This window comes from Neoarius graeffei, chromosome 28 (assembly GCF_027579695.1).
Source record: "Neoarius graeffei isolate fNeoGra1 chromosome 28, fNeoGra1.pri, whole genome shotgun sequence".
NCBI lineage: Eukaryota > Metazoa > Chordata > Actinopteri > Siluriformes > Ariidae > Neoarius > Neoarius graeffei.
This window is the reverse complement of record NC_083596.1, coordinates 39341220-39458151: the sequence shown is the minus strand read 5'-3', so window position 1 is coordinate 39458151 and position 116932 is coordinate 39341220. Positions and strand designations below refer to the sequence as shown.

At 42.3% G+C, this 116932-nt stretch overlaps 7 protein-coding genes across 8 annotated transcripts; 1 reads left to right on the top strand and 6 right to left on the bottom strand.

Annotated features, from left to right (window-relative positions):
* Positions 1-7860: 7860 nt before the first annotated feature.
* Positions 7861-38868, bottom strand: hnrnpul1l (heterogeneous nuclear ribonucleoprotein U-like 1 like). Its single transcript, XM_060912578.1, has 16 exons — positions 38785-38868; positions 38004-38246; positions 32687-33055; positions 32280-32463; positions 32120-32193; positions 31867-32006; positions 30529-30628; positions 25714-25826; positions 25339-25605; positions 25049-25171; positions 24840-24968; positions 23310-23478; positions 13599-13862; positions 13176-13348; positions 8949-9131; positions 7861-8766 (listed from the first exon to the last, which is right to left on the bottom strand). The coding sequence occupies exons 2-16, from the start codon at positions 38197-38199 to the stop codon at positions 8653-8655; spliced, it is 2598 nt and encodes an 865-aa protein (XP_060768561.1). The 5' UTR covers positions 38200-38246; positions 38785-38868; the 3' UTR covers positions 7861-8652.
* On the bottom strand, positions 9144-13168 carry LOC132875648 (zinc finger MYM-type protein 1). The gene is made up of 2 exons (XM_060912579.1): positions 11660-13168; positions 9144-11575 (listed from the first exon to the last, which is right to left on the bottom strand). The coding sequence occupies exons 1-2, from the start codon at positions 11802-11804 to the stop codon at positions 9675-9677; spliced, it is 2046 nt and encodes a 681-aa protein (XP_060768562.1). The 5' UTR covers positions 11805-13168; the 3' UTR covers positions 9144-9674.
* An 8495-nt stretch (positions 38869-47363) lies between the features above and the next one.
* Positions 47364-61974, bottom strand: rsph4a (radial spoke head component 4A). The gene is made up of 7 exons (XM_060913201.1): positions 61874-61974; positions 52074-52287; positions 48899-49180; positions 48366-48812; positions 48093-48237; positions 47893-48010; positions 47364-47717 (listed from the first exon to the last, which is right to left on the bottom strand). Exons 1-7 carry the CDS (start codon positions 61972-61974, stop codon positions 47459-47461), a joined length of 1566 nt encoding a protein of 521 aa, XP_060769184.1. The 3' UTR covers positions 47364-47458.
* Positions 61975-64128: 2154 nt separating this feature from the next.
* On the bottom strand, positions 64129-75426 carry napaa (N-ethylmaleimide-sensitive factor attachment protein, alpha a). Its single transcript, XM_060913125.1, has 11 exons — positions 75047-75426; positions 72205-72284; positions 71990-72106; positions 71843-71889; positions 69214-69291; positions 67625-67680; positions 67450-67534; positions 67267-67371; positions 67110-67178; positions 66918-66968; positions 64129-64907 (listed from the first exon to the last, which is right to left on the bottom strand). The coding sequence occupies exons 1-11, from the start codon at positions 75142-75144 to the stop codon at positions 64806-64808; spliced, it is 888 nt and encodes a 295-aa protein (XP_060769108.1). The 5' UTR covers positions 75145-75426; the 3' UTR covers positions 64129-64805.
* On the top strand, positions 75412-79339 carry si:dkeyp-117b8.4 (E3 SUMO-protein ligase ZBED1). 2 transcript variants are annotated; one of them, XM_060913122.1, is made up of 2 exons: positions 75412-75565; positions 75982-79339. In XM_060913122.1, exon 2 carries the CDS (start codon positions 76006-76008, stop codon positions 78676-78678), a length of 2673 nt encoding a protein of 890 aa, XP_060769105.1. In that variant the 5' UTR covers positions 75412-75565; positions 75982-76005; the 3' UTR covers positions 78679-79339. The 2 variants fall into 2 exon arrangements, with proteins under 2 accessions (XP_060769105.1, XP_060769106.1); XM_060913123.1 differs by lacking the exon at positions 75412-75565 and adding an exon at positions 75573-75723.
* Positions 79340-79500: 161 nt separating this feature from the next.
* Positions 79501-89957, bottom strand: znf541 (zinc finger protein 541). The gene is made up of 9 exons (XM_060913124.1): positions 89685-89957; positions 86734-86862; positions 84760-85048; positions 84635-84689; positions 84412-84554; positions 80799-80902; positions 80632-80707; positions 80457-80545; positions 79501-80391 (listed from the first exon to the last, which is right to left on the bottom strand). Exons 1-9 carry the CDS (start codon positions 89727-89729, stop codon positions 80242-80244), a joined length of 1080 nt encoding a protein of 359 aa, XP_060769107.1. The 5' UTR covers positions 89730-89957; the 3' UTR covers positions 79501-80241.
* Positions 89906-91019, bottom strand: LOC132875677 (zinc finger and BTB domain-containing protein 24-like). Its single transcript, XM_060912626.1, has 3 exons — positions 90770-91019; positions 90068-90687; positions 89906-89925 (listed from the first exon to the last, which is right to left on the bottom strand). Exons 1-3 carry the CDS (start codon positions 90991-90993, stop codon positions 89906-89908), a joined length of 864 nt encoding a protein of 287 aa, XP_060768609.1. The 5' UTR covers positions 90994-91019.
* Positions 91020-116932: the final 25913 nt, after the last annotated feature.

Genomic DNA, 116932 nt, shown 5'->3' with positions numbered 1-116932 from the left:
CATTTGCACATAAAATAACATTTACGTTTGCATCTGAATGTTATATCCACGTCATATTCATATTACTTACCATACCAGTCAAAAGTTTGTACACCCCTACTTTACTCATTCATGGGTTTTTCTGTATTTTGACTGTTTTGTAAATTGTAGAACAATACTGAAGACATCAAATATACATAGAGGATATTATACAGTTGCGCAAAGATATGAAGTTTATCTTTGAGTGGTGAACATATTCACGACTGAGTGAAACAAACAAGTGAAAATATTTTCAACACGAGAAGATCAACATAATATCTTTGCACCACCGTGTAATGTTTTTTATATTATATGGACACATCCACACAAAAATATGCAAGTTAATCGAAATTATTTTAATTTTGAACCAGTTCGCCATTTTGACAATGTGTCTATTCAGCGGTTAAACGCTAGGAGTGAGGTCATCGGAGTGAAATATCAGGAAATATTATACATACAGGATACATTTTCAATGGAATAAAAACATGTTCTATTCACTTCTAGCGGGTTTCATTCATTTGGGTTGATAGCATGCAATATTGTTAGCATATTGCTTATCCTACATGTATTACGTCACTCTACCCAGTGGAGAACAAGCGTTGAATATGGTTTACAATATTGCATGGTTGTCAGGACAACATGTCAGAACTGATGCAAATATTCAATGAGGTTTTCTGCTGCGGATGTGCAGAAGTATTTCTTTGTTCACCGGCGACACCGGCAGTAAACCGTCAGAGTGAATTGAAAATGCCATAAGATACGTATTGCACGTAAATCTTTCGCGCTAGCGAGCGATTGTGACAATTTGTAAAGAAACTAACCCTGTTCTTAGCATTTTTGTAAAATCTATAATTGTTCCATCAAATGTGAATAAGAACAATATTGGTTGGCTTTTTTTCATGGTATATCAGACATATTCCAATTGGCTAGCATGATATTGAACTCATCTTTGACTCGTTCAAGATCATATTAGCTGAATGGAATATGATTTACCACTCAACGCCAGCCAATATTATTTAATTTTGTCACGGTTTTGGTTCTTCATGTCCCGGATGTAGCTCGTATGAAAAATAAGAGTGGCATATTTCCCAGTAAAACACTTATGTCCACATAATATATGGAATTTTGTGGTAAACAAAATATGTTCGATCATTTTTTTATCTGCCACTGTTTCCTCGATGATGCTTTGCACACTATTGCCATTTTCTTAACCAGCTTCATGAGGTAGCCACCTGGAATGCTTTTCAATTAACAGTTGTGCCTCATCAAAAGTTAATTAGTGGACTGAGTTTCTTGCCTTCTTAATCCATTTGAGATCAAACAGTAAATAGCAAATAATAAAAGTACAGTAAATAGCCCTATTCCACAACTGTAGTAATCCATGTCAAGAACCGCTCAACTAAGTCAAGAGAAACGACATCCATCATTATTTTAAGACATGAAGTGACTTTAATGAATAAAAATAAAGAAAAACATTGAATTAGAAGGTGTGTTCAAACTCCTACCTTATACCTGATTACACTCACTGATTGTAGGTGTATCTGCAAGCATGAGAAATGTTTGTATTTTTACTCATTCATTTATTCATGTTTAGTAACCACTTTATCCAGGTCAGAGTTGCTAACACTGGGGGACAAGAATTCACCATCCATCACAAGGCACCATGCACAAATACACACACTTATGGGCAGTTTAGCACAGTCATTCTACCCAATACACAGAGGAAAACGTGTGAAACATGAAACTCCACACAGACAGTCAGTACGTTTACATGCACATCCAAATCGAGCTACTGTCGGTAATCGAGCTAAGGGTCCCAGCAGGGGTGCCAGAGAAATCCAATTCTACATGCACACAAGGAAATCGAGCTATTGTGTGAGGTACATTGTGCACCCGAGCCACAGGTGGCGCTACACGCCCCATCGTGTTGGTACACTTCCGGTTGTCATCATGAAGAAGAGCTATTCAAGAGCAGTGTTGCCAGATACTGCTGATGTTTTCCAGCCCAAAATACGTTCAAAACCTGCCAAAATACACTTGAAAAGGCCCAATTGAGCAGGAAACCGCCCAATCTGGCAACACTGTTCAAGAGTATAAACAAAGTTATCAGTTCCGTGTTAACAAGAAGTGTTTGTAGTTTGTATGTACGAACAGAAGTGTTCCTAATAAAATGGCCACTAAGTTGAAGTTGCTCTGTAATGGTGAACATATTAACTGTTAGCCTGCTAACATGCTAATAACTTACCAACTAATTGGAAATGGGTGCGTACATGCCCAGACACAAGTGTTCCTAATAAAGTGGCGGCTAAGGTGAAGTGTCATGCCGACCGAGGCTGTTGTGTTTCCCGCTTGTGGTCTCGTCACTCCCGGAAGGGGCATTCAGTGCGTTTACATGCACATCCAAATCGAGCTACTGTCGGTAATCGAGCTAAGGGTCCCAGCAGGGGTGCCAGAGAAATCCAATTCTACATGCACACAAGTTAATCGAGCTATTATGTGAGGTACATCGTGCACCCGAGCCACAGGTGGTGCTACACGCCCCATCGTGTTGGTACACTTCCGGTTGTCATCATGAAGAAGAGCTATTCAAGCGTATAAACAAAGTTATCAGTTCCGTGTTCACAAGTTCCATGCTCAAGCTGTTAGGCTTGCTCTAACAGACTGTATGGCTACAAACTGTCCTGTGCAGACCACTGTTTTGTAAGACAACTTATTTTGCACAATTGTATATTTTTCTAAAGTCCATTTTTTGCTTACAAATTTTTTTTTTTTTTTGCTTACAAAAAATATTTTTCTAAAGTCCATTTTTTGCTTACAATTTAACTTGTCTTAATAAACACAAAAAGTTCAATTGTTTTGTTTTTATTGACATTCTTCAGATGTTGGACATCTATATATACACACACACACACACACACACACACACAAATACAATGACTTGTTTATGTACACAATTCACAGCTATGCAACAGCTGTACAGATGTATTTGGTGATACAGTAAGTGAGCTAAATTTTAACAGTGCAAACAATGCCACAAAAAGAAAAGATTCATGCCGTTGTCATGCCGACCGAGGCTGTTGTGTTTCCCGCTTGTGGTCTCATCACTCGTCACTTCCGGAAGGGGCAGTGCTGAAGTAAGTAGCTCGAATACGTAGCTCGATAGGGTTTACATGCACTAAGTAGCTCGGCAGAAATCGCATAATCTAGGTCGTGTAGCTCGATTCCGAGAACTCAAGTTCGGTTCAATTTCAGCCGAATTAAGGTGTATACATGGCATTTTGAACTTCGATTTCAGTCGAGCAACGGCAGAAATTCGATTCTTTCTATGTGCATGTAAACGCACTGAGTGCTGAAGTAAGTAGCTCGACTACGTAGCTCGATAGGGTTTACATGCACTAAGTAGCTCGGCAAAAATCGCATAATCTCGGTCGTGTAGCTTGATTACGAGAAATCCAGTTCGGTTCAATTTCAGCCTAGCTAAGGTGTTTCCATGGCATTTAGAACTTCGATTTCAGTCGAGCAACGGCAGAAATTCGATTTTCTCTATGTGCATGTAAACGCACTCAGTAATCCAAGCTCAGGATTGAACCCAGGACCCTGGAGCTGTGAAGCAGCAACACGACTACACCACCATACAACCTGCATCTTTACTCTTGCCCAAAAATAAAAACATATTCAAGATTGGTCATTCCCAAATACTGCATATGCACTACCTAAAATCAGTATGACCCGTGAACAGTACAACCAATGTAAATAGAACACTATAAGTAAATATAATAAAAATGGCACTTTGGTAAAGAGGATATGCAATGTCCATTCCTTGTGAATAGTTCTCAAACTGTGAAGCATAACAAGGGGGTCCCAGAATTTTTTTTTTTGGTGATGTAAACCTCAACCTGTCATTATTACTGTAGTATTAGAGGAATAAAACACTTTAGGAGTTACTGAAATTTGAAAATAAATCAACCCTATCATTGATTATACAGTGGTGCTTGAAAGTTTGTGAAACCTTTAGAATTTTCTATATTTCTGCATAAATATGACCTAAAACATCAGCAGATTTTCACACAAGTCCTAAAAGTAGAATCCAGTTAAACAAATGAGACAAAAATATTATACTTGGTCGTTTATTTATTGAGGAAAATGATCCAATATTACATATCTGTGAGTGGCAAAAGTATGTGAACCTCTAGGATTAGCAGTTAATTTGAAGGTGAAATTAGAGTCAGGTGTTTTCAATCAATGGGATGACAATCAGGTGTGAGTGGGCACCCTGTTTTATTTAAAGAACAGGGATCTATCAAAGTCTGATCTTCACAACACACGTTTGTGGAAGTGTATCATGGCACGAACAAAAGAGATTTCTGAGAACTTCAGAAAAAGCGTTGTTGACACCCATCAGGCTGGAAAAGGTTACAAAGCCATCTCTAAAGAGTTTGGACTCCACCAATCCACAGTCAGACAGATTGTGTACAAATGGAGGAAATTCAAGACCATTGTTACCCTCCCCAGGAGTGGTCGACCAACATCACTCCAAGAGCAAGGCATGTAATAGTTGGCGAGGTCACAAAGGACCCCAGGGTAACTTCTAAGGCCAAGTTTACATTAGACCGTATCTGTCTCGTTTTCTTCACGGATGCACTGTCCGTTTACATTAAAACGCCTGGAAACGCCGGGAAACGGGAATCCGCCAGGGTCCACGTATTCAATCCAGATCGTGTCTGGTCCGGTGCTGTGTAAACATTGAGAATACGTGGATACGCTGTGCTGAGCTCTAGCTGGCGTCGTCATTGGACAACGTCACTGTGACATCCACCTTCCTGATTCGCTGGCGTTGGTCATGTGACGCGACTGCTGAAAAACGGCGCGGACTTCCGCCTTGTATCACCTTTCATTAAAGAGTATAAAAGTATGAAAATACTGCAAATACTGATGCAAATACTGCCCATTGTGTAGTTATGATTGTCTTTAGGCTTGCCATCCTTCCACTTGCAAGTGGTAAGTGACTTGCGCACAGCGGCTCAGTCCCGAATCACTGCTCGTGCACTACACTCGCACGCTCTGTGAGCTGCGCAGGGCCGGAGTGCACACCCTCCAGAGGGCACTCGCTGTTCAGGGCGGAGTGATTTGGAGCACAGCTGCTGAGGAGGAAGCGATGAGCCGCGCTGACACATTTCAACTTACGTGCCGAATTAGTCATGTGATTAGCGTATCCGTGTATTGGCGTTGCTGTGTGCACGCGAATCGTGTATTGGCATTGCTGTGTGCACGCTAATCGTTTTTAAAAACGTTAATCTGATGATCCGCTGATACGGTCTAATGTAAACCCCACCTAAGCAACTGAAGGCCTCTCTCACATTGGCTAATGTTAATGTTCATGAGTCCACCATCAGGAGAACACTGAACAACAATGGTGTGCATGGGAGGGTTGCAAGGAGAAAGCCACTGCTCTCCAAAAAGAACATTACTGCTCGTCTGCAGTTTGCTAAAGATCACGTGGACAAGCCAGAAGGCTATTGGAAAAATGTTTTATGGACGAATGAGACCAAAATAGAACTTTTTGCTTTAAATGAGAAGCATTATGTTTGGAGAAAGGAAAACACTGCATTCCAGCATAAGAACCTTATCCCATCTGTGAAGCATGGTGGTGGTAGTATGGTTTTGGCCTGTTTTGCTGCATCTGGGCCAGGACGGCTTGCCATCATTGATGGAACAATGAATTCTGAATTATACCAGCGAATTCTAAAGGAAAATGTCAGGACATCTGTCCATGAACTGAATCTCAAGAGAAGGTGGGTCATGCAGCAAGACAACGACCCTAAGCACACAAGTCGTTCTACCAAAGAATGGTTAAAGAAGAATAAAGTTAATGTTTTGGAATGGCCAAGTCAAAGTCCTGACCTTAATCCCATCGAAATGTTGTGGAAGGACCTGAAGTGAGCAGTTCATGTGAGGAAACCCACCAGCATCCCAGAGTTGAAGCTGTTCTGTACGGAGGAACGGGCTAAAATTCCTCCAAGCCGGTGTGCAGGACTGATCAACAGTTACTGCAAACGTTTAGTTGCAGTTATTGCTGCACAAGGGGGTCACACCAGATACTGAAAGCAAAGGTTCACATACTTTTGCCACTCACAGATATGTAATATTGGATCATTTTCCTCAATAAATAAATGACCAAGTATAATATTTTTGTCTCATTTGTTTAACTGGGTTCTCTTTATCTACTTTTAGGACTTGTGTGAAAATCTGATGTTTTAGGTCATGTTTATGCAGGAATATAGAAAATTCTAAAGGGTTCATAAACTTTCAAGCACCACTGTAGTCCAATAACAGGTTATCAGGTTTCCTGATGGGGTTGATTTTTGATTATTTTCATAGAACAGCATACCATATGGTGTTTTATTCCTTATGTAGGATAGCTAGTCACTACCAGTATTATGCAACGAGAAAATATAAAGGTAAGGGCAAACATCAGCCATACCATTTTTATAGCTGGTGGGATATGGTTGTAATATAATTGTGAAATCATAAATTTGTGACATTATGAGCACAAGAACAAAATTAATAAGATAATAAAATACTTATGTCTGGTAAACCTGTTTGTCACTAGGTTAGAATGAAGTGAATCTGTGAAACTGAGTATGTGATCTAGTTGGTATATTAAATTACGGGCGTTTAGCAGACACTCTTATCCAGAGCGACGTACAACAGGACACTGACATACCTACAGTGAGCAGCCAGGGGAGCAGTTGGGGGTTAGTTATCTTGCTCAAGGGCACTTCAGCCATTCCTGCTGGTCCAGGGAATCAAACCAGCGACCTATCAGTCCCATAGCTGTTCCTTTAAGCTATGGCTTCCCCTTAGCTGGTCTAAAATACTTTTTTTTTTTGTCCAAAGAGTGATGAAATGTTACAAAAGCAATATTCCTTTCAAAATATAATAAATGCGTCTATATTGTACATATGCAGTATTTTTATATGGCTCACACAAGCCCCGCAATTACCAAGTACATTAAAGGAACAGTCCACCGTACTTCCATAATGAAATATGCTCTTATCTGAATTGAGACGAGCTGCTCCGTACCTGTCCGAGCTTTGCGCGACCTCCCAGTCAGTCAGACGCGCTGTCACTCCTGTTAGCAATGTAGCTAGGCTCAGTATGGCCAATGGTATTTTTTGGGGCTGTAGTTAGATGCGACCAAACTCTTCCACGTTTTTCCTGTTTACATAGGTTTATATGACCAGTGACATGAAACAAGTTTAGTTACACAAATTGAAACGTAGCGATTTTCTATGCTATGGAAAGTCCGCACTATAATGACAGGCGTACTAACACCTTCTGCGCGCTTCGGCAGCGCATTGATATCTGAGCTCCGCATCAATGCGCTGCCGAAGCGCGCAGAAGGTGTTAGTACGCCTGTCATTATAGTGCGGACTTTCCATAGCATAGAAAATCGCTACGTTTCAATTTGTGTAACTAAACTTGTTTCATGTCACTGGTCATATAAACCTATGTAAACAGGAAAAACGCGGAAGAGTTTGGTCGCATCTAACTACAGCCCCAAAAAATACCATTGGCCATACTGAGCCTAGCTACATTGCTAACAGGAGTAACAGCACGTCTGACTGACTGGGAGGTCGCGCAAAGCTCGGAGAGGTACGGAGCAGCTCGTCTCAATTCAGATAAGAGCATATTTCATTATGGAAGTACGGTGGACTGTTCCTTTAACACTGCACATGACACTATATGCATATTCCACAATACAACAATTTAAATATTGCAAGTAATGAGGTGTGGATGTAGGGATTCTCATCAACAGAAAAAGAACACAAAAACACAATGTTGGTTTCATATTATATTCTCAAATACAAAAAAATGAGCTCTGATCAGACAAAAAAACAAACATGCCAATACAGTTTTACAAATATGATACGAGGTATAAAAACTTACAACCACATAGTGCTCACTAAATTGTAGATACAAGGAGAACAAACATGAAATTGGTAAGACGTAAGAATGGTAAAAACGTGTATGCTGTCAAACTCCACAGGTATCCATCATTGGTTATGATTTATGAAAAATTGTGGTATTTAAATTCTCAATTGTATTAGATACAACTGTGTTCTGAAACCCATACATGTAGTTAAACCTTTAGAAAACGCAGCTACTCAAAGTCTAATTTTTATAGGATATGATGAGAAGACAAATAAAACAATGCAAATTTTCAACATACAAATTTTCATCAAATCAAAATTATTTAAATTTATTTGCATCCCCATTACAAAGCATTCGAGCGTGAATCTGTGTGTAGGATCTAATGCAAACTACTTTACACGTCGCTACTTATCAAATGCATCAATGTGAGTTAGGAAGTACTTCAAAAGCAAGCAAAGCAGACTCGTGCCTCCGAAACTAAAATGCAATAGTGGGATGCGAGATAAATCCAGTTAATTTTAAAACTTAGGCAGTTAGAGAGTAAAAGCAAACTTAGGAATAAAAGAGTGAAAGCACAGGGGGAGTGGTCTGAAAGAAAAGGAGACTAATTAAAAAAAAAAAAAAAAAAACAACCAAACAAACAAACTAAAGAAGAATAGAGGTGATGGAATGATATGGAAGAGCCATAGCGGGATACGGCTACTGCTGCTGCGAGCCCTGGCCCTGCTGGTAGTTGCCGTAATTTCCGTACTGGTTGTAGTACTGGTTCCACTGGCTCTGGTTCTGGTAATACTGCTGCCACTGCTGAGCGTACTGCGATCATGAGGAATGGAGAGAAACCACAAGTGTTTCAAATATTGAATCAAACCCGACTAGAGTTAATAACATTAAAGTTGTTATTCTTCTACTAAGACATTTTAATACACGGCTATTAAAAAGACAATGTCTGATTGATCATATCAGATGTTTTATTCGTAGCAGTTGCTGTAGCTGACCTGTTGGTACTGCTGGTTGTAGGTCTGCTGCTGCTGCTGCTGCTGCTGCGGATTGTATGACTGGGCCGTGGTTGCAGGTGCCTGGCTATAACCCTGGCTGTAACTTGGGTACTGGCTGTAGTTTCCATAGTTGTATCCTTGGCCGTAGCTGCTTTGGGTGTAACCTTGATTGTAATTCTGAGGCTGTACAAAAAGAAAAAGGTCACATCTGGAATTATTATATTACATAGAATTATAAAACATAACTACATTTTTGTGCAGTGACCATCGGGATACGAGAACACCAACTAATCTTTGCTTCTGACATGTCTGAGTCAGTGACGTGCGGTGAGGTTTGTGGCGAGTGAGGCACTGACTTTTTCCAAAATCAGATTTTCAAATATGCACCAAAATATTTGCCAAATACCGATTAGTTTCATATCTTATAGCAGCATTCTTTACATAAGGTACATTTGAAGGTACATATTTGGCCAAGGAAGAATGAAAAATGAATGGCGGTTCAGTAGCCTACCTCCAAAAAACACCACGGCGGACCACACAGGCCACACAGCGGGTAAAACCACAGAACAAACCACACAGCACCACGGCGGATGCCACAGACAGAACAGGCCACAGCACCACGGCCGGTGCCACATACATCCATCGCAAGGCACAGCATCACGGCGGATGCTCTCTCTCACACACACATGCACACACACACACAGGATTCGAACACTGGTCTTACCTTTACATGTAAATGAAGTCCATGCGCTGTTCCTTCTGGACGAAAATCTCTGTGACTTTGGCATAGAAATCCTCCTTGTCTTTTTTTAGTTTTAAAAGTCTCTCAGTCTCAATGGCGATGATTGCCAGGGATGAAAGACGTCCTTGGCCGGTGTGATTACGACTGTACGTTTTGAGTCTTTTCAGAGCAGAGAACGACCTTTCCACGGACACTGTTGTAGCCGGTATAGTGAGGGCCAGTTGAAGTAACTTGGTCGCTTCAGGGACCGTCTGCATCAGTTTGTTCTGGGCCAAAAAGCTGAGAAGCTGTACAGGGGATTTGCATTCATTCCTCACTGTTTGTGAGCGATACAGTCCGATCAGATCAGCCTTTAGTCTGCCGAATTCAAAGAACTTTGCGTAATTTGACAAGCTTTGCAGTTTCGTGTCATCAAAATGCTGTGACATTCCATTAAATTTTGCACAATCGACCAAACCAAGGAAAGCTAGATCACCAAAATGATCAAACCGGGCTTTCAGTTGAGCTGCAACATTGTCCAGAATGTTACAGAACAATCGTTTCCGCTCGTCTCTGACTGGCTGCTGACTATCTGTCAGACCGAGTGAGGAGCATTTCTGCTCAAACCGCTCGTAGAAACTGTCAAACTCCTGCCTCTGTCCTTTCACAGCTCCAATTGTGTCACGAATTTGTGCACAACAAAATCCAATGTCCATGGCCTTGTTTTGCAGCACTCTGAAGAGCGCATCCGTTTCATTGAAGATTCCGTCATACACCATAATGAGAAAGCACGTTGATGCTTTTGACAGCCACCGCTCATATCCAGAGGCCATGATTACAGTGTCATTATCCCAACCGTCTGGATTATCGCTGATCATACGGAATACCGCGAGCAGGTCAGATTGGTACATGCTGATGGTTTGCAACAGTCTGGAACTTGAGCTCCATCTTGTAGGCGCTGCTCTTGGTAAACGCTGCTTCACAACATCATCCAGTAAGTGAGTGCGCTTCGTGGACTTGTTAAAAAATGTCCCTATCCCCTCAACTGTTTTGAAAAAGACTCTGCATTCAGCTATACGTTTTGTTGCATGCTGCAGTACTAAATTTAACTTGTGTGCATAACAGTGAGTGAACATAGCTTCGGGTACTCGTTCCTTTATCTTTGCTTGCACACCATTCAGCTCTGACGACATGATGGATGCGCCGTCGTATGTCTGCGCTACCAATTTTTCCAGACAGTTGTATTTCTCCAACACTGCCAAGACGTACTGGGCTATTGCGGGGGCTCTTCGGTCTTCACTAACATCATCAAAGCCTAAAAAGGCCTCCTTTACTTCACAGGCCGCCTCACTTGTGGCAACATAACGTAAAATGACAGAGATCTGAGCTCTGTTCGTGACGTCCGTTGTTTCGTCGACTTCTACAGCGACAAATGGTGCCGCATCGATTTCCTTTTTGATATCACTTCTGATCACGTCTCCCACTGCTTCAATTAAATCATTTTGTATCCCATTTGACAACCCAGAAAATACCACAGATGTCTCCAAGTGTCTTCCGAGCCTCTCATCTCTCTCGGCAAAAGCATTCAATAGCTCGATATAATTCCCACGATTCGAAGAGCTTGTACTCTCATCATCACCGTGAAATGCCAATTCCTGTTTGGCTAAGAAGCAGGTTGCATGAATGAGATATTTTAAGATCTCTCGGTTTTCCTTCACCTTAGCGTTGTGCATGCTAATGTTTAGCCGGTGCTGTTCATTCGAAGCCACATCTATTCGAGAAGTCCCAAAAGTTTTTAAAGCAATTTGGCTTTGAATGTGAATAGCTGAGCATTCATGTTTCAGGAGGCTTCTTGTTAGGTTTTTTAAGTCACAAAATCCCATGTTAGTCCAGACATTGTCACTGGCTGAGAACAAGAGACAGGGATAACAGAAAAGGCGGTTTCTTGTAGCACAGCCACACAGCCAATCTTTTCGGTTGTACCACTCACTTTGAAACGATCGGGTTATCTTCTGCTCAGTCCTTTGAAGTAATTCCTTTAGCTCCGGCGTCGGCCGTCCATTCTTTATCACGTCCCGTTTTCCTTGAAGGTCCAACTTTGAGAAACCTTTCAGTTGAGCTATTACATCCTCCATTGTTGCAGTCAATCGGAACAAGACAACAACAGTCCAAATTAAACTTTACGTGACGACGGAGAGAAGAAGCAACCACCAAACAAGAATAACTGAGCTCACGTATGCCCTCTGCACTGCGGCAGAGCTACTGCCTGCCTCACCTCATGTCTTTTCAGTGCGGCTTTATGTCAAATTGTTAACACTAAATAAGTGATACACATACGTAGAAAACATTACATATTATAAGGAAAGTGAGGACATATTATACACACGTCTACAATGTATAAAAAACATTTTAATACAGCATTACGTTGGTAGCATACACAGAGTAAGCAAAAGGCACGCGCTCAACCCAGTTAACAAGGGATTGCGCAATCTGACGTGAGGCACGGCTTGGTGCTGCCTCACGTCGCTGCATATTCGCTGCAATTGAATAGGAAATAGGCAAATACGGCGATTTTGATCGCAAAAATGATTGAAATTATTTGAATCATACAGAAATGGCATATATAGCACAGATGATTGGACAAATCTTTATTGTTATCATTATTTACATTCATTACATCTCATGACGGCCGGTGAGGCCCTGCCTCACCTGCCACCCCTGACCGCACGTCACTGGTTTGAGTGTCTGGCAATTATAAGTAACGTGCTTCGAAAGGTAAGGGAATAAAGCACAATGGGTAAATCAACGATTCTTTACGGAAAGACTCGCCATATAAATGATTTTTTTTATCGTAGATAAATCCCTGTGAATGAATTGCTACAGAAATGATAATCTATTTGAACAAATGCACTGAAAATGAATATAGAGGAAATTTAAATCAACACCTCCTGACTAATAGGATGAGGATTCAACAACAATGCTGAAGGAAGCAAGGGGGGGGAGAAAGAAAGAAAGAAAGAAAGAAAGAAAAAGAAAAAGGGACAAAGAGAGAGGAAAGAAAGAAAAAGAAAGAAAAAGGCGGACAGAAAGAGAAAGGAAGAGAGAGGGAGAAAGAAAAAGAAAAGGGGGGGACAGAGAAAGAAGAGAAGAAAGAAAGAAAAAAATGGCGACAGAGAGAGAGAAAAGAAAGAAAGACGGGAAAAAAGAAAAGAGGGGGGGACAGAGAAAGAGCGAGAAGAAAGAAATAAAGAAAGAGAAAGAAAAAAGAATGAATGAAAGGGAAAGAGAAAAAAGAAAAAGGGGGCCAGAGAAAGAGCGAGAAGAAACAAAGAGAAAGGAGGAGAGAGAGCAAGAAAGAAAGACAGGGAGAGAAAATAAGAAAGAAAAAGGGGGACAGAGAAAGAGAGAGAAGAAAAAGAGGAAGGAAGAGAGAAAAAGAAAAGGGGGCAGAGAAAGAGAAGAAAGAGAGAGAAACAGACAAGTCAGAACAGCTCTCTGTCTGGTACCTGGGACGGAGTGTAGCTCCCGCTGCTTCCACTGCTCCCTTTGTTGTAGGAGCCCTGGCGGTTGTGGGTGTAGCTGCCTCCTGATTGTGGGCTGCGGTTGTAGCTTCCTCGGCCTCCTGGATCTCTGTAGTTGTTCCCCCAGCGGTTCTGGTTGTACCCTCCACGATTATAAGCTACATTAGGAACAGAAAAACACACCGTGACCAGCCTCCTCCGATATTAAACTGCAGAGCTGATACATAAAATATCGGCTGGTCTGATTACTCAACTACTTTCCTCCCATTGCATTTTAATAAACCTTTTTTATTCATCAGGAAGCCAGACTTTAAGAAGACTCTCAACACCTAATGGATGACATTTTGGATTGTTATAAAACCCTGAACTGATGCCATGCCAAACCTGAAGGTCAGAAAAGTCCATTACCTCCACGATAGCCACCTACTCCAGAGGTGCCACGGTTCTGGTACGAGCCTCGTGTTCCCTGTGCCGACCCTTGGTGCTCATAGCGCTGGAATCCACGGCCGCGGAAACCCCCGGGCCGATTATCGAAGCGCTTGTCAGGCGGCGGGCCAGCCTTTCGGCCCTCTTCGTTGTACTGCTTGATGAGCGTGTCGGCCTCCTCACGCTGCAGCTCTATGAAGATCACGTCATCCAGGAACTCGCCAGCATCAGGCAGCACGAAGTTGGCTGAGGGCGGCAGAGGGCACGCAGTGAGGGAGAGAATGGCCGCGTCGTTGAGAAAATAAAGAGCATCAGCATTAGCATCACTTGAGTAGTGGCAAAAACTAAACTTTAAATAAGGGGGCAGGGGAAGAGGAAAGAGGGGAAGATACGAGATTGAGAGGAGGAGATGGAGCATTAGGACAGTAAGGGGGACCTTGGACAAATATTGCCTTAGTCGACCAAGGCAAAACTTGTCCTGGATTAGGGGTAAACAATGAAAATATAGAATTATGTAAGAGAAAGAAAACACAGACAGTTGCCAGAAAAAGAGTTGAAGGATACTTGAACGAACAAAACAATTAAAAACAACTACCTAAATTAATATCACAGACTTAAGTGGAATTATTCATTCCGGAAATTACTGAGGAATTGATATGAGCCAATTAATAACAGGGTATCTGCAGGCATCAGCTAACTGGATTTTGACTTCGTCAATGTGGCATTGACATTTCTGTTAATTGGAGACACAAATGATAGAACGAAAATTCAACAGAAAAACCAAGTCGCCTCAAAGTTTAGCAAGTCCACGAATTACGACTAAGAGTTTATTGCAAGTTTAAATGGTGGAATCCAACAGAGGATATTTTAGGGGAAAACAGGTTTAAAACATGAATAAAACATGGCGGCTTTGAGAAAAAGCACTACTCGTCAGAGAGACTCCGTGTGGTGGCGTGGGAACAACCTTCACATGGTGAAAACTGAACACTCTCTCTATTTATATATAAATAGCAGTGAAAACTACAGGCTTTCTTTTGCTTCAGCCAGCGGTTAAAGCGTAGTAACTTCCCAAAAGTCAAACGGGAGAAAACTGCATGTAAACATTCCTTTTCAACGGTGGCCCAGGATCATCATGGACATTGTGACAGCAGATACCTGATTACAACCAGACTTGGTTAGACTTGTATCTGTTTCGCTACGACGTATAACTCTCGAACAGCATAATATTTATTTTCCATGCATGTGTGCGATATGGAGAAACATTTTCAGCGACTTTTAATAGGTGGGTTGCATCTGACATCACAGCCGCTTCAGAGATGCAAGACATGAAGTGGTGGTCAGCTAAGCTCACTGTTCACAAAGTGTTACTATCGCCGGGGCACCTCTCTCGTCGTTAAAATGCCCTATGCTTCATTGTTTTGCGCTGCTTGAATCAAACAAACCGTGAAACTGATACAAGTTTCTTCCGGGTTCCCCGTGAAGTGATAAAGGGTGAAAGCGCAAAGGATTTTACCAAAAGATGACAAGAAAGGTGGCTCTTGAAACTTTCGCTGTGATGGAAGGGAGCCGAGTCGAAGAACGCTCGAGTTTGCAGTGATCACTTCGTGAAAGGTTTGTAAATTCCTCCGATTTATTTCGCAAACCACTTTTCTCACCATTTTCCGTTATTTTGTGATGTTTTGAAGTCATCAGATGCGTTTTTGTCGATTGTGGCTGCCATATTGTAAACTAACGCGCATGTTTTCACTTTTTTTTATCAGGATGTCCTAGTTACCAGAGCATCGGCGACGCAGTAGCTCATACGGGCGTACCATGAGAAACCTGACTTGTTTACAATCAGCTAAACTGTTCTTCATGAGAACAGTTTGATCTTCAAAACAAAACAATTCGAATCAAAATCCAATGAAAACTCAGGGAGGAATAGCGATTTTCCTGAAAGTTCATTAATTGGCCTTATTAGCAACTTGTTAATGAGAAATCACAAAACAAGAGAGTAACTTTTGTGCAGATCTTCCAAACAAAACAATCAGAATCAAAATCCATTGAAAACTCAGGGAGGAGTAGCAATTTTTGTGAACTGTGGACGGACGGCGCGTGACGGCAATAGCTCATTGCTCTACTGCTGGTGAGCTGGAAAAATTAGATAGATGAGGTAATCGAGATGATCCACGGAAACACAAAAGCAGAGCTCACGAGTTAACGGCACGAAACTGCTTCTCGGCTATGCAGTTACAGTGAGACGTAATAACTTCTCCGTCCTGTTTCACCAATCTCCAGGTCTTTGAAGGGGTTTCTGTAGATCTTTGTGAACGATTTACCCGGAATTGAAGAGCAGGGAGGATTGAGAATCGAGTGGCTGTGGTTTACTTACATCCGATACTAAAACTTGTAGCATCATACAATCAATCATCGCAAAGATGTGTACAAAAAGCCCAAAAATACCAACTTACCCAGGCATAAACGATACAGGATTTATCTTTTAGTGTCTTGCTCCCCAGCCCTTTAACCCAGCCAGTAGCCTGAGATGTCCGGGAACTCAACGGATGGATAATTTTCCAACTCCTAGGAAAAATCCTTCTTTGTTAACGTGTAAGGATCTATCCCACTGCAAAGAGCAACGTTCTGAAGGTATCTCGACCGTGCATTGGCCTCTAAACTGCGAAAATAGTCGGAGATGGGTTCACTAGCTCTTTGCATAACGACAGCCAAATTGCTTGCCTGAGCACCACTTCATTCATTGCAAAAGTCATGTGACCAAATACAACCTACTGAGGCTACGTTTACATTAGACCGTATCTGTCTCGTTTTCTTCGCGGATGCACTGTCCGTTTACATTAAAACGCCTGGAAACGGGAATCCGCCAGCGTCCACGTATTCAATCCAGATCGTGTCTGATCCGGTGCTGTGTAAACATTGAGAATACGCGGATACGCTGTGCTGAGCTCTAGCTGGCGTCTAATTGGACAACGTCACTGTGACATCCACCTTCCTGATTCGCTGGCGTTGGTCATGTGACGTGACTGCTGAAAAACGGAGCGGACTTCCGCCTTGTATCACCTTTCATTAAAGAGTATAAAAGTATGAAAATACTGCAAATACTGATGCAAATACTGCCCATTGTGTAGTTATGATTGTCTTTAGGCTTGCCATCCTTCCACTTGCAAGTGGTAAGTGATATGCGCTGGGATCACACACACAGCGGCTCAGTCCCGAATCATTGCTTGTGCACTTCACTCGCGCGCTGTGTGAGCTGCGCAGGGCCGGAGTGCGCACCCTCCAGAGGGCACTCGCTGTTCAGGGCGGAGTGATTTGGAGCGCAGGATGCCTGCGGAGCCGAGCGTATCCGTGTATTGGCGTTGCTATGTGCATGCAAATCGTGTATTGGTGTTGCTGTGTGCATACTAATCGTTTTAAAAACGTTAATCTGATGATCCGCTGATACGGTCTAATGTAAACATGGGCTGAGGCTACATCCACACGACAACGGCAACGAGATGTTATTTAAAAATATATTGCGTCCAAATGGGCAACGATCAGTAAAATATCAGGTCCATATGGCAACGCAACGCTTGCTGAAAACGATGCAATACACATGCCACACCTCTAGGGGCGCTGTAAGACGGTCCCTTCGGAGACACCAGAACAATAGAAGTAGTAAGGACGCATGCGCATAAACTATTATGCGCGAGACTTCATATTAGCCACAAAGTCAGGAAAATCTGTTCGTAAAATTACATTATAATGACCAAATACAATGAAAAGTATTTTTCCAGTCTCACCTGTGAAAGGTAATCCCATGTGATCTCGTTTGGACGGCAAACCTGTTGGTACAATTAAACGCAGCTAATCTTTATTCTCCGCTTTGACCTATCCAATATGGCGGCGAGGATGACGTATGATTCTACGCGGAAGGCGGCGTCTTTAATGGTCCGGAATAAATTGAATGCTACACGGTGATGGATTAATTTGTTGTTTCTCACCTGTGAAAGGTAATCCCATGTGATCTCGTTTGGACGGTAAACCTGTTGGTACAGTTAAACGCAGCACATGAATCTTTAGTCTCCCCTTTGACCTATCCAATATGGCAGCGAGGATGACGTATGATTCTACGCGGAAGGCGGCGTCTTTAATGGTCCGGAATAAATTGAATGCTACACGTTGATGGATTAATTTGCTCTTCTATGCCCTTTTTGAGGAATGTATTGTTGGACTTAAACCAACATCTGAAGAGGTGAGATCGCTCCTTTTTTTCCCCATTTTTGCTGGCGGGATTGACTCTGCCCTAAGGGCAGAGTCTCTCTCTCTCTCTTTGCACCATTACACAATAAATATTCACAGTGAAAATATTTTGTAAGCGCGTTTCATGAACCAAGTTATAGGATTTGTTGACAACTCGCATCGAGTTCGTTACACTTCTACCCGGCATGAAGCACTCACAGTCACGTGGTTGTGACGTCATCGTAAACAAATCCGTTCTACTCATCCAGACGACTTCACAACAGCAACGTTGCCAGATCTTTCCACTCTGGAACCCGTTCTCAAAAAGATTGCGTTTTGGGCACCCAAAACGCCGGTGCCGTGTGGACGCCAGGCCTAAACGATAAGCAATTGTATCGGAGTCACCTGAATCCGTTGCCGTGTGGACAGGGCCTGAGAGTCTCAATTCTATGCAAATTAGGTACAATACAATAAAGCAACTGCCAAGTGATTAGCTTGAATGATTCCTTGGACCAGTTGTATGGTGCAGATGTTTTGGATTACAGCAAAAATGGAAGACGTGCTTATAATTGTGGTTTCATCTTACACAATAAACATGATGAAGAAAATTAAAGCCTGACGCAGAGTAGCAGATTGTTGGTGATTGAGTGTACGTAACTAGCACTGTTAGCTTGCTTCACTAAACTGCCAATGGAGCTAGTACGAAATCTAGAACGTAACAAATCAAATCAACCACTTCTCGTACTGATCAGTGTATTATTTTATTTGTGTTTAATGAGTACGCTTTAGAAGCTATAGCTTTTCTGCTACTTCCGTTTCTCACGGGAAGCAGGTTAACTAGAAGATCTTCGACATCTTTCGGCAGACCGACTTCTTAAACAACGTGATCTTTGCAGGAAGATAGCTAAAGTATGACATCTAACAATATATCATGCAACAATAAACTGCGATACAAATTTATGCTAATTCGAATTGATGAATTTAAAAACGAATCATTATTATTTTCAGGCGGTGTAATCTTAGTTTTTCCGAGGTGTAACTGCGTTGCTTAGATAACAACGTACAATAGCGGAAATGCATGTGACTTCATCGTAGGCAGAAGTAACACAACTCTAATGTTCCGAAAACTCACAAAACATATCTAAAATGGTTAAGAGCTGTTATGTAATTCGCTGATAGATAAAACAGGTTTAACAAGATCAACTGTGAGCTACTGCTCACTTACGTATACCCCCGCTCTTGCTTATATCAGAACACAAGCAATCGAAGGAAGAGGACATTTCTTATGAATGTTGACGTCAACAAATAATTAATCCTGAGACAAGCAAGTAAAGAGCAGTGTAGTTTGTAGTTGCTGACAAAAAAAGTGTTACAAAAATTTTGTAAATCCATGCTATAGGTTTCGTAAATACATTTCAGTCGGTAAACAGGAAGTCGATGTGCGACAGACCCGATAAAACGGTATACAAAACCCCAAGCTGAAGCTCGGTACCAAATATCAAGCAATTGAGATTTGTAGTTGCTGGGAAAAGTGTTACGAAAATTTTGTAAATCCACGCTACAGGTTTTGTAAATACATTCAGTCGGTAAACAGGAAGTCGATGTGCGACAGACCTGAAAACAGTATACACGGTATAGAACCCCAAGCTGAAGCTCGGTACCAAATATCAAGCAATTGAAATTTGTAGTTGCTGAGAAAAAAGTGTTACGAAAATTTTGTAAATCCACGCTATAGGTTTTGTAAATACATTCAGTCGGTAAACAGGAAGTCGATGTGCGACAGACCTGAAAACAGTATACACGGTATAGAACCCAAAGCTGAAGCTCGGTACCAAATATCAAGCAGTTGTGATTTGTAATTGCTGAGAGAAATGTTACGAAAATTTTGTACATCCATGCTATAGGTTTCGTAATACATTCAGTCGGTAAACAGGAAGTCGATGTGCGACAGACCCGGAAAAACGATATACACGGTATAGAACCCCAAGCTGAAGCTCGGTACCAAATATCAAGCAATTGAGATTTGTAGTTGCTGAGAAAAAAAAAAAAAAAAAAGTGTTACGAAAATTTTGTAAATCTATGCTATAGGTTTTGTAAATACATTCAGTCAGTAAACAGGAAGTCGATGTGCGACAGACCTGAAAACGGTATACACGGTATAGAACCCAAAGCTGAAGCTCGGTACCAAATATCAAGCAGTTGTGATTTGTACTTGCTGAGAGAAATGTTACGAAAATTTTGTACATCCACGCTATAGGTTTCGTAATACATTCAGTCGGTAAACAGGCAGTCGATGTGCGACAGACCTGGAAAAACGGTATACACGGTATAGAACCCCCAGCTGAAGCTCAGTACCAAATATCAAGCAGTTGTGATTTGTACTTGCTGAGAGAAATGTTACGAAAATTTTGTAAATCCACGCTACAGGTTTCGTAAATACATTCAGTCGGTAAACAGGAAGTCGATGTGGGACAGACCCGAAAACGGTATACACGGTATAGAACCCCAAGCTGAAATTTGGTACCAAGTGGCTATGATTTGTGGTTGCTGAGAAAAAGGGTGTTTCGGATGGACGGACAGAGGTAAACCAGTACACCCCCCCTCCTCCTTCAGAGCGAGGGTATAAATAAGAAGAAATCAGAGCTCTTTTTACAGACTGATGAAGGATAAAGAAAGACAAGCAGGTAGTACCAAATGTTCATAAAAGTGTATTAAGAAAAGGCCTATTTGTTACAAACTTTTTTCATTTTTAATAAAAAGAATATTTTAGTGGCGGCACGGTGGTGTAGTGGTTAGCGCTGTCGCCTCACAGCAAGAAGGTCCTGGGTTCGAGCCCCGGGGCCGGCGAGGGCCTTTCTGTGTGGAGTTTGCATGTTCTCCCCGTGTCTGCGTGGGTTTCCTCCGGGTGCTCCGGTTTCCCCCACAGTCCAAAGACATGCAGGTTAGGTTAACTGGTGACTCTAAATTGACCGTAGGTGTGAATGTGAGTGTGAATGGTTGTCTGTGTCTATGTGTCAGCCCTGTGATGACCTGGCGACTTGTCCAGGGTGTACCCCGCCTTTCGCCCGTAGTCAGCTGGGATAGGCTCCAGCTTGCCTGCGACCCTGTAGAAGGATAAAGCGGCTAGAGATAATGAGATGAGATGAGAATATTTTAGTTAACTAGACCGGACAATTCCCTGGGGGAAATTGTGAGAGGATACAGTGCGCGAAGCAATTCGGTCACGCATGGTTGCTGGCCGTGAATGTGTGACCTGCAATGATGTTTCAATGCAATGATTATGTGTGTGCTTGAGACAGCAGCCGTCATGAAGAAGAGCTATTCAAGAGTATAAACAAAGTGACTACAGAAATTAGCATGTACTGCTATAACCTGGGACAGACATCTGTCCTTACCACAAGGATAATGTTTAATTTGTGCACTGTCCCTTTTAAAAATAAAATAAACTCTAAACTCTAAGAAGAGTGTTTGTAGTTTGTATGTACGAACAGAAGTGTTCCTAATAAAGTGGGCGGCTAAGGTGAAGTGTCATGCCGACCGAGGCTGTTTTTTTTTCACAAAAAAAAAGAAATTCACAAAATTCTTTCACAGTGAGCGCTAGAAGGGTCTCCTGAATAGACTGATGTAATTTTTTGTCTGTAGTGTTAAAAATTAGAGACTTTTCTGTCACTTTTATAATGGGTGTCAATGAGCTAAGACACACAAGGTCTTGAATTTTGTGCTGTGTTTTACTACAGAACAGGCCTCGAACAATGACAAAGAACTCGACAACGGAAGCAGCTATTCACAAAATTCTTTCACAGTGAGCGCTAGAAGGGTCTCCTGAATAAAATGATGTATTTTTTTGTCTGTAGTGTTAAAAATAATGACACTAGAGCGATTTAAGAATGAGTGACTTTTCTCTCACGTTTATAATGGGTGTCAATGAGGCCTGTCAGCTGCCCTGTCCTCAGTTTGACGCTTGTCATTCAAAAACTGTAAATCCTATCGTTTAGGTAGACACATTGTGTGAATCAGGACAAGTTTTACTACTACTTTTGAGAAAATCATGTCTGTAGAGTGAAATTTGTGGCTGAAAACACAGTTTAAGCGAGAAAGTTTGAGCTTTATTTTCAACCTCTCTCCACTCTAAGTTAACGACCCTCACTGGTGTGTAACGCAATAGACACCCATTCAAAAGCCGGATTTTCTCCCGGAACCCACATGGCGTTTGAGCCGGGACTGATCCGAAAGTGTAGAACCTAGCAGAAAAGTTGAATGCCAGATCCACAGAGGAGAAGTTTTCCTACGTTTTAGAGTTTGAATCACGTCTCTAGGTGAAAGCATGCCAGAGCAGCGGACGTTTGAAAAATGTTGAAAAAGTGCTTTTTTTTCAATTAATTCCATAGAAATGAATGGGGTTTTTTTCGATGATTTTTTCGCGACTACGTCGCGAAAAAATCGTATTCTGTAGAGAAAAGTAATAGCATAGCGAGTCCGATCGAGCCGCACGTTTTGATATATTGTTTGTCTGTGTGCGACGTATGGTTATTGAGTTATTCGAAATCAAAATTTGCATAGGAGGAAGAAGAAGAATACGGAAGAAGAAGAAGAAACACGTAGAAGAACAATAGTTGCAGTACTTTGCACTGCAACCTATGGGCTCCCCTAGGGGAGCCCATAGGTTGCTGTGCAGCAGCACTGCATCCTAATAAGCCGTTATGTTTTCCTCCAATCTTTACAAATATAGGTAAATAACTGTTGGTTATTAAAGTTCCCCCCCTTCATTTAATAATTTTTCAAAAACATTGTGGGAGAATTGAATCGCGAACTCAAGATTGTAAATTGAATCGAATCATGAATTGGGTGAATCATTACATGGCTACAAGTACACGCAGGAAAAAATTTGTCCTTTTTTTTTTTTTGAGGTTATTTCCCAGAATTTAGCCACAGCCACATCTGACAGGTTTTCCCAGACCACCACATATACATGCAAATTTAGTACTTAAACAGATGTAAGTAAATTTCAATATGCTTATAAAAGTCAAATTAGATCAAAATTTTGAATAGCAGTCATTTAGTTTTTAAAAAGAATCAAAAGGATATCAGCTTTGCCTTATAAATCAGGTACATATATAAACACTGAAAGCTTTTTATTCCTTTTTTTTTTTTTAAATAACCCGCTGATACCCTGGATAACTTCACATTCTGCACATTGATATGTAGTTGTCCTGACATGAAATGAAACTTTACAGGAAATGGTGTTAAAATGGCAGAACGGGATGAAAATAAAAGAAGAGGAAAAGAAGTAGCAGCTCTTTTATCTGGCAAAATAGAAGGAGGCGGCAAGGGGGTCGTCCAATTTTGAAGAAAAACTAGAATTGAAAAAAAAAAGAAAGAAAAAACAAAACAAAACAAAAATACAGCAAAAAGCAGATCTGGGTATGTAGTTGAAGCATTGTTTTTTTTTTTTTTTGGTATCCATGGCATTCCTACCTTTCATTTCTAACACAGCATGATCGGGCACATCCTTCCCTTCCTCATCAGTTCGCTTTAATGTTCGTTCTTTTAAATCCTCATCCGTGGGACAAATTACAATAGCCTTGCGTTGAAACCCTTCAAAAGGACGCATTTTTCGTCTCTGGGCTGATCCATATACATTTGTCTAGCAATGGTGACAAGAAAGAAGTAGAAGCTTGTTCATTATTGTTCAGTTGTTTGCTTTTGTTATGGCTTTGTGTTCCGAAGAAGGGGTTTGGGATTCCTGCAACAATGAAAGTGAGAGTGGTTTTTTTTCTTTCTTTTCATGGCTATAGTTACTGTCCAGGAATGACTAACGGTTGCCTCTCACAACCCCGCATATATCACTTACCTTGGACTGCAGTGAAGCCAAGTTTCATCAGTTTCAGGATTCCTTTATAGAATATAAAAGGGGACCAAAATTGCTTCTCTATGGATCCTAGTGTTATAGTTCTTCTGCAGAAACGTCTTTTACATCATACTGAGCAAATTTAAGCCGCCAAAGAGCTGCACTAAACTGAATAATTTCCTGTGATTTCGTTCGACAGAAGATTCAAATTATAGTGTCCACATTGTCCTCTTTTAAATTATTGGCTCACTTTGCTACGCCTTACCAAGCCAGCATGATTTCAATCAATCAATCAATCAATCAATCAATCAATCAATCAATCAATCAATCAATCTCTTCTTATAAATCATCCAAGTAACCAGAAACGTGTGAAGAATTTCGCTAAGTGAACTAACCACAAGTCAAATGAACTTCAGTGCAGAAAGGATATTTGTCGATGACTTTTCTGATACTGGCAGCATGCAGGGCGTTTAACTCTTTCCTAGGTCCCCTTACTTACCTGTACTTACCCAAGTCTCAAACGTCCTGCTATGCCCAGGACAGACACACACTTATCACCTACCTCCCGATACTTACAATTTCCTTTAGGACCCAAGAGTTGTCCATGTGACCCTTACCTACCTTACCATGACTTGTCAGAGCCTGACCTGGAAACTTCAACGCGGTTAGTTCCACTTACCTTGAGGTTCATTTTAAAAACAACATTCAACACTTCCAAGTAAATCTACTCATAAACATCGAAAAGATGTTGGAGTTTTACCATTACCATAGCAACAGAAGGCGTTTTCTTACTCACCAGGCTGTGATTACTTGTTTTTCAACATCTTACTAATGACATGGACTATCTGTACAGTGTGGCATCTCTTTATAACAACACATACAGTATCAAAATAGAAACCAAAACACAGTCAGCGTGAAAGTATAATAATAATAATAATAATAATAATAAATGTACTACAAATCTTTCCTGTTCTTTCATTTTAAGCAAAAACAATTGAGAATATGGCAACAACGGAATGAAACGTTACAGAACAAATCGGGTGCTTTTGTGCTATCAAGAGAGCAGAGGAGCATTAGTGAACATGTGCATCGAGAGCAGCTGTAGGGTGTGGGGTTGGAAACGTTGCAAGAGGCAGAGGCGGAGCTGGTGACAGTACCTGGTCCAGGATGTAGTTGCGTTTCTTGCGAGCGGCGATCTGGATGAGGCGATTGAGGCACTGCGTGGCCTGCGAGATGAGAATGTCCCAGCGCCCAGCGTAGTTCCTCTGACGGCGGAGTCCCATCACCTGGAAAGGCAGGCAAATAAAGAGTCAAAAGGGAACGCGTAAGGGGCCTGACTCGCAGGATGTGCGCGATATGTCCTTACCTTCATCTTTTCCATTATGGCATTGGTACCCAGAATATTAAACTTCTTCTCAGGGTTCTCCTTGGCGTGCTTAAGGGCCCATGTGGTCTTTCCACTGCCAGGTAGTCCTACCATCATTAGGATCTGAGAAGAGAATAATGTATCACATATATAGATATTGTAGAAGGTGCATGATATATGTGAAGTTGTATGCGAGCGTGTCAGAGTTTCTGCTAGACCTAAAACAATATTCTTATAACACAGAGTCTCTCTGGATAGAACTGAAACACCAGTGATGAGGATGAGGATACCTCGCACTCTGCTTTGGTAACTGGTCCAACAGTTCCCCGGCTTCTGTCTTGCAACGCCAAATCTTGAATAAACGTGTAGCCCTCAGGCGGGGGGAAATACGGCTCCTCCTTCTGTCCGAAGTTGAACTCGATAGCGCAGTTCTTCACCAGGATGTGTGGGAAGAGAGGACGACCAGCCAGCTCCTCGTGAGAGATGCGGTAGCACGGCCCGAGCCATTTGCCGTTCTTCGAGAACGCCACCTGCACTTGGTCTCCGCTCTCAAAATCCTGAACGAAGGAGCAAGATGAAGGAATGACCTTGAACTGCGCTGTACATCCAGACCTCAAACTGACTTGCTTCATTGTTGCTCATGGCAGTATTTCTTGAATACTCACAAGGTAGCAGCCGATGACATCATTCTCAGCAAACCTCTCTCCGTAGTCCTCGAATTTACAGTTCGAGGATTTCTTGCCGGTTCCACCATAGCCATAGGACAAGGGTTCCTCGCCTATAAGACGAAACCAGAACGTCAAGGACGTAGCAGCTCATCTGGCCTGCCATCAAAACAACCATGACGACCAAAACATCAAACAGAACTGAAATGTGACGATGTGAGAGACGACCAACCTCCACGACAAACTGTTTACAACAGGAAAATCAACAAAGGACTAAATTTTGTTCCCCGAAGGAAGATCTACCCAAAACATACTCAGAACTGAGTTTGCATGATAAACGTGAGAGGAGATACAATTGTAGGGCCATTATTAAAAAATGTTCTGTTTCCGGTCCACCGACCGGGTGAGTGCCGTTTGTGCGGTTGAATTTTTTTTTTTAAACGCCGGTTTTTCGACATTTTTTTCGGGTTCGTAAATCTAAAATCGAACTTGACATTTACGCATTCCCAGGGCTTTCCACTAAGGCTCATACTAGCCAGCCATGACAAATAAGTAGCCAGCCGGGGGGGAGTAAACACAAAATGAACTCCTGTGCACGCAGTTCCCAGGATTAAATGTATTTTCCACAGACCATTTATTTATTTACTTTACTCAAATACAAAGTAAAATGGCAGTAAATCTTCTCTCTTTTCTTGCGTATTGCATCATGAGGCGTTCCTGGCTTGTAAATCTCTTATTTTTGCTGCATGACACATTCACGCAGCTGAGCATGCTATGAATTAACAACGACAACGGTCTGCAGTGGGGCTACACAATTACACACTCAGCGAACATTTCTCCATTTGTGTATGAAAATACACTCCAACCACTCAGTTTGGTTTCATTTACAACCAACGGTGTCTTTTGATGCCAGCACGTAATTGAACGAGAGAAGACTGGTTTACCAGAGACAAAATAAGCGTTATCTCTGCTTCTGCTCCCTCCGACACACTACTGCCTCTGCCGAGTGCGTGCGCACACACCGCATGTCGGGGCCGCGGATGAGTTACTCTCCCTTGATCAATGAAGTCTGTGGGGAATTTGTGGTTATTATCGGTACAAACGGCGCGAATCACAACTTAAATGAGTGCGGTTCAGTTTGACATTATTGTCAGTCCGTTAGATAAACATTTAATTTTATTAAAATCGAAAATTAATATTTAGAGCCTGTGGGCTACAAAAATAATAGTCATTAAAGTAGCCGGCTGGACTTAATTGTGTAGTCGGCTGTATGGCCGGCAGCCGGCGCTTGTGGAAAGCCCTGCATTCCGTGCAGAATATAGAATTGAATCAGCTCTGCGCATGCGCCGTGCGGCACAAAAAAAATGTCAGCCACCATGAAGGAAGGAGATCCGGAGTTTTCAAACATTTGCTTAAGTGTGAAATCGCAAAATGGTATTCTAACGAACAACAAAATAGTAAAGATTCAGAAAAACAAATCATTCAGTGATCATTTTAATAGTGTAATTTCATCCGAACTAGGCCTAACGCTCGATTTAGAACTACAAAAAGTCCGTGTGTCTGACATTTTAAGTACCTTTGTAAAAGTTCTGCAAATGTTGCAGTCAGCATTTAAAATGCTAACTTAAAGTTTTTGTACAAGTTTCAGTTGATTAAACCGTCATATTTTATTAAATGTGTCTGCTTTTGTAATAAAAAAAAAGTACTGAAAGAAAAAGCAAAACACAGCATTACGATTTCTTATCCATCCATAATAATAATAATAATAAAAAAAAATATCCCTCCCGACTGAAAATTTTTTTGCTCACCCGGTGGACAGGAAACGGATTTTTTTAAGGATGGCCTAGTCAGAAAGAAAATGTGTAAAGTTGACCTAATTACTAATTTGTTCGCAAAAAACTGACCAAGTTTTGTCCAGAAGGTCTAGTTCTTTCACATAAAACAAATCAGACCTGAAATCCTTTGAGGACTGAAGGAGGAGATACGATTTCACCGAAAATAAACAAAGTTGTGAACAAATTGTTCAAGGAAAATCAACAAACAAATGACCAAGTTTTGTTCCCCGAGGGAAAATCTACCCAAAACGTCAAGCAGAACTGATATCGGATGAGAACAGTGAGATGAGATACAATTTTAATGAGAAGTCCCAAAATTCGAGAAGTTGTAAGAGGTCTACTTCTTTCATACAAAACAATCGGAACGGAAATCCGTGGCGAGCTGACGGAGGAGATATGATTTCACTGAAAATAAACACAAAGTTGTTAAATTGTTTACAACTTGAAAATCAACTAACAAATGAACAAGTGTTGCTCCTCAAGGGAAGATCTACGCAAAACATCAATCAGAACTGGAATCGGATGAGAAAGGAGATACAACTCAAGTTTTCAAGCCTTGGAAAATTCCTTAAAGGGGAACTGAAGTAATTTTTAAACTTGCTTTATTTCTTAATTAACGTGTTATTCAATTTAGGGATGTTAACCGATGACCGTTTGACCGATGGTTGACCGAATCAACGTCAACCGGTTAATTTTTTTGGTTGTCGGTTAAACTAGAGACAATTCCCCTGTGGGAAATTGTGAGCAGCCCCTCCCTCGTGTGTGTGTGTGCGAGTGAGAGAGAGAGGGAGCAGCCCCTCCCTCGTGTGTGTGTGAGAGCGAGCAGCCCCTCCCTCGTGTGTGTGTGAGAGCGAGCGGCCCCTCCCTCGTGTGTGTGTGAGAGCGAGCGGCCCCTCCCTCGTGTGTGTGTGTGTGAGAGCGAGCAGCCCCTCTCCTATCCGCGCGCTGCAAGCAGAGACACAGTGTGTGAAATTTGTTTTTTAAGAGTGTTTTTTTAAGTGTGTTTTTTAATTTTTAAGAGTGTTTAATTTTTTTTAAGTTTTAATTCTGTATTAAAATTACTAAACAAGCAAATGCCGCCACAGTCCACGAAACACAGGAAGCACGAGAAGAAAACAGCAAATCAGAAAGCCGCGCACACCTGCGCAACTTCCGCGAAAACGTGTGCAGCCCTCCAACCCACTGCCCCCCCCCCACACACACACCTCACGGACCGCAACGGCACCTGCCTACTTAGTAATTTTAATACAGAATTTACTCTGATGAAATTATTCAGACACTCCAACCCCCCCCCCAAAAAAATCGGATCCGCACGATTCAGCCGTGAAAAAGGCGGCATCCGCCAAAAGGCGCGCCATTTGCATCCCTGTTTAAACTCATAGACTAACCGACTTTAACCGGCTAATGAGGCTTGGTGGTCGGTCAAGATTTTTTTTAGTTTTCGCCATCCCTAATTCAATTACGTTTTCGGTTTTAGTAACCTTATATCGTGACTCGTATTGGCAACTAATTGCAATTAAATATTATACTTATCAGTCTATTTAGTTTTTAGCCGTGTTGAATTTAGTTCGTTTGGTCCACGGCAGGCGTCGCTTATCCGCGCAATCTTCACGAGACTTGTGCGAGACTTCGAAACGTGAAGTGTCAGCCAGGTATTGATGCCGCCATTTTGAAAACTGTTTTCCAAACAGAATATTGCACAAAAACGAGTTTAAATGACGATTCCTGCCTACTTTTTTCAAACTTTCCTGATTGCTATCAAAACAACCAAAACTTCCAGCTTGATTAAATCAGCATTCGAAAGAGGGCGCACGCATGTGTCTTTTGACAACCCCTGTATCCGAAATTGTTCCCTACTCACTATATAGCGAGGACGCCATTTTGTAGTGCTGTCCGAAACCTTAGTGAGGATTATTACACCCTATATAGTGCACTCAAAGTATCCCACGATGCATCATGAAAAGTAATGTACAACGATGGTCACTAACCAAAGCAATATATCCCATCATGCATTTCGGTCGCGCTGAAAGAAATCAAATTAAAAGTATCAAATGTGATTTAATAAAAGGCAGCGGCAAAGAAGAAAGTATTCAGCTTTGATTTAAAAGAAAGAACTGAAAGCTGCAGGTACTTTGTATTGATTAATGTGGGATATATGCTCAGTATAATATGGATTTATCACAAAAACATATGCATGTATTTATTGTTTTGAAAACCCACCAGCCGACTGATCTGGCACGTTTTAATTGTGGGACAGTAATGACGTAAATACCAGCGTGACGGACTAGTGTCCGAAAGCGTTTTTTCATTTTACCAATGAGCTCACTATATAGATTTCCGCTGTACGTTTTACTTCCGTCCTACGATGTCTCGCACAGGTCTCAACGAATCTCGTTTACAACCATTGCTTTGACATATGGACTGATATATTACATAACGTATTTCAAAAGCTCATAACTTACTAGAGCAGTGACAAAATAGCGATCAAAAATACATTCCTATATTTAATAAAATGAGAAATAGAATTTTGATAATAGAAAAAAAAAAATTGCCTTCAGTTCCCCTTTAATTTGGCCTAATTAGTAACTCGTTAGCAAAATATTTGACAAAACAACGGCCAAGTTGTGTGTGGAGTGATGAGTTCTTTCAAACAAAACATTCGGAACGGAAATCAGTGCAGAACTGACGGAGGAGATACAATTTAACTGAATTGTGGACAACGGACGCCATGCCATGGTAACAACTCATTATGGTCAGATGAGCTAAAAGTAGATAACAACCAATAAATAAGCATTTTTACAGAAAGTCAAAGTTCTACATCTGTATAACTTGCGTCTGTTGGGATCGCCAGTCGTTTCAGATAGACGTCAGGATGAAAAATGGCGCCGTGTTCCTTTAATCCGTAGATAACTTCTACTCTTGGTTTTTCTTCTAAACCAGGATCTCAAGTTTCAAGTCCAAGCTGCCGTTATCAACTCACCAAGCTGGATGCTACAGGAATCCAAAGACCACCCGATTCTCACAACATGGGGATCAGGCTCGCTGGTGGGGAGGTGCTTTACCGAGATCTCCTCATTGATCTAAATAGGGAGGAATGCCTTTATTGTTTAGGGTACACAGAAAAAAAAAAAAAAAAATATATATATATATATATATATATATATATATATATATATATTTTGAGGTTTTTCACCTGACGTCACAGGGTCACGTGACGCCCCGGTGTCTGCCATTTTGAAGGTTAAGCTAGCTAATGTCAACAACATAGTAGCTAGTATGTTACTGTAGCAATGTTTACGTTCAGTCATTTGGATGACTGTTAAAACCTTTCAGTCTCAAGTTTTTTCCTTTACTGTATTTACTAGTTTACTGAGCTAGCGCGCTCGGGCAGGCCGGGAGCTAGCGCGCTCGGGCAGGCCGGGAGCTAGCGCGCTCGGGCAGGCCGGGAGCTAGCGCGCTCCCAGCTTGCCCGAGCGCGCTAGCTCAGTAAACTAGTAAATACAGTAAAGGAAAAACTTGAGACTGAAAGGTTTTAACAGTCATCCAAATGACTGAACGTAAACATTGCTACAGTAACATACTAGTTACGATGTTGTTGACGTTAGCTAGTGCTAACAGCTAGCTGCTAGTACACTGCTACAACACAGACACCGACCCTAATAATACAGTTCTTGGTCATTGCCTGGTAACAGCAAATTTATAACGGGCCATGTCTCAACAGACTAAGAAGTTATTTCAATGACATTTAATAACATTTTGTTTATCCTGAGGACCGAAAGTAAATGAAAATGTGAACAAACCTTAGCTGTAATAAGATGGCGACCACCGGCTCCAGAGACGACCCGCTGATGTAGGCATGTTACCCAGCCTGACACACAATATTTGTAGGCATCCAAACTCTTATACGCTTTCAGATCAATACCTGTGTATGGCGATGGGTTTTTAACGACATAAGTATACAGATCACGTGGGCCGAAGACAGGTAAAGACGAGGGCTTCGTGTACTTCCGTACGTCAGTGAACAATCCTGGTGGAAGCAGGTAAACGTCATTCTCTAAGCCTGCTAACCTCAATTTTTGCAAATACCTCTCCCTCTGCTCGCCCTGTAAATGCCCTACGTCGCTGGATAGTGAAGGTGTTTTCTGCATCTCGCTCCTTTTTCTTTTATGCTTTTTGTTTGTCGCCTTCCTCGCATTCAAACTGATTCGAGCCGTGACGTCCAAAATGGCAGCATCACATGACTTGGTCACGTGGGTGAAAAACCTCAATACAGGCAGACATAAAACGCTTTAAGAATAATATTCCTCCCTGTTATTACCTTCATTTCATAGCATATACGTCCTTTGGAAACACCGTAAGTAGCTCGGGCACCTGCCCACAAGTACGCAAACCCCTCGATGGTAAGCGGGTAGCCACTGTACCGGTCTCGAGCCACCTTGAAATGCAGGTCGCAGTTATCTGTATTAAAAAAGACAAAACACAGCCTGTGAGATAATAGACCAACCACAACAATCGAAAGAACGGACATCATTACACAGAACACGTTACTGTGCTTTTCACTCTGTACTCACACGTATCGATAGCCACGAGGTTTTCATCAAAGTCTTCCTCCTCTTCCTCGGCTGGCGGCTGAGGCGAGCGCCCCCTGAGGAACAAACGGAGAAGTGTGTGTCCAGACAGGATAAAGAACAAGGAGGAGTAATAAAGGAGAAACACAGGCATGAGATTTACCTCCTGTCTTCACGATGCTCATAGTACCCGTATCCACGGCCGTCGTCGTAGGGCCTTTTGCGGCTCTGTGATGTCTGTTGGTCACCTTCCGTCTTAACCTGCGCTGCATGTTCACCTTCCGCAGGCGTCTGTTCATTTGCTGCCTCTTCTTGCTGTGGCGCGTCATCGTCCTTCTTTGACTCCACTTTTATTTCACGGAAAAAGAAATCGACACACAACAAATTCGTGAAAATCTTTTCTTTTTTTTAAATAAGAAAAAAAAAAAAGCTACACTTACATTACAGTTACAATGCAATGCAAACAAACCAATGCAGCATCTAGTCTGGATCATTGTGTGTGTGTGTGTGTGTGTGTGTGTGTGTGTGTGTGTGTCTGAGAGAAATATTTTGCATTAGGACAAGACTCACCTTTTACACTCAGCACCTCCTCCTGAGACTGTTCCGTTTCTGGCTCTTTGACTTCTGGCTGCTCCTGAGCTTCATCAAAAGGCCCCTGTTGCGCACGCGACTCCTCGTACTCCTGTTTCACCTCAGGATCCTGAGAGCCCTGACTCTCAGCTGGCTCGTCGCAGCTCCAACCGGCTTCTTGATCCTCATCGTAGCCTTGCTTTGGTGGGTCCAAGTCATCTGAGGCAAAGTCGGTCGATTCAAAACCAGCAGCGCCGTTCTCGTTACTGTCGTCTTCCTCGTTCTTCGCCTCCTTTTCCTGGCTCTGACAGCCATCGTCATACTGAGGGTCGTCGGCGCCGCCGTTGCCTGACATGTCAGCAGCAAATTCTGGAGAAAGAAAACATTAGATTAAACATTAAGTTCAAAAATAACACAAGTGGTCGAAAAAAATATTAATAAGTAACAGTACTACTGTTTTACCAGTTTATACTGCTTATCCAGTGTTCTTACGAAATGTATTGTGTACTCGTACTGTATGAGCATTCTAAGCAGCAGTGGTCAAATTGTAAAAGATTCTACCAACGTGACAGTAGATGCAAACCATAAACAAGTTGACTTTTGTTTGCTATCATAGCACAGAATGCTGGTTTGACTTTCAGACGTCCAGCTAGCTCAAAGGCACCTTGGGGTATAAATCTCAAACATGGATGAGCTTAAAATATCATAACGATCACACAGGGACCAAGAACTCAAACCCTTCCACCATGATTTCCGGATCAGACTGTCATTCTGACTAACAAAAGGAACTAGCCTTTCCATCCCAATTACAATATTACTTATTATTACAGTAATTCATGTTGCAAAATGATATCTAAACAAGACAAGGCAAGTCTTGTTTTGCTGGACCACCATCAACTGCATAACATTTTCACTAAGTGTTAATGGCATTTCAATGACTATGAGGCAGCCTAAAAGACAGAAGTCCTTGAGACGTAATTTAGAGTTTCAGAAGAGGCGCTGTGGCACCACTAGATCAGAAGCGCTGAACAGGTATTGATATAAATAAACAGCATAATGGCCGAAATGGGGCGGCACGGTGGTGTAGTGGTTAGCGCTGTCGCCTCACAGCAAGAAGGTCCGGGTTCGAGCCCCGTGGCCGGCGAAGGCCTTTCTGTGCGGGGTTTACATGTTCTCCCCGTGTCCGTGTGGGTTTCCTCCGGGTGCTCCGGTTTCCCCCACAGTCCAAAGACATGCAGGTTAGGTTAACTGGTGACTCTAAATTGACCGTAGGTGTGAATGTGAGTGTGAATGGTTGTCTGTGTCTATGTGTCAGCCCTGTGATGACCTGGCGACTTGTCCAGGGTGTACCCCGCCTTTCGCCCGTAGTCAGCTGGGATAGGCTCCAGCTTGCCTGCGACCCTGTAGAACAGGATAAAGCGGCTAGAGATAATGAGATGAGATGGCCGAAATAAATACAGCCAGTACACCATGATGAAACGACACAATTTTAGCGAACCTAACTCTACTCCCGGTGACTATCGTGAACGTCAGCTACTTGCAAAATAACTCCGCAGGTACAGGTGGATCATTCAGTGGTTGCTAGCTCATGTGATTGACGATTGATCGATAAGCACAGAACGTGGATTTGTGGAAAACAAAAACGTCACAGTCCAGATAAATACGGCCAGTCTGTTGCTACAAATCCCACAATGACTCCGAGGTGGGCTGTTCTGTGAACAAATGCAGCACTTTTTTTTTTAATTAAAACTTAAGTGCTTTGATATGTAACATGATATACACATTTTTTACATCTACATTCTGATTGGTGAAGAGTTCAATAATAATAATAATAATAATAATAATCTCAACTCAATTCATATAATGCCTAATACTTTGTGTTGTACTCTATTTAGTTAAAATCATCAAATCTATGCAGTGATCATAAGGGAGTCCTTGGACTTTTTTTTTCTCCCCTCACAAGAGGTCACAGTTCTGAGAATCTGATGTATATACTACATGGCAAAAGTTTGTGGATGCCTGATCAGCATTAATATGGAATTGGTCCCCCTTTGCTGTTATACTATCCTCTGCACTTCTGGGAAGGCTTTCCACTAGACATTGGAGTGTGGCTGTGGAGATTTGTGCTCATTCAGATACGAAAGCATTAGTGAGGTCAGGCACTGATGTTGGGTGAGGACGTCTGGGGTGTGGTCTATGCTCCAGTTCATCCCAAGGCACACCATGTCTTCATGGACTTCACTTTGTGTACACAGATATTGTCATCCGGGCATCTTCGACCGCTTTTCAACCAACAGGGAACGGGTTCTTGAACCAATTCCGTTCAGGATTCTTTGAACCTTGGTGGACCAGCCTAGCCTGGGAAATCCCATGCTGCTTTGCACAATCATTCCGATCTGAAAAGACAGCATGGAAACTACGGTCTAAAGGCTCGCCTGAGTTAGGGAGCCAATCAGAGAGTGGGGAGGGGTGGAAAGACGGTGACGCGTACTACTCGACAAACGGAAGCTTGTAGTTTATTTGGGACTGTTTACGGATCACGTTTAACATGGCGGCGAGCGATACGAACCAAACTTTCGATCAAGCTTTAGACACTGTTCTGAATAGTTTAGAGCGAAAGTTTGTTTTAAAAAAAGAACAGCGTTTGGCGTTTCAGTCTTTCTTCGCCGCTCTAACTACGTCACCGGGTACAACTGCCATGATTGGCCATGGGCTACGTATACGCCAAATGATAGACATTCGCAACGTCCAATAAACGGCCGTTGACAATCGTAAACCACACCTCCCCTACGAGAAATTCAATAGGCGGATTCCAGACCATATTTCACTTGTGATATGGTCTGGTGTTAACCAGACTAGGACCAGCCAACGATTTCACCAGTTTTGAGCTGAACTGTTGTAATCAAGGACGCATCATGAGCGTTGCACAACTCACAACAGGAGTAAACAGTAGTAGCAAGACGGCAGAACGCACTGATTACCTCCAAGCTTTCGTTCGGTTATTGCACACGTTTGTTCCTGAAGACATATACTTTTCCGTTGCTGCGGTCTGCTTCTTCTCCAAACTAATGACACGCCCACTGATGCCACGGTTCACGCTGGAAAAAGCAACAATATTTTGGTTCCCGTCAGGAACTGACTTTTCGGGTTCCGAACCAATTTATTTTTGGTCGAAATGCTTTAAACGGTTCATAATTTGGTGCGCGAACAAGAACGGAACCCGTTCCCTGTTGGTCGAAAATAGGTGTTAATTCCAGTGAAGGAACATTGTAATTCTACAGCGTACAATACACTTGCAGTGTTCTCCACTACCTGAAGTTATAGCTCGGCGGTAGTATTGAGCAGCCGTGGCCGGGGGGTTTGAGAGGGGGGTGTCCCCCCTCGCACCAGAAAATTTTGAAATAAGAAACCCCTCAGATGCCATTTCCTGGCATGTTATTTATTTCGCAAGTAGATGCTTTTGTGCAAAATCTTCTGACACTGGGAGCCGACTTTACATTTATTTTGTCACTCCGTAACTGAAATGTTGATTGAATAGAATATCTTTATTTTTAGTTGAATTCTACACAAAATTACCTTTCATTTGATGTGCAGTATGTGTCTTTTCTTTCCACCGTACTCCTCTCAGAGGTCTGAGGCAATCGGAGCCACTTAACTGACACGCACTCCTCTGTCGCCGCATTACACATGCGTAGTGACAAGTGAGCGAGCAAGCGTTAAGGGCCTCTGGCCAAGTTTACATTAGACCGTATCTGTCTCGTTTTCTTCGCGGATGCACTGTCCGTTTACATTAAACCGCCTGGAAACGGGAATCCGCCAGGGTCCACGTATTCAATCTAGATCGTGTCTGATCCGGTGCTGTGTAAACATTGAGATACGCGGATACGCTGTGCTGAGCTCTAGCTGGCGTCGTCATTGGACAATGTCACTGTGACATCCACCTTCCTGATTCGCTGGCGTTGGTCATGTGACGCGACTGCTGAAAAACGGCGCGGACTTCCGCCTTGTATCACCTTTCATTAAAGAGTATAAAAGTATGAAAATACTGCAAATACTGATGCAAATACTGCCCATTGTGTAGTTATGATTGTCTTTAGGCTTGCCATCCTTCCACTTGCAAGTGGTAAGTGATGTGCGCTGGGATCACACACACAGCGGCTCAGTCCCGAAAACACTGCTTGTGCACTTCACTCGCGCGCTCTGTGAGCTGCGCAGGGCCGGAGTGTGCACCCTCCAGAGGGCACTCGCTGTTCAGGGCGGAGTGATTTGGAGCGCAGGATGCCTGCGGAGCCGAGCGTATCCGTGTATTGGTGTTGCTGTGTGCACACAAATCGTGTATTGGTGTTGCTGTGTGCACACAAATCGTTTTAAAAACGTTAATCTGATGATCCGCTGATACGGTCTAATGTAAACATGGGCTCTGTTGAACCTATTGTAAAGTAAAGCGCATCAACGATCTGTGATCAGAGAATTACTTTGGTGTTTGTATTGGCATGTTTTTTTTTTAACTTTTCTTTGAAGTAAACTTTTTTTTTTTGACTGGGCGGCCAAAAATTAAGGCTCAGCGGTGCATTTACACTACCGTTCAAAAGTCTGGGGTCACTTTGAAATGTCCTTATTTTTGAAAGAAAAGCACTGTTCTTTTCAATGAAGGTCACTTTAAACTAATCAGAAATCCACTCTATACATTGCTAATGTGGTAAATGACTATTCTAGCTGCAAATGTCTGGTTTTTGGTGCAATATCTCCATAGGTGTATAGAGGCCCATTTCCAGCAACTCTCACTCCAGTGTTCTAATGGTACAATGTGTTTGCTCATTGCCTCAGAAGGCTAATGGATGATTAGAAAACCCTTGTACAATCATGTTAGCACAGCTGAAAACAGTTGAGCTCTTTAGAGAAGCTATAAAACTGACCTTCCTTTGAGCAGATTGAGTTTCTGGAGCATCACATTTGTGGGGTCGAATAAATGCTCAAAATGGCCAGAAAAACGTCTTGACTATATTTTCTATTTATTTTACAACTTATGGTGGTAAAGAAAAGTGTGACTTTTCATGGAAAACACAAAATTGTCTGGGTGACCCCAAACTTTTGAACGGTAGCGTACTAGTCGGCGGTAATAGCTCTTCTAGCCGTTATGACTCGGCAGGCCGCCGAGTCATTAACGATAGTGGAGAACACACTGCACTTGTGAGATTCCAACTTTGAAGGTGTGATGGTCGGGTGTCCACATACTTTTGGCCACATGGTGTAAAGACCAGCCTTATTTCGTTGATCTTAGCCCCGCCCACATTGTAACAGCCAACAAAGAGTTTACCTCTGCCCTCGCACTCCTCCTGCCCCTCCCCCTTGGTGTCCTGCTCTTCTTCTTCTGCTCCGGCGGCCTCGGCCTCTAGCGCCGCCTGCAGTCTGTCCGCTAAATCCGCCTTGAGACCCCGAGTGTCCAGGCCACGACGCTGCAGCTCCTCCTTCAGCTCGTTCACTTTGAGCTTTTTGACGTTCAGCGTGCTCATGGTTTCGTTTACTCACTTCCGAGTCCCGCCAAACGGAAACTTTCACCCTGCAGGCAATAAAACAAGACAAAAAGGACTTCCAGCCATTCATTACAATCCGTAAACACTGGCCGCGTTCCAAATGCCGACATATTTATACACAAAGCGCACTAGGTAGCGTGTATAACGCATTACTTAACGCAATGTAAAGTACAGCTACATAGTGAACAGGTAGCTGTTCGGTACTCAGCCCTGACTAACGCACAGGCGGCTGTTAGCTACTTAAACAAATAAATGCAGGGTAGTTGCTAGATATATTTTCACTTCTCTTCTTCCAGCTAGATAGCTAACAAGAATTCTGTTCAGCAAAATGTCCTTAGTAATGAGACTTATCCTTATGCGTTACACTTATTAACATATTAAAACAGCCGGTTTAATTAAAGCTCCACTGCGTTAGCCAAACAAGCAAGTTAGCCAAAGCTAACGTTGAGCCAATGTTTGTGCAAACCACTCGAGTTAACGTCATGCACAAGCTAAAGAATTAATAAAGTTGATATAAAACGAGCAATAGACAAGTTTTTTGTTCGTTAAAAGCTGTCAACATACCTTTATGTGTGTTTTTTCAGTTGCTGCGGTTTGCACAAAATGGAGGGTGACCGAAGCCTACACAACTCAGCTACTTCCGGGACTTCGCCTCGCATGCGCGGGTAGTTCTCAAGTCACGCTCGGATTGGTTAGATTTACTGTCAATTTTGTCATTCTCCGTTGTCATTGGCTATTTTGAAAGCGGTTGGACATCCCCCTCGTCTGCTGTTGACGGCAGGATTTTACTTTCACATTGTTTAACTTCCTGTTAAAAATAAACATAGGGTTTGAAAGATGTAGGTGTATACGCTGTAATAATATTAATAGCTGCACTAAATTGATTTTTTTTGTATATTTTGCAATGCAAATTTTGTATGATCTTTGCAGCAGTAAAAAAAAAAAAATCCTACAAATTATTCCCTGATTATAGAATAAAAGTCACGTTAAAGGTCCGACCCAAATCCAAAGCGTGTTGATTAGTTTGACAACTCGAGTGTTTCATAATCTGACTGGAAAGTGGATTAGGAAGTAACTCAGACAACTCTGTGGACATTCTCACTGCTTAGAAATATAATTCAGTTTCTAAGTCGATTTTTCTTTTAAATTGAGTGAGAGGAGATCAATTATTTTCCCCTTTCAAATAAATAATTCCTAATATAAAGTGAAGGGAAAAAGATCATGTTAGGGGGAGACTTCTAGATTAACTTTTAAAAATTATTTATTTATTTATGCTACAATTTCACAGACTTTCCCAGATAATTTGTGTTGATCTCATCTCATTATCTCTAGCCGCTTTATCCTGTTCTACAGAGTCGCAGGCAAGCTGGAGCCTATCCCAGCTGGCTATGGGCGAAAGGCGGGGTACACCCTGGACAAGTCGCCAGGTCATCACAGGGCTGACACATAGACACAGACAACCATTAACACTCACATTCACACCTACGGTCAATTTAGAGTCACCAGTTAACCTAACCTGCATGTCTTTGGACTGTGGGGGAAACCGGAGCACCCGGAGGAAACCCACGCGGACACGGGGAGAACATGCAAGCTCCGCACAGAAAGGCCCTCGCTGGCCATGGGGCTCAAACCCGGACCTTCTTGCTCTGAGGCAACAGCGCTAACCACTACACCACCGTGCCGCCCCATTTGTGTTGATATCATGTGAAATCTATTTACAAAAATTTCGACAATTAAATATTAAGAATTTATGCAACTACGTGGATTAGCCAATCCACCGACGAGTATGTTCTTAGAAGATGGAAGGAAACCGGAGAACCCAGAGGAAATCCACACTGACACAGAAAGATCATGCAAAACTCCACATAGGCAGTAACCCAAGCTGAGGTTTGTACAGAGGACCCTGGAGCTACACTATATGGCCAAAAGTTTGTGGACACCTGATTATCATACCCATCCTCCAAACTGTTGCTACAAAGGCTGAAGTACACAATTGTATAGAATATCTTTGCTTGCTGTAGCTTTACAAGTTCCCTTCACTGGAACTAAGAGGCTCAAACCTGTTCTAGCATGATAATGCCCCTGAGCACAAAAGAAATTCCATTAAGACATTATTTGGCAAGTTTGATGTGGAAGAACTCGAGTGTCCGGCGCACAGCCCTGAACTCAACCCAACTGAACACCTTTGGGATGAACTGGAACACCGACTGTGTGCCAGGCCTCCTCGCCCAACATCAGTGCCTGACCTCACTAATGCTCTTGTGGGTGAAGGAGTACAAATCTAGGAGAAAGCCTTCGCAGAAGAGTGGATGTTATCATAACAGCAAAGATTGGACTAAAACTGGAATGGGATGTTCAGCAAGCACATATGGTCAGTTGTCCACGTTTAGTATTCACAAGGTCAGACTCCAAATCCTCCATGACTCTGATCAGGATAAAGTGGTTAAAAAATGAACGAATGAATGCTTTGATTGTATGGATATATCTAGGTTAGTGCTGCATGATGTTTTTTATGAACATACTGGTGATTCTACACAAACATGTCCTTGCACATTTTATAACAGGAGACAGTGGCACCATTCTGGCCCGGGAACTGAAAGAGGTCCTGGAAGTCTTGTTGTGCCCTTATGACACTCTCAGCACAGAGACTCTAACCCCTATTCATCTCAAAAGAATAACAGGTAAACCATAGTGCTGTTTATAAGAAACACAGTTTATCTCATAAGGTTCTCCTTTGGTGACCAGAAAAGACCAGATGTTTGACCTTTATTTAGATGCTGAGACTGTATTGGACATTATACTGTATGTACTGTATCTCCAAACCTAAAAATGTAAGTAAAGAAGATGACTGTCTTCTTTTGTGTTGAATGTTGTTTGCGGAGTTCCTGGTTTCCGAGTTACAAGCAGCACATATGCTGAAGTACAAAGAGTGCAATCTGGAAAGTACTGAGCCTCTGAGGACATCGGGCAGAGACCGAGAGAATCTCACCCCGATACGGAGAATGAGACTCGACCAGATGACAAAGAGGTAATGAAGGAATTGTCAGAGTTGTTTCAAGCCCTGGATATGGATGCAGCCTCGCAGCTCAGTGACGTCCACTCACAGGTAAGAGATCACGCGACCATACAGGCTTTAAATAAACTGGATGATGGTTATAATTAATAAATCTTCATTTATTCAGATAGTCACGACTAGCGTTGCTCCCAGAGGGTAAAGTGCAAGAGCTGTTGCTAAAAACGAACCTGAATTCTACACAATGGGTACGTTCTGTTGAGGCAACATGACCTGATTGCTGTATGACCATACCTGCAAACTCAGAAGGTCTGAAAAAGGTGACAAACTTTTTTACCTCCACGACGTAAACCAAAACCCGAGCCCGCCCCCTCTCTGAAAAAAGGTGCAACATAGCTACAGGTAAACAAAAAACCTGTTTATTAACATAACCTTGTTTTTTGGTCAATCAGTGCAAAATGGCTGATGGTCAATCAACAAAATCAACCACAATCAAATAATAATGTCAAGCTGAGTAATTTACTAATAGTAAATCTCATTTCTTCATCTGTTTGGCCTGGACAAGCCGTTCCATGGCCAGTTTCCTTTGCTTTGCCATGTGTCTCTTTCGGGCAACATAGCTTCAGCCCACTATGGGCTACTTTGTCTTCAGCCAGCACTTGGGCCAAGTTCACCATCACTGGTGCAAAGGTGAAAAGAAGTGAATATTCAGCAAGAGTAGCCAGAACCATTGCCTAAACAAAGAAAATATTATTAGATTTACATTATTAAAGCTGGTTTAATATTCACAAACTTCCACTGCTATTACAAAGTTGTTAAGACTGGATCCTCATTCCAATAGACATGATCTAGGCAACGGTAGTTAATCTCTAAATTAACTAAACATGCAACGTACAATATTTTTTGGTAATGTAGGCTAGTCTACTCCTATTTTGCCTAACATTAGCCTACTGGCAAATATCAAGTAACCTGTTAAACAGTGAAATGGTAGAATTACAGAAAACTACAAGCCTAGCCTATTTAGCCTAATCTATACACACTTCTGCATTGGCAACTCGCTAAAATGTAGGTACAGGCACCCTAACTCGCTCCCTCATAACATCAGGCCCCTTGGAAGCACTTTGCTCTGGGACTGGGAGGACACTGGATGTGGTCATAACAGTGCACACTTTTTGACGGTGCACCTCTGTTTGGCAGTGCGCCAAAAGAGCATGAGAGCCTTTGTTGCTGTAATTTATTTCTTTTTGGCAAAGGCTGCATTTTGAATACCCAGCTTTGTCTGTCTTATGAAAAAACTGTGACAGCAGGAAGCTGTGCTGAACTCCCTTCACTTCAGTCTTGACCTCGATTTTTAGCCACGCCCAGCTCCACCTCCACCTCAGACCTGCATCAAGCTTTGCTACACAAACAGCGTCTTCCTCTTTAAGCTCCCTCATTCTGGAAGAGAATTGACCAAATATTATCGGCTGGGTCAGGGCTCCTTTTTGTTACCATAAATGTTTGTAAAGGCTAACTCTAACTACATCCATCCATGTTAAATGATCCGCCGGAGAAGGTGTTTCAATCACTTAAAAAACGCCGGTGTACTAACGTTAATGTTACGTGTTCGTTTTCATTCCTCATCTTGTGACAATGTCGCATTATCATCAGATAACAGTACGGATGCAGTAGAGATAGCCTTCACAAAAATTATTCGAACTGAACCGACTGGTATGAAAGGTTAACGTTAACACACAATTCACTGATGTTAGCATACAAGCTGAAAAACTTTACATTATGTACAACCCCGATTCCAAAAAAGTTGGGACAGAGTACAAATTGTAAATAAAAACGGAATGCAATGACGTGGAAGTTTCAAAATTCCATATTTTATTCAGAATAGAACATAGATGACATATCAAATGTTTAAACTGAGAAAATTTATCATTTAAAGAGAAAAATTAGGTGATTTTAAATTTCATGACAACAACACATCTCAAAAAAGTTGGGACAAGGCCATGTTTACCACTGTGAGACATCCCCTTTTCTCTTTACAACAGTCTGTAAACGTCTGGGGACTGAGGAGACAAGTTGCTCAAGTTTAGGGTTAGGAATGTTAACCCATTCTTGTCTAATGTAGGATTCTAGTTGCTCTTAGGTCTTAGGTCTTTTTTGTCGTATCTTCCGTTTTATGACGCGCCAAATGTTTTCTATGGGTGAAAGATCTGGACTGCAGCCTGGCCAGTTCAGTACCCGGACCCTTCTTCTACGCAGCCATGATGCTGTAATTGATGCAGTATGTGGTTTGGCATTGTCATGTTGGAAAATGCAAGGTCTTCCCTGAAGGAGACGTCGTCTGGATGGGAGCATATGTTGCTCTAGAACCTGGATATACCTTTCAGCATTGATGGTGTCTTTCCAGATGTGTAAGCTGCCCATGCCACACGCACTAATGCAACCCCATACCATCAGAGATGCAGGCTTCTGAACTGAGCGCTGATAACAACTTGGGTCGACCTTCTCCTCTTTAGTCCGAATGACACGGCGTTCCTGATTTCCATAAAGAACTTCAAATTTTGATTCTTCTGACCACAGAACAGTTTTCCACTTTGCCACAGTCCATTTTAAATGAGCCTTGGCCCAGAGAAGACGTCTGCGCTTCTGGATCATGTTTAGATTCGGCTTCTTCTTTGAACTATAGAGTTTTAACTGGCAACGGCGGATGGCACGGTGAATTGTGTTCACAGATAATGTTCTCTGGAAATATTCCTGAGCCCATTTTGTGATTTCCAATACAGAAGCATGCCTGTATGTGATGCAGTGCCATCTAAGGGCCCGAAGATCACGGGCACCCAGTATGGTTTTCCGGCCTTGACCCTTACGCACAGAGATTCTTCCAGATTCTTTGAATCTTTTGATGATATTATGCACTGTAGATCAGCGGCCCCCAACCCCCGGGCCGCGGACCGGTACCGGTCCGTGGGTCGTTTGGTACCGGGCCACACAGAAAGAATAAATAACCTGCACTATTTCCGTTTCATTCATTATCCGAGTCTGAACGATGTTTGATATTGAAAAATGACCGGATTCTCTCCGTTACATCCGTCTATAACTCACGCTTGACCAGAGCATGTGAGCGGAGTGGAGCGGCGAGAATTTCGGTCCTCGCTCACGGAGGTGGTCGCTCCGCTCGCTCCCCGCTCAATGTCGCACCATGCCGCTTCGCCCGTTACCGCTCAGCGCTCCACCAAGATTGCATCCCGCTCCACTCCACGCTCGCTCAAAAAATATGTGCACGCATGCGCGTAGCGGACGCGGAGCACTTCCCGTATCTCTGCCCTCTGTCCCCCGCACTTTTTACAGCCATTACAACCACTTAATTTTTAACACGTGGAAACGCGTTTTTCCGAGTCGCCTCTAAACGCATCATGAGCAGGCGGAGCGCAGGTGGCAAACAAACACCGCTGTCGTTCATTCTGAGCCACGTTGGGCATGCTTCAGACTCGTGATGTGAGCGGTAACGGGGCGAAACTGGAGCGGGCCATTGCCTCGCTCCATCCTTCCCATCCTTGAAAAAAAAAAAAATCCCGCTCCGCGCTCTTTTCAAAATTCGCCCGCTCCGCTCACATGCTCTGCTCTTGACGCATGTCAAGACGCTTATCTCAGCGACCAAGAATGTTGGAGAGAGGACATTACTCATGTTATGTTGCTGACGCGATGTTACGAGGATGCTGCTAATAAAGTTGCATACGAGTACACAGTGGATTCACGTTTATTACTATATTTAGAAAATACCACAGTTTATCCACCACACCTTAAAGGCTGGTCCGTGAAAATATTGTCTGACATCAAACCGGTCCGTGCCGCAAAAAAGGTTGGGGACCGCTGCTGTAGATGATGATATGTTCAAACTCTTTGCAATTTTACCCTGTCGAACTCCTTTCTGATATTGCTCCACTATTTGTCGGTGCAGAATTAGGGGGATTGGTGATCCTCTTCCTATCTTTACTTCTGAGAGCCGCTGCCACTCCAAGATGCTCTTTTTATACCCAGTCATGTTAATGACCTATTGCCAATTGACCTAATGAGTTGCAATTTGGTCCTCCAGCTGTTCCTTTTTTGTACCTTTAACTTTTCCAGCCTCTTATTGCCCCTGTCCCAACTTTTTTGAGATGTGTTGGTGTCATGAAATTTCAAATGAGCCAATATTTGGCATGAAATTTCAAAATGTCTCACTTTCGACATTTGATATGTTGTCTATGTTCTATTGTGAATACAATATCAGTTTTTGAGATTTGTAAATTATTGCATTCCGTTTTTATTTACAATTTGTACTTTGTCCCAACTTTTTTGGAATCGGGGTTGTATAACGTTAAACATGTTGGAAAAGGTTTCATGTCACGACACATGTAACGTTGCTAAAGTAGGATTATCTTTGACAAACCAAGTTTAATTTACACAGCATATTACATTGTTGGCAGATAACGAGACTTGCCTCAAGTCTGTCGCTAGTGTCCATAGATCTCTGAAGTCTCTGACGCAGGTCGGATGTTTAGTGTCTGTGGTTTAGTCGGGCAAAGGTTTAGATCGCCATGGGAAAGATGGATTGACTTGGATGTTTGTGATTGGCCAAATGAGTAGTGTGTGATTGGCCAAATGACTCTTGTGAAGATGGCAATCCCATTTTACTGAAAGTCCCATCCACCGCTGATCCCCCGACCCCCCCCAAAACTCTTCGGATCTAGATGAATAACGAGAATGACATATTTTGTTTGCAAAACGGCGAATTTGGCCGAAAAGCGACTAGTTTGCAGGTATGTATGACTCTTCTGCTTTTATGATTTTACAACTTGTTTTCAGAGAGCGCTGAATCAGATTAACCAAGCCCTCTGTAAAGACTACGAGTGCTGTTGGCAGATGACGATCAAATGCGTCTACAGTACATCACGCTCTAGTCATTTGCATGGGGAGAGCGAGGAAAGGTAGACTTACAAATAGACACCTGCTGCTTTTAAATTCTCACAAACCTTATTTTACGTCCTTTTTTTAAAATTGTTTTGTAGTAATATCTAATTTGATTTTATATAAAATAAGAGGCATATCATCTATAGAAAGTGTTCCTCGAGGGGTTCTTTGGATGGTTAATGGTTTCTAGATTTATAGCAGGACTATACTTGGAGTCATTTCTGAAAGAGAAACCCTCAGTTGGAATTTCTAATGGCTTCGCCACAAGGACAAACCAGACAAAGAATTTTGGTTGTTAGATGGAACCTTTTTCCATAAGATTGTACTTGAGGGTTCTGGTGAAGCCTTACAACTTGTAGGGAAACTCTGTCTTATAGGATTCTACATATCCGAGAAGACTCCATCCATTATCTGTAGCCGCTTATCCTGTTCTACAGGGTCGCAGGCGAGCTGGAGCCTATCCCAGCTGACTACGGGCGAAAGGCGGGGTACACCCTGGACAAGTCGCCAGGTCATCACAGGGCTGACACATAGACACAGACAACCATTCACACTCGCATTCACACCCACGGTCAATTTAGAGTCACCAGTTAACCTAACCTGCATGTCTTTGGACTGTGGGGGAAACCGGAGCACCCGGAGGAAACCCACGCAGACACGGGGAGAGCATGCAAACTCCCCGAGAAGACTCCAAGGGGGAATTTTTACCTGTCCAAAGATCTTAAGGAAATCTGAGTGTATGATGGTAACAATAGTGTACTTGTTGAAGGTGCTGTGCTTGGTGACTCCTGTCCTGTATCCGAGGATTCCAAGAAGAAGCCTTTTAAGAAGCAAATAACCATTAACTATCCAAAAAAAATCTTAATGAACCATTCTTTTTCACAGAGTATAAAGTTAGAAAACTGCGTATACATTTTCATATCATTATATTGTATAAATGATATACAAACACTCAGGGTTCTTTAGTTGTCCCTCAGGAGGAACCCATAAATGTTATATGGAGAACCCTACTACGGTACAAAGTGTTTCTCATTTTTAGGAACTTTAATTATCCAATGAACCCTTCAAGAACAACAGATACCACGTCAAGTCAATTTATTTGTATAGCAGTTCTAACAACAGACATTGTCACAAAGCAGCTTTACAAAAAAAATAAAGATTTAAAAAAAATCTTTTGAAAGCTAGGTTTTGACAGGTTCCAGGTATTAGGAAAAAAATAGTTTGAAGTTGGTTCCACGTGCTTCCCAGGCGCATATGTTAAAAGACTTCAGTCTGCCTAATTCAGTATTCATTTTCATCTTCTTCATCTTCTTCCTCCTTTTCATCTTCCTCTGCTTCCATCGCATCGTTGCCTTCCAGCGCAGCCTGCTTCTCCTCTAGTTCTTCCCTCAGAGCCTCCTCCTCCTGCACACTGGGGTCCAATGCCTCTGTAATTTCAGGGCCACTCAGGTACTCGGACTGTGGGGAAGGAGGCAGGGGAGGGCTAAAGTCCTCGCCCAAGAACTTCAGTCCCCAGCCGATGTATATGTTCCCAAACTTCCTGTTGCAAGATTGAGTTATGTAATCAGTTGTATCATAACAACATTGATTAGAAAAGCAGTTTCCGGCACATGAAGATATGTACCGCTGTCGCTATCGTTAGAATTCGGTTGTGGATATGAGAAAGGAAGTTGACCAGAAATGCATTAGGAGCTAAGGAAATAAAGAGGTCTTACTTGCCGCACACGTACGCATAAGCACCAGGCCACAGGTTGGAGCGCACAAAAGCAATGGCGTGCTGGGAGATTAGGTTTGAGGAGATCCTGGTACTCCAAGGAGGAGTGTTATTCACCTCTGAAATATCAGAACATGTTAACAAGGCATGTTTGCTCAGGATGAAAAAAAACCTGACACCCACATCAAGTCGAAGACTCACCTGCGTCCTCAGACAGTGGTGTGAGAAGTGGCGGTCCGACCTCAGGCTCAGGCTCGTCAGGCTGTTCCTCCTTCTCCTCTTCCTCTTCGTCTTCTTCAAGGAGCTCCTCTGTCTTTTCAGTCAGGTTGACCCACACACAACGACCCTGGTGCGCACATAAAGATGATCAGAAACACTGGGTTTCAATGGTGTAGCCATATGTTCGTCAAATCAGAAGTCTTATTTGTGACCTGCTCTAATGTAATCTCAATGATTCTGTTCAGGTTTTCTGACCTGTATGAGAATGTGTTGTATGTGGTGGACCCACAGTGACAGCGACACTGCCAGCTCGCGCACAGAGATGCCCTCAAAGTCAGGGTTCTCCTCGATGCTGTCTCGCACTCCTTCTTCTTCCTCCTCCTCCTCCTCCTCACTGAACTGATAGAAATCCAGTGGACTGACCTGGGTGCCTGCTGAGATGCGGGCAATCTGGGTACGCAGGTAGTTAGCCTCGTTACCTGGGAAGGGTGGGTAGCTCACGATGGGAGTGTCCAGGTGCCCGGTGAAGAGCTTGCGAATTTGTCGCGCAGCTGTAATCTGAGCAGGGGTGACGTCAGGAAGACAGACCCAGGGCAGGCCCGGCTCTCTGCACACAAAGTAGGTGAACTTGTTGGTGCCGGAGCGATGAGGCTCCTTAGGGACTGGAGCGGGTGGCTTGTAGCTTGACGTGGGGAGTGGATCCTGTTAAATCGGAACAATTCACAAAAAGAGCTCAGGTGCCTTGCTTACACAGGTCAGTCATGAATTACTTCAGTAACCTCAATTACCTCATCGTCTTCTTGAGCCTCCCCCTTTTTGTCCTCATCTTCATGTATTTCTTCCTCTTCTTCCTCTTCGCCCTCACCATCCTTGTATTCCACTTCAGCGATGATATAGTTCGCTTCAATACCGAGGATTTTGCCCCAGAATCGGCAGCATTGCAGGGGCTGCGTGTCCACCAGCTGCTTCAGGGCCAAAAAGATCCTCTGCATCTCCTCCCGACCCAGACCGACCCCAATCTGCTCCAGGAAGAAAGTCAGCTCAGGCACATTGGGCAGAGGTGTCGCCATCTAGAAGGAAGACAAATAAGGTGGATGTGAACTCTCTGCTCTTAATGTTCCCATGCAATGGCTTCTTAGCTGTGATTTGACTCTGTATGTTGATGTATTTCCTTCGGAAACAGGGAGTCTGAGTGACACGAGTACAACCGTGTCATGCTACCAAGTGGAGCGATGTTAACCAATCATGAGCCTCTGTGAGATCATGTACTGTGGAAGAGGGCCGATAGCATCTTCCTCTGACTGGGTCATTGCTGCACTGTGACACAGCATGAGCAGCAGTTCGAAAGGACCCAAATGGCTAGCTTTACATGTCTCATGAATTCTACTTAAACATCCCATTTGTATATTTAACTCTATGCTTTAGGTTCCTTTTTACATGTAAGAATTCTGAACATTTTGTTTCAGCCTTTTACTCCACTCTTACTTCTTCTGATGTGTATGAGCTCCCCAATATTGCTCGCAAATGGGAGAACGATTTAGGCAGTGAATATATAGAAGATGATTGGAAGGTGGCCATAGAGTTAGTTAGATCTACTGTATATCTACATGTAACAGGTATAAGGAGACTCAATATAAAATACTTCATAGGCTTCACATCACCCCTGTTATCTTGCATAAAATGGATAAATCATTCTCTCCTCTCTGTATAAAATGTCACTCTCAAAGGGCAACTTATTTTCACTGTTTCTGGGAATGCAAGTTTATTTCCCGATTTTGGACTCATATTGCTAAAATAATTTCTGAGATACTCCATTTTGAGATCAAGAAAGACCCTTGTGTCTTCTTGGTAGGTCTCCCCTCCAGAGTATTCCAACTTTCTGCCTCAAGGTATACACTTCTTGAAAAGCTCCTCTTTATTGCCCGAAAGTGCATTTTGCATAATTGGATTAAAGAGTCCCCACCAACTGTTACTTTATGGTATAGGGAGATTTTTAATACCCTTCCACATGAACGCTTACAGGCTCTTACTAAGGGACGAGATGGGAAGTTCTTGAAAATTTGGTCCCCTTTCCTAGACTATCTACCAGACGACCTGGGATGCCTGCTTAGGAAAGGAGAAATTTGTGCCTTTAGGAACTAAAAACCATTTCATAGTGTGTAGCTGACACCTATAATTTAGGTTAAAATAATAAAAATAATGCCTTTACTTCATTACTTCATCTCTTGTTGCTCTTTAAAATTGTATAACTGAACCTATTCTGTAATTGTAGGTTTCTAGTTTGGAGCCAGCCTATACTTTTACATGTACCTTGTTTTTTTTATGTTTTTTTTTCTTTCTTTTTTTCTTTCTTTGTCCTTTTTTCTGTCATCTTTTGTACTCATTGGTTGTAGTTTTATTAATATATTTGTAATTATGTTTAAGTGTATATTTCTTAATGTCTGTAGGGGGCACATGGGGGGGGGTGGAATGTTATGTTGTTGTCCTATGTTTAAATTTAATAAACAGTAAAAAAAAAAAAAAAACTCTATGCTTTAAAATTCAACCCAGTTACTTATTCAAAAACATTTTTTACAGCAAAGAAACCTATAAGAAAATGAGCTGGTTGCCTGAGATCAGCGCTCGAAACTAACGGTGTCCCGATGTCCCGGGGACCATAAAAAATGTCATCGGGACACAAAATTATCATATCTGGGACAATCCCGGGACAATGGAAAAAAATAGATCTAGAAAAAAAGTTCTACATTAATATTATTTACAAAGCCGTAACACATACGTAGACATTCACCTCATTTGTTAATTTTAATTTTAAAACGTTAACAGCGAAAAATACATAGTAGCTACACTTTCCGTAGGCTACAGAGCAGCGCATTCTGTTCTAGAATCTTCGGCCGGAGTCCGCATTATATGGACTTGGAATGGAATTGCTACCGCACACGCTGCGCCGACTCTTGCCAGAACAAAAATGCTGAAGTGGTTGAAGCGGACCGACCGCGGGGAAGAAACTGAAAGCCCAGACATAACGTCTCCGGGACCTTCAGGATCCAAAGTGTCATCGCCTGGTCTGCAGGCAACGCTAGCAACTGAATGAACTTAATGAACACTGTTAGACACGTTATAGAATACAACAGGAATGATGTGGATGATATTGACGGAAGATACCGTTCAACAGAATAAGTGAGTTTTCTTGGTGTCTTTCTAGTTCAGAAAGTTTAGTCAGTCAGCAGCACAACTAGGCTCGGACCTGCCACTATGCTGATGTTGCTAACATTTGCACCCGGCAGCGAAAGTTCATAAAAATGGATAACGGAAAGTTCATAAAAATGGATAACGGAAAGTTCATAAAAATGGATAACGGAAAGTTCATAAAAATGGATAACGGTAATGGTGAAAATTATAAGTTGGCCTTATAAGTGCCAACAGATATTCAAGGTATAAGTAGATGAAATGAACATAAAACGGGTCTTATTTTCAACTAAAGTGTAATGCAGATGTAGGGAGTTGAAACATTTTCTGAATGAGCTAGTTGGCCCCTTTAAATAAACGGGTATCTATTCATACAGTGAGATCGCCAAAGTTTAATAAACTGAAAATGCAATAACTAATTTTGAAGTAGATGATGTATAGGACATGTCGCTTGTGTCTTGTGACTTATTGTAAAAATGATATAAAGGGTTCAAAATCGCATAGTTACAAATATAATAGTAACTTCATATGATAATATTAACCACTGGTTATTTCAGAGATGAAAAAAATGGGGACACTATTGCTTCCATTCGGGACAATACAACACAGAATTCGGGACCACTGGGGGACACAAAGAAAAAAAGTTAATTTCGAGCCCTGCCTGAGATGGGTTGACACATCAATTTAGAATTAAATACACATTTATAAAGAGTTACAAAGGGTAAATGCCACTGCAATCATGGAATCACACTGAAAGCAAACTGTTTTGATCAACACCTCTTCAGGTTGTTCTTCCTTGCGGTTAAACAGCACTTTCTGTTGCTTAGCCAGCTGCTCAGAGGAGGTTGTGGATGGTGCATCCCGCAGCGTGCTTTGCTTCTCCTGCAGCATGCTGCGCTTTACCTCAAGGCTCAGATTTTCAATTATATCCACTGTGTTCTCCGGACGCTCATTCATCACTCTGGTGAGCACGCGAACCAGATGGTCGTAGCTGAAGGTGAGAGTAAATGCGTCACTTGGCAACAGTATCAACATCTTGTTAGTTAAGTTAGGTACTAATGGTGGTTATGGTGATAAAGCTTTCTCTTTCCTTGTGATTATGTACATTGTGACATCCTCAACATACGGTATATAACCAAAAAACTGGACTTAAAGTTTCAGAATGTAATGCAGATATACACCAGCCATCACATTAAAACCACTGACAGGTGAAGTGAATAACATTGATTATCTCATTACAATGGCTCCTGTCAAGGGGTGAGATATATTAGGCAGCAAGAGAACATTTAGTTCTTGAAGTTGATGTGTTGGAAGCAGGAAAAATGGACAAGCGTAAGGATGAGTGACCTTGACAAGGGCCAAATTGTGCTGGGGAAATCATGGCCCAATGGTTAGAGAAGCAGCTTTGTAATCACTGGTTTGAGTCCCTAGACCAGCAGGAATGGCTGAAGTGCCCTTGAGCAAGGCACCTAACGCCCAACTGCTCCACAGGCTGCTTTGGGTGCATTGTATGTTGCTCTGGATAAGAGCATCTGCTAAATGCCTGTAATGTAATGTAAAAGCTATTGTAGCAGAAACTGCTGAAAAGTTCATTCGGACACCTTTCTGTTTTAGCCAGCATTAACTTTTTCAGCAGTTTGTGCTACAGTAGCTCTTCTGTGGGATTGGACCATATGGGCTAGCCTTCGTGCCCCCTGCGAATCAATGAGCCTTCGACACCCATGACCCTGTCACTTGTTTACCAGTTGTCCTTCACTTGGACAACCAGGAACACCCCACAAGATGCACCATTTTGGAGATGCTCAGACCCAGTCATCTAGCCATCACAATTTGGCCCTTGGCAAAGGCACTCAGATCCTTACGCTTGCCCATTTTTTCTGCTTCCAACACATCAACTTCAAGAACTGATTGTTCTCTTGCTGCCAAGCACTTCTATGGGATTGGACCATATGGGCTAGACTTCGTGCCCCATGTGAATCAATGAGCCTTCGACACCCATAACCCTGTCGCTGGTTCACTGGTTGTCCTTCCTTGGACCGCTTTTGGTAGGTACTAACCACTGCATACCAGGAACACCCCACAAGATGTGCTATTTTGGAGATGCTCAGACCCAGTCATCTCACCATCACAATTTGGCCCTTGGCAAAGTCACTCAGATCCTTAGACTTGCCCATTTTTCCTGCGTCCAACACATCAACTTCAAGAACTGACTGTTCTCTTGCTGCCAATTATAATATATCCGTCCCCTTGACGGGTGCCACTGTAATGAGATAATCAATGTTATTCACATCACCTGTCAGTGGTCATATTGTTATGGCTGATCGGCGTATATTACTTTCGAGACTCAGCTCAGCTAGACAGATCTACTGGATGAAGAATGTGATGGAAAGCTGCAGTACTGGAACTTTATCTTTTTGAGCGGAGACAGCTGAACAGACTAAAGGACTAAAGTGCTGCCATATTGCTCTTTTTTATTGACTTGACTTTTTAGGTAGAGATGAAGTGAGGGCTAAATCCATCCCATGACACTACTATGAACAGGTACTCAAACGGCATTGTGGGTAATGTAGGAAACCAATAACTAAAGTGAAAATGAAAGGATATTAAAAACCTTTTTACATATATTAAATGTCCATTTCTTTATGTCAGTAGCTGAAGCTACATTTCATTTTGAGTTGAAGAATTTGGTAAACGTAACTTTTTTTTTTTTTTTAACAAATTAAAAAAAGTTCACAGTTGTGTTAAATTAGCAATGACAGCGTGCATGGTCAACAGTAAGGTCTGCATACATTACAATGGGAAATCATCAAGTTTTCAAACGTTGCTTACTCGTACAAATCATACATTTTTCTCAATACAGTTAATGTGTTTTGAAAAATAAAGATGAAAGTTACCGATTAGGTATTTACATTAGTTTCAGATTAGATAGTTTTACTGTGCATGTTCGCGTGCCGATTGCTTCAGTGTGGGGGCCGCAGTGTTTGTTTTTAGTCCATTGTCTGATGTGCAGAACCCCTTCTGTCAGGTGCTCTAGCTCATTTCCTATTGGTCCAAAATGGCTAAAATTAATACCAGTGAGAAAAATATACTGTTTCTCATGATGGGCATCTTCCAGTCAAAATCTGTCAGACTAGGAGCAGTCAAGAGACTGCCAAAGTCAAATAACTGTCAAACAATTTGTGTCTTTTCTCAAAAAATATATTTTTTCATTTAACAGAGAAAAAAATAAGGTGTAAGAGTCTAAATCATATTGTTTGAAATAACATCTATCAATTATTTTGCTTCTAAAGTCAAATGCATGAGTGCCACCTCTTGTATTATGATATGTACAGTGGTGCTTGAAAGTTTGTGAACCCTTTAGAATTTTCTGTATTTCTGCATAAATGACCTAAAACATCATCAGATTTTCGCACAAGTCCTAAAAGTAGATAAAGAGAACCGAGTTAAACAAATGAGACAAAAATATTATACTTGGTCATTTATTTATTGAAGAAAATGATCCAATATTACATATCTGAGAGTGGCAAAAGTATGTGAACCTTTGCTTTTAGTATCTGGTGTGACCCCCTTGTGCAGCAATAACTGCAACTAAACGTTTCCGGTAACTGTTGATCAGTCCTGCACACCGGCTTGGAGGAATTTTAGCCCATTCCTCCGTACAGAACAGCTTCAACTCTGGGATGTTGGTGGGTTTTCTCACATGAACTGCTCGCTTCCGGTCCTTCCACAACATTTCGATTAGATTAAGGTCAGGACTTTGACTTGGCCATTCCAAAACATTAACTTTATTCTTCTTTAACCATTCTTTGGTAGAACGACTTGTGTGCTTAGGGGCGTTGTCTTGCTGCATGACCCACCTTCTCTTGAAATTCAGTTCACGGACAGATGTCCTGACATTTTCCTTTAGAATTCGCTGGTATAATTCAGAATTCATTGTTCCATCAATGATGGCAAGCTGTCCTGGCCCAGATGCAGCAAAACAGGCCCAAACCATGATACCACCACCACCATGTTTCACAGATGGGATAAGGTTCTTATGCTGGAATGCAGTGTTTTCCTTTCTCCAAACATAACGCTTCTCATTTAAAGCAAAAAGTTCTATTTTTGTCTCATCCATCCACAAAACATTTTTCCAATAGCCTTCTGGCTTGTCCACGTGATCTTTAGCAAACTCCAGACGAGCAGCAATGTTCTTTTTGGAGAGCAGTGGCTTTCTCCTTGCAACCCTGCCATGCACACCATTGTTGTTCAGTGTTCTCCTGATGGTGGACTCATGAGCATTAACATTAGCCAATGTGAGTGAGGCTTTCAGTTGCTTAGAAGTTACCCTGGGGTCCTTTGTGACCTTGTCGACTATTACACACCTTGCTCTTGGAGTGATCTTTGTTGGTCGACCACTCCTGGGGAGGGTAACAATGGTCTTGAATTTCCTCCATTTGTACACAATCTGTCTGACTGTGGATTGGTGGAGTCCAAACTCTTTAGAGATGGTTTTGTAACCTTTTCCAGCCTGATGAGCATCAACAACGCTTTTTCTGAGGTCCTCAGAAATCTCCTTTGTTCGTGCCATGATGCACTTCCACAAACATGTGTTGTGAAGATCAGACTGTGATAGATCCCTGTTCTTTAAATAAAACAGGGTGCCCACTCACACCTGATTGTCATCCCACTGATTGAAAACACCTGACTCTAATTTCACCTTCAAATTAACTGCTACTTGCCAAGAGAATTCTCAGCCATCAACATTACAGCTGTGTAGTTCCAGAATATTCTTTTTTGCACAAGAACATACAAGTTTACAATACTTATTTATCTCCATGCTGCTATTCTGCACTTTGCACTTTACCATACTGCACCTTGCATTATTGTACCCTTGTACTATTGCACCCCAGTAACATACCTCAAACTTTACATTTCTGGACTACAATTCTGGACTACATTACCTCAAACTTGACTACATTTCTGGATCACTGTGAATATTCTGGGAACTGTATGCCCACTGTCTGTCTATATGTTGTGTTAATTTGCTTATCTGTTGATGTCTGTGTGCACTTTGTTTAGTTGTGTGTCAGTTTTTTAATACTGCACATTTGGAGTTTGGGGAAACACAATTTCAATCCTCTGTGTAATTCTGTTAGATGGTCTGATTGACAATAAAGTTCACTTTGAATCCTAGAGGTTCACATACTTTTGCCACCCACAGATACGTAATATTGGATCATTTTCCTCAATACATAAATGACTAAGTATAATATTTTTGTCTCATTTGTTTACCTGGGTTCTCTTTATCTACTTTTAGGACTTGTGTGAAAATCTGATGTTTTAGGTCATGTTTATGCAGAAATACAGAAAATTCTAAAAGGTTCAAAAATTTTCAAGCACCACTCTATATCAATTAGTCTATAAGAAATAATCACTGGACATCCTTAATATGTACAATCCATATGATTATTGTTGCCCAGATTTATGTTTTAAAATTTATTAAGACAGACACACTTCCATTATGTTAGTAACTTTTTATAAAATTTTAGAAATATATTGGAAAAAATAAAATAAATGGAATTAATACTCTAATGTGCAACAACTTTCAATTATTTTATACAATTTAAATTATTCTATATACAGGACTGTACAAAAGACTTGGGCCCCCTATTTTTTTTCATACAAACTTTGTTATAGATTTCTATTTTATTACTTCTACATTATCGAGTTGGTACAAAAACATTTTAGAGTTCCGAACGTTTGTGATTTTTCCAGCACAAAATTAAATGTTACAGAAATAAAAAAAAAAGTTTGGATCTGAGCAGCATATTACATAAGAAAGCACTTTTCAGTTTAAAAAGAAAATGTAATGAAGGCTACTGGGTTTTGGTGCAAAATTAAGATGCAAATGTGACAGTGTCCAGAAGAACTGTGGTTGGTTCTGTAAGATGCTCAGTAAAACCTACAGCTAAGGGTCATCTCACACCAAATATTGACTTTGTTTCATTTATTATCACTTACAGTCTTTGGATTGTGAGGGAAACCGAAGCACCCAAAGGAAACTCATGCAGACATGGGGAGAACGTGCAAACTCCACACAGAAAGGCCCCCGTCGGCCACTGGGCTCGAACCCAGAACCTTCTTGCTGTGAGGTGACCGTGCTAACTACTACACGACCATGCTGCCCCGAGTTGGAACATTTCATTTCAATATTTTTAAGCCTTTTTTTTTTTTGGTCTACAGCATTTCTTTGATGTGCCTAAGACTTTTGCACACTACTGTATATTCATCTCATTATCTCTAGCCACTTTATCCTGTTCTACAGGGTCGCAGGCAAGCTGGAGCCCATCCCAGCTGACTACGGGCGAAAGGCGGGGTACACCCTGGACAAGTCGCCAGATCATCACAGGGCTGACACATAGGCCCTGTCCACACGGCAACGGATTCAGGTGACTCCGATACAATTGCTTATCGTTTAGGCCTGGCGTCCACACGGCACCGGCGTTTTGGGTGCCCAAAACGCAATCTTTTTGAGAACGGGTTCCAGAGTGGAAAGATCTGGCAACGTTGCCGTTGTGAAGTCGTCTGGATGAGTAAAACGGATTTGTTTACGATGACGTCACAACCACATGACTGTGAGTGCTTCACGCCGGGTAGAAGTGTAACGAATATCACCAGGAAAAAGCCTTACAGAGCACTAGTGAGAGTGAAACACGAGCTTGGATATTATTATTATTATTATGTTCAGTGTTAGTTCACAGTAGTAATGCAAGAAGCAGAATAGTGACAGTAATAGTGAAGCAAAAACATGCAATTGTACAAACACTGCTGCTCTACAGCAAAATATTCATTTATGAAATGGTCTGATTCTTAACACCAGTAGTGCCAATGATCTTCTCATTGCGATGCGATGCGAGTTGTCAACAAATCCTATAACTTGGTTCATGAAACGCGCTTACAAAATATTTTCACTGTGAATATTTATTGTGTAATGGTGCAAAGTGAGAGAGAGAGAGAGAGAGAGAGAGAGAGAGAGAGAGAATAGCCCTTAGGGCAGAGTCAATCCCACCAGCAAAACTAGGGGGAAAAAAGGAGCGATCTCACCTCTTCAGATGATGGTTTAAGTCCTAGAATACATTCCTCAAAAAAGCAAATTAATCCATCAACGTGTATATCATTCAATTTATTCCGGACCATTAAAGACGCCGCCTTCCGCGTACGTCATCCTCGCCGCCATATTGGAAAGGTCAAAGTGGAGAATAAAGATTAGCTGCGTTTAACTATACCAACAGGTTTACCGTCCAAACGAGATCACATGGGATTACCTTTCACAGGTGAGAAACAACAAATTAATCCATCAACGTGTAGTATTCAATTTATTCCGGACCATTAAAGACGCCGCCTTCCGCGTACGTCATCCTCGCCGCCATATTGGAAAGGTCAAAGCGGAGAATAAAGATTAGCTGCGTTTAACTGTACCAACAGGTTTACCGTCCAAACGAGATTACATGGGATTACCTTACAGGTGAGACTGGAAAAATACTTTTCATTGTATTTGGTCATTATAATGTAATTTTCCGAACAGATTTTCCTGACTTTGTGGCTAATATGAAGTCTCGCGCATAATGGTTTATGCGCATGCGTCCTTACTTCTTCTATTCCCATACGAAAAAGAACAGTAAAGAACTTATAAGAGTTTACCACTGTCTTAGTAGTAAATCCTTATAAATATAAGGATAAATCCTTATAAGGATTTATAAATAAATATATATGCCATGTATGATTTACTCCTGAAAGTGGCCCATTTTGCATTTTCCTCATACAAATTTTTTATGAAAATCTAGTATGTATGAAGTGAACATTGTGCATGGTTTTTACAGATAATGTGTATGATGAATTACACCGTCTTTGTATGCTTCACGTAATGTTTGTAGTTTTAAATTATATTTTACAGTTTAAAATGTATATGCCTTTTATATGTAAATCCACATATGTTTGTGTTGCAAAATGCAAAATGGGCCACTTTCAGGAGTAAATCATACATGGCATATATATTTATAAATCCTTATAAGGATTTACTACTAAGACAGTGGTAAACTCTTATAAGTTCTTTACTGTTATTTTTCGTATGGGTTGTTCTGGTGTCTCCGAAGGGACCGTCTTACAGCGCCCCTAGAGGTGTGGCATGTGTATTGCATCGTTTTCAGCAAGCGTTGCGTTGCCATATGGACCCGATATTTTACTGATTGTTGCCCATTTGGTCGCGATATATTTTTAAATAACATCTCGTTGCCGTTGTCGTGTGGATGTAGCCATAGACACAGACAACCATTCACACTCACATTCACACCTACGGTCAATTTAGAGTCACCAGTTAACCTAACCTGCATGTCTTTGGACTGTGGGGGAAACCGGAGCACCCGGAGGAAACCCATGGGGAGAACATGCAAACTCTGCACAGCAAGCCCACGTCGGCCACGGGGCTCGAACCCGGACCTTCTTGCTGTGAGGCGACAGCGCTAACCACTACACCACCGTGCCGCCCACCAAATAATTTGAGAGATTTAAACAGATGAAAAGTAGATCTTTGTAAACAGCACTACAGAGATATGCTAGAGAATGTATGAATTTTAGGATCTGGTTTAGAGTAAGTTTGTGGACAGATGAGCGTTTGTAAATATAAGTAGGGGCTGTAGAGGGACATATGGGAATATTTAGAAGAGGTTACACTTCTTTATTAAAATGTTAATAAGATTTTTACAAGGTAATAAAGCAGGTTTCAAAGATGAAAGTATGAATAAAAGCAGCTGTCATGTAAGTTTTGTGTATTTGTTGAAGTATACTGAAGCGGACCAAAAAAAATGATGGAAAGATTTGGGAAAAAGCAGAATAAAAATGCCTATCTATCTATCTATCTATCTATCTATCTATCTATCTATCTATCTATCTATCTATCTATCTATCTATCTATCTATATAATGAGTGATTCCACGCTTATGGGTACTGAAATGGGGACATGAACTTATTTTTAAAAATTCAGCTAAAACCATTTCTTTTTTTTACCATCAGGTCACAAAACATGTAATCTTTAATGAATGATATGTTAAAAGATAACTTTAATTTTCTGAGATGTAATAAAAACATATTTATATGCCAAAGTCAGAACGTAACAGAAGTGTTGTGGACATATATATTCTCAATTTTAACAATGTAGAATTACTTTTTGAAACATAGGAAGGTGATGTTTTAGCAAATATAATTAATAAACATGTGTAGTAGAATAAACATACACATTCTTTCAATAAGATTAACATGGTATGAGCAATTCCAGCGTTATGGACGTGACACTTGAACTCAAAATGGCAACAAATGACTCAGTGCATGTTTTACTGTCTCCCAGTATTTAAACAGGTGTTGCATATTTTAAGGCTGTACCATCCTGGAGAAGTGATAGAACAAGAACAATTCCCATAGTACATCTAGGGCATGCCAGAAAATGCCAATAAAAGATGCGTTATGGATGTGACAGAAAAAGTATCACTTTTCTTGGGTGACTGTACATTTTTATCAAACTCTGTGAAATTGTAAACCTAATGTTGAAATGGAGATATCCATTTGATAGAGGGGTCCAAGGTGAATATTAAAAAATCTTTGTTTAAAATATTTTGTATTTCATGCAGAGTTTCGGAAGGAAAAGTCAGCGTTATGGATGTGACGCGTCTGAAATAGACATGGCATATGTTTAGAAAATCAGCAATTTAACCACCATAACCCTTTGAAAAACTCTTTAAATATCAGCTAAAACTATCAAAGTTCTTAAATAATATTTAGGATGGCTATTGTTTTGCTGTTTTGTGGATTTTAGCATACATTTCTGTGGCTTGTGGCAATAATATAGAATTGTACATGATCAAAGTTGATTTTAGCTTGGGGTTTACATTATAAGAAAAAGACTGACAGTGACGTATTAGGTTGGTTACAAATTGGTTCAACTTATTCACATCTGTAAAATACAGGCCTAGGTGAGATCTCTGGGAGTGGTTTTGATGTATTACATGTTGCTTTATTTTTGCATGGTGAGGTTGACATTTACATGGAATTGCCCGTATATAGCTAGATTGTAATTAATTTGTAACAGACGCGAGATGGACAATCGTAACAGAAGTAATGTAACAGACATCATTTTGGAACTCATAGGCTTGACTTTGGCATATAAATATGTTTTTATTACATCTCAGAAAATTAAAGTTATCTTTTAACATATCATTCATTAAAGATTACATGTTTTGTGACCTGATGGTAAAAAAAGAAATGGTTTTAGGTGAATTTTTAAAAATAAGTTCATGTCCCCATTTCAGTACCCATAAGCGTGGAATCATTCATATATATATATATATATATATATATATATATATATATATATATATATATATATATATATATTTAAATGTATTAACCTTTCCCCTTTTCCAAAAACAAAACTTCTGTGCTTATGAGAGCCTACTTTTGATATTTTTGATACATGACATGGTTGAGATAATTTTTAAAAAACAAACAAACGCCCTGTCATTGCTAGTGAAATAAAAGTTACTCACAGGTTGAGGTTTGTTTTTGTGCTGTTTTTTAACAGGAAAGCTTTGAAGCATTCAGCAGAATGCTGCTTTTGGTCACTCAGCACTTCCTCAGAACTCTCCATGTTTCCGTCCTTCACTTAAAAATAAAACAAATAAATAATAAAACTATAATTACTACACTGCTGTGTTCTCTTTATTACTTGTTACGTCTAAAAACAACGTCGGTTCGTTGCCCAGAGACGGAACGTTCACCAGAACGAACCAATTTGGTTGCTATGGAATTATGACTGAATCTGATTGGCTGCGCGAGAGGCTTTACTGAATCTGATTGGTTGCGCGAGAGGCTTGGCTAAATCTGATTGGCTGTAAACTCTACCTTGGGCAGCTCAGTTTATGATAATGTAGGGGAAATAAACGTGGATTATTATTATTATTATTATTGTCTACTTTAAGTTTACTTTTTATCCAGCAGTTTCTTATTCTGAAAAGCACCAGTAGTTACATTTTCTCGCCTGTAGATGCCGCCAAAAGCACTAATATCGCTTCAGGGTATCACGTGACCAGGAAGTGTCGCGTGTCGAAGAAAGCTGTAACAGCTCGAACGTCAAAAATATATAATTATAATCTCCATAGTGCACATGTAGTCCATCAGTAAAGCCAAACCTCTCCCTCAGGATGACTGTAGATTATAATAAATGCTAATGAGAACCAAACAGGCGGAATATTACAGTAGTGTGGAAGTCTATTCAAAAGAGCAAAATTATTCAAAAATAATGAAAAATGTTTCTACATTTTAAAAATACTATAATAGCAGGAAACAGTAATAAATGAAACAAAGTCAATATTAGGCGTGACTTTTTTTCTTTAAAAAAAAAAGTCTCAGGTACAATGAGTGCAGTTTGATAAAGAAATGAGCTGTAGGTTTTACTGAGCATCTTGCAGAACCAGCCACAGTTTTTCTGGACACTTTGTCACACTTGCATCTTAATTTTGCACCCAAACCCCAGTAGCCTTCACTATGTTTTCTTTCTTAATATGAAAAGCGGCCTCGTATGTAATATGCTGCTGAGATCCAAACATTTTTTTTTCTCTAACATTTAATTTTGTGATGGAAAACAAACGTTTGGAACTCTAAAATGTGTTTTTTTTTGTACTCACTCGATAATGTAGAAGTCATCAAATAGAAATCTATAATAATGTTTGTATGAAAAGAAGAAATAAAAGGTGCCTAAAACTTTTGCACAGTACTGTATATCCATTAGATATCAGCCTTGGGAAGCTATGTGGTGAGGAAGTTCCATCACAATCTCAGATTCTCTCACATAATTTGTACTCAGAGCCCAATATTTGAACCTCAGCTAGAGTAAGATTATAGTACCCAGGTACATTTTATTTTAAAAGAAAAACAAGCTGTATAGGGGTGGTGTAGTGGTTAGCGCTGTCGCCTCATAGCAAAACGGTCCGGGTTCGAGCTCCGTGTCCGCGTGGGTTTCCTCCGGGTGCTCCGGTTTCCCCCACAGTCCAAAGACATGCAGGTTAGGTTAACTGGTGACTCTAAATTGACCGTAGGTGTGAATGTGAGTGTGAATGGTTGTCTGTGTCTGTGTCAGCCCTGGCGACTTGTCCAGGGTGTACCCCGCCTTTCGCCCGTAGTCAGCTGGGATAGGCTCCAGCTTGCCTGCGACCCTGTAGAACAGGATAAAGCAGCTACAGATAATGAGATGAGACAAGCTGTATACAGGTATGAACAATTTGAACAAATGAATACTCAAACATGTCTTGTATGGATATTATGATCTTTGCAGGAATGCAATCTTTGCAGTATGATTAAAAAGTAGCATTTCCAAAGCATTTTTGATGAAATCTATTTATTGTTTGGTAAAGCTGAGCTGTCAAAGTACTAGACATCTAACAATAAATCATGTGACGACAAATTGCGATGCAAATTTATGCAGATTTGAAAAGAATTTAAAAATTATTTTCAGGCTGCGTAATCTTAATTTTTCCCCAAGGTGTAATTACATTATTTAGATGATAATAATAATAATAATAATAATGTACAATAGCAGGAATACACACAACTTTAGCTTAGGTGGAAGTAACACAGCTCAACTGCTGAAAAAACAGATAAAAAAAATCTGAGAGTTGTTGTGTGATTGTACAAATAGATTTAACAAGAAATCAGAGCTAACTTTTTACAGACTGCTGAAAACTAAGGAAAAGAGAACCAGATGGAGGGAGTACACATTCATAAAAGTTTATTAAGAAAAGGCCTATTTGTTAATAACTTGAAATTTTTATTTTTAAATCAAAGGAATATTTTAGCAAAATGGCTATTACATTTACAACCTTTACAAATGTGGGCCCAATGGCTCCAACCTTTACAAATGTGGGTAAAGTTGATTATTAAGAAAATGAAACAAAATTGTTTTTATTTATTTATTAAATTTAACAAGAGGAATATTGAAGGTGATAAAAGTATATGAAAACAAAATGTTGCATTTATTTGGCAATAAAACTTTTCATTTTTCCCCCCCAAAACATTGTGGGAAAATCGAATCATGAATTCGGTGACTTGTTACACGCTCTAACGTACCTCTAACCAGAATTAACTCGTGATCAAAGCGATATAAAAATAACAGCAACTAACAGGAATACTGCAGGGCTTTTACTTCTTGGCAGAAAAGAAATTACGTTACAGTGTCTTATGTTTTCATTTAATAGTTTGGGGGAAAAAAAAAAATCATATGGGATCGAAAAGCAACTCATGAATCTTAAACGCTATACAGAAATCAACATTACACACCCAGAAAAATGTTCAGCAGTTAAATAAATATTACTCAGTGCTGTTCATGGGATCAGGAACAGCTCATCAATGTGAGAGTAGTGTGGAAGTGACCCATTCTAACGTTCAGCTGATAGAGTCAAAAATTACTGATGGGTAGCTGTAGTGTTAGCGGAGATCGCTCTCGTCCTCCTGAACCGTCTTCTTGATTCTCAGTAACATGGTGGTGTACCACTGATCCAGCCGTGTGATCGAGTCAAACTCCTTCACCTAAGAGTGAGAACAAACAACGGTCCATTTCCTGCATTAGTCATCATTGCTTTAGCTGCTTTGACACGGGCAGTGGGAACAAGTTGCGCCCACTTTTCTTCGCGTTTACTTTTGATCGGTGACAAACCGGAGGTCAGACAGGTAAAACACAAAAGTGTGCATGCGCAAATCAATGATCAGAAGCTTGTTTTTAACTTGGTTTATTGTTCTCTTGCTGCTCATTTCTATTTAAAACGCTCGGTGATTTGGCGGTAAATCCAACTTTCACTTCTGGAAAACTGATTCACTTTGAGTGATGTGTTGTTCAGGGAACAAATAGACTCTTTGAATCAGCTCTTTTTGATGAATTTCAAATTGAAAAAGCAAACAATGATCTGTATCTCCCTGCAACTGGATGACGGTAAGAACTACTTTAATCCAGTTTCACTGCGACTGGTTTGGGAATCACTTAAAGTGTATGTAATGCCTTACTGTAATGCTTTAAAATGAATATATCATTAGTAATGACCAAAATTAATTAATTAATAAAGCAGGGGGCTCAGGGCTAATCTCGCATGACGTCATACGTGGAACCCCAGTTATCTGGGTCGTTTCGGTTCATCTGACTCCCTGCTTGTTTACTCGCTGAAATTGGATATTGTTGTTGGAATCTTACAAAAATAATGATGGGAAAGCGCTGCGTTGTGTTTGGATGTTCAAATCCATATACAACAGGATATTCAGTTCAGGAATTTCCAAGAAATGACACGAATCTAAGGGTGAGGTTTGTGCAAATGAAGCAGGCAGATTTCGTGTCACCTACTACTAATAAATCTGATTCATCAAGTGTTCACCACTACCAGAACGACCACATGGAAATTACTGAAGAAAAAAAAACCCATTTATTTAATAAATGGCATTTGATCTGACATTTGGACAGTTTGTCAATTCCCCTATTATCGCCCACTTCATATTTTCTTTCAATAATTACACTGAATAAGTATGTTTTAAAGATTATATTTCTGCATTTATTGAGGTACATGCAAATTTTTCCCTATATTTTGCAGCAGCCAAGCTTAGAATAAAAATCCACAAACCAATCTGTGTTTCCAGTTCTCTCTGACTGGTGGTGCACTATCGGCGGTGAGCGGGACTGTCGTGAACGGAGTGAACTGGCATCTGTTTCTTGTCTTGAGGGCTCGAAAAGATAATCATTTACTCCGGAATATCCTTGATAATCATCTGCCCCTTCATCCGACATATAAGAATCTCAATGACCATCAGAATTCTCTCCAAAACGTGATTCCATATCGAGACTGGTCTAACCGCTGCTGCGTACAGGAACGAAATTGATACCTGGATTGTTACATGTGCGACGTCACGCACCCCTTTGGGATCTTCAGGTTCAGTCTCGGCAGATTCCGTGAAAATTGGCTGATCCTATTGATTTTCCATTAATTTATGGCCTTTTGGATCAGCTATGGTTTGAAAACACATGGTCAATCAACATGATTGTTGCTTTGTACAAGGAAAAAAGTGGGGTTTAATTTAGGGGCATTAACGCCATCGTTTAAAGGTGGAGACGTTTGACAAGGAAAAAAATCCAAGAAGAATTAACCACTGAATTTGCCATGAAGTGGTCTTGTCTGGATGATAAATTACGTGGATGAGCACTACCACACACGCATAAGCCCTCCTACTTGCCACTGATTGTGTTCAGACAATAAGTGGGAACAAGTTGTGTCTGGAACAAATTGCACCACCTCGTAAAGTTGCACCCACCAGTGTCAATTTGTTCCAGAACAAAAATAGTGTTTAGACGGGCAGTTGCGCCAGGACGTTTGTTCTGGCGTAAGTGCCCGTGTAAAAACAGCTTTTGAGACATTTGTGGATCCATGAACCTGATCTGGTCACAAATAATTTGCGTACAAGGATTACTCATAGAGCAAAGTTTGCCTCAGCTTTTAACACTATATTCTACATTATTAACACCAGAGTGCTGCTGAATCCTCGATTCTGAAACAAACTTACAGCGTTTGCATACGCATCAACATCTTGCTCCTCATGTGCTTGAAGAAGTTTCTGTTTAAAAAAAGGAATAAAAAGGTAAATCAATGTAAAATAATAGCAAAAAAAAAAAAAAAAAAAACCACAACATAAAGTATCTTGAGTGTCACACATCACTAGCAAGCCAAGCCAAGAAAATAACGTTTTAAAGCTGACCTTCAAGAGTTTGCACTCCCTGCTGTCTGAGAAGGCAGGAAACATCTCCTCATATCTTTGCACAGCCAGCTACATTTGATGAAGATTTCAATAATAAATCAATAAGCCTGTCCAGAAGACTGCGTCAATGCAACCTGCTAATAACAATACGAATCACCTTGGCATTCAGCATATCAACGCAGAAGTGACACAGTGCTGCCTTGAAGAAGTGATCCTTAGCCCCGTACTTCAGCAGGGTGTTGTCCATGGAGTAGGTCCCAATCTAAACACATTTACATGATTACAAACACAAAACACCAACCTGAGGTTGCGTATGATTTTATGGTGTTGAAATACACACCTCTTCAAAAATCTGTATAGCTTTCTGGTATTGTTCAAACTGGGCGGCATATGTAGCCACTTTAAGGAGGCACTTGTTGGCAGAACTACAAGAGAAAAACAGATCTTCGATCACCTTAGACTGTGTTTAGTAAGAATTATTTGCATGTGTGTTTTTTAGAATAACCTCAAAGTACCTTTTAGACTCTTCTCCTTTGTAGTAGTCCCCGGCCTGCTCATAATGCGCAACTGCCTGTGATTTAAAAAAAAAAAAAAATTGAGAGCAGGCTTGTAGTACTCGAGTCCAGGACTCTATTTTTTTGTCACATGCCATAATAATTTGGCAGAAGATATTTATATCTACGTTAATTTTGATGCATGTGCATCAGATAGACTCTCGGGTGCGCTCCGGACAGTGCGTGCGCCATAAATGACTCACACCTGCACAGGATTAAGGCACAATCAGCGTGCCATTGAATTTGCTGTGAAGTGGTCTTGTCTGGATGATAAATTACGTGGATGAGCACTACCACACACGCATAAGCCCTCCTACTTGCCACTGATAGTGTTCAGACAATAAGTGGGAACAAGTTGTGTATATTCTGAAAACGCACTTACTTTGCGAAGTATTGAGTTGCGTTGCTGACACATTACCAAGCCTTATTTCCTTGTTTGGTTTCCTGATCCCAGATTTCCTGTTTCTTGTCTTTGATTCTGCAGAGTCTACAATAGCCTGTTTGTGTGTCACTCGACCTATTTCCTGTTTCACCGTTTTACGATTTTGCCTGCCGTTCTGGATTGTTTACCTGTCTTCACTTGTATTAATAAACACACCTTCTGCACTTACATCCATCTCCCAACCATCTCTGACAGAATACTTCACACTCCCTGATAAAGAGAATGCACACTGAATGCACATTGAGTGAACATGACGTATGAACAACAGCCTGTTCATATGTCATGTTCAGGAACAAACTAATGTTAATAGCGCTAAAACAGCCACCGCCAAATGGTGCGGTTGGAGTCTTGTTCTCGGACTCGACTCAATAGTGGATTCGACTTTTTTTAAATTACTTGGACTTGAACACTGGGGACTCGAGACTGGACTCGGACCCAAGGTTTAGTGACTCAACTACAAACAATGGAAGAGAGATAAAGGCAGAGCAAATTAAAATTCAAAAGGCTTGACAATTTAAAAAACAAAATAAATAAATTATATATATATATCAATCACAGTGCTACTCTCCCTCTCTCTCTCTCTCTATATATATATATATATATATATATATATATCTCATCTCATCATCTCTAGCTGCTTTATCCTTCTACAGGGTCGCAGGCAAGCTGGAGCCTATCCCAGCTGACTACGGGCGAAAGGCGGGGTACACCCTGGACAAGTCGCCAGGTCATCACAGGGCTGACACATAGACACAGACAACCATTCACACTCACATTCACACCTACGGTCAATTTAGAGTCACCAGTTAACCTAACCTGCATGTCTTTGGACTGTAGGGGAAACCGGAGCACCCGGAGGAAACCCACGCGGACACGGGGAGAACATGCAAACTCCACACAGAAAGGCCCTCGCCGGCCCCGGGGCTCGAACCCAGGACCTTCTTGCTGTGAGGCGACAGCGCTAACCACTACACCACCGTGCCGCCCCATATATATCTCTCTCTCTCTCACAGTGCTACTATTAGTACAGAGTGCTGTGTGTTTCAGTTTAGCTTACTGGCGGCTCTCATCCCCCTTCAGCTGAAAATCCAAACATGATCTCACTCACCTTATCAATGTCCAGTAAATCAGACTCGTAGACTTCAGCTACAGTGATGTGGTGTTTCGCTGCAATGGTAAAACGTCCCTGTGGAGGAACAGAAGATCGCAGCAACATAAATACAGTACAACCAAAATCAATGACTAGGACTGGAAGTGTTTTACATCATAAATACCCATTTTACTTTGCAGAGTTAATCTGTGAAGAAGTGTCACCAAGACAGAATTTTAATATTCTTTACAAAAACACCACCACCACATTCTGATAAATGTTTGTTAGTTCCTGTTTCTCAGCAGGTTTTCCTGCATCACTGACGGTTGCTTGTGTTTCGAAAAATAATTGGAAGAGCTTCATTTCCACTTGGATGAAAGCTTCTCTTCACTACGGTTTATTTAATCATAAGAGGAGGCAAAAATACACTGATTTCTTTTCAGAATCTAAGAAAAGCAAGTTCAGTAATTAATGAAATAAATAAGTCATGAAAAATAAATACATAAATAAGCAAGCAAATAAATTGGATAAATATATACTCAAGAAAAAGAGTGAAAGGAAAAAAGAAAATAAATAAAATAGTCAAGAAAGAGTCAAGAAGAAAAAAAAAAGGAACAATATACATAAACAAAAAAGTCAAGAAATAGCAAGGAAGGAAGAAGAAACAATAACAATTATTCGCTGAAGGTGAATATCGATCGGTGAATAATTGAGCCTGAGGCAGACAATTGTTTTAATATAAATACACAGGTAATTTAAAAAAAAATAAAAAATTCAAACCTCAAAAGCTTCATGCAAATGTAAAAATGGCACGCCACAGACTTATATCACTTATTTACGCCGAGTCACATAAAATCCTTTGTTTTGAAATCAATAAAATAAATCCCAACTCCGCCTTACCTTTGAATAGTTTTAGAGCAAACTTCGTAGCCTCTTTAATGCTTTTAGGAACACCATTTTCTTTCATCATTTGTAATTCTTCCTCACTTACAGTGACAAAGCGATTGGCCGCCATTTTGCCGAGTCACTCAAGGTGATTATCGAGAATTAGTATAAATATACAGGCGACTATAGAAAATCGTGTGAGCTGATTGGTTGAGAGATTCAGACAATTTCTCGATAATCACCTCGAGCAACTCGGCAAAATGGCGGCCGATCGCTTTGTCACCGTAAGTGAGGAAGAATTACAAATGATTAAAGAAAATGCTGTTCCTAAAAGCACTAAAGATGCTACGAAGTTTGGTCTAAAACTATTCAAATGTAAGGCGGAATTGTGATTTATTTTATCGATTTCAAAACAAAGGATTGTGTGAGACTCGGCATAAACAAGTGACAAGTCTGCGCCGTGCTGTTACTACATTTGCATACCGCTTTTGAAGTTTGGAAAAAATTTTAAATACGATATTTTTAAAATAATCACCTGTGTATTTATACTAAAACAATTATCTGCCTCAGGCTTAGTGAATATTGGTGATTATTATACATATAGGCCACTTTTTCCATGGAATAAAAACATGTATTCTATTCCCTTCTAGTGGGTTTATGGATGACATGCAATACTGTTATCATATCGCTTATCCTCCATGTATTGCGCACAATCATTTCTTTGTCGGTCTGGAAGAGAGAAGACGAGGCTAATCCAATACTACTGCTAGGTTTAAGCACTAAATAAATAAACTTAAACTAAAGCCGCGCTGAACACCTGAAAGGGTACTAAAACTTCATTATATATTCTTTACGCATATTTACAAGAGAAAAACATACCAACGGACATCAAAAAGCTGGAAGAGAGGCACGTTGGAGATGTAAAACTTCCATGCAAGCGAGTGACTGTGACAGTTTGTGAACAAACATGGCCGCGAAGTTTGCTTCGTTAAAAGCGGAAGATTTTGAGAGAATTTTGGCTGCCAGGTTGCTCAGTTGTGCGTAGTTGATGTTGATTTTAAAAGTAATTAGGTAAATTACACAGGAAAAAAAAAAATTATATATAATATTCAGCTTGACTGCACTAGCATTGGCCTTCGTTAACACTACGCCAGCTAGAAGGTAACTGGACTGCCACGCTAACAGCACCAGGTCACAGGTAAGCTAGTGTTGGCCTTCGAGAATGCTGATATGAAGTGTGTGCATGTATAATAATAATAATAATAATAATAATAATAATGGCCAGCTTTTTTCCGTGGTATATCAGATATATTCCATTCAGCTACTCATCTTCAACTTGTTCAATATCATGCTAGCTGAATGGAATATATCTGATATACCACTCAACGCCAACCAATATTATTTAAATAATAACCTTGACTACTTCTCCGTTATTATTCACCGATATTTTACTTCACCTTCGGTGAATAATTGTTAAATAGTCCAAATTTCTCGACCAATCAGTGCACATGATTTTCTGTAATCACCTGCGTATTTATACTAAATCTATAAACAATAAATAAATGGGCAAGAAACAAGAAGGAAGGAAAGAAAATGGTCAGATAGAATCTTATAACCGTGAGGTCTGAGACTGTAGAATAACGTCAAAATGAATCAGAATCAGTTTTATTGGTTCAGGAAGAGAAAGAGTGTGAGTCCTGTTACAGTGTAATAATGTGTGTTCTATCCATACAGACTGAACACCCAGGCTCTGGTTTCTCACCATATCTGTGTAGATATCGATGGCCCGAGTCAGACACTTGATGGCCTCTGAAGGAAGAACAGCACACAGTTACAGTAGAAACATTAAACTTTTCACTACTTGAACTGAAATGAAATTTCCTTCAAACCAAGAAAACAAGCTGTTCACCTTCTGGGTCTACTTTTTTGTACGCGTTGCCAGCATCGATAAAGCTGACGGCAGCGTTGTGCTTGTTTTTTGTTTTCAGGTGCACTTTTGCAGCTTGGTAGAACGCATCGCCTGCAGCTGAAAGAAAAAATAATGAATCAAGCAAAATGCTCAAGGTGGGTTTTAAAAGCAACTCGTGTCTTAATGATGCAGTGGCAATGTTGTTGCAGACATACCACGCCAGTTCTTGGCCATCTTGAACATATTCGCAGCTCTCGCGTACATGTCACAGGCTTCCTCTGCCTTGGAAGAGCTCCTAGAAAACGGATAAAGCAAGGAGGTAATGCAGCAGCTCATGGAAGTGCCGAGTCATGGTCATACTTGAATGACTTTGGTAACGTTTACAACGCTATTTGTTGGATATTTTCAAAACCTATTGCAAACCCATAGCACTTTTATTCCAACTACAACTATTGGGAGCTTCTTTGTTGAATTTTACAATTAACAAAAATACACAAAGTGTGATGAGCTCACGTCCATTCTAATTGCCTGAGCATGTTAAGGACATTCTAATGATTTACTGTTTTGATAAATATTTAGCCGTTTATAGTTCAGATAACAGTCATACTTTTAACCTGACCTCATCTTTCGATATTACAATACAACTAGAAATGACAACAGAAAAAAGGGGAACAAATTCAATTTTCCAGCGATCTTTGGATAACACAACTTCCTGTTTTATCATACGACACGTAGGTGAATGTGTTCAAGTAACAGGGTTGAGTGAATGTTCTGAGACACTGAAATGCACTTCGTTCATCTTTAGTAATCGCTTCATCCTGGTCAGGGTTGCGGTGGATCTGGAGATTATCCAGGGAATACCAAGCATGAGCTGGGAATACGTCCTGGATGGGACAGCAGCCCATTCACGTCTAGAATAACCAGTCCACCTACTGGCATGTTTATGGGAGTTGGGAAGAAACCAGAGACCCCTGAGGAAACCCACACGGTCACAAGGAATACATGTGGAACTCGGTACAGGTAGTAATCCAAACTATATTCCAAGCATTTTAATGATGAGTATTAATATTTCATGCTTAACAGTCTCAACAGAGACTGCTTCCGAAGGACTCTGAGGAACACCAACCTCTCTGCAAAGCTGCTGGAGTCATTCAACCACTGCTCGGTCGAGAGCATACTGACATGCTGCATAACGGCCTGATATGGTAACAGACAGAGCAGCTCTTCAGAGGGTTATTAATCCGGCACAAAAAAAAAAAAAAAAATCATCAGACTTCTCCTGCTCTCCCTGGAGTACATCTACAGAGCTCGCTGCCTCAGCAGAGCCTGCATAATCGTTAAGAACAATACACATCCCTTTCATCACCTGTTCTCACTACTGCCAATCTGGAAGACGCTACAGAGCCTTAAAGGCCTGCACTTCTGAACCCATGAACAGCTTCTTCCCAACAAAACTGAACTCACCCCCTCCACAACAATTTTACCTCAAGTGCAATCACAATCCACTAATGTGCAATAACTGCATAAGTCACTGTAAATTATTTTATACACTTTAAATTCTATATTGTATTTTTATAGTTATTTCTCATTCAGCTGGTAACTTCCTTTAATGTGTGTACATATGAATAAATTGGGTTCAGTTTTTCCTTTGTTTTAAGAGAGACAGTAAATTTTGTTGCATGTTATCATGCAATGGCAATAAAGGGCATTCTAGTTCTGATTCTGAATGTTCATAAAGGGACACTGTAAACATCACTTTCACTATGTCTAACCTGTCTTTTACATGCATATATATTTGTAAATGTCATATCAGTGGCAGCTCAGTCATGGAATCACCCTAAATATATATGTTTAAGTGGTATTTTATGGTAACTACAGTTGTTTTTACCTCCACCAACTTTGTTGGACGAGGTTATGTTTTTGCCTCTGTTTGTTCCCAATGTAACTCAAAAAGTAGTGAATGGATTTGGATGAAATTTGGACCATGGACCAAGGAACAATTGATTAGATTTTGATGCAAATCCGGATATGTATGTGGATACAGGATTTTTTTTTCTGTTCCCAACGTAACTCAAAAAGTAGCACACAGATTTGGATGAAATTTGGAGGAAAGGTGGACCATGGACCCAATTGATTAGATCTTGAAGCAAATCCGGATATGCATGTGGATACAGGATTTTTTTTTCCTGTTCCCACTGTAACTCAAAAAGTAGTGAACAGATTTGGATGAGGGGCGGCACGGTGGTGTAGTGGTTAGCGCTGTCGCCTCACAGCAAGAAGGTCCTGGGTTCGAGCCCCGGGGCCGGCGAGGGCCTTTCTGTGTGGAGTTTACATGTACTCCCCGTGTCCGCGTGGGTTTCCTCCGGGTGCTCCGGTTTCCCCCACAGTCCAAAGACATGCAGGTTAGGTTAACTGGTGACTCTAAATTGACCGTAGGTGTGAATGTGAGTGTGAATGGTTGTCTGTGTCTATGTGTCAGCCCTGTGATGACCTGGCGACTTGTCCAGGGTGTACCCCGCCTTTCGCCCGTAGTCAGCTGGGATAGGCTCCAGCTTGCCTGCGACCCTGTAGAAGGATAAAGCGGCTAGAGATAATGAGATGAGATGAGATGAGATTTGGATGAAATTTGGAGGAAAGGTGGACCATGGACCAAGGAACAATTGATTAGATTTTGATGCAAATCCGGATATGTATGTGGATACAGGATTTTTTCCCCCTGTTCCCAATGTAACTCAAAAAGTAGTGAACAGATTTGGATTAAATTTGGAGGAAAGGTGGACCATGGACCAAACAACAATTGATTAAATTTTTATGCAAATCCAAATATGTGGCTTGTTGGAGGTATACACTCTACCAAATGCCCTTCTAGTAGTAGTAGTTGTTGTTGATGATGATTTCATAACATCACTACAGTTGTTTGAAAACTATTGATATGACTAAAATATAGACTTTGCTTCTAATTTGATTGATACTACAATGTATAAGTGAACAGGAACCAGGAGTTTTAACCCAGTTCACCATGCTCAAGTCTTACCAAAATAAAAACAATCCACTCACCCGAAAAACGTGCCAAAGAACGACGCAGACATTTTCATTTTCTTGTCAGCTTCAGCAACCAGATCCATTGCTTCTTTTTCTTTTCCAGAATAATCCATTTTATATCACTCTGTCCTGCCGTCTTCAGTATCTCTGAGAAAGTTGTGCAGGCTCTCTTGTTATGCACACATCATTCAGACACCGGAAGTAAATTCTATCTGACCCAGAAATCTCAGGGAGCGTCGCAAAAAACCGAGCCTTTAATTTCAGCGATACATAAACATGACTCTTGATCTTGTATATAAGTAATAGTCTATATTGTTAATGTATGTAACGTCTAATACTCTATGAGGTGCTGTATGACGTGTATATCGAGGACGCACACGTGTTTGAATACACGTATACGTTCCAGAGACTTTTTTTTTTGTTTATATATAATTTACACCGCCCCTCTGTCAGTAACCGTGGGAAGTATTTCCGGTGTAGAGGTCGCAAAATGTGAAAGGAGGCCGTTTTGGAATTGTAAACTTCATACTTTGGGTATTGTTTGGTTTTTTTTTAAACGCGGTGTTTTGAAACGTGATTGTAAACGCGTTTGGCGTGTGCGCGTTAGAGTGTGACGCAGGGACTACGCGGAATTGGCACGCGATTTGTTACGTGAATTAAATGTTGTAGCGTTAGCCTGGAACAACATTGAAGTAAAGTTATTTACAATAAAACGTCACTTTATATTAATTTACCCATGGTGTTTAAATTAACTTTAGACTATATTTGTATTATTACAGCCACTGTTGTGTCTGGAATTAACGTACATCATGATGTATACATGAAACGCCACTCATTCATTCTCTTTTTGGCTGAAAATGTCTGAGGGGAACCCCATGCCATGACTGTAGTAAGCGTGGAGACTGTTACTGTAGACTCTATACACAGTTAACTCTTTGTTTCTCTCTTAGCAAACCAAAACGAAAGCCATACACATGGAGTTCCCGGGTCGAAGGCGGCCTGGTAGTCTCGGCACTCCAACTCTGAGGAGAAGAATGGATCGCATGTTACCTTTCTCAGAACGTCGCACATCCAAAGTGTGGGACCACTACACCCAGCTTAGTATGCATCGAGTTGAGTGCAACCACTGCAAGAGGCAGTTGTCCTTTCACAACAGTACCACGTCGATGAGAGAACACTTGGGACGCAAGCACAGCATACGTGACGGAGCGGTTCCACCTCCCAACACAGCCGATGTCCCAAATCCCTCAGCATTACGTCAACACATGGCCCCGTCCACTTTACTTAATGGCAGATTCCCCACGTCTAACGCGGCAGTGGATGTGCCGACAGGGTCCTTTCAGCCGGTAGTACCCGTTATTGTCAAAGAGGAGCAGCATGAAGAACTATCAGCCGAGGCAGCTGAGGCCAAACACACTTGCACTACGTTTGTCCCTGGTTCTGCAGGAGGACTTGGTACTTCAAATGCTAATTCCATTCCCAACCAGGATATAGAACCGACATACAGGTTTTCTCCAGATGAACTTAACACCACACTCAACGGTGGTGGCAGCAACAACAGTGCTGCCAGGGGTTGCAGTGATAAGCGGGCAGGTCTCTTCACAGATCTTATCTTGGAGATGGTGTATAGAGACCTGCAACCTTTCTCAGTGGTGGAAGAGAGAGGATTCAGACTCTTGCTTAGTTGCCTTGAACCAAATTATCCCGTTCCATCACCTTCTTTGCTTGGGAACCTTCTGTGGCATCGCTACCACATTCTCAAGCAATGCCTCCAGCAGCATCTTCAAACCGGCCTTGCTCCCCGCTGTCTGGCCATTTGCACTGAACACTGGCGTTCGGTGGAAGGATGCAGGGTTGAAGGAAGTGGTCAGTTCTACCTCACTGTCAGTGCACATTTTGTTGACTCTAACTGGCAACTGGCCCGCTGTGTTTTGGATACTCGTCCAATACCAGAATACAAAGGCAACACCACCAACAGTGGGCCTGCCAAGTTTGCATACACGCTAAAAGCCGTTCTGTCAGAATTCCACCTTCCTGAGAGTTATGTGTTCTGTGTTGTTTATGACATTCCCTGGGGTATGGAGTGCAGGAGGCAGGGGAACATGACACTTGATCAGGAGTATCAGCAGGAATTTCCTGGACCCAGTCATGCTCCTGTGCAATCCCTTCCAGAGGGCTGGGAACCACTTCTTTGTGCAGGGGAAGCTCTCAAAATCTGCGTCCAAGAGGGGCTTTATGTAGAGACTGTCAGACAGGCACTTGCGGATGCACGTGGGATTGTCTTACACTTCCAACATGATGTTAATGCTGCAGTAGCTCTAAATCAGAAAGCAGAGGCTGCCAACAAAGGTGCAGCACGGCTGGTCCTGGATGACCCAGGTCGCTGGGCCACAGCTATTGACATGTGTGAAAGACTGCTGGAGCTTAAATGGGTGGTTAGCTCGGTGCTGGAAGAGCAAAAAGCTGCACCTAATTTGGCTGACCATCAGTGGCGTTTATTACATGAATTGGTGCCGGTGCTAAGAACTGTGCGCATTGCAGCATCTTTCTTGAGTGAAGACATCAATGCTTCGATTTCTTCCTTGATGCCATGCCTCCAAGGTGTGTCTCGAATTCTGGGGCAGAACATGGCTGAGTGCAGCTGCCCTGTGGTCAGGGGAGTCATGGAAAGGATCCGTGCTGGGATGGAGAAGCGCTGGAGACTGACTGATGAAGAATCTTTGCTTGACAGCCCTGCAGTCCTGTCATCATTCCTGGACCCAAGATTCAAGGAGATGCGATTTCTCAGCCCACATGCCCGCACCAAGCTCCACGACAAGGTCAAAGAGCTGTTATCTGTTCAGGCTTATGCAGATGACCGAGAAGTGGACCAAGATATAGACAGGGGCTTGGAAGTGAGAGAGAATGAGACGGCCTCTGGGGAACCTGCTGTTTTGGGACTGGATGACCAATTACCTATTCCCACAGTGGCATCATTGGATTCCCCTGAGTCATGTACCTCATGTGCAGAGGAGGGTGACAGCATTGAACTTCAGCAGAATGAGAATTTCGTAGCTGTCTCATCTCCTGAACACATTAACGAAAATATTATTGTGGGTTCACCTTCCAAAGCTACTGGTGGACGTAAAAGAGCAGCCAATGTGGTTGGACTGTCATCTGCAGTGACATGCGATCGGCAGCTCACTGCCCGAATGCGAATAAGTCCTGTTCCTCAAAGTATGTATGACCTTCTTCTAGGAGAGGATCCTACTGAACGAATGCCTGAAATCCAGCAGCAGCTGGAGAATTACATAGCAGAGCCACTGTGCAAGCGTAGCCTCTCACCTCTTCACTGGTGGCGTAACAAAGAGCACCGTTTTCCCGCAGTGGCCCGACTTGCACGCAAATATCTTTCAATCCCAGCTACGGCTATTCCTGCTGATCGTGCTTTTGCACCAAGGGAGTCACCTGTGGCCCACCGGAGAGCTATGCTGGGGCCCAAACATCTTGACCAAGTATTGTTTCTTCATCAAAACTGTGATTACGTAGAGCAGCTTAAGGGTGGTCTTTCAGGACATCGAGAGAGTGACCAGAACACTAGTCTGAGTGGGAACCAAAGTAGAGACAGTCTGTATCAGACTTTAGTGTCCTATGACAATAAGGTTTAAGTGAAGAAGGACAGATTACTGTTTATGGACACAAGACTCTTAAGCATTCTCAAAGTACTCGAATGTATTGAACTCAATAATTTCACAGTCTTTATTTTTGACAAGTATAAAAGTAAGCTCCTTGGGTTTTGTCATTGTAATAAACCTGATTAGTCAATAAAGATTGACTATTTTTAGCAGTTTAACAGTTGTGCAGCTACTAAAAGTTTTACTTACGACCACAAAAATTATCACAAATTTGAAATAACGCTGATTCCTATTCCATAGAAGGAAATTATTACACTACCTTTCTTAGTGTTTGGACTCTGGGAGTTCTGGAGAATGGTATGATCATTGTCTTGTAACTCTGGCGTATTCAATAGTATGCTAAATTTTATGTGCCTGCTCAATACTGTGCAAGTGATGTGTGTTCAGTTAGAGGGTACGGTCCGAAATGTACCTTTAATTAAAGTGATCATTTCTCAAGCTTTGAATATGTGAATACAAAAAAAGTATTGCCAAGTTCATGCATGCATTTCAACAGTTATTGTTTATTCCATGTACAAAATGACATGTTTTGTAACTTGTGACATCAAGTACTGGTTATCGTCCCTCAATGTAACAGCTGATTTAAGATGTAATTCATGAACTGCATGTCAAATTAAAGCTTATATGAAACAGTTTCAAGTGCAACAATAACTTCTGTCACAACAGACAGGGATCGCGCAAGTAGGGGTATGAGACGTGCTGTTTGTGAATTGATACTGTATGTTTCAGCTATCATGCAATCAGTTTAACTCAAAACAATGGAAAATATAAACATTAAAAATGTAAAATATGCAAACTACTGTACCAAAAGTATAAAGAACTTGGTATTGAACAGCAAGTATTTTCCTCTTGATTTATGACTTAAACTTGGACATTTGAACAAAAACAGGTCCTTTTAACAATTCACGTTGTTTATAACATGGCTTTTCAAAATATCGTTCATTACGCAGATATTACACTGGAACATATTTGTATTTAACTTTGGGATCACGGCTTGAGTTCAAACTGAAGCCCTGTTCTGATTTGGGGACAGATCTTTGGTAACGTTGGTAAGACTCCAACTGACCTTTAACTTGTTTGCTCCTTAACCTTACCTCCTGATGATTAAAAAAATCTCTCTGCTGCTGCTGATGGCTTTTCATACGTGCACTGTGACCTCATAATCACCTGAAAAATGATTTCCATGTTCTATGGTTGTGTGTGTGTGTGCGTATATATAATTAACCTCATGACACCAAAAGAAAACGTGTACTAGATTGAAAAACGTACAGCAGAGTTTTCTGCATTTCCTGATCTGCCACACTCCTCACAGGTATGTTCGCCGTTTTTGGCAGAATTGCAGATGAGCATTCTCTTTGGTGTGTTTAAAGATTTCCTGGCTTCGGTTTTATCATCATACTGCTCGTTTGTGGCACTGCGAGACTCCTAAAACCCAATGTTTTAAAGTGTTGATTTACAGTAAGCTCCAGCAAGAGCAATAATTATCTCATAATGCTACAATTAGACTAGACTACATTCATGTATACAGTACATATGTTAACAAATAGGCTTTTTATGTATAGTCATATTTAAACCGACAGGATTCCTTCCAGCTCCATCAGTGTTTTCTCTTCCTCTACACCGCCGTTTGAACTTCTTCATGGTGTAATAATACTCCACACACTGGGCCACTGACTTGGTCTGCAACTGTACAAAAAAATCCATTCAAGTAGAGTAGCAACACTAGCTTTATGTCATTTTGATGGTCTTACCGCTTTACGAATCAACTGAAAATCCTTGGTCTGATTTTTCAGAGCTTTCTGGAAGCGTCTCATCTCCTGAGTAGTCCAGTGGTCAGATCCTGGAGTGAGGGACGATGGACAAATTTGTAGAGCGCTACAAAATACTGTGAAAACACTGGATGTATGGATTCTTCCACTTTGATACCTGTGTAGTGATAGTCACTTAGTGGGTGGCAGGAAGTCCGATAATCTCCTCTCACTAAGAGCAAATCCAGTGCAGCCTGATATTTAAAAAAACAAAACGCAACCCACAGGAGTTAATTCATCCTCTGTGTCTGGCTAACACAAATTCAATGCCTGTATTCAGCTTACTAGAATGTCTCCTTGGACTTCATGCAGGCAGTGAAGTGCAAGTTCAGTGTTTGTGCCCCCTCCTGGTAGCACACTGGAACAGCACATGTCTAGGAATTCTGTAACTGGCAAAAAAAAAAAATTGCACACTACCTCAATTCCTAATACTGCTGATTGACCACTTTCACATTACCTAAAGTGCTTTGCGCCTCGGGAGATAACCAGGCACCAGATTTGTTTTCTAAGTCAGATAACCTCAGTCGGGGCGGCACGGTGGTGTAGTGGTTAGCGCTGTTGCCTCACAGCAAGAAGGTCCGGGTTCGAGCCCTGTGGCCGGCGAGGGCCTTTCTGTGTGGAGTTTGCATGTTCTCCCCTTGTCCACGTGGGTTTCCTCCGGGTGCTCCGGTTTCCCCCACAGTCCAAAGACATGCAGGTTAGGTTAACTGGTGACTCTAAATTGACCGTAGGTGTGAATGTGAGTGTGAATGGTTGTCTGTGTCTATGTGTCAGCCCTGTGATGACCTGGCGACTTGTCCAGGGTGTACCCCGCCTTTCGCCCGTAGTCAGCTGGGATAGGCTCCAGCTTGCCTGCGACCCTGTAGAACAGGATAAAGCGGCTAGAGATAATGAGATGAGATAACCTCAGTCATTTCTTCAAATTCACATAGGGAAAACGACTTTTCCTGATTTAAGGTTTTATAGAATACCTAAAGAGGCTAAGTGTCGAAAAGCGTGGTTCGACAGAATTCGGCGTCATAATTTTACACCAACTGTGTTCTGCGCACTTCAGTGGTGGAGTAAGGCCTGATGATCTAAGTCACGAAGCCTACAACCCCTCTGTCTTTGTGTTTAGTCATAAAAAGTGCGAAAACAGAAAAACAAGGACAAGCCAATCAAAGTATTATCTGTTAGCATATGAGCTTCAGGAAAATCAGAGTGAATGAAATCAAAGTCAACTGAAAAAATAAATTTGACAGTTCTGCTGTGTTTACAGTACTGACTTGATTGAGTGGATTCCGTGCTTGTGTTCCCATGCACAAAGAGTTTTGTATTTTCTTACGGCTTTCTCGTCATAATCAGCACCACGGGCGATTGCTCTAAGACAACGAGGGAGGCTCAGCCTCCTCTAAAAATGACGAACATCGTGTAGGATGAATTGCGCTAGGCTTATGTTATAGCCGACCTTATAACATTACTATTTCAGATCCAGAATCATAGAAATATACGTGCTCAACCCAACTACAGTGCGAAATCATTCCCTTATAACTTTAATGTGCGCGTGAGTTTTTCCCCCTCGTGACAGCGCGATGCAGCCCAGCCTCAGTGCACTTCAATGGGATTTGGGAGCTATGCGCTTTTCAATATTAAAATGCAAGACGATTATTGGACAAATACTGCGAAAACGCCCGCCCACGGAGTCTCACGGACTCCCAGCCTCAGTGGACTTCAATGGCATTTGGGAGCGATGCGCTTTTCAATCTCAAAATGCAAGACGGTTATTGGACAAATACTGCGAAAATGCCTGCCTACGGACTCCCAGCCTCACATGGGAGGGACATGGCAGTTTCCGCGAGGAGACTGGTGATTGGTGAAAGGGGCCGGATATTTTCTTTGATTGACAGCTCGTTTCAAATATAGACAGGCAGCGGTGAATTTCAGTTCAGTCCCATGCGGATTCGCAAGTGTTGTGGTGTATTGTAAGAGATCGGCTTACATTTCGATTTCATTCATTACATACGGTTTCTACCAGCTTTTTTAGTTTGTATATATTTTCATTGTAAATAAAGTGTAAATATAGTGTTGTCAAGTTTGCTATCTTAGTTCCAGAAATTTTGTTTATTTGAGTGACTGAACTTGAACTTGAGGGGGCTAGTCAGCTAGCAAGAAAGCTGCGCACGGATGCCAAGCATTGCTGATTTAATTTTGGCGAAGCCATTTGCCAGTCTTCCTTTCGAGGAAAAAATTAAAATTAAAGAGCAGGGTAGACCAACGCCTCAAATTGACTTGGTGAAAAAGGTAGGGAATAATACTCGTTCCGTTCAGCTCTCCTGGTACGAGAAAGTGAATTGGCTAACAGCAAGTGACCCACATCAACAACAGTAAAAAGGCTACTTTAGTAATATGTCATGGATGGACCAAAAATATAGAATCTATTTAAAATGTTTATGCTGAGTATATTATATTGGAATATATGTTTTTCTGGATATGAATTAAACACAGCTACAATTTGGAAAACATTTTTAAACAAAAACACAGCCGAAAACATTTCACACTACAGACCTGGATTAAAAGTGAAGGGTTATCAAAATTGTCAATAAAACATTTCTCAGTCAAAATAAGTAAAATATAGGGAAAGTGTCATTGAATGAAATGTGTGGCCCCCAGCTCTATGTTTGGCTCCCCAAGGTCAGTGCTTGTGCCTATTCCAGAACACTCTGCTGTTACTGCTGAGGTTCCTGACAAAGAGCTGCTTTCAATAATGATCAATTTTTAAACAACGTGCCACAATTTTAAAATATAAAATGTTAAAATATACCCCCCCAACACCACCATCATGTATATTGGACAGTAGGCTAATGGGCCAAAAGAACCTGTTAATTCACAGTTTGTGACGCTGCCAACAATCAGCCAGATCAGAGGCAAGAGTATGGGCAAAATTGATGTTTTTTCTTTTAAAATCTGGAAATATCATAACCGACCAGCCTCCCCTGTTTGAAAGACTACCAGCCGCCACTGATCAGCACCCAGTAAAAACGATTTCATTGTGGATTCTTCTATGATCGCTGTCGATCTTTCTCAACTCTTCTGTCAATCTTTTAACGTGTGCAGGTCAGTAATTGTTGGAACACCTGCGCTGACAGACGAAGAAGGCTACTGACTCACTGTCACCTGAAGTAGAGATGTTCAAAGCATTCGATACAATATTTACAAGCGCTTTTTTACCGACTGATTTCTTGAAGTCCACAGAACAGTATTTGCAGGTTTCTTTAAGCTTTGGTTTCGTTAGTTTTGACACTTCTTTGAAGGTTTTAGGGAGATTTAAATTTGAAAAATTACTGTCAGTGTGCGACGCCGGTGGTGTAGTGGTTAGCGCTGTCACCTCACAGCAAGAAGGTCCGGGTTCGAGCCCCGTGGCCGGCGAAGGCCTTTCTGTGCGGAGTTTGCATGTTCTCCCCGTGTCCGTGTGGGTTTCCTCCGGGTGCTCCGGTTTCCCCCACAGTCCAAAGACATGCAGGTTAGGTTAACTGGTGACTCTAAATTGACCGTAGGTGTGAATGTGAGTGTGAATGGTTGTCTGTGTCTGTGTCAGCCCTGTGATGACCTGGCAACTTGTCCAGGGTGTACCCCGCCTTTCACCCGTAGTCAGCTGGGATAGGCTCCGGCTTGCCTGCGACCCTGTAGAACAGGATAAAGCGGCTAGAGATAATGAGATGAGATGAGTGTGCGACGCCGTGTTGTTTCAGTTTGTTTATATTTTGGTTACCCTCAAGGTGCAAAGCATTATGGGTAACGTGAAAATAGTCAACGAGCCTTTTTGCTGCTACCAGTAAAAACCGGTACTCAAAAGATCTTTGAGAATAAAATCAACTCATTTTGAGTTGTTATTCTAAGTCTGAGTTTGGGGGATACAAACCCTTCTGTTGTGTCTCAGGATTAGTAGGCAGATCTCCCCATGGAGCCCAGACGAGCTGAGCAGGGTGCTCATCGTACAGAATAAGCAAAGGATTGCGCAGTGGAGGGATCTCAGCCTGGAACCGTGAACCCACATTGATCTTTCTATATAAAGAACAAAACAGAATAATATCATGTGGAAGAACGATTGATAAAATACATCAGCGATGGTAGAAGTGACTCACGGTTCTATGTTGACGACTGTATTATCCAATTTTAAAGCGATCCCGTCTTTACCATCTGGAGAGAAGAGAACTTTTACTATGACGTCAGTGAGAAACAAATGCCACCTTTTATATTCGTTACCCACCCAGGGAAGCGGAACAGATGCTAGGTGGGGGAAGACAAGGCTGGTACTGGGGTAGGGTGTTGAAATAGAGCCCTGTTCCTGGGCGTAACGGACTTAGCATCGGAGGGGGAGTGTAGGGAGGTGGATCAAAATTCAGCAGATGGTCGGTGAGGTAGGTGGGTGAACGCAGCTGACTCGGGTAACCTCTTGCCGCCAGGCTGGGTGTGCTCAAGCTCCAAAGACGACCGGGATGACGAGACTTCTTGGACAGACATTTGACATTCTGCTGCTTCTCGATCTGCAGGGAGATCTATTGGTGTGTCAGGCTAGTCAGTACTACACGTAATGCTTTACAAGCTGGAATTAAACTGGATTTTTTTGGGGTTAGCACCATTTGATTTACACAACATGCCTACCACTTTAAGGTGCAAATTGTTTTATTGTGACACAAACAATAATCAAGATGAAAAAACAGAAATCTGGAGTGTGAATAAGTATTCACCCCCTTTCGTATGAAAGCTTCATAAGAGCTGGTCCAACCAATTCACTTCATAAGTCACATAATTAGTTGATTAAGATCCACCTGTGTGCAATCAAAGTGTCACATGATCTGTCACATGATATCTGTATAAATCAACCTGTTCTGGAAGGACCCTGACTCTGCAACACTACTAAGCAAGCAACATGAAAACCAAGGAGCCTCCAAACAGGTCAGAGACAAAGTTGTGGAGAAGTATAGATCAGGGTTGGGTTATAAAAAATATCCCAAACTTTGAATATCCCACAGAGCACCATTAAATCCATTATAGCAAAATGGAAAGAATATGGCACCACTACAAACCTGACAAGAGAAGGCCGCCCACCAAAATTCACAGACCAGGCAAGGAGGGCATTAACCAGAGATGAACAAAGACACCAAAGATAACACTGAAGGAGCTGCAAAGATCCACAGCGTAGATGGGAGTATCTGTCCATAGGACCACTTTAAGTCGTACACTCCACAGAGCGGGATTTTATGGAAAAATGGCCAGAAAAAAGCCAGTGCTTAAGAAAACACATTTTGAGTTTGCCCAACAGCAGGCGACAGACTCCCCAAACACATGGAAGAAGATTCTCTGGTCAAATGAGACTAAAATTTAACTTTTTGCCCATCATGGGAAACACCACGTGTGGTGCAAACCCAACAAGCTGAGAACAGCATTCTTACCGTGAAGCATGGTGGTGGCAGCATCATGCTGTGAGGATATTTTTTTATCTGCAGGGACAGGAAAGCTGGTCAGGACTGAAGGAATGATGGATGGGACTAAATACAGGGCAATTCTGGAGGAAAACCTGTTTGAGTCAGCCAGAGGTTTGAGACTGGGACGAAGGTTTGCATTCCAGCAGGACAATGACCTTAAACATACTGCAAAAGCTACACTGGAATGGTTTAAAGGGAAATATTTAAATGTCTTGGAATGTCCTAATCAAAGCCCAGACCTCAATCCAGTTGAGAGTCTGTGGCATAACTTGAAGATTGCTGTACACCAACACAACTCATCTAACTTGAAAGAGTTGGAGCAGTTTTGCCTTGAAGAATGGGCAAAAATCCCACTGGCTAGATGTGCTAAGCTAATAGAGACATACCCTAAGAGACTTGCAGCTGTAACTGCAGCAAAAGATAGCTCTACAAAGTATTGTCTTGGGGGGGGTGAATCTTAATTATTGTTTGTGTCACACCAAAACAGCAATTTTCACCTTTAAAGTGATAGGCATGTTGTGTAAATCAAATGGTACTTACCCCCCAAACATCCATTTTAATTCCAGCTTGTAATGCGACAAAACAGGACAAACACCAAAGGGGATGAATACTTTTGCAAGACACTGTATATCATGTTATACAGTAAAAATGGCAATAATGTTGGGGGTATTCACCAATTTAATTAGCCTGACCCAACACAATACAAAACAAAGTTAACAAAATATAAAGATAGAAATAAAAGGTTTTTTTTTTACTGTATGTCCAGAGGCTTTGTTGAACGGGGCTTCTTTGCCTGAGACAGGGACAGAAACTGGGATGACTAGTGGGGAAAGTTGGACTTCCTGGTCTGCCTGGTAATCACCAGCCATGTCCACTCTCCCACCCTGTCGCAGGAAAAAGAAATCAGATGATGCGAATACCTGTAGAAATGTAACACTGAGACGAAAGGATCTTTTGACACTAAAATGGCCTCTGCATTAGAGTTTTGGAGTCATTCTGTAAGATTGTAACAAGATAGAGGAGGCTGAGTCCACTAACTGTTGATCCATCTTGTAGGAGGTTTGTGGACATGAAGGAGAGGACTGTGCGAGCCTGCTCGGAGGGTATTTTAGATATGTCCTGAGGAAGAACCAAACCAAACCAATGCTATACAATTGAATGTAGTCAGTTAATTTTTTTTTCTGGAAATATTTATACAAACTTTTTTTCAGGCACCCTATTCTTTCCCTTTCATGCTAAAATAGTTCATCTGTGTATAATATTTTAATATTATCCATAAAAATGGTCAGAAGTCAAATCATTTACAACCCCGATTCCAAAAAAGTTGGGACAAAGTACAAATTGTAAATAAAAACGGAATGCAATGATGTGGAAGTTTCAAAATTCCATATTTTATTCAGAATAGAACATAGATGACATATCAAATGTTTAAACTGAGAAAATGTATCATTTAAAGAGAAAAATTAGGTGATTTTAAATTTCATGACAACAACACATCTCAAAAAAGTTGGGACAAGGCCATGTTTACCACTGTGAGACATCCCCTTTTCTCTTTACAACAGTCTGTAAACGTCTGGGGACTGAGGAGACAAGTTGCTCAAGTTTAGGGATAGGAATGTTAACCCATTCTTGTCTAATGTAGGATTCTAGTTGCTCAACTGTCTTAGGTCTTTTTTGTCGTATCTTCCGTTTTATGATGCGCCAAATGTTTTCTATGGGTGAAAGATCTGGACTGCAGGCTGGCCAGTTCAGTACCCAGACCCTTCTTCTACACAGCCATGATGCTGTAATTGATGCAGTATGTGGTTTGGCATTGTCATGTTGGAAAACGCAAGGTCTTCCCTGAAAGAGATGTCGTCTGGATGGGAGCATATGCTGCTCTAGAACCTGGATATACCTTTCAGCATTGATGGTGTCTTTCCAGATGTGTAAGCTACCCATGCCACACGCACTAATGCAACCCCATACCATCAGAGATGCAGGCTTCTGAACTGAGCGCTGATAACAACTTGGGTCGTCCTTCTCCTCTTTAGTCCGAATGACACGGCGTCTCTGATTTCCATAAAGAACTTCAAATTTTGATTCGTCTGACCACAGAACAGTTTTCCACTTTGCCACAGTCCATTTTAAATGAGCCTTGGCCCAGAGAAGACGTCTGCGCTTCTGGATCATGTTTAGATACGGCTTCTTCTTTGAACTATAGAGTTTTAGCTGGCAACGGCGGATGGCACGGTGAATTGTGTTCACAGATAATGTTCTCTGGAAATATTCCTGAGCCCATTTTGTGATTTCCAATACAGAAGCATGCCTGTATGTGATGCAGTGCCGTCTAAGGGCCCGAAGATCACGGGCACCCAGTATGGTTTTCCGGCCTTGACCCTTACGCACAGAGATTCTTCCAGATTCTCTGAATCTTTTGATGATATTATGCACTGTAGATGATGATATGTTCAAACTCTGCAATTTTACACTGTCAAACTCCTTTCTGATATTGCTCCACTATTTGTCGGCGCAGAATTAGGGGGATTGGTGATCCTCTTTCCATCTTTACTTCTGAGAGCCGCTGCCACTCCAAGATGCTCATTTTATACCCAGTCATGTTAATGACCTATTGCCAGTTGACCTAATGAGTTGCAATTTGGTCCTCCAGCTGTTTCTTTTTTGTACCTTTAACTTTTCCAGCCTCTTATTGCCCTTGTCCCAACTTTTTTGAGATGTGTTGCTGTCATGAAATTTCAAATGAGCCAATATTTGGCATGAAATTTCAAAATGTCTCACTTTCGACATTTGATATGTTGTCTATGTTCTATTGTGAATACACTATCAGTTTTTGAGGTTTGTAAATTATTGCATTCCGTTTTTATTTACAATTTGCACTTTGTCCCAACTTTTTTGGAATCGGGGTTGTAAATATACTTTCCCTATAAGACACAAATCCTGACTTTTCACCAGACTCTCTTCCATTTCGTGTCACTGCAGTAGTGCTTCCTCCCTGTGCAGTGGATTGACACATAAAACTACACTGAATTATCCACTCTCTTCAGTACAGGCTATAGGATCTGCATATACAAATCATCTTTCTTTCTTTCTTTCTTTCTTTCTTTCTTTCTTTCTTTCTTTTATACACTTAGAATGATTAGCACTCTTCAGGAGAATAGACAATAAGAGTGTTCTGAGAGCACAATATCCCCCGCTGGCAACTATGCCATAACTCTGGTAAAATGTGACCCAATTTAATCAAATTACAATATGCGTATTACCGACATATAACAAAGAATCCTGCCAAGTTTCATGAAATTCCTCCAAAAATTGTGAGAGAAACTGATTTCAGAAGGTGAGCACTCTTCCCGGGACGGATGGATGGATGGACATTGCCACGACATAATCCCCCTTCGGGCCTTTCGGCCAGCAGGGGATAAAAACATTATTGACACTAAAAATATTAAAAATTAACTGTAATGCAAATTGTCCTCCTTCAAAATCAGTTTCCAGAAGCATGGGAAATACAAAGAGGTTTTACTTGTTAGAAATCACAAGATAATTCACCAAGTATTAATAAGGGTGCCAATAATTTTGAAAATAGTTTGTAGAAACAACAGATCTATTCTTCTGATTTACATGAAGGGTGCCAATAATTCTGAAGCTTATTGTAAACCATCTGAACATTATCCATGTCGAGAAAGAAATGTGCATGCAATTGCAGTACCTTGAGTGTGTCAGAGAGGGTGCGCTCTTTACTAAAGGATGCCATGGCTACCTGGCTGGGGGAAACAAGGTAAGCAGGGTGGGGTCTGGACCGCCTTTGAGTAGTGGGTCTGGGAGAAGGTAGAGGAGGGGTAGGAATATTGGAAGCCTTCAAGATCTTCTGTACTCTCTTCTTCTTGGTCTTGGACTTGGGTGTGGGAGGTAGAGGAGGAATGATGGGTTCTATCTGGTGTGTTGATGATCTAACAATGTTTGATTTAGAGCATGATGTTTCTCCACTTATGAGTGGAGCCTGCTGCTTATTCTGAGGTTCATACTGTCCCATACTAATCTTCAACAAAATGGGTTGATTCCTTCTGGGGTAAGCTGAAGATGACTCACTACCCGGTCTGGTGCCAGTTACCTCCTTGCTAGGTTGGATAGATGGTGCCTCCTTCTGTGTTTGGAGGTTTGTTATGAAAAAATCCAAGTTATGTTCCCATGTATGGACAGTTTCTGGTTCTACTGGGTCTACCACACTACCCCCAAGACCTGAGGCTGATGCCCAGTGGTTTGATGTCACCATACTATGAGATGCTGACAAGTCTGCTGCTTGGATCCAAGACGGAGAACTCACAGGAAGCTTTACTTGGAACATGTTGGGGTCCTTGGGGTTGCAGCTCAAGTCGAGATTTGTTGCCGAAGTGCAATTGTTGCAACTGGTTCCATGGCTGGTAAAATCCTCAGATGGAAAGACGGAATGAGGTTTGGTTGGAGGGAAGTAAGAATGGTAGTCAGCTGAGGTTGATGCACTATCTTTCACTGTAGCAAGCTTTGGAGGCTCCCATAAAGATGGGTGTGATTGGTTGTTAAGGGCACTGGGTTGGGAGGATGGAGGGAGGAGGTATGTACCATGTCGCATGGCACAATGTCGTTTTAGTGAGTGGTAGCCACAATATATCTTCTGGCAACCAAGATGAGAGCAACGATAATCCTTCCTTTTCTGGCGAGTCATATGGCCTGTGCTATAAAGAATAACAGGTAGCGATGTGTTAGTTGCTCAGAGTTTGTTTTATTTAGCTATAAATGATAGTAAGTTCCACTCACAGGTCATCATGCCGTTTAAACCTTTTCTGGCAGATATTACAGACATGAGATCTCTTCGGTTGGTGCGTTAACAAGTGCTTCTTGAGAGCGTATGTAGTCCCAAATACTCTACTGCACTCTGGACACTCGTGTGTCTTGGCGTTGCCCCTCTGCATTAACTCTGTAGGAATGAGCCCGTTTTCAAACAGAGGATCCGTTTCTCTCACGCTGTCAGAAGCCTTCATTGAAAAAGGTTCATCTAGTGCATTTCCACACGAGATACAGACAAAAGATCAAAGATGAAAGGTATAGTCAGTGAAACCCAACAACGAGCAAACACAACCCTTTAGTGTTCTCTCAAAACATGCACAACTAGCTATACACAACTAGCTAGCTACCATATTTTCAGAAGTTCATCATTCCAACCAGGTGAATTACTACTTCTGACAAGTCGAATGCAGCATAAGCAAGAGCTCCCATTGTTGATACTATACGTAAATTGAACAAAACTGTTTGAAAACCTTCAGCCAAATTGAAAATAGACCAACATGTTGATGAAAAACGTATAAAGTCAAATATCAACTCGAAGTTAATTTGATCATAAAGCAACTTTTGCACATTTTGATGATGAACACTGATATGGATGTCATTAAAGGTGCATTAGGTAAGATTTGTTAAAAAAAAGGTCTCTAACGGTTAAATGGGTAGAGTTGAATAAGATTTAAAAATTTTTTTTTACTCGTTGAACCTACCCCATTTCCATTCATATCCACAAAACTCTGCCCCCAAAACTTATGGAGGTTTAACTTGACAGCCAAGTTACAATTCTACAACATGCAACCTCTTTGCATAATCTGCTTGTTAAGCCGTGACGTAACAACCGTATTTCTGGGGCCATGCCTCTATCGCATATGCACCTACCAGCACTCAGGACTCCGTTTCCCACAGTGCAAAGCAACTTCAAACATGACTATCATGGACTACACTCCAGTGCACCTACACGTTCACAGTCACCAGACTACTGACACTCACACACCTGTTCCTGATCACAGCTTCAACCACATTGCGAAGTATTGTCAGTGTTTACACATCTGCTCATATTAAGCCTTTGCATTCCCGTTTGTTATTTTGGTTTCTGATCTGTTTCTTGTTTTTTGGTTTCTTGCATTAGTCATTGCCTAGTTTATGCTGTTTGTCTATTGATTGATCCTTGCCTGTTTTTTTACCTTGCCTTTTGCCTCATGTTTTGGATCTGTCTGTAGAACTGCCTGAATAAAACTCCGTCGCCTGCATACCTGACAGCCTCATCATCTCAACATGCCACAACGCTGTGTCCCTCGTTGTTTAAATAGATCTGAGTCCAAACAACTGTGCAACTGCCATGAAGGAAAACGTTCCTCGCTTTTAGTACTTTTAACCCTTTGGGGTCGAGAGCTTCGCTGGCAACGCTCAACAGGTTTAGAATGAGTAGGTCATGTATTTAGATAAATATCTCCGCGAGTTTTTTTTTTCATACAGGCATGATAAACATATTGACAGAAACTTTATACTTTACACTTTCCTATGTGCCCACTGCCAAATAATATTATAGTTTTTAAATTACCTAAATTAGATGAAACATAAAACTTGTCACCTTACTCAGTCACACTGGAGTCGGCATGCTGAGCGCCCGCTTACGCATTCATAAAAGACTATTCACATGGTAACCGACTGATAATCACTTTCACTCTTTCGGTTTTGATTGGTTTCTCTTTCGCAGTGGGACTGCCCTCCGTAAGCAGGATAAAATCTGGTCAGCCATAGTTTAGACTATTTGGAGGTAAAACTTGTTGCGAGATGGCATGCGGATTTTATGTGCTTCGGATGATTTAAGACAGTGATTCATTTCATGATTCAGGACAGCGATTCAATTCAGTCTTGAGAACTGCGACATTGATGATGAGCGGTGCCTTTTTTTTTTTACTTCGACTCGATCCAGCCAAAGATCAACTCGAGTATGTGTAAATATTTCTTCTATTTATTATGAGCATATCTGTTGATATGTGTGCGCTGTAGTGCATGCACAGGAAAAACAACTGAGCAATTTTTCCAGAGTTAAAAGTATTTTCCTCAAAAATAGTTAATTTTGCTCTATTTTGAGTTTAGAGAGTAAAATTACAGAGTAACAGAGTTGGCTGTGGCTCTGAACTGAGCAAAATAGTACAAGAGTTCATTTCAAGACACACTGAATAGAGTCAAATACCAAAAGAAAGTCAAATACCAGATAAACGAAGCTGTTGTAAAAAGCAGTTTTAGAACTGTGTTGGAATGTGTGAAAAAACATTGCCTTACCCATTGAGAACTGACCTGATGGGATTAAGAGATGACAGTGGGAGGGGTTTTCACTCTTCTCATTGAATGGAATGGAATTTTTTTCCTTCTCATTGAATACCCCTCCCACTAACAATAGGACATAAAAATTTTTGACGGCCAATTATTGTCCAAATCAATGGATTAGATTTAAGTTTTTGTGCTTGATACATTCCTAAGATTGAACAGAATCACCTCAAGTGATCATAACGGTTTGTCGCAATGGGTAAGGTCATGTTTTTTTCACACATTCCAACACAGTTCTAAAACTGCTTTTTACAACATCTTCATTTATCTGTTATTTTTTAAAAGTACAATCATGACATACATACTACATAGATATTATTGTAGCTGAACTTGTGCTGAATACAAAAAAGTCATATGACTTTGAAAATACTGCTTAGACTTGTTGAAACTGACAACACAATCAGAGCATGCCAAAATCATTAGAGTGCCAGAAAATACCCTCAGACCCCAGAGGGTTAAAATGTAATATCTCCAAAAAGAAAGTTTGAAACAAAAAACAAAGGCGTGAGAGGGTGAGACAACCAGTGGTTATCAGTGATTGGTCATGGGCGGAACTGTGGTTACTGTATTCAGTGTGTTGTTGTTGTTGTTGTTTTTCCCTCAAAGAGCTCTGGCTTTTTTTGTTCAGCCACTCCAAGTGCTTCAAGCTTGAAAAACTTCTTCGAACTTTTCCGAGTGAGTTTCTATGAAATCAGAAGTCCCTGGAATGGCCACTCTGAACTCATTCAGAGTTCGATAATCGCCAAGTGTCTGGGTTCTTGCGATTAAAATATTAAAAATCGGTTAAATCTGTCATTATGTCTGTGGTCTCCTACGTTCTGAAATTGGCAAAGAGTTTAAAATCCTCTTGTGTGTACCAGACCTAACTTAAAGCCAAACCAAAGCCAAAAAAGTAAACTCCTTTATACTGACAGATAATATCCATACAAGACATGTTTGAGTGTTCACTTGTTTATATTTGTACCTGTATACTATATACAAATTTTACTTTAAAAGAAAAACAATGTCCCTGGGTGCTACCATCTTCCTCTCTCCGAGGTTCAAATATTGTGCTCTGAGTACAAATTGTAACATCACCGACTCCAAATATGACTTGGCTTGAGGATTTCATGGACACTTCGCTTCTAAATTGTTGTAAACAACCCTAAAGATGCAGAGTGTCAAGCGTTTGGGTGTAAAAATAAGCTCAGATCAGTGACCATTTTATTTTGTTCGTTTTTATTCACTGAGAAAAGCATTCTTTTTAGATGGCAAGAATCGTGTTGCTATGGCAGCAGGATTGTCTACTAGTATCCGTGTCAGTACTGTGTATGTGTTATCTAGATGAGTGAGATTTAAACTCCGTAAAAGTGAAGTCTGTTGATTCGCAGAGTTTATTGCCAGTAAAGTGGGTGATCCAGTTGAGGGTGTGTCTATAGACCCTTTTCAGTCACGTGACCTTCGTAAACGCGACCGCCATTTTGGACATGTAGTGGACTTCGGCTCGAATCAGTTTGAATGCGAGGAAGGCGACAAACGAAAAACATAAAAGAAAAAGGAGCGAGATGCAGAAAAAACACCTTCACTATCCAGCGACGTAGGGCATTTACAGGGCGAGCAGAGGGAGAGGTATTTGCAAAAATTGAGGTTAGCAGGCTTAGAGAACGACGTTTACCTGCTTCCACCAGGATTGTTCACTGATGTACGGAAGTACACGAAGCCCTCGTCTTTACCTGACTTCGGCCCACATGATCTGTATACCTATGTCATTAAAAACCCATCGCCATACACATACACGCCAACGTCCGAGGTTCCGGAGCGCGCTCCCGCTTGCTCCAGGAGTGCTCCGGCCGAGGTTCCGGAGCGCGCTCCCGCTTGCTCCAGGAGTGCTCCGGCCGAGGTTCCGGAGCGCGCTCCCGCTTGCTCCAGGAGTGCTCCGGCCGAGGTTCCGGAGCGCGCTCCGGCTTGCTCCGGAGCAAGCCGCTTAATTTGAGAGCAACCTCGGCCGGAGTGTGCTCCGGAACCTCGGCCGGAGCACTCCGGGAGCAAGCCGGCGCGCGCTGCTTAATTTGAGGGGAACCTCGGCCCGAGCACTCCGGGAGCAAGCCGGTGCGCGCTGCTTAATTTGAGGGAGAGCAAGCCGGAGCGCGCTCCGGAACCTCGGACGTCGGCTCCGGCAGCTATTTACACTGGATCCGGTGTAAATAGCTGCCGGATCATAATTACAGTAAACTAGTAAATACAGTAAAGGAAAAACTTGAGACTGAAAGGTTTTAACAGTCATCCAAATGACTGAACGTAAACATTGCTACAGTAACATACCAGCTACTTGTTGACATTAGCTAGTCAACAATAGCTACTACAGAAGAACAAAGAGGTTACAATGGGTTATTTTAGCCTATTTGGTTACACACTCGCCGCCACAGAACGTTAACAGCAATGTAATGCCTTTTCTGGCTAATTTTATTCGTCTTACCTCCAACAAAGTGGTCACTACACAAGCGTTGGTATGCCGAGGGCTGCCAATCTGTTAATGGCCGCTATCCATCTTCTCCGTTGGGATCCGATAAAATGATAAACCTTGCCTTGTTTGTTGATGGTTACTACATCCAGGTGCACAACAATATAGTGGCATGATGGAAGTCTTGCTGAAAGTAAAAACTTTCTTTGCTGCCGTTCCTCAATGTTGGCTGTGGTAAACTACTGATAGTACACGTCCAAAATGGCGGCCGCGTTTGTCGTGACGTCACGTGAAAAGGGTCCATAAAATGACTGACAAGTAACCAATCCCAATAGGATCTTTGCAGCTCAAGGCCACGTCTTTGGATACTGCTTAGCAACACTCAAGTGGAGAGCAAGCGTTCAGGTAAACAAAACCCTCGACAAGGTCAAGCACAAACGTTTCAACAGTTTATAGTGCTCAATATCTTTCCTTTTCTAGATGAATTGTCAACGTAGTTTCTAAGTTTACTTTCGGCTCATTTTTACAGGAAAAAATTATTTTATCACAAAGGCACTTCGCAGCCAAACAACATGTTGACTTCGCAAAGTATGTACACACAAAAAAAAACTTGTAAAAGCACTTATTTTAATTCTAACAGCTCAAGCAGCTCCATAATAAAAGTTTTCAAGGTATATAGATGTTTTTGAAAGGTTTGGCTACATCTTGAAGAAATATACAAACAATATTACTGTGATGATCTGTCTGTGAAGATTCTCAGTCATCCAGGTCATAGTAAACTGTGGGTGGTAAAAGAGAGCAACTGGACTTGCTTGAAGATTCTTGAAGACGTTTCACCTCTCATCCAAAAGGCTTCTTCAGTTCTGTCTGACTAATAGGGGGTATCAGGTATTTATCCTCTCATGGATGAAAAGCAATCCTAAGGTGTCGTTGAGTCATCCTGTTGGTGTGGGTCACTGGGGGCTGGGTGTGAACGGCCTAGAGAGTCATTGGGGTGATCAATGGGTTGTTGGTTCTCTCTGTCCTCTTGTGAGTCACTGAAAACAGCTGGGTTTTGGTGTGCATTCAATTGTCTGGGAAGTGTGCCAAGGACTGCATTGTAGGTGGCTGATAAATGGTGTCTTAGACCACCACCTCTGTTCAGTGATGGCCGTTCCAGGTTGACAAAAATGGCTTCTTTAACTCCTCGCTCATACCAACGATTCTCTCTGGCTAAAACGCATACGTTGCAATCCTGAAATGAGTGTCCTTTGTTGTTAAGATGAAGATAGACCGCGGAGTCCTGGCCTGAAGAACTGGCTCTCCTGTGTTGAGCCATGCGCCTGTGAAGCGGTTGTTTTGTCTCCCCAATATACGATTCCGTGCATTCCTCACTGCACTGAATTGCATACACTACATTGTCCTGTTTGTGTCTGGGTATTCTGTCCTTAGGGTGGACCAGTTTCTGCTTCAGGGTGTTACTGGGTCTGAAATGTACCGGAATGTTGTGTTTGTAGAAGATCCTCCTGAGTTTCTCAGATAGACCAGAAATATAGGGAATGACAATGGTGTGACCCACACCAACAGGATGACTCAACAACACTTTAGGATTGCTTTTCATCCATGAGAGGATAAATACCTGATACTCCCTATTAGTCAGACAGAACTGAAGAAGCCTTTCGGATGAGAGGTGAAACGTCTTAAAGAATCTCCAAGCAAGTCCAGTTGCTCTCTTTTACCACCCACAGTTTACTGCGATGATAACATGAAGCTTAGCTTCCCCCCCCCAGCTCTTTCCCCTTATCAGCTGTATGTGTATGTGACAAATAAAGGCTTCTAATTCTAAAAATCTAATCAGAAACTTTCTCTAACCGTGTGATTTTTACTGGCGACAAAATACACGCATCAACTTTTATGAAGTTTAAATCTCACTCAGCTAGATAATGCATATGCGGTACTGACACGGATACTAGTAAACAATCCCGTTGCCATAGCAACGTGATTCTCGCTGTCTAAAAAGATAATTTTTCTAAGTGAATAAAAATGAACAAAAGCATGTCACATAAAATGCTCAGTGAGCCATTGATACGCTGTAATAAGTATGCGTTATCATTGCGGTAAACTGTTTATATCAAGATGTAGCCAAACCTTACAAAAACAACTATATACCTTGAAAACTTTTTATTATGGAGCTGCTTTGAGCTGTTGGAATTAAAATAAGTGCTTTTACAATTTTTTTTTTTTTGGTGTACATACCTTGCGAAGTCACCATGCTGTTTGGCCGTGAAGATCCAAACGACGTCTGTTGAAAGTCAGTGCTTTTGGGATAAAATAATTGTTTTCTTGTAAAAATGAGCTTAAAGTAAACTTAGAAAACTACATTGACAATTCTTCTAGAAAAGGAAAGAGATTAAGCACTATAAACTGCGGAAACTTTTGTGCCTGATCTTGTCGAAGGTTTTGTTTACCTGAACACTTGCTCTCCATTTTCGTGTTGCTAAGCGATATCCAAGCACATGACCGCAAGCTGCAAAGAGCCTGAGAAAATGGTTTTAAACTATTAATTTTTCATCATTTCTACATAACTTTCCATATTATTCATGCTCGAGTGGCGGCTACAATTATCGACACCTTAACGATCTTTTGGCCGTTGCAAAAGTAGAAAAGACTTTCAATACATAAATTGTGCATGAATAATTACTCAAACTTCCACTGGAAAACAAAACAAAAAACAAAACACTTGATTCCTGATTACTTAGTGTATCAGATCATGTGACACCGTTCCACAAGTATTGACACCTTTGTCCACAGTTATCGACACAGATGATTATTTATAAAAAAAATTGGTATGTTGTATTAAGTGAACAAAACATAGTTTTTATTTAAAATTTGTTTTATGTAGACTTATATTTAGTACAAAATATCTTTCATATAAATATATCGATGTGGGTGCTTACGTAAATAAAGAAGTAATTCTAACATTTGTAAACAAATGAACTGATAATGTTTAACCTGTGTCAGAAAACCTTTTTGTTCCACTTTCTAAGTATTTTCGTAGATCACATTTTGTTAATCAATCGTTGTTGTTTGTATTAATTTCTAGTTTTGTAGTTTACCAATAAATGTCAACAGGTAATTGAGATTGTAACGACATGAACATCCAGGTCAAAGGTCACATGTCATTCCTCGAACCAAAATATAAAATGTCTACTGATATTGTAATATGTTGTAGATATTTACAGCAAACTGCAAAAAATAAAAAAATAAAAATTATGAAGGGAATAGAAAAATCTGTATATTTCAAGCATGTAATTTTTTTTATATATGCTAGGAATTTAATTCTGGTCTAATTCTATTTATTGCAATAGGATTCCAAATACTCTATAAGCATTCCATTCTGTTATGAATCAGAAAAAAAATATTATAAAATCACAGCACTTTTTTTTTAAAAAAGTACTTCATTTACTTCAACAATGTTACACAAAGATCGATCCATAACAGTTATAAATCTCACAATTCCACAGGGTGTCGATAATGGTGGACACCGGTGAAAATGATCACTATTATCAAAACATCATGTGACTTCTCAAACACGTGTTTAGATACAAAATGGTGACTGTCACATGAAAGTGTAAGAAACAAAGTAGGATTCGGCAAGGAGATCATGAAATATCGGTGAATTTGAGAAGTAAAAACATGTCCATGATCTTTCCACCATGCTTACCTGCGATGATGATGATAACGTCCGGGTTTTCCTCAAATTGCTGATCGTGCTGAAAAAAATTCCATCTTAGATAACGAGCTGCGTCGTCGGACGACAAGATAAAAGGATGAGGCGGGTCTTCCGGTTGATTATTAACCAATAATAACTGTTGTACCTGAAACTCACCTTTGTAAAATAGTTTTTTATTGGTAAATCTGAAAAGGTGTCGATAACTGTAGCCGTCGCTCGATTAAGAAATCAAAAATATCGACTATTGCACCTTTAATGGTGGAGTTTTCCTTTAAGTCTGAGGCCTGTGCTGTTCTCATCACTCACCAGTACACTCCCAAAGCTGGAAATCCTTACCAGTGTTCCCACTCACACCACAGTCAGGGTCCATCCAGAGCTGGTTCTGCTCCAGAGCTGGAAGGGAGGCTTGTGGTGGGGTTAACTGACTGATCAAAATCCCATCATCTGGAAGGTTTTCAGTTTCAGACACCAGTGGCACATGGATATCTGAAGGCTCCATGACCTCCATGAAAGCATGATGACTTGTGGTCACTTTATTTTCAGCCATCATGCTGAAACACAGTGTACTGCACCTTTCATTCACATAGCATAGACATGATTTTTATTTCTTTAAAAAAAGCATTTTTATACAATATGTTATACTATAAAAATATAATTACGTAACATAAATCACTCAGTGGATATGAAGATTTTTTAAATAGCTAATAGCGATTAGCCGAATCGAGTTAGCTAGGCGTTTTACACATCCATACTTGAACTAGGAAATAAAATTAATAAAAAGCTTGTAATAAATATTTTTTTCCTTTTTTTTAGTAGTGGATAGCTATAAAAAAAAACAAAAACAAAACTACAACACTGTGTATTTTATACCCACCTTCAAAACCCTACCCTGAGCAAAGAGAAAGAGGAGAACTCTTGGAGTAAATGAGTTGCTAGTTGCTACCGCACTAGCATACTAAACAGTATGCAAACCGAGCGCTGTGCACTATTTCAGTCCTAATCTTCTATTATGTTTAGTACAGAAGTGCGTGTTTCAGTAGACCGTGCTTGAATGATTAAAGGATGTTTTACAATAATGTAAAACCCAGTACAAATTAAAGAAAGACTGGATTTTTGTGAAGACTAAATTAGTTCAGTTAAGTCTGCAAAGAGCACTAATTAGCTAGCAAGCTAACAAGCTTACTTCTTGCTAGCTTGTAAGCATGCTAGCTAGTTAGTGCTTTTTGTACTGCAAAAAATGTCCTACAGGCTTCCCCTTAGCAAAAAGAAGTTTATTCAAGTGTACTATGAGTATACTTATTTTTTACTAAAACTGAGGAAGTATACTTGAAGTTGACTTTTTATAAACTATATTTTATATACTTAAGAATAGTATAGTGAAGTATACTTGGCTTATACTGAAAAGTTAGGGTGACCAGATTTCCCTAGTCTGAAACCGGGACACTTTTGGGCCCTGTTTACATTATTTCGAATCAGCGGATCATCAGATTAATGTTTTTAAAACGATTCGCGTACACACACAAAATTTCTGTGCCCGCAACAAAACCGTTCCCCGTGCACACAGCAACGCCAATACACGGATACGCTAATCACATGACTAATTAGACGGCACGTCACATGATCCCAGTGCATATCAGGCATGCGCAAGTCACTCACCACTTCCAAGCACATAAAGTGTGTGAGAGATTGAGTGAGCGAGTGAGAGAGAGAGAGAGAGGAGAGAGAGAGAAAGAGAGAGAGTGAGAGCATAAGAATCAAAATTTGAAGTTCTTTATGGAAATCAGGGACGCCGTGTCATTGGGACTAAAGAGGAGAAGGTTTTTCAGCAGTCGCGTCACATGACCAACGTGGCATGACCAACGCCAGCGAATCAGGAAGGTGGATGTCACAGTGACGTTGTCCAATGACGACATCAGCTAGAGCTCAGCACTGCGTATCCTCGTTCCTCAATGTTTACACAGCACCGGATCAGATACGTACTGGGTTGAATACGTGGGCCCTGGCGGATTCAAACTGTTCCACCTGTGGAGTCGTTTCTCGGTGTTTTAATGTGCACGGACAGTGCATCCGCAATGACAACGATACGGATACGGTCTAATGTAAACACCACCTTGCGCGCGACCATGCTCGTGCATGCTCACCTTTTTTTTTTTTTACGTAAACGTGACACTCAGAGAGGTGCTCTTATCATTTTGTTGAAGCTCACATTCATCAACATCTCACATGAAATAAAACAAACAGAATTTTGTTATCTAGTAGCATAGTGGTATACAGATCAGTTAAATTATGGTCAGACAACAGATTTTGTAATGGCTGAGAATAGGCCAGGCTATGTCCATAGGCCAAATTTAAACTGATTTATTTCACCTGTTTGTGAGAACACCAAGAAGAATGCATATGCACATGTAGGCTATATCTCTAAAATTGTATGCACTATAGCATGAACTTAAAAAGTAGATATGTGACCTCAACATAGCCTAGGTCAGAATCAATCTTACTAACCATTCCCCACAACTGAATGAATAAAGCAAGAAGATGTGTACAAAAGTGAACACTTTAATGGAAGGTGCAACAAGCTGTTCAACACAGCAATATGGCCAAACTGTCAGAATGGTATGTTAAACAGAAACAAAAAAGAGACAAGTGATTTGAGAATATACACTCAAACAAAACAGCAATAAAGGAGGAGAGGGGCGACAGCCCGAGGAAAGCCCCCACAGGAGCACACATCATTTGCAACATAGGCTACCCAACTCAGTACAAGAACAAAGCACTTACAGTGTGTGCAGTAGGCTTCGTGCGCATTGTTCTGCACCTCTCGGAGGAAGGGGTAGGTGCCCTGTAAATCTTTGGAAAAGGTACATTTTCTTTTCGGCATAATTGCTGCGGCATTACTGCTGCTAGCTGCTAGACAAAGAACATTCGCGCCAGTTAATGTTTATTTTATTGTTGCATGGCAACACGTTCTGTTGTCTGGAATAATGTGGCTAAATAAACACCCATGCCACAGGGCCAGGGGGCAGTAACCAGGAAAGTTTGCGATTCCTGTCAATTCATCAAAATAGTAAATGCAGACATTTCTCCGCTAATGATTCCCACGCTGCTCAGTCGCAAACGTCGCGAGTGGCGGAAACCGGGACATATCCGTGTCCCGACAGACTTTTGTCGGGACTCGGGACACACAACCCCAAATCGGGACTGTCCCGGTAAAACCGGGACGTCTGGTCACCCTATGAAAGTATAAACAAAAGTCTAAGACTAAGTACATTAATACTAAGACTTACACTTATACTTTAATACTAAAACTTATACACTACCGTTCAAAAGTTTGGGGTCACTTTGAAATTTCCTTATTTTTGAAAGAAAAGCACTGTTCTTTTCAATGAAGATCACTTTAAACTAATCAGAAATACACTCTATACATTGCTAATGTGGTAAATGACTATTCTAGCTAAATTCTACTAAATGTCTGGTTTTTGGTGCAATATCTCCATAGGTGTATAGAGGCCCGTTTCCAGCAACTCTCACTCCAGTGTTCTAATGGTACAATGTGTTTGCTCATTGCCTCAGAAGGCTAATGGATGATTAGAAAACCCTTGTACAATCATGTTAGCACAGCTGAAAACAGTTTAGCTCTTTAGAGAAGCTATAAAACTGACCTTCCTTTGAGCAGATTGAGTTTCTGGAGGATCACATTTGTGGGGTCGATTAAATGCTCAAAATGGCCAGAAAAATGTCTTGACTATATTTTCTATTCATTTTACAACTTATGGTGGTAAATAAAAGGTGTGACTTTTCATGGAAAACACAAAATTGTCTGGGTGACCCCAAACTTTTGAACGGTAGCGTACTTTAGTCTACTTTTTACGTTTTTCTGCCACAAAGTACTAATACTTAGTATATCTTGCTCCAAGTGCATAACAAGGTCAAGTCATTGACTCATGCTTAACATTTAATTTATATATTAATATAATATAATGCTGGAGTTTAAAACTTTACAGTATATAGTATGTGTGCTCAATTGCATTATCTTTATGTACTTTAAAATCATACACAAAAACAGAAAAACTTTTGACTTGACTTTATTGATCAAGAGACCATTATGTTTACATTTTTACATGCAAATGTGCACTTTTTCCTTTCATTTTCTCCAGTAAGGAAGGACTTGATTTCATAGGTCTTTGTTTTTGAAATGTTTGAAAATATATCAAACTTGTTTTCAACATTCTGTCTTGTGATTTTGTAAATGCATCACACTCTTGTGTACATACAGTATGAGTAAACTTTAAGAATACTTTAAGGAGTATATTTCCAGTATATAAATAGTAAGCTACAAGTAATATGCCAAGCAAACTTAAAGTATAACAAGTAAACTAGTGAAATAACCAATAGTTATAACAGTATACTTAACGTATACAATAATAAACTAAAAATAGGGACTCGAAGTATATAACTAGTACAATGGCAGTATATCGATAAGTGTACTTGTGGTATACTTTAAGCATATGAGAGGGATATACCAAGTACATTGATAGTATATAGATGAGTGTACTTGTTGTATACTTTAAAGTGTACTTTTGCAAACTTGAAATGAACTTTAAAGTATGCTTTTATCAACTTGAAATGTTCCAATTTAGACCGAAAAAGTATTAAATTTGTATACTTTCTAGTACACTAAAAGCACATGGTCTGTAGTATACTTGCTATACTTATACTGAAGCATACTTAATAAAATGAACTTTAAGTATACTACTTTTTGCTAAGGGTCAGTGGAACGCTACAGGACCTTCTATGGAACTCCGGTGTTCTATAGGATTTCAGCATGGTTCTATAGGAGACTGTGAATTGTGTCCTATAGAACAAGAAGTTTCTGTAGGTTTTTCTCAGCGTTCTATAGAACTTGCCAAGTGTGTTCTTTAGGACAGAAAATTTCTATTAAAATTCAAATTCTAGGCGGCATGGTGGTGTAGTGGTTAGCGCTGTCGCCTCACAGCAAGAAGGTCTGGGTTCGAGCCCCATGGCCGACGAGGGCCTTTCTGTGCGGAGCTTGCATGTTCTCTGGGTGCTCTGGTTTCCCCCACAGTCCAAAGACATGCAGGTTAGGTTAATTGACCGTAGGTGTGAATGTGAGTGCAAATGGTTGTCTGTGTCTATGTGTCAGCCCTGTGATGACCTGGCGACTTGTCCAGGGTGTACCCCGCCTTTTGCCCGTAGTCAGCTGGGATAGGCTCCAGCTTGCCTGCGACCCTGTAGAACAGGATAAAGTGGCTAGAGATAATGAGATGAGATGAGAATTCAAGTTCTATAGGAAATCTATATTTGAGCATTATTTATTGGCTTGGTGTTTTTGTGTCTACTCTAGAATATTTCCTTTATATGACGGTGGTGACACCACTGTCCCTCTGAGTTACATGTCGGCCCTGGGATCGAGATGCTGACCTCTTCTGCTCCTCGGACCTGCCTGATCTATCCTGGTGCCCTGTGTCTGGTTGGAGTCTCATCGCATCGCTCCTGTGGAGGGCAGCCCCATGTGGACAGTTGGGGGTTGCACCTGGAGGACGCTCTGGACTCTTGCAGTGATGCTTTTGTGGCTGGGGACTGCAGTTGACTTGCTGACTTTGGGACTGCGGTTGTCGTGAACAGTTTTGTCCTCAGGTTTCCGTCGGTGGGGGGTTTATAGCATCAACGAAGCTGACTTTATGTTAGGACTGTTAATGTTATAGTCATGTTGTCTGTTGTTGCCTGGATGGGGATGGGTTCCCTTTTGAGTCTGGTTCCTTTCGAGGTTTCTTCCTCGTGTCGTCTGAGGGAGTTTTTCCTTGCCACCATCGCCACAGGCGTGCTCATTGGGGATAGGTTAGGGATAAAATTAGCTCATATTTTTAAGTCGTTCAAATTCTGTAAAGCTGCTTTGCGACAATGTTTATTGTTAAAAGCGCTATACAAATAAACTTGACTTGACTGTTGGGTAAACCACACTAAAGGAACTGGAGAGAGCCCAAAGGACCCCAGACCATTATACAGCTTGCTGACTTACAATATGATTTGTCTTTTTGAACTTTAGGTTGTAAGTATGGCTAAAATATCATGACCATGTCATGAAATTTCAGTGTCTCAGCCAATTGGTTTCAACTTAACTCACCTGATCACCAGAATTATTTGGAGAAGGAAGTAGGAATTGTTTTTAAATACAATATGGTTTTTATTAAAGGAGAACTGAAGGCAATTTTTTATGATCAAAATTCTATTTCTCATTTTATTAAATACAGGAATGCATTTTTGATAGCTATTTTGTCACTGCTACAGCAAATTATGAGTGTTTGAAATATGCTATGTCATGGTCCTACCTGTGGGCTTCTCTGTTCAGGTAACATCTCCACTCAGCATTACCGGCCACGCCCGCACTCACTTCCTCTTATTAACTTTCAGTGACTGTCATTGGCTGTTGCCGATCACCTGCTTCCCCCTGGGTATATTTAAGCTGCAGTTCTCCCTAGCCTCAGTGTCAGATCATCTGCAACTCTCAGCCTGATAACCTGCTCTGTGTTCCTACTACTCTGACTCCTGAAATTGTTCTGTTCCATTTGACTCTGTCTGCTCTCTAGCCCCGGTACCCTGACCTGCCTTCTGTTCCATTTGACTCTGTCTGCTCTCCAGCCCCGGTAACCTGATCTGCCTTCTGTCCCCTATCTTGCTACCTGATTTGTGACTCTGTGTTCCAGTTTGCTCTCTAACGCCTGCCTGCTGAGGGACTGCTCGCTTGGAGACTGCCTAAAACCCAAGTTCTGTCAGCCTACAGCCCTCTGACTACGCCAGATCCTGTCAGCTCTCAGAAGCTAAGCAGGGCCAGGCATGGTCAGTACTTGGATGGGAGACCTCAGATGTCACCACCAGCCATCCCTGCCTCTCAGTTCTCTTGCCTCTGGACTTCACCCACACTCCCTTTTCCCCTATTATTAATAAACTGTGGTTTGAGCGCATTTGATCTCCTCTCCTGTCTGTTCCGTGACAAAACGATCTGACCACACATGGAGTCAGTGCCCGAACCCTCTGCCCTAGACCGGCTGCAGCGCACCGAGGGAGATGTCGATCGGATATCTGCCGACATTGCAGCCCTGATCCAGCTTGGTCATCAGTAGCAGCAACAGCGACTGGACCAAGCACTCCAGCTGCTCACTGCTCTAGCACCCACTGCTCCTCCGAGTCAACCACCACCGCCCCTCGTTGCATCAGCCCCTGTCATACCCACCGCTGACGTGCCAGCTCTGGGAGGTGCTCCTGCTGCACTCGGCACCCTGGAACCCAAGGTCGGCAGTCTGGAGCGTTTTGATGGTGACCCCTCCCAAGTCCGTGCTTTCCTGACCAGCTGCCAGCTGCTGTTCGACCTGCAGCCCAGGACCTTCGCGTCAGAGGCAGCGAAGGTGGCCTTCGTCATCACTCATCTGCCTGGTCGCGCCCGCCTGTGGGGGATGGCAGAGTATGAACGCCGGACACCGGCGTGTGCCTCCTTCTCCTTGTTTTCAGCGGAAATGACTAAGGTCTTTGACCTGGGCTCATCGTCAGCAGAGGCATCCGGAGGACTGTTGCGTATTCGCCAAGGCAGATGAACAGTGGCTGACTACTTGGTCGACTTCCGGACCGTGGCCCGGCGCAGCAAGTGGAACATGCAGGCGCTGGTGGACACCTTTCTGCACAGCCTGGCCGACTACATGAAGGACGACCTGGTCTCATATGAACAACCATCGACACTCGATGAGGCCGTTGCCCTGGCCGTCTGCATAGACCGCCGGGTCCAGACCCGTCGACGAGAGAGGGCCCGCCAGGCTCAGTCAGTCACCAGCGCATGGAGTGACCCAGCCCCTGCTACGTCTCCTGCTGTTTCTCCTCCGAGCCTTCCAGACCAGTCAGAGCCCATGGAGATCGGCCGTGCTTCCCTCAGCCCGGCAGAGCTCCAGTGTCGGATCACCTCCAATCTGTGCCTGTACTGTGGGGGTGACGATCACCGTGCTGCCTCTTGCCCAGTAAAAGCGACGAGCTCACCGGACATAGGAGGGGCCCGGCTGGGCTCAATGACCATCCAGTCCTCCACCAGCCAGAAACCTATGCTCCAAGTCTGCCTTCGTCTGTTGGATTCCACCCACACCCTGGCTGCCCTGGTGGACTCCGGGGCCGAGGCTAACATCATGGACACTGAGCTTGCGCGCCAGTTGGACCTGCGAAGCCACCTCCTGTCCTCTCCCATTCCAGCCAGGGCGCTGGATGGCCATCTCCTTGGCACCGTCACCTGCCTCACTGCCCCTGTTCCGATGACCCTGTCAGGCAACCACCACGAAACCATCCAATTTCACCTGCTCCGTTCCCCTGGCCAACCTCTCATCCTGGGCTATCCATGGCTCCACCAGCACAGTCCTCACCTCGACAGGGCCACTGGAGAGATAAAAGAATGGGGCAAGGACTGCCATCGGACCTGCTTACGAGCCGCCATCCTAAACACCTGTACTCCACCTGCCAGCTCTGCCCCCGACCTCACTAATGTCCCAGCGTGTTATCACAGCCTTCGGGAGGTATTCAGTAAAACCAAGGCCACTTCCTTGCCTCCTCACCGGCCCTACGACTGCGCCATTGATCTCCTCCCAGGCACTATGCCACCCAAGGGTCGTCTCTACTCTCTGTCCGCCCCGGAAAGGAAGGCAATGGAGACCTACATCAGTGACTCTCTGGCTGCCGGCCTCATCCGTCCATCCTCTTCGCCCGCCGGCGCTGGGTTCTTCTTCGTGGGAAATAAGGATGGGTCCCTGCGCCCCTGCATCGATTACAGGGGTCTCAACAACATCACCGTCAAGAACCGATACCCTCTCCCACTGCTTACCTCTGTCTTCGAGCTGCTCCAGGGAGCCACGGTCTTCACGAAACTTGATCTCCGGAATGCCTACCACCTGGTTCAGATAAGGGAGGGAGACGAGTGGAAGACCGTGTTCAACACCCCCACCGGTCACTATGAATACCGGGTGATGCCGTTTGGCCTTACCAACGCGCCAGCGGTATTTCAGGCTCTGGTGAATGATGTCCTGCAAGATATGTTGAACAAGTTCATGTTCGTTTACCTCGACGACATCCTGATCTTCTCTAAAACCCTGTCCAAACACACCCAGCATGTCCAGCAAGTGCTCCGTCATCTCCTGGAAAACTCCCTCTTCGTCAAGGCAGAGAAGTGTGAGTTTCATGCCAAGTCTGTGGGGTTCCTGGGGTACATCGTGGCAGAAGGGAGCATCCAGATGGACCCTGCCAAAATCTCTGCAGTTACTTCATGGCCAGTACCAGAGAGCAGGAATCAGCTTCAGCAGTTCCTGGGCTTCACAAATTTCTACAGGAAATTCATTCGTAATTACAGCACCATTGCGTCACCCCTCACCGCCTTGACCAGCACCAAACAGCCCTTCACCTGGACTCCGGCTGCCAACGAAGCCTTTGCCACCCTCAAGGCTCAGTTCACCACTGCTCCTGTCCTCCGGCTGCCTGATGAGGAGCGGCAATTCATCGTTGAGGTGGACGCCTCGGATGTGGGAGTCGGGGCAGTGCTCTCACAGAGGTCTGCAGATGACAACAAGCTCCACCCCTGTGCGTTCTTCTCCCGCCGGCTGTCGCCAGCTGAACGCAATTACGATGTCGGCAATCGGGAACTGCTGGCGGTCAAGCTCGCCCTGGAGGAATGGCGCCACTGGCTGGAGGGGTGCATAGTCCCATTCCTGGTCTGGACTGACCATAAGAATCTAGAATACATCCGCACCGCCAAACGACTCAACCCCAGACAGGCCCGCTGGGCTCTCTTTTTCACCCGATTCAATTTCACCCTTTCGTACCGGCCCGGATCTTGCAACACCAAGCCTGACGCACTCTCCCGCCAGTTCCAGAAGGGTGATGCCCCCTCCAAGGACCCGGCTCCCATCCTACCTGACCCCTGTATCGTTGCTGCGCTGACCTGGGACATCGAAGAACGAGTGCGGGAAGCCCTCCATGACCAACCCAGCCCCAGTGCATGCCCCGCAAATTGCCTCTTCGTTCCTGAAGACCTGTGATCCCAGGTTATACAATGGGGACACGACTCCCGTCTAGCCTGCCACCCTGGTTCCACTTGCACCTACCACCTGCTCGCCCAACGGTTCTGGTGGCCTACTATGAGCAGGGATGTGCGAGACTTCGTCCGAGCCTGCCCTACCTGTAACCAAAATAAGTCCTCCAGCCGACCTCCTGCCAGTTTGCTCCAGCCTCTGCCCGTGCCTATGCGACCCTGGTCCCACATCTCCCCTAGATTTTGTTACGGGTCTACCCCCTTCTAATGGGATGACGATCATACTCACCATCGTGGACCGCTTTAGCAAGATGGCACACTTTGTTCCCTTCCCTAAACTACCGTCAGCCAAGGAGACTGCCCAGATCATCTTGCAACATGTCTTCCGCATCCATGGGCTGCCCAAGGACATCGTTTCGGACCGGGAGCCGCAATTCGCCTCCTCTTTTTGGAAGGAGTTCTGTCACCTACTCGGGGCCACCGCCAGCCTCACCTCCGGATTCCGACCCCAGTCCAATGGCCAGTCTGAGCGGATTAACCAGGAGTTGGAGAAGGCACTTCGGTGCATGGCGTCATGCAACCCCAGGGCCTGGTGCGAGCACCTGCTGTGGGTGGAATACTCTCACAACTCCCTCACCAGCTCAGCCACCAGGCTGTCCCCATTCCACTGCATGTATGGCTACCAACCACCCCTGTTCCCCAGCCAGGAGGGAGAGGTCACCTGCCCGGCTGCCCTCACCTATGCACGCTGATGCCACTGCACCTGGTCTCAAGCCCGCGCTGCACTCCTCAAGTCAGTCACCAGCTACTCTACTGGCGCCAACCGACGGAGGACGCCTGCGCCCACCTACCGGGTGGGCCAGAAGGTGTGGCTATCTGCCAAGGACCTGTCCCTCCAGGTGGAGTCTCGTAAGCTAGCACCTTGGTTCGTCAGACCATTCCCTATCCACAGGATAATCAGCCAGTCTGCTGTCCGGCTCCGACTGCCCAAATCCATGAGAGTGCACCCCACCTTCCATGTCTCTAAGATCAAGCCAGTGCACAAGAGCCCGCTGGTCCCAGCTGCACCTCCTCCTCCTCCTCGTCTCATCGACAGTGGCCTGGTCTACTCCGTCCGGCGACTGCTGAAGTCACGACGCAGGGGCAGGGGCCTCCAATACCTGGTGGATTGGGAGGGCTATGGCCCTGAGGAGAGGATGTGGGTTCCCGCTGGAAGGATTCTGGATCTGGCCCTCATCGCTGACTTCCATCAGCTACACCCTGACCAGCCTTCCATCCGACGGGGCCGACGTATCGGTTCTCACCAGGCGGATCCACTTCCGGACCCTGCCCCGGCTCCAGCGCCTGAGCCTGACACTGAACCGAATCCTGGGCGGGGGCCCTTGGATGACGATTCTTCTGATGGTGAAGGGGGTGCGGAGGCTATGGACACTGACCGGTTCTGACCATCCACTGGTATTCCCCCTCCTTCTGCCCATCTTGGTGGATTTGTAGCTAGGGACTTCTGGAGCCGTCCCTTGGGGGGGGGGGGGGGGGGGTTCTGTCATGGTCCTACCTCTGGGCTTCTCTCTTCAGGTAACATCTCCACTCAGCATTACCGGCCACGCCCGCACTCACTTCCTCATATTAACTTTCAGTGACTGTCATTGGCTGTTGCCGATCACCTGCTTCCCCCTGGGTGTATTTAAGCTGCAGTTCTCCCTAGCCTCAGTGTCAGATCGTCTGCAACTCTCAGCCTGATAACCTGCTCTGTGTTCCTACTACTCTGACTCCTGAAATTGTTCTGTTCCATTTGACTCTGTCTGCTCTCCAGCCCCGGTACCCTGACCTGCCTTCTGTTCCATTTGACTCTGTCTGCTCTCCAGCCCCGGTAACCTGATCTGCCTTCTGTCCCCTATCTTGCTACCTGATTTGTGACTCTGTGTTCCAGTTTGCTCTCTAACTCCTGCCTGCTGAGGGACTGCTTGCTCGGAGATTGCCTGAAACCCAAGTTCTGTCAGCCTACAGCCCTCTGACTATGTTAGATCTTAGCTGCTAAGCAGGGTCTGGCCTGGTCAGTACTTGGATGGGAGACCTCAAACATCACCACCAGCCATCCCTGCCTCTCAGTTCTCCTGCCTCTGGACTTCACCCACACACATTCTCCCAACTCCCTTTTCCCCTATTATTAATAAACTGTGGTTTGAGCGCATTTGATCTCCTCTCCTATCTGTTCCGTGACAATCCTATGTAATATATCAGTCCATATGTCAAAGCAGTGGTCGTAAACGAGATTCGCTGAGACCTGTGCGAGATATCGTAGGACGGAAGTAAAACATACAGCGGAAATCAAAGTGACCAACATCTGCCGACGTTGTCAAAAGATGCACGCGCCCTCTTTCGAATGCTGATGTGATCAAGCCGGAAGTTTTGTTTGTTTTGATAGCAATCAGTTTGAAAAAGTTTGAAAAAAGTAGGCATCATTTAAACTCATTTTTGTGCAATATTTCATTTGGAAAACACTTTTCAAAATGGCGGCACTGACAGCTGGCTGACACTTCACGTTTTGAAGCCTCACACAAGTCTCGTGAAGATCACGCAGATAATTGACGCCTGCTGTGGACCAAACAAACTAAATTCAACATGGCTACAAACCGAATAGTCTGATAAGTATAATATTTAATTGCAATTAGTTGCCAATACGAGTCACGATATAAGGTTACTAAAACCGAAAACGTAATTGAATAACACGTTAAGAAATAAAGCAAGTTTAAAAATGACTTCAGTTCCCCTTTAAGTTTTCTACAGAATTCCTTGAGAACTTGTACGGGATTCCTATAGAAGATTTTTAGCAGGGGTGCAGGCACTCACTGCAGATTCTGAGTGAAACTTATCTTAACCCCTTCAATGCCCTTAGATGAGTCACGTACGTCATGAAATCTTTTACCGCTGTGCCTTATGACGGAAGAATGTTTTAGGCATTGACTGTAATTCATATGTGCCACTGTGAAGTAAAAGTAATGTGCCATGTAAGGTACATAAAAGGAGGTGTTTATGACGAGTAGCGTACGTCATAAGGCACAGCGATAAAAGATTTCATGACGTACGTGACTCGTCCAAGGGCACTGAAGGGGTTAAACTTCTGTCTTCAATTTGTCACAAAAGTTGCACAATAAGATATAAACATGACAAGCACCTTTTCAAGCCTTAATAATCAGTGTGCATCGAAAATAACTTACATAACTATAGGATAGGGGGATTTATTAGGGGATAAGTTCTTTTTTTCCATTTTCATTAATTTTATATACATGTCATTTGTGGTCCACTAATAAACCCTTTCACACACACACAAAACATAATTTCTTTAAAAATGTCTGGTTTGATAATATGAACACGTTCTAAACCATTAAAATAAAATTTATTTGAGATTAGATGTCCAAAACTCAGGGTCATTTCTGAGGTGGCTTCACCTAGTAACCACAGTGCCTGAAATAACAAGCAGGCCGTGCTGTTATAGGATAAGAAATCCATGCCAGGGTGGGGTGACTCTTGCCTCAAAGTGCTTTACTCCTTTTATACCATAGCAATTTGCCAGCGATTACAATTTTTATGTATTAATGAATGTCACTGTAGAAGTTCGGTCGGGTGGGTGGAGCACAGAAGGACGGCAGGCCAGAACTGAGTTTAAAAAAAATCCTCTTTATTAGCACTTTTCAGTGACACACGCACGCACACACAGGTCGTCTGGTTGGGGAGAGAGCCCTCTTCCTCTGCTCTCTCTCTCTCCTTATATAGGGCGCGGTCACTGGGGGAGACACACAAACACACGTTAACTGACATCAAGTGCAGTGATTCTACCACTTACAGTACCTTCCCTGACTCCGCCCTCCAGTCACAGACCGACGCTTGGCCACGCCCCCGCTGCCACATACCCCCACCGCCCGACTCAGGCTGGGCAGCCGTCCAGCTGGCAGCCGTGCGGCCTGCAGCCGACTCCCCCCTGATGGGAGAGGAAGTCCGCCACGATCATCTGTGCCCCCGGCCTGTGGATCACCTTGAAGTTAAAGGGCTGGAATGCCAGATACCAACAGGTGATCCGCACGTTGGCATCCTTCATGCAGTGGAGCCACTGGAGGGGCGTGTGGTCCGAACAGAGGGTGAAAGGGCGTCCCAGCAGGTAGTAGCGGAGGGCGAGAACCTCCCACTTGATGGCCAAGCACTCTATTATGCTGCCCCAAGTGTCCACCCATGGGATTAAAGTGGACCAATACCAATTCCTGGCGGCTCTTTGGAATCAAAAGTTGTGTAATCGTCTCCTTAGTCTGAGTGTCCTGCGTCACTCGGTATAATCTCTCATAATGGAGAAATAGGGGAAGGACGGGGTGGTGTTTGGCTGGAGCGTTTGACCATCGATTACTCTCACTTGGTCAAACGCATGCCGCAGAGTCTCGTCTCGCGACTGCTCTAACGGGAACTCTGCTAGGGATTCTCTGAGAGGGGGAGGAGGAGCCAGTGGCTCCTCACTCTGACGTGGTGATGACGTAGATGGCTCTGTGACAGCTGCTCCCGCCAGTGCCACACCGGGACCTCCCCCTGCTGAACTACGGCAGGACCCACTCTTCACTAAATGAGTCATTAATTCCTGAAATCCAGGCCAATCAGTCCCCAAAATTATCGAGTGCGTAAGGCGAGGATTAACCGCCGCCTTTACACTAAATTTTTCCCCTCGAAATAGAATGTGGACCGACACTAAAGGGTAGTTGTGAACATCCCTGTGTGGACACACACACACACCCCTTCACCAATTGTGCTCCCCCCAGTGCCTCGTCTTGCACCAGGCTTTGGTGGATTGAGGTCTGATTACAGCCAGAGTCCACCAAAGCCTGATACGTATCCCCTTGGACACTCACCGGTATGCGATACGCTCCGGCCCGATCGAGGGCGGTTCCTGGCGTGTCGGGGATCTGGACCACCGCGCCCACCTCCATTGCCAAGCACTGGTGCTGGAGGTGCCCTGGCTCCCCGCATCGCCAGCAAACCGGCTTGGGCTCTCTCTCTGCACCGGCACTCTGGGGCTCACTTACCTGAGGGGGGGGGGAAGACAAACACGGAAGTGGGAAACGGTAGGGCACCGCGGGTGCGGCGGGCCAGCTGGGGTGGAGCCGGCCTCCGCGGTGGGGGAACAGGGCAAGGACGAGGCACAGAAGGGGAAGGGGGAGAGAAAGAGAGGAGAGGGGAGGGGCGAAGAGGGGGGCTGCTGTCCTGCCGTCGGAACAGCCGCCAAATGGTCCTACGCCAGCTTGACGGCCTGGTTGTGGCTCAGGTGGATAAGGTGCCATACCATAAATCCGGGGATGTGGGTTCGATTCCGACCTGAGGTCATTTCCGGATCCCTCCCCGTCTCTCTCTCCTGCTCGTTTCATGTCTCTACACTGTGCTATCCAATAAAGGTGAAAAAAGCCCCCCAAAAATCTCTTTATTAGCACTTTTCAGTGACTTTTTTAAACTCTCCCAGCCGCACGCACACACACAGGTCATGTGGTTGGGGAGAGAGCCCTCTTCCTCTGCTCTCTCTCTCCTTATATAGGGCGCGGTCACTGGGGGAGACACACAAACACACGTTAACTGACATCAGGTGCAGTGATTCTGTCACTTACCTTCCCTGACTCCGCCCGCCGATCACAGACCGACGCTTGACCACGCCTCCGCTGCCACAGTCACACTTTTAAAAAAGTTTATAGTTAGTGTGGCATGGTGGTGTAGTGGTTAGCACTGTCACCTCACAGCAAGAAGGTTCTGGGTTCAAGCCCAATGGCCGATGGGGACCTTTCTGTGTGGAGTTTGCATGTTCTCTCTGTGTCTGCATGGGTTTCCTCCAGGTGCTCAAGTTTCCCCCACAGTCCAAAGACATGCAGGTTAGGCTAATTAGTGGATCTAAATTGACCGTTGGTGTGAATGGTTGTTTGTCTCTATGTGTCAGCCCTATAACGACCTGGCGACTTGTCCAGGGTGTACCCCACCTCTCGCCCATAGTCAGCTGGGATAGGCTCCAGCTTGCCTGCAACACTGTACAGGATAAGCGGTTACAGATAATGGATGGATGTTTATAGTTAGATTTCCCTCATCAACCTCATTTTCTCTCTCTTAAAATTAACAAGACAAACCCAATCAACATTATGTTCCTGAGAAACCAGTAACCAGAAAATTCCTCTTCCCTGAAAACTTTTTGACCTATGTTGAAAAACTTATTAACTGGAGGCTCTGTCCATATGTTGGTTTCCTATAGTTACCACTTCGCGCTAAAGGGTTAGATGATATATATATATATATATATATATATATATATATATATATATATATATATATATATATATATATATATATCGTCTAACCCTTTAGCGCGAAGTGGTGACTATAGGAAACCAACATATGGACAGAGCCTCCAGTTAATAAGTTTTTCAACATAGGTCAAAAAGTATATATATATGAGAGAGAGAGAGAGAGAGAGAGAGGATATTACATGGTTGCGCGAAGATGTGAAGTTTATCTTCAAGTGGTGAATATATTCATGAGTGAGCAAAGCAAATGAATGAAAATATTTTCAACACTTGAAGATAAACTTCATATCCTTGCTCCACTGTGTAATGTTCTTTATATTATATAGACACATCCACACACACACACACACACAAAAAAAAGCAAGTCAATCAAAAGAATTTTAATTTTGAACTGGTTCGCCATTTTGACAATGTGCATCTAGTCAGCAGGAAAACACTGGGAGTGACATCATCAGAGTGAAATATCGGGAAATATGTCACTCAGATCGGTGATGTATTTCATATGAAAAATGTGAGTTTTTCAACACGAGAAGATAAACTTCATATCTTCAAGCCACCGTGTGATTTTCTTTCTATTATATAGACACATTCACAAGCAGAAAGTACCCAAATTTTCAAAACAATTCATCGATTTCCTCATGAGTGACATATAGAGATTTATGTTATGGTTTTGGTTCACCATGTCCCAGATGTAGCTCATATGAAAAATACAAGTGGTGTATTTCCCAGTAAAACACTCACATCTATATACTTTAACAGTAGATCAGACTGTCTAAACCATTAGTTGGGCACCTAAGTGTACAAATTTGTAAATGTGACCAGGAACAGCTGAGCTTGTGAACGCAACTGTAATAATTAGAGCGGGTGGGTGGAGCACAGAAGTACGGCAGGCCAGAACTGAGTTCCAAAAACTCTTTTTTATTTAGCTTTTCAGCTTTTATACTTTCCACTCTCCCAGTCACATGCTCACACACACAAGCGTTCTGGTTGGGGAGAGAGCTCCCTTCCTCTGCTCTCTCTCCTTTTATAGGGCGCGGTCACTGGGGAAGACACACAAACACAGGTTAACTAACATCAGGTGTAGTGATTCTGCGACTTACATTCCCTGACTCTGCCCTCCGTTCACAGACCGACGCTTGACCATGCCCCCGCTGCCACATACCCCCACCGCCCGACTCAGGCCGTGGAGCTGTCCAGCCTGCAGCCGACTCCCCCCACCTTGACGGGAGAGGAAGTCCGCCACGACCATCTGCGCCCCTGGCCTGTGGAT

What these genes read in the sequence shown, in the direction of transcription:
- znf541 (XM_060913124.1), bottom strand. Translation starts at nt 89,729, where the DNA reads ATGGCATCCTTTAGTAAAGAGCGCACCCTCTCTGACACACTCAAG. An exon ending in CATCTGTTCCGCTTCCCTGG is followed by an intron (nt 84,690 to 84,759) that starts GTGGGTAACGAA and finishes TCTTCTCTCCAG; the next exon opens with ATGGTAAAGACGGGATCGCT. An exon ending in TTCAGTTGATTCGTAAAGCG is followed by an intron (nt 80,392 to 80,456) that starts GTAAGACCATCA and finishes TTTTTTGTACAG; the next exon opens with TTGCAGACCAAGTCAGTGGC.
- LOC132875677 (XM_060912626.1), bottom strand. Translation starts at nt 90,993, where the DNA reads ATGAAGGCTTCTGACAGCGTGAGAGAAACGGATCCTCTGTTTGAAAAC. An exon ending in TTTAAACGGCATGATGACCT is followed by an intron (nt 90,688 to 90,769) that starts GTGAGTGGAACT and finishes TATTCTTTATAG; the next exon opens with CACAGGCCATATGACTCGCC. An exon ending in GGTAACTGGCACCAGACCGG is followed by an intron (nt 89,926 to 90,067) that starts GTAGTGAGTCAT and finishes AAACATTGTTAG; the next exon opens with ATCATCAACACACCAGATAG.
- hnrnpul1l (XM_060912578.1), bottom strand. Translation starts at nt 38,199, where the DNA reads ATGAGCACGCTGAACGTCAAAAAGCTCAAAGTGAACGAGCTGAAGGAG. An exon ending in GGAGGTGCTGAGTGTAAAAG is followed by an intron (nt 32,464 to 32,686) that starts GTGAGTCTTGTC and finishes GTGAAATAAAAG; the next exon opens with TGGAGTCAAAGAAGGACGAT. An exon ending in CCATAATGGAAAAGATGAAG is followed by an intron (nt 24,969 to 25,048) that starts GTAAGGACATAT and finishes CTGCCTTTCCAG; the next exon opens with GTGATGGGACTCCGCCGTCA.
- LOC132875648 (XM_060912579.1), bottom strand. Translation starts at nt 11,804, where the DNA reads ATGGAGGATGTAATAGCTCAACTGAAAGGTTTCTCAAAGTTGGACCTT. An exon ending in GATAACCCGATCGTTTCAAA is followed by an intron (nt 11,576 to 11,659) that starts GTGAGTGGTACA and finishes TCTTGTTCTCAG; the next exon opens with CCAGTGACAATGTCTGGACT.
- si:dkeyp-117b8.4 (XM_060913122.1), top strand. Translation starts at nt 76,006, where the DNA reads ATGGAGTTCCCGGGTCGAAGGCGGCCTGGTAGTCTCGGCACTCCAACT.
- rsph4a (XM_060913201.1), bottom strand. Translation starts at nt 61,974, where the DNA reads ATGGAGAGTTCTGAGGAAGTGCTGAGTGACCAAAAGCAGCATTCTGCT. An exon ending in AGGAAGAACAACCTGAAGAG is followed by an intron (nt 49,181 to 52,073) that starts GTGTTGATCAAA and finishes TCTTCCTTCTAG; the next exon opens with ATGGCGACACCTCTGCCCAA. An exon ending in TATGCGTACGTGTGCGGCAA is followed by an intron (nt 47,718 to 47,892) that starts GTAAGACCTCTT and finishes ATCTTGCAACAG; the next exon opens with GAAGTTTGGGAACATATACA.
- napaa (XM_060913125.1), bottom strand. Translation starts at nt 75,144, where the DNA reads ATGGATTATTCTGGAAAAGAAAAAGAAGCAATGGATCTGGTTGCTGAA. An exon ending in TTCTTTGGCACGTTTTTCGG is followed by an intron (nt 72,285 to 75,046) that starts GTGAGTGGATTG and finishes TCCGTTTTCTAG; the next exon opens with GAGCTCTTCCAAGGCAGAGG. An exon ending in AAAGGAGAAGAGTCTAAAAG is followed by an intron (nt 67,535 to 67,624) that starts GTACTTTGAGGT and finishes TTTCTCTTGTAG; the next exon opens with TTCTGCCAACAAGTGCCTCC.